The sequence below is a fragment of the Podarcis filfolensis genome, assembly GCF_964270895.1.
Source record: "Podarcis filfolensis genome assembly, chromosome: 16".
Classification (NCBI taxonomy): domain Eukaryota; kingdom Metazoa; phylum Chordata; class Lepidosauria; order Squamata; family Lacertidae; genus Podarcis; species Podarcis filfolensis.
In genome coordinates this window covers 39663070-39805499 of record NC_139620.1, presented here as the reverse complement: position 1 = coordinate 39805499, position 142430 = coordinate 39663070, and the positions used below count along the sequence as shown (strand labels likewise).

At 45.6% G+C, this 142430-nt stretch overlaps 4 protein-coding genes and 1 long non-coding RNA gene across 6 annotated transcripts in view; 4 read left to right on the top strand and 1 right to left on the bottom strand.

The window, feature by feature from the left end:
- The window catches only part of AACS (acetoacetyl-CoA synthetase), a 56453-nt gene extending 1566 nt beyond the window's left edge, over positions 1–54887 (bottom strand). The window contains exons 1-18 of the mRNA XM_083590136.1: positions 54612–54887; positions 49719–49822; positions 45074–45194; positions 40391–40504; positions 33924–34021; positions 29747–29861; positions 28269–28350; positions 25693–25840; positions 23502–23582; positions 21733–21857; positions 18815–18879; positions 17854–17976; positions 17005–17118; positions 15245–15370; positions 9972–10041; positions 8918–8976; positions 3796–3998; positions 1–1063 (exon numbers count right to left, since the gene is read on the bottom strand). The exon at positions 1–1063 is cut by the window's left edge and continues 1566 nt beyond it. Of these exons, the coding sequence (XP_083446262.1) occupies positions 926–1063; positions 3796–3998; positions 8918–8976; positions 9972–10041; positions 15245–15370; positions 17005–17118; positions 17854–17976; positions 18815–18879; positions 21733–21857; positions 23502–23582; positions 25693–25840; positions 28269–28350; positions 29747–29861; positions 33924–34021; positions 40391–40504; positions 45074–45194; positions 49719–49822; positions 54612–54729 (2004 nt within the window). The 5' untranslated portion in view covers positions 54730–54887 and the 3' untranslated portion in view covers positions 1–925. The remainder of the gene's footprint in view (positions 1064–3795; positions 3999–8917; positions 8977–9971; positions 10042–15244; positions 15371–17004; positions 17119–17853; positions 17977–18814; positions 18880–21732; positions 21858–23501; positions 23583–25692; positions 25841–28268; positions 28351–29746; positions 29862–33923; positions 34022–40390; positions 40505–45073; positions 45195–49718; positions 49823–54611) is intronic.
- LOC310751449 lies at positions 1070–8911 on the top strand. Its single transcript, XR_014542509.1, has 3 exons — positions 1070–2081; positions 4750–6292; positions 8383–8911. It is a non-coding gene; the product is annotated as an uncharacterized lncRNA (long non-coding RNA).
- An 8274-nt stretch (positions 54888–63161) lies between the features above and the next one.
- Positions 63162–80728, top strand: BRI3BP (BRI3 binding protein). Its single transcript, XM_083590629.1, has 3 exons — positions 63162–63489; positions 70663–70765; positions 75309–80728. Exons 1-3 carry the CDS (start codon positions 63289–63291, stop codon positions 75725–75727), a joined length of 723 nt encoding a protein of 240 aa, XP_083446755.1. The 5' UTR covers positions 63162–63288; the 3' UTR covers positions 75728–80728.
- Positions 80729–85655: 4927 nt separating this feature from the next.
- On the top strand, positions 85656–119834 carry DHX37 (DEAH-box helicase 37). Of its 2 annotated transcripts, none has more exons than XM_083589827.1 (27): positions 85656–85817; positions 88230–88399; positions 89205–89317; positions 89969–90290; positions 91642–91790; positions 93275–93367; positions 95624–95720; positions 96289–96402; positions 97134–97235; positions 98223–98337; positions 99016–99111; positions 100497–100570; positions 101581–101725; positions 102606–102682; positions 103070–103302; positions 104825–104936; positions 106321–106427; positions 106791–106979; positions 109079–109203; positions 109299–109415; positions 111888–112060; positions 113044–113158; positions 114244–114381; positions 115668–115762; positions 116474–116547; positions 117753–117850; positions 118823–119834. In XM_083589827.1, exons 1-27 carry the CDS (start codon positions 85721–85723, stop codon positions 118903–118905), a joined length of 3423 nt encoding a protein of 1140 aa, XP_083445953.1. In that variant the 5' UTR covers positions 85656–85720; the 3' UTR covers positions 118906–119834. The 2 variants fall into 2 exon arrangements, with proteins under 2 accessions (XP_083445953.1, XP_083445954.1); XM_083589828.1 differs by having other exon boundaries at positions 85687–85817; positions 88236–88399.
- A 14710-nt stretch (positions 119835–134544) lies between these two features.
- UBB (ubiquitin B) lies at positions 134545–137330 on the top strand. Its single transcript, XM_083590558.1, has 2 exons — positions 134545–135693; positions 136338–137330. Exon 2 carries the CDS (start codon positions 136343–136345, stop codon positions 137258–137260), a length of 918 nt encoding a protein of 305 aa, XP_083446684.1. The 5' UTR covers positions 134545–135693; positions 136338–136342; the 3' UTR covers positions 137261–137330.
- Positions 137331–142430: the final 5100 nt, after the last annotated feature.

Here is a 142430-nt window from a genome sequence, read left to right as displayed (position 1 = left end):
AAGAGGTATTTCTAAAAAATAAAAAAAGTTTTAAACACAGACCCAGAAGTCAATCTCTTTATTTAAAAAAGAATAAGTAAAAATAAAGTGAATCCGGCTGTTGTGAGCACTTCCTTGCATCTGGGAATCCTTCCCACATGCAATTGTCAGTGACAGATCAATCCCCTGACTCCTGTTGAGGATTGGGGGATGTGGTCTAAGGAAAACACCCCCAGTTCTTCAGAATGCTGCTCTCTAAGCCTACTGGGCACTATCACCACTGAGAATGCACTCTTTCTATCACACTCAACATCCCCATTGCCCAAAAAACCTCAAGTGAAGAACAGCGGCAAGCATGAGAAACATGCCCACTGAAAAGCCACCAGTAGTTTCCTAGAATCTTGGGCAGTTTTAAACCAGGAATGAGAACATGCAGCCCTCCAGATGCTGCTGAACTACAATTCCTATATTCCTATAATCCCTGACAATTAGCCATGCTGGTTGAGGCTGATGGGAGTTGGAGTCCAACAGCATCTCGGGGGAAACAGGTGCCCCACCTCCAACCATAATCAAATGGTATATATGCCTACCACCCTATTGCCTCGATTTTAAAAGATAAAATTCAAACCAGAAGACACATTTTTTTAGTGTGGATCATTTAAAAAGTCTCTGTACCCAGCTGCATCTAAAAAGAGGCAAGCTAGATCTTCTAGGCTGGAAGGAAAGCAACGCCGATACACCAAAATTTGCAGGGCTGCCCTTCCAGAAGCCTTTTCACGAAGCACTTGGCAAATCAAAACAGTGTTTCTCCTTTTTCAGAAGAAACACCATTGCTTAAATAGTTTCTTTTGCATACAGCGTCCATATACATATTATATACACAGTACAAAACCATACACGCACACACGCGCACACAAACACAGAGATGGGGGAAAGGCAGGTTCCTTCAGAAGTTCTGGAGCTCAGGAATGTCTCGGTAAAGGTCCAGGGTCTCTGGATTGGAGAAGATGCCCCGCTGAGCCACTTCCTTCCCGGCGATAACGTGTTTGACAGCAACTTCAACTTTCTTCCCATTTATTGTGTACTGTGAAATTAAGCAGATAAGAACATAAGAATTGCCTGCTGCCTTAGGCCAATGGCCCTCCTTGTCCAGCGGCCAACCAGATGCCTGGGGGAAACCCGAACATGACCACAAGAGCCCTCCTTCCTACTGCAGTTTCCAGAAACATCTGAAGCATCGCTGCCTCCAGCTGCGGAGGGAGAATTTGGCCATCATGCCTAGCAGACACTGCTAGGCAAACGGTGATGCTGTGCTCATGCCTCCAAGACACCAAATCACAAGTTAATATATGTAACTGAGTTACTGCAATGGTATCATTTTAATTATACTGTATTATGGTTCCAAGTGTTTCGTAATACCTATCGCATTGCCTGTGTATGCAAAAGGCCTGACTGGCTAACCAGCAATAAATGTTCTTGTTTGGGATGCAGATTGTTAAAAGTTCTGCATCCCACATCCAGTTCTCTCCCAGTCACCATCCAGATGCCTCTGGAAAGTCCACACTCTTCCTACACACTGGCTCACAAAGAAACAGTAAGCTCTCTGCTCCCAAAAAGGAGGTCAGTGGCAGGTAAATACTTTTTTGCAGTTCCAGGAGTTATATTTGACAAAAAAAGCGTAGGTCCAAGGAGAGAGGCAGGAAACAAAACAAACAAACAAAAAGAATGGGAGGAAAGCAAGAATGCAGCTCTGAGCGCTTTCCATTTTACCTCAAAATGTGATTAGAATTCAGTTATACATACCTTCAGAGTGTTGGCTACTTAATGATCTAAACTAGGACTCCTAGGTAACCAGCTGTCATATAAACACCCCAAAGCCTCCTTTTACTTTTTCCTTTCAGTTTATGGAGCCATTTGAAGCTGATCTTCCATAGCTTTTTTTGCAGAGGGATGGGAGCATACAACCAGAGATGAGGACCAGACCCACCCCACACACTGGGCCTTTGCTGCTGCTTTTCAGGGAGGCCGGCTGGGGCAAAGTGTGGCTTAAAGAAAAACATGCTGGTACCAAAAAGCTGAAGACAATGGCTTCTATAATGTGGGTGAGCGATTCTGCCACACTCATCAGCTCGCCCCAGGCTGGCAAGACACTATAACAACCCCATTAAAGTACCTACTGGCTAGACCAACGTGGTGCCCTGCAGAAGTTGCTGGATCACCAAGATCATCTTGAGGAGTGCTGTTAGTTGCCCTCCATGTTAAAGAGGCCCGACTGGCCTCAACTGGAAGTGGGGCATTTGGTGCTGCTGGCCTCATGCTATGGAACGCGGTTCATGCAGAGATGTGGCAGGAGGCATCCTTGCTTCCTTGACTTCCAGGCCTCTATTGGAGACTTTTTCATACTGATTAATTAGCCAGCCACTTTAATTATTATTTATATTGCTTTTAAATGGTGTTTCGCTTATTGTACACCAAGATCTTTAATATGGCGGCAGTATAATAAATGCTTCTATAAACGAACAAACTTACTCCATGGGCCAGGGGGAAGGCAGGATGCAAGTTGCAGTCCAGCAACTTCCCAAATGCAACAGGTTGGGATTCAGCCACGTGTGAAATCTCTGCCTCTCTTACACACTTACACACTTACACACACACACACATATATATGAGAAGCCATGAGTGATTAACTCAACATCATTTTTAAAGTCTGTCCAATACTGCTCTTCTCCCTCAGTCATTACCCTAGGGCTCCATACACACTATACCATTAAAACACCATCAAAGAATTCTGGACCCCATAATTAGTTAAGGATCAGTGAGAATTTTACCTCTCTGCCGAGAATTCTTTGAGGGGGGAAAAGTGCTTTGAATCTGGTTTAAAAGGTGTCGTGTGTACACAGCTTGAAATTTGGGGCCATCCAATGAAGCTGAATGTTGGGAGATTTAGGACAGGCAACAGTAGTACTTCGTCATACAGTGCATAATTGAAACAATGGAATTTGCTTCCACGGGAGGCAGTGATAGCTTGGACAAAGTCACGGAGAACAAGGCTATCACTGGAAGGGGCGTAGCTCAGGGGCACGGCATCCACCTTGCATGCAGACGGTCCCAGGTTCAATTCTCGGCATCTCCAGGTAGAGCTGGGAGAGACTTCTTGCCTGAAACCCTGGAGACTCTATGCGGAGAATACTGAGCTTGATGGACTAGTGATCTGACAGTTTCCTACGTTCCTGCTCATGAAAGTCAGAAGAACTTCCTTCACAGGCCTTACCTGTCTCTGCGAGCCTTGTGAAAAAATTAGGTCACAAGCTTTGCAAGATATTTTGAGGTGGTTGGTTTTTTTTAAGCGAGACTTATTGCAAAACAAATCAAAAACCTATCATTTTAGAGAACAGAACTATCCAAAATGCTTTTTGTGGGGAGCAGCTTTTTGGCACACCAGAAAGGCAATCATGTCATTTTATACTTATCAACAACACCCAAGAGTTCTCAGTATATCAACAGGACGCATGTATATTTATAAACCAAACAGAGGTGTTTATTAGGGGATTCTTTTTTTGCTGTTTAAAAAAAGGAGGAAAAAGAGGAAAAGGCTTATTCAGGAAGAAAAGCACACACAAGTTGCTAAGCAACACAGAAAAACTATAAAACTCCACTCCACTTTTTAAATTAAAAAATAAGAGACTAAAATTTCCAGGCATGTGGGGGCTTTGAAGAGAGATGACAAGTGCTCCCTAATGACTATTCCAATGTAACAATAAAATATATATATATAGCAGCAGCAAGTAGTAAGAAAAAAGGATTGTGCTGACATACCGGAATGCCTTCAGTTTCCAGAATGAGGCTGGGAACATGCCGGGCAGAGAGTGCGACGCGGATCGCCTCCCTGATGCGTTTCACCAAATCTGGGCTGAACTCCTGGTTGGTGGCCATCTTTAGGAAAAGGATCACCCTTTCTTCGCCATCTTTGTTGTACTGAGGGACGCAGAGGCTGTCCGAAACCTCCTCAAAAGCTTCCACTGAAGAGACAAAGGAAATGTTGGCTTAGACTTATTTGCGCCCCTGCGGCAGGGAATAGTAAATATGTGCCCATTATAAAGCCAGGCCATGGTGGCTTGCAGGGGCAGCTGACACTTTAACCAGGTAGATGGCACCAGAGCCAATGGCAGGCACAGCCAACTTGGTCTAGTTTTGTCCCCATTTTCCTTCGTACAGAGGGAACGGATGGTCTCAGCACTCTTAACTAACTGCAGTTCCCAGGATTCTTGGGGGAAGCCCTGACTGTTCAAAGCAGGATAGTGCCTCTTTAAATGTATAGGGCAGATGAGGCTTTTAGATTCTTAATTGGTATGGAGTAGTAGTTAGAGAGTCTGGTTAGGCCTGAAGAGATCCCACTCAGCAAGAATGGCCACTCACTCTCTCTCAGCCTAAGTTACCTCACAAGTTTGTTAAGAGGAGAAAATATTAGTGGGGCAAGGGGAGAAAGGAAATCATGTATGAGCTCCTTGGGAGGAAAAAGTTGATTATTTTATGAAACAAGACTAAAATAAGATGTATTCACAGTAAGAAGTAATTCTGGTCACTTAAGCTGCGGTTCCCAGCTTAGACCCCAACTACTTATGTAAACCACACAATGAACTTGACTGGCTGGGCGGAATACAAATATGATTAATTTGCTGGTCACAGGTGCAGTATGAAATCCAGTGGTAGAATGCTTCACTCAACTGCTGATTTTTCTGCCCTCCCCCTTTCCTGCCCTCGTTCCTGCAGACCCTCCACTGACTTCACGGACCAGGCTGGCAACCTCTTTTGTGATCACGCAAGAGTTATGACGGTGAAGCACCCTCAGAGGAATCCATTGACAGGGCATCACCAGAGACAACCAGGCCCCTGTGGGCACTGGGGACTCTTGCAAAGAGCAAACTGCCTCGGGACCGGGCACACCTTTGAGGCAACCCTCAAAATGAGGATTTGCTACACACATTTGCTGATAAAGACATCAACCACAACGTGTCTCTGTGTTTTCATTCCATGTGGCTTAAAAGAAAAAAAAATGTGGTTGAAAAAAGGACTCAGTGTTGCTGAATGGTGGCTGCTACCCATTGAGACTGGTAGGGCAGAAGCAGGGAGACTAACAGCAGGTGGCGCCAGAGGCAACAGCAGGCAGAGACAACCAGTTCTAGATTTGTCCCCACCTTCCTTCTCCTCCCTGCTGAGTTCTCCAAGGGCAGCACTGAGCCCAAGGAGGAGGCAGCTGTCAGGCAGTGCCAGCCCTCTGAACCGAATGTAGCTAAGAAAGCAGGCAGGTGGGGGCGCTGAAAGCAGACTAGCCTAGTGGGGCAGGGCCCCATTCACTGTAATGGAGCAAGCCTCCTTTGATGTTGTTAAGAGCCTCCTTTAGGAGTGCCAAGTAAAGGAACAACATAAGGCTATTTAATTCTGGACCTTAAAACCATGAGCATTTGGCTGTGCCCTGCCCTGGGATCATTTTATAAAGAAGGGCAGGGTGTAAACTTCACAATAAATCATGAAGCCTCTCTCATTTACCCAGAACAAGAGTTTTCCTCAAGCAATTTTGCAAATTATCCTGTGCAGCCCAGTGGCTTTCAAACCCAAGTTCCAGGAGACCTTGGAAATGTATCTCAGGTGTTCCTTCATGAGATAATCTACAATGGCATCTCCAGGTAAAAGGCTTAAGTAGCAAATGATGAGAAAGAATGTCTGTCTGAGATATTAAAGAGCCTTCCCCAACCTGATGCTCTCTAGATGTTTTGGACTGCAACCCCTCATCACCCCTGATCGTTGGGTCAAGCTGACTGGGGATGATGGAAGCCCAAAAATATTTGTAGGGCAGTATTTCCCAACCATTGCCTTCAATACTTGATGCCAGTCAGAGCAGACAATACAGAGATGGACAAATTCTGATGATGATTTATTATATTTGTTGGTTGCTTTTTTTTACAAAGCGACCCAAAGTATCTTACATTAAAACCAATTAAGGACATCCAATAGAAATCTACAAATGCAGCTATACAGGTAAAAGTCAGGACTTGCAGATCCCCCCCTGCTAAAAGAGGGCACAATGCCACCCTTCAAATCACGTCTTTGCCTGGCTCCTAAAAATAGATGCTGCCAGTTGTGCCTCCTATGGGTGGGCATTCCAAAAGCAAGCAGCCATCCCTGAAAATGCCACTATTTGTCTGAGCAGCTTCCTCTCAGGGAAGTCTCAATGGCTGCACTCACACATCATACTAAGCCATTGTTTGCACACTTTGACCATGGTTTGCGCAACCAAGCATGAGTGGTTTCTTAGGTGAGCAGACAGGACTTCCGGGGTGGCGCCATCGGCAATGGCGGACTCCCTCTGAACTGGAGGGACCAGCTCCGCGTGAAACGGGTCGTTTCCGCTACGGCGAAGCGGGGACCCTTTAAAAATCACAGGCGGATGAAGCCTGTGACCATGGGACTCGGCGGGCACCTTTAGCGCCCCCCCAACCCGCAAAGGAACCCATTAACGGGCTCCGAAGCGAAGAGGGGGAAGTGGTGCAGTGCTGTGAGTCTACTGCTTTTTCCGTGGAGCGAAGCCGCATAGCTGTTGCCAGAGAGCACTGCCTTTTTCCTGGGACAATTTGGCATCTAAAGAATCACCTGTGAGTACTTAAAATCACCTGTGAGTACTTAAAAATCGAACAATTGGATTTTAAATAAGGACTGGCCAGTAGAGAGGAATTGGACTCAAAATTTACCTCAATTTGGTACTGAAACTGGAAGGTCTAAACAGGAAGTCAGCCTTCCGTTTCTTTGTAGTCAGAATAAAGCAAAGACAACGTAAACTAGAGCTTAGAAAATTACTTTTAAAGGATTGGCTTTCAGCATTTAAAATCGTGGAACCCCCCTTCGGTAGCAGGAGAAGAAGGGGGATCTCTTTTTGGACTGTTTAAACCTGCAGAAGTGAGTTTAAAGTAAAGTAACTTTCCACCGTCCTGATCCTGGAGCGGAGTGTCAGGACTGACGTTTGAAGCTCATTGACCAGAGACAAATGTTTTTGACAGACAGCTTAAAGAAAAGTAACATAGTGACTCCATTGTTTCCTTTCGCATTTCAAAGGAACAAATATTGACTGAATATCTTAAAAAAGAAACTTTGTTGCTATTGTTCTTAAAAGAAAGAATAAACAGAAGTTTTCCCCCTAGAGGGAGACTGTGAAATTGTAACCAACTTCAGGAGCTTGCAGCTGTTACAGATTACAATCGTGGAAAAGGACTTGTGACCTTGCAGGACAATGTTTTCAGAAGCTCTGTTGGGTGCTTTCTGTAAAATAAATGCCCTATTGGATCAGCTAAGCCAGAAGACGGATCTGATGACTAATGCGGCCAGAAATTTTGAACAGGCAGTAGGAAACTACATGGAGCCTACCCAGGAACTAAAACAGGAGTGTGCTATGACAGCACAGATGAGAGAAGAGGATACTGCTGAATCCTGGGTGCCAGAAATGGAGGGAGTTGCGGCCCTGCAGGATCATGAGCCTTTGGATTTGATAAATGAATTTGGAAAAAACCAGATTTGGAAAGATAAAGTCTGGTTTGGTTTGGAAATGGGGGGTTGGACTGACCCTCCCATGCAGGGATCTTTGGACTTTCTGAGTCTGGTAATGGGCCGTCAGATGTTTGGAGCTGTGGGGGCTCTTAATTTTGGAGGGAATCTGAAACAGGTGTTTAAATATCACATGGAGTTTAGTCTGGACTATGGAAATGGGGCTGATCTGCTGAAAAGGGTCAAAAACATTACTAAGCTGGAGTTCCCATGAGTGAAAGGAAAATATGAAGAAGAGTCGCGGAGGGGACATGGAAGAGACTTGAGGGCCTCGGACATAAGGATACCAGGTTAATGCGCTAGATTAATGGGACAAAAAGGACTGACAAAATCCGGGACCAGGAGGAAGGGACGCTGGATGAAGATTGGATTGTTTTACTTTTTTTTTCCTTTATCATTAGGACTGTTTTAAAATAATTGATGAATGCTAGAAAAATGTTGAAATGGAACTACTTGGTTCTAGTAAAAATGTTTAAAGAATTAGGTTAATGATATGGTTATGAGAAGTTGGTAAAAATAAGATTTAAGTTTTAAGTTTTAAGTTTTGCTATAAGACAAGATGAAAATAGATTAAGATAATGTAAGGACAAAATATTATGAACTATGGAAAGGATTTGCTGTGATAATTATTAACCAGGATACAAGAAAGGGGAGGAGGAGGAGGTCAAAGAAAGAAGGTAATGAAAGTTAAAGATTTGAGAATGATGGATGTATTTTTTCTTTCTATTTTTCTGTTTTGTCTTTTTTCTGTTTTTTCTTTTTTATAGTTTTAAAAAATATTTAATAAATATTATTTTTTTTTTTAAAAAGGTGAGCAGACAGGCCAAGCTTGTTTCTCCAAAGCTTGGTTTGATTTCTAGCTGCTATTACTTTGTGCCTGGCGTGGGGTGCCCAAAAAAACCATTATTAGGCAAAACTGTTGAGTTTGGCCATAAAGTCAAACCATAGTTCAAACCAACAAGAAACCTTGGCTTCACATTGTGATTTGTTGGCAAAATACAAGCCATAGTTAGTCTGCTGGGCTGGGTTTGGAAATTCCAAATGAACAACAACATAGCATTGTGTGTGAACCAAGCCACAGTGCAGGGCATGTGAAGAAATGGCAACTCTTAGAGACTAAGAGACTTATAGAGTGCATGCAGGGTCCAGTACTCTACGCCTTACAGATGAGGCCAATCGTGACTTGGCTTGCTTGAGCCTCTTCAAATCCTACAGCACCCACACACTGCTCTCTACCTCACAGGGTTGTTGCTGAATGAAGTCAAGATAGAAAAATGAGAAATCAAGTTAGCCAATACTGTAATTAATGGGAGGAAGAAGAGTGGATAAATGTTAAATTGCATACCTATGTTATAGATCTCAGAACTCCCAAACCTCACACCACTTGGATTCAGTGTGCCATCACTGGGGGGGAGGAAACAAGGACAAACCACAGAGGAAAAGCATAATCATTATTAAAGCATCATTAAAGCATAATCACAGTCTGACGAAGAGAGACAAAACATAGGGAATTTATCATCGTTCTCAATAAAACAACTGTGTCAAATAGGCAACAAAAAATGATCCTTAGGCTGGGATTCCAAGAGGCCGCTGTTTGTTAGAGATTCATACCCATTAGAACGTTTTATACAGACATAAACAACAAACAGGCCCACAAGAACTGTGAAGATCTAATAGGTTTAATGACTGTGCGTCCTACCCAAGGAATTATGGGGACTGTAGCACAGCAGGAGCAAGAGATGCCGCTCCCTGGCACAGCATCTGCCCTGTACTCAGAAGATCCCAGGGTCCATCCCAGGCATCTTCAAGAGGGTGAAGAAGCACTCTTCCCCAAACCATGGGAAGCCACTGCCAGACACAATACTGAGTGTGATGGACCAGCAGCCTGATTCACTAAGGCAGCTTCCTACATTCCTACACCCAAGGGCCTTTTATAGACAGGATGAGGAACCTGCGGCCCTCCCAGATGCCGTTGCACTGGGAGAGCCACAGCAGACTATCGGCTACCCTGGCTGGGGCTGATGAGAGTTGGGAGCCTGCCTTAGATGCCAAAGCAACTTGCTAGGCATTAAAATGGGTATCATGCAACTTGACATGGGGGAGAAGGAGGCATTTGCTGTTTTGCCTCGGGCAGCAGTATGCCATGGGCCAGCCCTGCATCAAAGGAAAGGTTGTGCCACCTGACGAAGACCACAGGATGCTGAAACAGAGGAGAGGGGGAGGAAAGAGTGGAGGGAGTCTCTGAAATTTCCTGGCCCAGCCTCAGAAACGCCAGCCAGTCAGCAGAGCCAGACTGACAATGTGTCCCTATATTCCCAGCCAACAAGTGCGCAGCAGCCCCTCTGCTCACTGCCACGAAGCATCCCTCACATATGGTCACGCCAAAGTGATGGGCCTACCTGCGGCCAAGCATGACGATGCCTCCTGTCTTGGGGTTGATCTTGCAATAGTCGCCGTGAGCCCAGACACCTGTCCAGAAAAACCCACATGGAGGGCAACCAGGTCAATTATCAACAATCCAGGCCTGGATGGCACACAAATCTGTTTTCACATTCACAAGAACAGTGGAAATTGACGGAACAGATTAAAAAACTAAACAATACAATGTTTTAGGTATAGGGTATAGGGCGGTGTATAAATTCAATTAATTTTTTTTTTACAAGAACACAGAAAACTAGAAGGGTTGTAGGGGGATACAAGCGACCCACCTTTTAACTTATTTTGTTTACTGAATAACCCAGTGATTCTCAAACCTTTTCCTCTGGACTACACTTTCAGAATAAATATTTGCTTGTGCCACACTGAATTTTTTATTGATAAGAAATACATTGGAACACAAAAAGAAGCAAATCCTAGCAGTGCTTGTTTTATAACATAGAACACAACTACTTTATAATATGATCATGAGACATCCAGAAAGTAAAAACCAATGCAACTGCATAAGAACACAAGTCATTCCCAAAATATACCGTATTTTTCTAGGTATAAGATGAGGTTTTTTGCTTTAAAAAATTAGTAAGAAATTGGGGGTTGTCTTGTACACAGAACATCGGCACCTGGGGGAATTTTTAAAATATTTAAGCATATGTCCGGGATTTTGGCTTGGGGGGGCTGAGGCGGTCCCTCCTGCTGCCGCCCCCCCTCTCCGTCCCCCCCCCCCGGGCTGCATGCTGGCGACTGGCTTGCCTCCTGAAGCCCCTGCGGGCTCAACCACCGGGTCAAGAGCAGCTGCCACCACTGAGAGCTGCCTCAGATGCCTCTCCTTGCCCTTCTTTCCTTTTCCCCTTCTTCCCCTCTCAGACTCCCACCCTGCCCCCACCAGCTGAGTTTGCTGGGCGGCATGGCCCCATGCAGAGCGGTCGCTGCCTTCGCCCGGCTCTTCCTTGGCATCCTGCTTGGGAGCCTGCTTCCCTGCAGCAGCAGCAGCTGCCACCGAGGGGGAGCGTGAGGTGCCCCCCCCCCCCAGCCGCTGCCTTTGCTTCTGCACCACGGTGCACTGCATGCTTCTCATGCTGGAAACTTTGAGGGCAATCGCCCCCAATAAGATCAACAACTGGCTGCCGCCAACCAAGATTTTCACTTCTATTTTAGGGTTTCATTTTCTTAATTTTGGGTTCAAAAAAATAGGAGTCGTCTTATACATGGAAAAATACGGTAATTATAAGCGAGCCTCTTACATATGAACCTTAAGTCTGTATGAGAGGTGAGAGCCTGCTTTAGCTGGGTAATCTCCTTAATTTTAGGTCTAATTTAAGACAGACAAACTTATCTCCTCATCAACACAAATAAGCCTTTGTCATTTCTGATCTTTTGCATCTGTCAGAGTTCCTGCCACACCCTTTGAGAACCATTGGAATAACCTTTCAGGCCAGTGGTCAGGAACCGTTGGCCCTCCATATGTTCATGAAATCAGAGCTGGAGAAGATGGCAGACTTGGGGGAGCAATCTCAAGTGCTCTTCCAGGCCACCCACTGATGAACAGGACCCAGGGACATGGCATCGCACCAGGAGCCCCCAAACTGAACGGCTGAAAGGCTAGAAAGTCCACCCCAACTCCTGGAACAAACAAGGGGACAGACAAAGGGGTAGGAGAACCGCTGAGCCCAGGGCAGAGCGCTACATGCCAGCTTCCAAGTGGGGCCTAGGGAAAGTAGGGTGGGAGCCAAGAAGGGGCAGAGGGGCCCCCACCTCCCTTATCCCACTCTGATCCCAGGCCACCCCCCCACCAAGGATCCAAAGTCACCAGCTCCAAATATTCTACAGAATTGTATTTTTTCTTTTTGAATTTTTAACCTCATCTTCCATTTTTCACTTGACTATTTACCTTGATTCTTGACTTTTGTCTAAATTCCTATGCTTACCCTTGTATACTTTCTTCTCTCTTAATCTTTTATATTTTTACACACACACACTTTTTTCTTTTAATTCTAAACTACTTCTTCTTCTTCTTCTTCTTCTTCTTCTTCTTCTTCTTCTTAATGTCATCCTACCCCTAACCTCCCCTTTTCTTCTTTCCCTTCCTTTTTTAATGGACAAATAATAATTTTTAGCATTATTATTATTTAACTCCTGAAAATCATAGAGTTGGAAGGGACCCGAGGGCCTTCTAGTCCACCCCCCCCCCGCAAAGCAGGAATCACAGCTAAAAATGGCCATCCAGAGTGTTGGTACCTTTGGCTTTCCTGCCGTAGCTGGACTACAACTCCCATCAGCCCCTGCGAGCATGGCCTACATCCAGGGGTGATGGGAGTTGTGGTTCAGCAATAGCAAGTGGTCCCGACACACATATTCAAAGCAACAATGCCTCACAGAGCGGTTCACCAACTATATATCCATAAAACCCAGTACTGCCCCCAGTGGCGGAGGAAGCTGCTGGAGCACCTGGAGCGGCCAATATGACATGCACCTGGGGGACGACGACGTGTCAATCCTCCTGGGGGTGCCAGCGCCGCCCGCCAATCGCACAAATACACCCAGCTTGTGGCTCTGGCTGCCGGGGATGTGAGCAATAGCCCTCTGGGGGGCCGCCCACGGGGGGGGGGCGCATCCCCAGCTGGCACCCCTGGGAGGATTGGCCCACCGGGGGTGCGAGTGCCACCACGTCACCCCCCCAGGCATGGCAGCCGGGGCGCCCCCCCCCCTTGTCCACCAGTGACTGCCCCCCCTCCAGCCCCGGGAGCCTTTCCCAGACCTTGACTTTGAGAACAGCAGAAACAGCTGGGAAGAGAGGAGTTCAGGGATAGTTTTTAAAAATAAAATTTTGAGTTGTGTATCCTTGTTTCTCAAGTTGACCATTTGTGGAATTTTATGCATTGTAATTAAATGTAATTTTATTGATTATAGATTAGTAATTCTTTATGGTAATTGATAAGTGTAAACTGTTAAATTACTGTTTGCTGATGTACTATTGGATTCTAATGGATTACTGAATATTACTTTATTTGATATAAGTTGTTTACTTTAAAGTTTTTGTGACTTTTTATATAGGATCTGATTCTTACTATTAATGTTTTATGTTTTATTATTATTATTGTGTGCGCTGGAGGATGCCTGGAGTGGTGAGGGTAACCCAGCTAGATGGGTGGGGTATAAATAAAAAAATGTTATTATTCCTCTTATTAAAAACCATTTAGAAAATCCGACTTCAATATAAATTCAAGCCAGTGTTAAAAGCCAGGATAAAAATGCAGCAACCCCTGCTCAAAAACAGGTGAGATACTGCAGCAGGAAAACTAAGGACCTCAATAATAAGCTAGAAGATGAGTTCTGGAACTTCTGACGAATGATGGCAACTATACACAGGATGCGTACAGCTAGGATTGGAAAGGGAAAAAGGTTTGGGTCACTGGAATGTAGGCAGTTTCAAAATTGGGAAAGGACTACAGTAAGGCTGTATATTGTCTCCCTGCTTATTTAACTTATATGCAGAATTCATCATGCGAAAGGCTGGGCTGGATGAATCCCTAGCCGGAATTAAGATTGCCGGAAGAAATATCAACAATCTCAGATATGCAGATAACACAACCTTGATGGCAGAAAGTGAGGAGGAATTAAAGAACCTTCTAATGAGGATGAAAGAGGAGAGCGCAAAATATGGTCTGAAGCTCAACATCAAAAAAACGAAGATCATGGGCCCATCACCTCCTGGCAAATAGAAGGGGAAGAAATGGAGGCAGTGAGAGATTTTACTTTCTTGGGCTTCATGATCACTGCAGATGGTGACAGCAGTCACGAAATTAAAAGACGCCTGCTTCTTGGGAGAAAGGCGATGGCAAACCTAGACAGCATCTTAAAAAGCAGAGACATCACCTTGCCAACAAAGGTCCGTATAGTAAAAGCTATGGTTTTCCCAGTAGTGATGTATGGAAGTGAGAGCTGGACCATAAAGAAGGCTGTTCGCCGAAGAATGGATGCTTTTGAATTCTGGTGCTGGAGGAGACTCTTGAGAGTCCCATGGACTGCAAGAAGATCCAACCTCTCCATTCTGAAGGAAATCAGCCCTGAGTGCTCACTGGAAGGAAAGATTCTGAAGCTGAGGCTCAAATACTTTGGCCACCTCATGAGAAGAGAAGACTCTCTGGAAAGAAAACCTCTGATGTTGGGTAAGATTGAGGGCACAAGGAGAAGGGAATGACAGAGGACAAGATGGTGGGACAGTGTTCTCGAAGCTACCAGCATGAGTTTGACCAAACTGCGGGAGGCAGTGGACGACAAGAGTGCCTGGCGTGCTCTGGTCCAGGGGGTCACGAAGAGTCGGACACGACTAAACGACTAAACAACAACAATGTAGGCAGTGAAGGAGACTGAAGAATTTTTGCAGTGAAGGAGCAGAGAAAAGGGGAAAGCAAAGGAAAGCCATTTTAAAATGGTGCTTTCTGCCACTTCCTTTTTGAGGAGCCCTAGGAGCTGCTGGCAAGAACGTCCTGCAGTGGAAGGGGTTGTCCAGCCCACTTGGCTGACACTTTCAAAGAGTCTGACTTCCTGCCAGCGGAGAGGTGGGCAGTGACACCCCATGCAGGATCTCCTTCCTCCCTATAGGAGAACCTGCAGATATTTAAATACGTGTGTGTTTTTAAAAAAAACCCTAAGAGTCTTGCACATTTGCTTAACAGACTAACACAGACAAGCCTCTAAAACAGGGGAGGGGACTTGTCACCCTCCAGATGTTGCTTGACTTCTGCTCTCATCATCCCTGACCATCGTCCTTTCTGCCTGAGACCAGTGGGAGGTGCAATCCATCAGGATATTCTAGAACGCAGCAACAACAGAACCCCAGAAGACCATTTTTGTAGCACTCTGCTGTTTGTGGGTTGTGGGCACAGGACTGCAGCCTCAGTTATCAAATCAACAATGAAGACCCATTTTAAAAAAGAAATCAAACCTGTTTGTGATCCCTGATGGTTTCTGAAGTTGTGAGAAAGGAGCACCCCAGAAAGATGAAGAGGTCTGCCCCTGCACTTGCAGAGAGCAAAGTGAGGGGGTGGGATGGTGGGCAAACAAGCAGGAACCCCGCAACACTCACACTTTTGGGCTTACAATTTCACAAGCAAATATTGGTACCCACAGCAGTTCTCAAATGCCATGCTCAAATATTAGTTCTGCAGGCTTTGTAAGTGCAGGACCACCAATGTGCCCCCACAACACACACAAAAAGCACCACCTCAATACATACCTGGAAATCTTGAGAAATAAGCCTTTCTGTACTTGTTTCCATTCTCGTCGTTCCAAAAGTGCGTTGGCTGGCAGGGCATGGGCTTGGTGCAGACCAGCTCTCCACTTTCCCCCAAAACGGGCTTGCCTGTTTTAAGGATCAAGAACAAAGGCGGCTCGTTTCCCTCTCTCCAGCCCTTGGAATGCACAGCTCAAGTATTTTATCAGGCAATTGATCAGTTCTTCCCTGTTGCAGCTTCTTTGGAGGTGGGATAAGACCTGGTCTGTCATCACTTAGCCCAGCCCTCCCCAACCTGGCACCCTATGGATGTTGCCAGACTAACCTTCAACCTCCCTGAGACCACAGGCCACACTGCTGTAGCTCAACAACGTCTGGACATCAGAAGGTTGAAGAAGACTTAGCCTAGCCACTGTGGCTCCATCTGCACTATACTTAGAAAGCAGGGTCATACAACTTTAAAACAGTCACGGCATCCCCCAAAGAATCCTGGGAAGTGTCTTTTTTTAAGGGTGCAGGAGTTCTTAGACCCCTCTTCCCTCACAGAGCTACGACTCCCAAGGTTTCCTGGGAAGGAGGCTTGTTAAGCCACCTTGGGAACTGTAGCTCTGGGAGAGGGATAGAAGTCTTCTAACACTGTTCAGGAGCGCCCTTAACAAACTAGTTTCCAGGAGCCTTTGGGGGGAAACCACAACTGATTAAAGTGGAATCATACTGCTCCAAACATGTAGCGCAGACGGGGCCTTGGATCCAGCAAAGGCGAAATGGGAGAACTCCTTTCTCTCTACGTTTCCCACAATGAACCCCAAGCTTATTTTGCTGTACATTATTTAAGCTATTTATTGGGTGCTGCTCAGTCAAAATCCTTGGAGAAATTTGCAATGAGAAAAAGCAGTAAAATGAAGTAAACAAGCAGTGGGTGGATTTTTTTTTCTCCCACCCTCACCCCCTCCTTAGTTTAAATGTACCTATGTGGGGGGTTTTATTTGGTTGGTTGTAAGCTGCTTTTGGTTACTTTGGGCAAGATAAAGTGGCTAACAAATTAAATAAATTAAATAAAAACGACACTTTCCCTTGTACACTAGGATTCACTCCAACCAGAGGGTGAAATGCACCCCCCCCCCATGCAGCCAAGCAAGAGGCATTACAGGTGCACCTTGGCTCCCAAACGCCTTGGGAGTCAAATGTTCCGGCTCCCGAACAATCAAAAACTGGAAGTGCATGTTCCAGTTTTCAAAGGTTCTTTCGGAAGCCGAACGTCCGACGGGGCTTCCACGGCTTCCAATAGGCTGCAGGGAGCTTCCTGGAGCCAATCAGAAGCCATGCTTTGGAAGCTGAACATTTTGGAAGTCGAACGGACTTCCGGAACAGATTCTGTTCGACTTCTGAGGTACGACTGTATCGTCACCCCAGGACACATTCCAGCCAGGCAAAAACACCCAGAAAGGGAAGAGAAGGACAAGTGAGGTGGGCAGCCTTGGGAGAGTCCCGAGGGCCAGAGAGGGCCACACACAGGCTCCATCCCTGCTATAAGGCTCTCCATAAATTCTGGTGATACCTTTTCTTTTTTAAGCCCACATTAAACTACGTGGAGGTCTGCAAAGAACCTTCCCCAGCCCAACCCCTTACAACCGACAGCGGGGATCAGAAAAGGGCCCCCATTTGCCCTGAGATCCTGAAGTTGTCTGTGCTGTCAGAAGCCCTTCTTCTCCAACCACAGTTCTGACTTGGAAAAAGTGATAGCTTTGGCTGGGGGGAAATACCTTCATCATTCCAGGCTTCCACTGCCATTCCCAGATTCCGTGCCTGGATCTCGCCTTTGTAAACCGGAATGGACACATTCTGACCCATAAAGCAGGATACTATATCTGTGCCTCCTGAAACGAGAGGGGGGCAGAACGGACTTCTATAAGCCCATCTCTCAAAAGAGTTGAAACCTCTTTAAATACATCCATTCCGATGTTGCTGAACTGCAACTCTCCCTCATGCTTAAAACACATTAGTGGTACAATTACTCTGAAATGATGGTTCAATTATTATCAATCTGCATACACTTGGAATTGACCCCACTCCCAGGTCATTGAGACTGTGAAAGTGTGCTAGGCCTGCAGCCCAGAGGTTGACGGATCACAACTGTCCTCTGCTGGGCTGGTAACTTTTGATGGACTAAAACACAGTGGCAGAGAACCTGGTTTCCAGAGTTTAAAAGCGGAGTATAAATAGTAAAACTTTAAAATAACCACCGGGGGGGGGGGGAGGAGTCAAATATACGTGTATTAGAAATGTATGTGATTTGTGTTTTTGTAATTCATTTGTCCGCAAATTTTTGAAAAACTGAATAAATGTAAATGCTCTTTACCCCTCAAATCTTCTTCCAAATGTTGCTGCTGCTATTGTTAAAACAACTAGGAATTGGGAATCCTTGTTGATCAACACACAGATCTACCAGTGGATCCCCATCTGCCTTCTGCCCACCTCTGGGCCACACAAGACAATGTAGGAGATGCAAAATAGTACCCAAAATGGTGACTGCTTAGCAACCACTGCATCCTCCTCCCTCTAACTTTCTAACCCACTAAACATTCAAGGGCTCAAGTTCAGAAAACCCCTACCTGATATGGATCCCAGCAGAACGCTGCTCTTTATGTGCTTGTAGACGTACTCGTAACTTTGAGGCTTGAGGGGTGAGCCAGTTGACAGGATGGTGTGGAGCGTTTGGAGGTTATGAGTTTCACCTTGGAACAACATCACCAGGCAAGTTACACTGTTATTTCCTGGCCAATTATCAACACCGCCCTGCCCCCCCCCCCCGAGTTTCCTGTTAACTTCTAGAACATGGGCCACCAACACAGGCAGCTGCACTACAACTCCCATCAAGCCTTACCATAAGCCACACTGGCTGGGGCTGCTGGGAGTTGGAGTCCAGTAACATCTGGGAGCGCTGCAGGTTCCCCACCCCTGATGCAACAGTACTGAGCTAAATGGACCTACTTCCTGCCTTGGTGTAAGGTTGCTTCCTGTGTTTCCACAATCCATGGGCAAAGTAACAACTCCCAGTACGTTTCCAAGTACAATTCAAAGTCTTGGTGCTGACCTTTAAAGCCCTAAACGGCCTCGGTCCAGTATACCTGAAGGAGCGTCTCCACCCCCATCGTTCATCCCGGACACTGGGGTCCAGCACCAAGGGCCTTCTGGAGGTTCCCTCATTGCGAGATGTGAGGTTACAGGGAATCAGACAGAGGGCCTTCTCGATAATGGCGCCTGCCCTGTGGAACACCCTCCCTTCAGATGTGAAGAAAATAAGCAGCTAACTTATCTTTAAAAGACAACTGAAGGCAGCCCTGTTTAGGGAAGTTTTCAATATTTAATGCTGTATTGTTTTAACACTTGATTGGAAGCCGCCCAGAGTGGCTGGGGAAACTCAGCCAGATGGGCGGGGTATAAATAATAAATTGTTATTGTTATTATATTGGGGAACAATATTGCCTTTGTGGAACTAATTAGAAATGGGAGGGAAGCAAAGTGGTTCAGTTCCAGAGGCAAACAGAATTCAAAGAGTATCTTGGTGCTTACATGGTTTAAGGTTCTTCTCTTCCAGCACTGCCAGCCATTTGGCACCTGTCCCAAGGATGGTGATACTGCAAGTAAAAAAGGAACAATTGTCACTCACTATGGTCATTTTGCTATTTCTTATTTTACAATAATGGAATCCCTTCTCTGGAGATGCACCTGGTGCCATCCCTATTAACCTTGAGGTGCCAGGCGAAGGTGTTCTTATTTACCCAAGCATTTTGCTCTAAACCCGAGTTCATCTTTTAGCTGGGTGGAGCAGGATGTGTCCTTTTTATGTTATTGCAATATAAGCACTATTAACTATTCTTTTGCAAGTATTTTGATGTATTTTAATTAGGGTTTTTTAATCATTGTAAGTCATTTTGTAGTAAGCAGCAAATAAGCATTTCCTAGGTCAATAAATAATAGTTCCTGTACGCCTGAACTGGCAAACTATGGTTACTGGAATCAGAACCACCTGGGTTTTAAAAGCTCTGGCGTTAAGCTCTTCATTCCAATCCTGGCATCCATAGTTTGCTAGTTCAGGACTTAAGAAGCTATGATTCAATAACTCAGAAAGCACTGAACTGTGGTGGGCCAAGAAACTATGCCAAAATTTGTACTTTGTCAAAGTATCCATAAAATAGATGAGACAAGAGTAAAATGCAACCTAAAAAGAGAGCGCTGAAGAGGGTCAAACTGCAGTAGTTTAAACTGCAAAGCTACCAGGTTTCACAATCTGAGAGTCTTATTTTGTTTTGCTTTTCAAATCCTTGCTTCTAGCCTTTATTTACTGTGTTTCGGACACAGTATTTTTAGCTATTTATAACAGTGAATAGATGTATCATTATCTTTCGGAAGTTCATATGAAGTTTTGCAAACACCATTCACCATAAGCAATCAATGTTTGACCTGACCTTGACCAGTAATTTTAATAACAGCAGCAGGTGAAATAAAAAACCACCATTGCAGTGAGGCTCTGCTGCCTCTACCATCTGCCTGAGGGAAGTCATTCTCTTCTTAGGAAGTGTGTTGGCTATGTCCCAGTCTCTCCTGGCCCCTACACTTCCCACATTAGAGCGCTCTGCCACCACCAGACAAAAGAATCATTACTCACCAAGCTGCCCCTCATCCAACAGTCTCAGAGAGTTCTCCGGGGTGTTAGGGGAGTGCAGTGCTAGAGCTCTAGGCATGGAAGCTCCACCAGTTCCAAGCTCAATCGGGAAATCACTTCTCAACGACTACTGTAAACCAGCACTACCCAAAAGCTACATTTTATTTACCTTTTGCTGAAGATGCACTCATACTGAAGAACACAGACATGTGTGGGTTTGCTTTTGTTTGCACACTGGAACCATTTACTAAACCAAAAAGTTATGTAAAGGAATGTGTGCAGAAGAAGCAGTGTGACTTTGAAGTAATGTCACAGCATTGTTTTTTCACAGGTTCTTATCAAGTGGAGCAAAAGCGGAACGAAGGCACGAGAATGTTCCCATGCAACCATTAAAAAGGCTTTGTCAAGTTCTCTTGGAGACAACTGGAGACCAAGGCTAACACTCCTGAAGTATCTCGCTTTCTGCATACTTCAGCAGCTTACAGCACTGTTTCCCAACCAGGGGCTCCAGGATATTCCAAGGGGGCCATAGGTGAAAATCACGTGGATAGCATGAGGCATGGGGGGCACAGAGGGAAGTGAGAAGAAAATCAATTTTTTAAATAAAGAAAATCCTGATTGGCTGGCTATCCTCTTAGCCAATTACAAAAGAGTAAGGGGGCAGCCCACCAGGGACTAGCACTCCTTTTCCCCATGTGCGTTTCCTTGGAGCAGTCCTGGTTTGTTTCTGGGGGAGAGGGCGATCGCTGAGACTCCCGTTTTGACTGACAGAGTCCATCATCCAGAAGCCCCAGGTCAGGTAAGTGGGGTGGTGGGGTGGCAATGGGTAGGGTTGGGTGAGGGAGAGCTGCTTGTTGTTGCTGCCAGTGCTGGGCCCAGTGGCAGCCTGGGCCTGACTCTGCAAGGTGCAGGATGCAAGCCACCCCAGCGCCTAGCCAAGTGGGGTCATCTGGTGCTGCTGACTTGCATCTAGTAAATAACTAAGTGTCTACTCAGTGGGCCTTACTCCCAAATAAGAGTGTGTGAGGCTATAATGTTTTATCTAGGCAGCCAGGGCTCCTCCGGGTGACAAGATCTTTTTGCACCAGGTCAGTGAGGACCGCTTGCTTTTTAAAATTCTCCCTATGCTCTATACAGAACTCCCTATGCTCCTTTGGACTGTATCTGTAGGTTTTCCCCTCTGTGTCAAATAACTGGGGTCAAATAAGTGTTGTTCTAAACTGCACACATCCATGTGCTGCCAGGTGAGATGCTCCCAGTCAGGCAGGCTAACCCCCCAAATCATTGCCAACAAAGGGGTAAAACAAGGTTACTTCTTAGTCCTGTATTTATTCAACCTTTTCTTAAACGACCTTGCACCCTGTTTACATGGGGTGGATGGCCATTGCCCAAAGCTCAGCTCCATCCACGTTCATCGTCTCTCGCACAAGGGCTGGCTTGAAGCGACTCCTGTGCCGCTGCCAGGAATATTGTATAGCCAACAGACGGGAACTGAACTTTGCAAAACCTAAAGTGCTTGTTTCTCATGATCTTGGAAGCCTCATAGGTGGGAGATCAGTGGAAACCCGTTGGAACAGGTTAAAAACTTTAAATACCTAGGCATCCACTTCCAATATAACCAGGTAATTCCTGGAATTACCATTGTAAGCTCTTATTATCTCTTCCCCATGTTTCTGCTGCATCAGACATTCTGATTGACCTCTGGAGCTTGTAAACAGCTTAGAAACCGAAGCATCTTTTTTAAACAAACAAACGAACACAAGTAGTTGTTTCAGGATAACTTACGGGTGTTTTTTTGTCTAAAGCAGAACCCATCTCTACCTACCCTAGTCGGTCAACCAAATCCCAGAGGACATTGGGGGATGGAACGAGCGGCGATCCGTCATACAGAACCACAGATGCACCAACAGCGAGAGCAGAAACCAGCCAGTTCCACATCATCCAACCAGTCTAGGGAGTGTGGGGAAATGCACGTTAGCTTTATCCTAGATAGTCACCTCCCTCACCTATTTCCAGACCTGTGAAGCTAATCTCGCACTTCTTCTCAAGGACGCAGGTATGTAAAATGTATGTGCCGTCATGAGACCCTGCCTACAGGTAATATTCCAAGTGCCAAGCACACCCCGGGTTTAAATGCAAAGCAGGGTGCACTCCAGACTGGCCGCATCACGCTCAATTAAGCCTTTCCCCCAATAACCCAGTCGGTGGGGAGGGCCGTGGTTCAGAGTGTCTGCTTTTCATGCAGAGGGTCCCCCAGTTCAATTCCAGGTTTCTCCAGGTAGGGCTGGGAATGTCCTTCCGGAAAAGCTTCATTAACTAGAAACTCCGAAATGTGGGATCCCCTCCAAAGCTGTGCCAAAGATTTGCAGTCATTTTGCAGCGAAAAACCCTGCATTTTGCAGCAGCACCCAAACTGAGTAACTGATACATCAAACTAGGGTTTATAGTTAACACCCAAAAATCCAACACTGTCAGTCTGGAGTGAATCAGACGATGTTGGGTTTGGGGGTGATACCTATGCCCCCTGGTTTGAGTATCAATTACTTGGGTTGGGGGGCACTGCAAAACGCAGGGGTTTCAGTGCAAAATGCAAGGTTTTTGCTGCAAAACAACTGCAAAACTTTGGCACTAGTTTAAAGTTATTTGGAAAATGTTGGAGTGTTAACAACAAACCCTGGTCTGATATACCAGATTTGGAGGGTGCTGCAAAACGTGCTGTTTTCACTGCAGAACGACTGCCAAACTTTGGTACAACTTTGGAGGGGATCCCAAATTTTGGGGTTCATGGGTAATGAAGCTCTCCTGAAACCCTGGAGAGCCGTTGCCAGTCAGTGTGGACAATCCTGAGCTAGATGGAATGGTCAGCTTTCTGGCAGCTTCCAATTTCGCACGGGATGTAGCTCAGGGGTAGAGCAACTGCTCTGCGTACAGAAGGCCCTGGGTTCAAACCCTGGCATCTCCAAGAAGGACTGGGAAAGATTCCTAGACTCTGAAGAGCTGCTGCTAGTCAGTGTGGGCTGCACTGAGCTTGGTGGGCCAATGTCTAACTCAGTATAAAGCAGCTTCCTCTGTAACCAAAAAGGTGCCTCCATTCATCGGGCAACAGCTCACATGCTGCAGGAGGCAAATACCATTTCTCACAAGAGGGAATGTCCCCCAAATGCCTGCCACAATCCACATGGGGGGCTCAGAAAACAAACGTGCTTTTTCGCTTGTCTGAGCTGCCCTTCGCTCATATGCAAAGGTAACTGTTAATGGATCAAATCGGTCAAAACTCAGAATCAGTCAACTTAGACAAAATAAGACTGTTGCTTGATTTTAAAAGTGAACTTTTGGGATTGAAAGGTTAGCCATGCCATGCAAAAGCAATTTTATCTGCAGCATGAAGGATCAAAAGGCCAGGTGAACGTTCCCCACATTTGCACTCTCCTGCCAAATAAATTACCTAAAATAAGCCAATTTATGCACACTTGCATCATTATTGCTCATCTGGGTCATAGAAGTCATGCTTTTCTTCAAGAAAAGAATAAACATGGCAAACCCCATGCAGGCTGTGTTGAAAGCCTTAGCAAAAATACAATTAACAGCACTTACTGTTGTGTAGTACATGATGTTGTCACTGCTGGACATGTTACCATGGAGGAGGTGCTCTTTCAAATGCTGAATTAACGTCCCCTGGTTTAAAAGAAAAAAGACGGACGTACAAAGCAAGGTGTAATGGTTAGACTGGGTGAACTATGAACCAGCCACCATCTCTCAGCCTAACCCCCACCTTGCAGGGCTGGCTTTATCCAAAGGATGCCTCAGGTGCAGCTACAGAGCTTGTGCAACTCAAACTCAAGCTGGAGACCTGTGAGTAGGATCCAGCCAAGCCATACTCAGAGTAAGTCCAGCAACTGCTATGGGTCTACTCTGGGTATGGCTTAGTTCAATATCGCCACTGAGCATGAGACTCTTAATCGAAGGGTTGTGGGTTTGAGCCCCACATTGGGCAAGAGACTCCTGCATTGGAGGGGGTTGGACCACTGGTGTAGGAGGGGGGGTGTGGTGGGTGCGGGCCGCCCTGGGTGTCAACACTGAGGAGGGTGACAAAATGGCAAAAATATGTGTTTTTAAAATAAATAAAAATTTGAAAAAATAACATTTAAAACTAGCTTAATAACTTCGTCTGACAATTAATAAACCTCAACAAGTCAACATAATACGTATTGAAACTTTTTAGTTCAGTCAACAAACGCCACGAAATGGGGCTGTGAGTGGGCCCCGTTGGCGGGTCAGGTGTGACCTGGTGGCAGAGAGCAGGAGGGTGGGCGGCCAGGCTGCTGCGTAGACGCCTTGGCGTTGGCGCTTCGTGCCCAGATGCAGTAGCTCCACCGCCAGGCATGCCTGACCCAGTAGTGGAGAGCAGGGGGCGAGTGAGCAGCAGCTTCCCCACCCGTCTCCTTCCCTGAACTGCATCTACTGCCCCCTCCCCCCTCGGGGGCGCGCCCCATGCACCCATCCCAGGCAGCGCGAGCATATGCTCCACCACTGGGCTGGACTAGATGACCCTCGTGGTCCCTTCCAACTCTACAATTCTATGACTCTATTATATCCAAGTTCTGCTTCCTGCCTATCCTCTTTACAACTTCGCCTTTGATGGAAGTATTGGGAGGAGATTTTAAGCAAATCCAAATATGCGCTGGTAAAAATAGGGTCTACAATGATTGCCGGGGGGGGGGGTTGAGGACTTTTTTCAAACAAAGAATGTAAATTGTGCAAACCACAGGGATGGGGAGAATGAAGTAGCAAACAAGGAATGTTCTGCAGTAGTTTTATGTTCAGCCAGTTTATTGCTAAAACCAGCTAACTCCTATTCTGTTTTTGAGTGTCACAGTGCTGACATCTGAACTTAAAAATGGAAAGCGTAATGCTGGTGATCAATAAAAGAGGTTTGAAGACCGTCTCAAGGCAAATCTAAAATAATGTAGTATAAATACTGACAACTGGGAAACACTGGCCTGCGAGAGCTCCAGTTGGAGAACAGCCTTTACCAAAGGTGTCATGGGCTTTGAAGACACTCAAACTCAAGATGAATTGCCCTGCACAGTCACTTACGGACTCATTGTTAAAACCCCCTAGGAGGTCTAAAACCATTTTGGGATTCAGGGAGGGTCACCTTGGATATTGTTAAGAGACGGTTTGCTAAGATCCCTACAAGAATTTTGCTGGCCACAGCTAATAAAGAAATGCCTCAATAGTTTCTACAATCCGTTCCGTCACCTTTTTTAGAGATTGATAATTCTGGCATCCCAAAAGTCTGCTGGGATCTCCTCTCTCTCCCAGATTTTTCTGATGAGCTTGTGAAGTTGCACAGACATCCTGGCTAGCAGCAACTGAGCCCTCTCCTCCATGAATCTGTCTATCCCTCCTTTTAAAACCCTCCCAATTGGTGGTCATCTTTGCCTCCAGGGGGAGCGAGTTCCAGAGCCTGACTATTGTTAGATTCCTTTGGGAAAAGAAATTCTATCCCAGCCTTTGCTGTGCAGATTTTCTCCTTGCAGGGAGTTTTTCAAAGTTGTGATTTCCCCCTGTCCAGAGTCTAAGGTGGTACAGCCCATACTGTCACCACAGGCATCTTACTCCTCAGTTCTCCCAGGTGCGTAGATGCAGCCCAAGTACCTTAGCAAAATCCACCAAGCAAATTCAGTCTGTTGGAAGGTGGGGGAAATGCCTCTCCTGTCGCTTGTTAACCGACACCCTACTGTGCAGAGCCTCCACAACCCCAAACAGCAACATGACCTACCCCTGCGGAGTGAACCATGCATTTTGGAGCTCCTGTTGTGCCAGATGAATACATGATAAAAAGAGGATGGCTGAAAGGAAGCTGTTCGAACTCTAGCTGCGGGGCTTGATCTCCCTTCCCCGCTGCAAGAAAGTCTTCTAGAAAGACGCTGAACAAAGAAGAAGACATGGAGGGGAGGGAGAGAGAATTAATATCACTATCAAACCTTTGTGACATTTATTGTGTATTTATTAATTTATTATTACTTTTCTCAAAGTGGCACCCGTGCTTCTCCTCCTTGCCCACTGTATCATCACAACCGCCCTGTGAGGGAGGCCAGGCAGAAAGACAGTGGCTTGCAAAAGTCACCCAGGGGCCTTCCATGGCCGAGAACAGATCCGAATGCTGGGCTCCCAGGACCTAAACTGACACTCTAGCCCAGGAGGGGGGAACCTGCCTCAACCTGAGGGCCTCATTACCTTCTGAGCAATTTTCTGGGGCCCATGGTGTATTTTTAATCATTCTGTATGTTAACAATACTGTGCAGCTGGTTTTCATGTTTTGTAAGCCACTCAGAAGTCATCGGCTCTCGATCCATTCCAGTCCGGCTTCCGCGCTGGTCATGGGACCGAGACGGCTCTGGTCGCCCTAACAGATGATCTCCGCAGGCAGCTGGATCCAGGCGGGTCGGGGCTGCTGATTCTTCTAGACCTGTCAGCAGCCTTCGACATGGTCGATCACGAACTCCTGGACCACCGCCTTGCCGACGTGGGGATCCAGGGCACAGTCCTTCAATGGCTGCGCTCGTTTCTCTCTGGTCGGGGACAGAGGGTGGCGCTTGGGGGGGAATTGTCATCGCGCCACTCCTTGGTGTGTGGAGTGCCTCAGGGTGCGATTCTCTCCCCGATGCTTTTTAACATCTTTATGCGCCCCCTCGCCCAGCTTGTCCAGAGTTTTGGGCTGGGTTGCCATCAGTATGCCGATGACACCCAACTCTGTCTGTTGATGAATGGCCATCCTGACTCGGCCCCAGACACACTGACCAGATGTCTGGAAGCTGTGGCTGGATGGTTACGTGGGAGCCGGTTGAAGTTAAATCCTTCGAAGACAGAGGTCCTCTGGCTGGGACGGAGCGATGTGGGATTGAGGGGGCAACTCCCATCTCTTGCAGGGGTGCAATTAGTGCCAGCATCGTCCGTTAAGAGTTTGGGTGTAATCTTCGATACCTCCCTCTCTATGGAGGCGCAGATTACAGCTATAACAAAGGCGGCATTTTTTCATCTCCGCCAAGCTAAGCAGTTGGCCCCTTATCTCTCTCGCCCTGACCTAGCCACTGTGATCCACGCGACGGTCACCTCCAGACTGGATTATTGTAACTCGCTCTACGTGGGGCTGCCCTTGAGACTGACCCAGAAACTCCAGCGGGTGCAGAATGCCGCGGCGAGACTCCTTATGGGGTCTTCGCTGCGAGATCATATTCATCCGGTACTATACCAGCTGCACTGGCTCCCGGTGGAGTACAGGATCAGGTTTAAGGTGCTGGTTTTAACCTTTAAAGCCCTATACGGCCTAGGACCCTCGTACCTACGGGACCGCCTCTCCTGGTATGCCCCACAGAAAAACTTACGGTCTGCAAATAAAAACATCCTGAAGGTCCTGGGCCACAGAGAGGTTAGGCTGTCCTCAACCAGAGCCAGGGCTTTTTCGGCTGTGGCTCCAATCTGGTGGAATGCTCTGTCACAAGAGACTAGGGCCCTGCGGGACTTGACATCTTTCCGCAGGGCCTGCAAGACAGAGCTGTTCCACCAGGCCTTTGGTCAGGGCGGCACAGCCTGACTCCCTCCTTTGGCAATCTGCACAGAATTTTGCTTAATGGTTGCCATCAATTTGATTTTAATTAATTTTATAATGAATGTTTTTAGAATGTTGGATTATTTTGATTGTTGTTAGCCGCCCTGAGCCCAGCTTCGGCTGGGGAGGGCGGGATATAAATAAAATTTATTATTATTATTATTATCTGGATCTGGGCATTAAGCTGTTAATAATAATAATAAGAAGAAGAAGAAGAAGAAGAAGAAGAAGAAGAAGAAGCCAACAGCTACTCTGGGTGGCTTCCAACACATTAAACATCAAACAGTAATAATAATAATAATAATAATAATAATAATAATAATAATAATAATAATAGCTTATTATTTATATAACTCACATTATATAACACACACACTCTTTCTCTCAATTTCTTGGCAAATTAAGTGCCACAACCCCGGTAACAAAACAAGCCAAACAAGCCTTTTGCTGCTCCAAAAAGCACTTCTAACAAATCCATTGTTTTCTACTCTCTCTCCAAAATTTGAGCAAACACTCAAGAGCCTGTCCCTTCCGCAACCCTTGCCAGTTGGCTTCTGAGTGGGCACACAAAATGACCCACCTTGCAAATATCTGAGAAGCCCACAAGTCAGATTCACAAACCAGAAGACTAAATTCCGCAGCCTCCAATTAAATATAAAGTAAAATATATTCTGGATTCAATGACACCAATTGCTTTTTAAAAAAGATAGATAAATAGATGTACATTTGTCCAGTCCACTTTATACCTGTGCGAAATTTTGGAAATGTCTATAGATTCTCTCGAGGAAACGTATGGGATCACCACAACTTTTTTTAGATCTGGGAGTCCTGAAAGAAAGCAAAAATTCAATGGTTAAATGGAGAGAAATGACAGCTGTTTCCACTTTTAAAGTGTCTTCCTATAACCATAGCTTACTTGACAGTGACCCAGACCACATGTTAAATATTACTGGAGTAGTAATGAATTTAGTTTCTCCTTTTCCACCTCTCATGTCCTCTTCAGTGGAGAGTCCCTTGTTTGTCGAACCACAGTTTTCCCTGGTTTCAGAACTGGGAAACCGATTTCCACACTCCCTACCAACCATGATTGCCAGCTTGACCTAGTTTGCTGTTTCTCGACTCTTGATGTCACAGGGAACTCAGGTTTAACAAACCAGAAAATGTCTGCTGAAGCCAGACATGCAAGAGGAGCAAGGGAAGAAAAGTGGGGAGCACCTGTGATCATTAAGAACATAATAAAAGCCCTGCTGGATCAGACCAAAGGCTGAACAAAATGCCTATGGGCAGCCAACATACAGGATGCAAGTGCAATAACTCTCCTCCACTGCTACCTTGCAGCAATTGAAGATAGTCATGCCTGATCCCTTTCTAAAGCAATTTAAGTTGGTGGCCATCACCACATCTTGTGGAAATGATTCCACAGTTTAGGATCGCTCCTTCCCAATAGAGCAAATGGTTAATGTTATTTAGATTCTACAGAAGGCTTGTTGCTGCCAAGGGCACAAGCAGGCACTGCTCTGCATCGCCAACTGTTTTTGTGGAGCCCACATCTACCCCCTTGTGCTCCCCATGGTGGCTGTGCATTTGGCCGCGCAGCTCTAGGTGGTGTAAACCATATAGGCTTCCCTTGTCACAGCCTGCCATGCACAGCTACCCATATGACCAGTCTCCCAAGCTCTGACCCACCAGTGGGCTAAAGGACAAACCTGTCTAAGGTCTGCAGTCCAGGTGCTGAAGTCCGACAACTCAAGCAAGGCATAAGAAACCAACCAGGAAGGGCCGGCTCAAGATGTTTTGCTGCCTGAGGCAAAGGACAAGATAGCACCCTCCCACAAGGCATATGCAGAAGCCAACTGGATTGGCAGTTGAACCTTACCCCAATACTGGTGGCAGAAAACTATATTTCCCTGTGCCTGAGGGCAGCCAGGTTGTGTAGGGAGCACAGGGCAGGCCCCATGGCACTCACAGCTCTGTCCCCTTCCTGTCCTTCAGCATCTGCTGCCTGAAGCAGCTGCCTCACTCTGCCTCATCATAGGGCCGGCCCTGCAACTAGGACTTTAGCGGTGGTGCATATGCAGCCACTTTCAGGCACCAGAGGGCTGGGCAGTGTTGTACACCTCAGGCGCAAAGCTATTAATCTCCTCCGTACATTAATGAAGGGATGGAAGAGAGAAGCAATGCCCCATATTCAACAATTCCCACAAGTGTGCAAGGCAGCCAGTACCCTTTACGACGTTCTGAAGCTTTTCCAAGTGATTGTGTTTTTTCCCGTTGTAAATGACAGCTTCAACAGAAAAGATCAACTTGGGCTGAATTTGGGAAAATCTGTCCAGCACACCCTGAAGGAGACAGACAGACATTAATACAGCCATTAACAGGAATAAGTGAGAACATTGGTTTCCCCCAGATTGCAAAACGCTGGGACTCTTTAAACATTATCCTTGTCACAAAAGAACTATTTTCTTAGCCCTTTCAAATATAACATTAAAGCAGGAATAACTAACATGGTGCCCTCCACTTGTGGACTATAGATCCCATTCTCCTTCCCTGGTTTACAATGATGTACATGAGCAACAGCTGATTTTCTCCCTCCTCTGCTGCCGTGCAGGGAGAAAATAAGAAGCCTTTGCTTCTGCTTTTAAAATAACAAGAGTTCCTTGCTACATCCAAATATGGAGAAACCCTGGCTTGTTCAAAAGGAGCAAACTGTGGTTTATGGCAGCTTGTTTGAGCAGGCTGTTTAACCCAAGAGTAGCAAACAGGATGCCCTCCAGAGGCTGCCGGACTCCCAACTCCCTTTAGCCTCCGCCAGCCTGGTCGGTGGTGAAGGGAGCTAGAGCCCTGTCTCCTCCCCCCTGATTAAAAAGATCCAGGGCTGCTTCTAGCCCAGGGGGGCACAACGTGCCGCCCTCCGGAAGTTTCCCATGAGCCCCAAGCAGCATAGCCATTGAACAGGATGAAGGGAGGTGTAGTCCAACAACACCTGGAGAGCTACAGGTTGTGCTCCCCTGTTCTGGCACCGAAAAAGTTCTATGGAGAAAGCTGAATTCACACCTACTGGAAATTAAACCCATCAGGCAGGGTGGGAAGAGGATGATTTTGTGCTTTGTTAAATACTGGTGCCGTGAAAAAGTGTGGCTCTTCTCGTTGAGCTAAAATAAAAATAAAATTGTGCAGCAGGAGGGGACAATAAAGCACTGCAGAATGGGGGGGGGGGGAGATGGGTTAAATTAGTTACCATAAATTCTCTCATTTAAGTTAGTTTCTTGAACTGCCTTCGGTTGATGAAAATGGGGTTATGCTGCCCCCCAGTGGCCAACTTCAAAAAGTAAAGAGTGTTTATATTATTTAATATAAATAATTTAGTTATACCTCTTCTTGCAAACGCTTCATGTTGCGTTTTTTCGGGTTAAGAATGCGGCAAAGCCGGAAGTGTTTACTTCCGGGTTTCACTGCACAGTTCACACATGCGCAGAAACAAAAGCGCTCTATCGCGCTTCGCACATGCGCAGAAGCGCTGCTCTTGTTGAGGACTTTTCGAGGTACAAATGGTACCCTGGAACGGATCATGTCCAAAACCAGAGGTACCACTGTAATACAAAAAATTCTGGCTGTAATTAACATTACATTTCCCACCCAAAGTGTTCAGCGCAGCACATGTTATCCCATTTCTATCTCTCAGGGCTTTTGTGTGGTAGATTAAGTACAAAGGAAATGAGAGATTCAGGACCTCCCACCTGGCAGTGATTGAAAGCCAGGCCTCCTCAAACCAAATTCATCACTTTTTTAAAAAAGTGCTTTTTATTGAATTGTGACAACACATAAACACTCAAAACAAACAAAAACAAAGGAAAAAGAAACTAAAAAGAGAACACACACACAAAAATAAGTTACAAACATATAACCATAAATCCTAAAGATCTTACAAACGGACTCATGTTATCTCCTTTTCTGTTCCCAATCCTTATTCTGTTCTTACAGACTTCCTTCCTCCTCAATGCCGTTCTGATTTTCCTTTTTTGGTAAACTGCTTCATTCTCACTTCATCATTACTATCTTTCTCCATAGAATATACTTGTAACCCTTATTTTATTTTGCAAAAATTACTCAAAGCAAGCCCAGGTTTTTATTTGAGGACACAGTTTTTAAAGATACTCTTTATACATTCCCCATTCTTTTTGGGATTTTAACTTGGACTGTCCCCTAATTGTGTCTGTCATTTTCACCAGCTCAAAATAATTGAATAATTTATCCTTTTTTAGTTGGTAATATATCACTTTTCCAATTTTGGGCAATTAATATTTTTGCTGCCATGGCTGTGTATAAGAATATTTTCTTATTTTCATTTAAGATATCTGATTCTAGTATGTTGAATACAAAGGCTTCTGGTCTCTCTATAAAAGTTTATTTAAATATTTTTTTCAATTCTTCATACACCTTATCCCAGAGGCTCTTAATTTTGTTGCAGGACCCCTCCGCCTGATTACAGCTCCAACACATTTTAGAGCTTGCTTTGTACATTTTGGATATCTTACTAGGTGTTATACAGCATCTGAAAAATATCTTTAAAAGATTTTCTTTTAAAGATTTTCTTTTAAAGCAGTGAATTTTCAATCTTTGTTCCATAACCTTTCCCATGCCAATAATTGAATAATTTTCCCAAAATCCATTGCCCACTTGATCATTACCTCTTTGTATTTGTTCATCTTTGACCTCCCATTCCAAGAGGAATCCATACATTTTAGAAATTACTTTCCTCTTGTTCTATATTAATTCTTTTATCTATCATTGACTCTTCTTTTGCAAAACCTCTTTTTTATCTAATTTGAATATTTCATTTAGTTGATGGTATTGAATCCATCCTGTCATAATCTTTCAGTTCTTCATAATCTTTCAGTTTCAATTTGTTACCTTTTTCTTCTAACAGGTCTTTATACATATCCCAGGTTGTTTCCATATTTTTCCTCTTGACTGCTAAGGCCTTCAAAGGCGATAGCCACCAAAGGGTTCTAGGTTTTACTAAATCTTTGTATCTTTCCCACACTTTAAAGGTTTCCTTTTATTTGGATAAGGAAGCCTCTATTGACTTTCACCTTTTGATAATCCAACTACGCATGCCACCCATAACAATTGTCAAAACCTTCTAAATCCAATAGGCCAGCATTTTCCAATGTTATCCATTCCTTTAACCAATTTAGACAGGCTGAATCATAATACGTGGTACCTCGGGTTAAGAACATAATTCGTTCTGGAGGTACATTATTAACCTGAAACTGTTCTTAACCTGAGGTACCACTTTAGCTAATGGGGCCTCCCCCTGCTGCTGGTCCCACCGTGCTGCTGCCGCCAGAGCACGATTTCGCTTCTCATCCTGAAGCAAAGTTCTTAACCCGAGGTACTATTTCTGGGTTAGCGGAGTCTGTAACCTGAAGCGTATGTAACCTGAGGTACCACTGCACAATTTCAAATCAGGTAATGCCATCCCCCTCTGTTTTTACTATCTATTAATAGTTTGTGTTTAATTCTCAGTTTTTTATATTGCCAAATAACTCTTGATAGGTCTTTTTGCCAGCTTTTAAAGCATCCCATTGCACCCATCACCAGTATCATTTTAAATAAGAACATCCTCTTGCGAAGCACATTCATCTTTACTGCTGAGATTCTACCGTGGAATGATAATTTCAACCTGTCCCAAATTTCCAACTATCGTACTTTTTAATTTATTTCCAAATTTTTGAATCATTGTCATTGGAAAACTTACTGTTTTTGTTTGTTAGCCAGATTCCCAGATGTTTAACCTTATTTACTATCGTTAATCCTGAATTTATTTGCAATTCTTTTTTTTCTTGTAAAGACATGCTCTTGGCTAACATATTGCTTTTATTTTTATTTATTTTAAATCCTGCCACTTTCCCAAATTCATTTATTTTTTTCTACTATTTTTTATACACTTTCTTCTGGATTTTCTGCAATTAATATCAAATCATCTGCAAAGGCCTTTATTTTAAAATAAAATAAAACAACAAATTCATCACTTTTGAACCAGTGTAGCAAAGTGCCGGTTGGGAACAGAAGATGACGATGATCACCCTCTGTTATTCACTGCATGTGCTGGTCGCTTTATGCAGAAATAAAAGTCTCAAAGTGACCTAACCTCAAGTTAAAATACAAGCAAGCAAAATTAACTAAGAGGCAAATTAAAAATAAAAGACCTGCCCTCAGCACTCTTATGGGTGAGCAGTACAGCAGAGGCTGATTTAACCACCAAAAGTTTGGCAAAATAAAAATGTCTGACTGGCACCTAAAAACTGGTCATGACAGCACCAGGTGCCTTTCCCCGGGAGCAGCATCCCGGAAGGGGCGACGGTTCCTCGGAACAAGAGCTTCAAGGAGTTACTTACGTTGATGCCAAAGTCCGGCGACGTTGCGCTCCAGATGGCGCCAATGCTCGCTGCGGCCAACATTGCTTCTACCGCATGGATGCCGTTGGGTAAGTAGCCTAGGACAGGTTTAGGAATTGCAGTGGTTACAACACTGGAGGAAGCCTGCGCCCAGGTGGCAAGACGGCAAGCAAGCCCCCATTCCAAGAAGCCCATCGTGCTAGAACACTTCTTGTCATTTCTCCACCTGGTGAATCAGATTCCCCCACGTGCAGCCGGTGGGCAGGAGGGAGCCAAGGTGGCGTGTGAAACCCAGAGCTCCAGAAAGGGATCTTGGCCAATGTTTGTCAAGCAAGAGGCAGGTTGGCCCAAGAGGCGCAGATCCCAAGCTTTTCCTCTCCTCCTCCCCTCCTTCCACAGCCTATCACTGCACCTCAAACAGCATAGCATGCAAAAAGGCCATAGATTACATGCAGAAGGTTCCAGGTTCAATCCCTGGCATCTCCAAGAAGGGCTGGGAATGTCCTTCCATCCAAAACCCTGGAGAGCGGCTGCCAGTAAGTGTGGACAATATTGAGGGAATTTAGCAAAGGATGCTTGCTTTCCAGTTATTCATTTCTGAGCTGCACCATTAAGTTTCATTTTATTGTTGTAATTTCAGTCGCTTTAATGTTGTGTGTATAAATAGCTGCAAAATGTGCTACCTGGTCAAGTTCAAGGTGTTGCTATGGATATATAAAGCCCTTAATGACTTAGGAGGGATGCGGGTGGCGCTGTGGGTTTAACCACAAAGCCTAGGACTTGCTGATCAGAAGGTCGGCGGTTCGAATCCCCACGACAGGGTGAGCTCCCGTTGCTCGGTCCCTGCTCCTGCCAACCTAGCAGTTTGAAAGCATGCCAAAGTGCAAGTAGATAAATAGGTACTGCTCCGGCGGGAAGGTAAACAGCATTTCCGTGCGCTGCTCTGGTTCGCCACAAGCAGCTTTGTCCTGCTGGCCACATGACCTGGAAGCTGTACGCCGGCTCCCTCGGCCAATAAAGCGAGATGAGTGCCGCAACCCCAGTGTCGGCCACAACTGGACCTAATGGTCAGGGGTCCCTTTAGCTTTACCTAATAACTTAGGGCCAGTTTACTCCCAGGATCACCTCTTATGTGCCTGTTCTACCACCTCTATCTGAGGAACTTTCACTTTTGCCAGGGCGACAGGTTGCTCATCTCGCTTTTTGCAAGGAGTCATTTCTTTAATGCGGCAGACCCTGTGCTCTGGAACTCCCTGCCTACTGAAATTAGGCAGGCATCGTCCCTGTACTGTTTTAGATGCCTGCTGAAAATTTCTGTTTCAGTGGGTCTATCCAGACCCATGACTTGGTTACATGTGGTTTTAAAGTTGTTATGGTTTACTCTGTTTAATTGTTCTTAAATGGTCTTGGGTACCTATAATTGTTTTAAATATGTTTATTTTACTTTATTTTTAATGGCACTGTATTGCTCACAGATGCATTTACCGCCACAGAGTCCTTTGGGAAGAGGGCAGGATACAAATTTAATAAATAAAATAGTATTTAGTGTACATGGTTCTCCTGCTCCCCACACAACAACCCTGTGAGGTAGGTTAGGCCGAGAGGCGGTGATAATAAACCAACAAATATATTGGTTTTAGAAGGAAGTGGGGGTTGTGGGCAAATTTGTGCAGTTTTGTAAGTCAGTTCATTATTCCATTTTTGGGGTAGTTGAATTAGGTGGAAAGTAGAAAGCTGTCTTACACCAAATAATTCAACACCCTGAGTGAGGACAAAATTTGGGGGGGGGGTGCGCCAATATTTCTTATTTTCACAGTAATTCCTTTTGGTACAGTTGCTTTTTAAGGGAACTTTCCAGTCGGTACCTTTATAAATGTTAATGTTGTTGTTATGCCCTGTGCAGGGGAACAGCCCACACTGCCTTAACCAAGTCAGACCAGGGCTCCATCCAGTTCCATATTCACTACACTAACTGGAAGCAGCCATCCAGGCAGGGGAGAGTCTTGCAGCCTTACCTGGAGACAGGCTTGGGGCCTTCTGCCTCTGACCTAGGGGCCCCACCCCACAGCAGGAGACGAATTAAGTCACACCCCTATCGACATCCTAGATGTGTTGACATCACACCTATGCCTAAATTATACCTTTTCTTTCTCCCAGCTAATCCCCAGGGCAAATTGGGGGAATTACAGGGGCCAGATGAGGCTCCTGCACAGCCAACCCTCCTCAAAAAAGCGTCATCTGGAAGAGAAGCAGGCTAGCGGGGGAGAAAATGGGAAAGTACCGTTTCCTGCACTTCCAGTTTAAAGTTCAATCGCCAAACCAGTTGCACAGTGAATTCATTTGCAGGACTTCCTTTTGTGAGATTTCAGGCATTGGCAAAATTGCTGCCTAGAGCAGGAACAGGCTGCATTCAGTGAGGGTATGTGTTGTGCTTAAGGGGTAAATATGCAGCAAAACATGTTCTTTCAGGCCCCAAGGTACATTTAAACACCTCTGTAATCTGGGGAATTAGCCTCATTGGGGAGGAAGTGGAGCTAGCAGGCACGAGAATCCCCTTTCTAGCACCTGCTTTTTAGTGTGTCTTGTCAAGCCCACAACTGCACAGCTTCCGCAATACAGGTTGGAAGTGGCCTCAAGAGTTTGGAAAATTGTGCACACGGCTGAATGGGCGAGGTCTCTGAAACGGTGCTCCCTGAACGCTTGATGCAGATGTTGCAGAAGGGGTACGTTTGACACTACACAGCCACCAGCGTCCCATATACCATGTGGAGAGGATGCATACAAAGCAAATCCTGAATAATGATTGTCAACATCTGCGTAAGGTGTTAATAATAACTCATGCTCTTTTCATGCTCAAATGGTACTCTAAAAGGGTTTTGGGAGGGGCTTGGATCTTATTGGTGGGGTTGAGAAATGAAATATTGATAAAATAATATTTCCCGCCACAAAAAGCACCTGGGACTTCCTGCCTGCCAAGCTCCTGTGGGCCCCTCTCCTCCCACTCCCTGCCACCCCACCAACACGCAGGGCAGGGCAGTCTGATGTTACTTTGGCTCAGCCCCAGTCATTCCTGGTGCTCTCTCCCTCTGGGCCAGTAAGCAGCAGGGCAAGAGGCTCTGGGGGCCAGGAGGATGCCCCTTGCTGAAGGATCAGGCTCCACTCAGCGCCCAATGGTGCCAACCCCCGCTGCTGGCCCTAGAGCACACTGAGTACACTTCTGGACAACCTGTTTGTTGACTGTCCATCTTTACCAGGGAAATCAGATGCAAGATGTTGCTTTATATCAATTCAGAACAGAGGTCCCTGTAGCTTAGCAATGCCTACACAGACTGGCAGTGGCTGTCCAAGGTTTCAGGCTGGGCTCTCTCCCAGCCCTGCCTAGAGATGCTGCTGGGGAAAGCACTGGGGACATTCGGCAAAGCAGGTTCTCTGCCACTCAGCCGTGACCCTCTGGCTATTTAAGAAGCATCCACTCTTCTTAGTTTCCAGGAAGGTTAAACAATGTTGCATCAGAGCAAGTGTCACCCCACACTTCCAAATGGATTCCTCCATATTTGGGAGGGGGGGTTGCTGCTGAAGACCTCCCAGTCAACTATAATTGTGCAGCCTGAATTTGCCTGTATGTGACAGAATCCCACCCCAAAATAGCAATGGTCTGGAATCGCTTGCGGTTGACAGCATTTATAGGCAGCATTTGATGCAGTTTCCCATGCAAGAGAAAAGACCTCCTCTTCTCATAAAAGGTGTACTCATTAAAACCTGACCAAAGCTGCAATAAGATGGGTATCTTATGGATTCTGTGCCATCCCGTAAAAGAGGTTACACAATGATGTTGTCAAGATAACATCTCCAACTTACCATTTCCCTAAAAGCTACCGTATTCCCTAAAAGCTACTTATGCCTGCCAAGATACTTATACTTCAAGATTAGAGGGTAAAGACCCACCACCCATTTCTCAGTGGTGATTGGATATTTATTTGGACACATGGTCTCTGTATGATTTGATTCAATTCAGTTGGATTGGATCAGGGGTCAGCAAACTTTTTCAGCAGGGGACCTTGTGGGGGGCCAAACTATATTTTTTTTGGGGGGGGGAATGAAAAATAATGAACAAATTCCTATGCCCCACAAATAACCCAGAGATGCATTTTAAATAAAGGGACACATTCTACTCATGTAAAAACATGCTGATTCCCGGACCATCCGCAGGCCGGATTGAGAAGGCGATTGGGCCGCATCTGGCCCCCGGGCCTTAGTTTGCCTACCCATGGATTGGATTGACAGGTCATTGTTGATGTGACCCAAAACAGTTTATTTTTTCTTTCTGTAATATTTGGAATTTAAAATAATGTGTCTTAAGAAGGAGGAGGAGACAAGTTGCAAAACCTTTTCTGCGCAATCAGAGAGCACTGTGCAACTGCGCTCCTTTTCACCCACCTGCATTGCTCAAGAAGTGTTGCGAGGGAGGCAGGTAACAGCAGAAATGCTTGCAGCACTGGGGCATCGAAAGCCACGTTGCCTCACACGACACAGGACATTTAAGCTGGCTTTTGCAACAGGCATGCCAGCACCCCAGGTAGAACAAGGGACAAGATGGTGACGCAACCTTCGCCTTCCCTGGTGTTCATATGCTGCTTGGAGTCAGGTCCCAGGTTCTGGTATTAGTTTACAAAACCCTTTGTAACTTGGGTCCAGGATACCTTAGGGACCGCCTGATGCTATCTATCCCTACCTGATCACCTAGTCTTCCCGGGAGCCACTGTTAGTGGTCCCCCATGGCTCAGATGCAAGGCTCAAATCCACCAGGAGCCATGCATTCAATGCTGCGTGTCCAGTTTTAATGAGCTGTATTTTAATGAGCTGAACTGAGTGGGTCATTATGAGTCATGAGGGTGTGGAGAATGTGTGTATGAACTTAACAGCACTTAGTTTAATTTTTGGCTGCTATTTTGTTAATATTGTTTTATGGATTATAAACACTGCCTTGATTTGTTAATCAGATAATATGACTTGCTTTAATTGTGCTGTTTCACTTATTTTTTAGTCATTGCTTTGTTAACAGAGTAATTGTTTCATGGATGATTTGTTGATTATTCTATATGATTTATGCTGTATTTGTGATGATTATTACATGTTCTAGCTTGTTATTATTATTTATTGTTTGTAAGCCACTTTTGGATTCATTTGAATGAAAATAAATGTAATAAGTCAAAATCAAATCAAATCAATTTTTTGGAACTCTCTTCCAGTTGACCTCAGACAGCTTCCCCTCCCTGTTGAAATTCCAGCACCTACTTTTTAAAGAATCCAGCAGACATTCTAACTGAAATCTGATTTTACAGTTTTAACAGATTTTTGCCCTTTTCTGCATTGCATCTTCTGTATACTGCTTGGAGATGGTTGTAATTAAGAGGCATATTAATTTCTTAGATAACCCAAACAAACTTTTGGAGGACACCAGGTAGGCAGAGGCACATCTGTAAGAGGCTACTGTGATGCTTTGAGCTCTGCCAAAGGGCTATTTTGGGGTTTCTTCTGCAAACTTAGGTATTCATCCAACTTTGCTGATACCTCCCTGCTGCATGTGGATGGTGCTGCTTTGGCTACATAAGGTTTAGCACACAGAGGCTGAGGCTGTTATTCGTATATTATACAGCAAAGAAAGGGGATATGTGGTCCTCCACATGTTGCTGCACTGCAACTCCCATAATCCGCAATCCACTAGGCATGCTGACTGGGGCAAATGGGATTGGGGAGTCCAATTGCATCTAGTAGGCCACAGGTTCCTCATCCCTGCTGTGTAGGATAATAAACAAATGCAACTGTAATTGTTTTAGTTTCAACGCTTCAAAAAAGGAGGGAGTGGGGCAGGGGAGAAAGGGTGCCTATTCTGAGAATTGCATAAGATGCAAGTTAAGAGTCAGCAAGACTTTTAGTTGATCTTTGTAACCCAGTCAACAGTCCTGTTTCATGCTGACAAATTTTGGAAGTGCAGACAGATTTGTATGGTCCCTGGCCTTGTCAAGAGGGGTCAGGTTCTGATGCAAAGAACATGGCAGGCAGCAAAAGAGTGTGATTTGTCAAAGCATCACTATCTTCCTTGCAGGGATGGGGAACTGGTGGTCCTGCAGATATTGCTGGACCACAACTCCCATCAGCCCCCAAGCACTGCCCACACCGGCTGGGGCTGATGGGAGTTGAAGTTCGTTAAACATCTAGAGAGCTGCAGATGCTGCATCACTGCTCCATGCTGGTTTCACTCTTTTCCCCTCTGGAGCTGGAAGTCTGGGAACCCTCCAAGAGCCAGGGCTCCAAGATTTCACTTTATCCCAAGATAAACACAAGGCATAAACGGTTCCTTCATATGAATGTATGCACAAAATCAGGGGGGCCTGTGGCTTAGCATCCCAAGTACCCAGTCTCTGTTTACCTAGAGGATGGGCCTTTGAAAAGGGAGGCTGACTCACCGACAACTCTGTCTCCTGTTTGCACACCCATCTTCCTCATGGCTGCTGCGAAGAGAGCGACCTGCTGCCTCAGCTCTTCAAAAGTCACCTTCACGATCTCCTCCTTGCCTTCCTCTGTGGAAGGAGAAGGGGAAAGTTTGAAGGAGGCAAGCCCCATCATTAGCAAGTTTACATTAGGATGCAAAGACCACCAGACAGGCGGGCAGGCGGGCAGGAGGCCATTGCAAGGAAAGAGTTTTCTTTTGCAAGACTTGGGCAGTGTCCAATGGGCAGCTGCAAAAGACTGCCAGGGAGGTGCAGCGGTTAGAGCGCCGGTCTAGAAACAGAAGAGGGTAGTCACTGATTGTCTCACCACCCACGGATTTGTCTACTCCCCCTTTTAAAGAAGTCTAATTTAGTGGCCATGACATCACCTTGCGGAAATGATTTCCCTCGTTTGGGATTGCTCCTTCTCACTTGAACAAACTGAAAATATTATCTAAGAAACTGCCTTGTGCCCAGAAAGGCCATTGGTCTATCTAGCTCAGTATTGTCTACACCAACTGGCAGCAGCTCTCCTGGGCTTCAGTCCCTCCCAGCCCCACCTGGAGATGCCAGACCACACTGGTGGGGCAGGAGAGGATGACACGGGTGGCAGGAAGATTCAGGGACAATAAAAGAAACATTTAAGCATTTCAGTGTAGGGTAGTCAGGAATTTTTTTTCAGCTGGAGCTCACCGGAGCTGAACTCCAGAACCTCTCAGGTGGGCGCCATTGTCATTCTAAGAGAACAAGGGAGAAGTTCATGGTGAGCTCTGGCACCCCTTTTTCTAGAAAAATAGCACTGAGTGTAGAATAGCACAGTATCAAAATAACTATACAGTTTAGTACAGTATACTACAGTACAGCAGTGGCTTTCAGTCAGTGTGCTGTGACACCCTGGGGTGCCTTGAATGATGGTCAGGGGTGCTGTGGGCAATGCTGGCCTCTGTCCCTCTTTCCTTTCCTCCCTCCTCTCGCATCTCTGCCTCCCCAAGGCTTGCACAGCTGCTTGTTGCAGCAGCCCTGGCTACAGGCTCCCCAGGCGAATGGGCCTCTGGGGCTGGCCAGGGGGTGCTGATTGCCAGGAGCTGAGGCAGCCTTGGAGTAAGCAAGCCAGCGGACGAGGGAGCCCAGCCAGCCATTCCGCCAGCCCTTGCTGTTGGGAATGGACAGACTAGTGGGATGCCGGGCAGGCAGGCGCTGCACTGGTCTTTCTTGTGCTTTCTGTGTGCAAGGCCTGGGAGCCTTCCCACCTTGCAAGCCCGGCAGCGCCCGCTGCTGCCTCCCAAGGTAAGGTGCTGGCCTCGTGTTCACTTTTGGCCAGTCTCTGTTGGGCCACTACGGCTGGGGCATCCTCTTCCCAGGCCCCTGTGGGGCAGTGTGAGGAGGCCTCTCTTTGGGGGAGAGGGGGGCGGCTCAGAGACCAGGGGTGGCAGCAGCGGCTACCTGGAGGACTCCCAAGGAGAGGAGAGGAGGCTGAGGGAACCCTCCACAAGGGAGGGTGTTTGAAAAAGGGTAAGAGGCTGCCAGCTCTGCCGGCAAAGGGTGACCTAACTGGGCTCCTGGGCTTGAATGATGGTCAGGGGTGCTGATCCCACAGCGTGCTGCAGAAAGGATGTAGTTGGTCAAGGGAGCCATGGACTCAAGGTTGAAAACCTCTGCAGTACAGTATAGTATCAAAGTATTTTTTTTATTTGCAGAATAAAAAAGATACATTGGCCAGGTCTTCTCTGGTTTTGGCAGCCATTATGCCAGCCAGAGCCCAGTAAGGAAGGAGTTGGGAGAGCGGTGACCTTGCATGAGCCCTTGGACCCAGCTGCCTTCAGCTCAGAGGGCAGGAAGGGTGGGAGAGGCACCAGGCTGGGAAAGGCTGCGAGGGGCTGAGGTGAAAGCGCCTCAGCTCCCATGGTGAGGGCTGCAGCAGTTTCACCTGGCACCTCACCGGCTGGGGCCAATGCAGCTTTTTTCAACAGTGTGGTTTATTGCCATGATGTTGAAAACCCAACACTGCCCAGCCCTACTCTGGGCAGCTTCCAACACATATAAAAACATAATAAAACAGCAAACACTAAAACTTCCCTATACAAGGCTTCCTTCAGGTGTCTTCTAAAAGTTGCATAGTTATTTATCTCCTTGACATCTCCTCGACGATCTCCTTTATCTCCTGGACGATGTGGGTGGAGATGCTCCTTCTGCTACAAAGGGCCATGGCCATTTAGGGCTTTAAAGGTCAGCAGCAACACTTTGAATAGTGCTTGGAAACCTTCTGAGATAGCCCATTCCACTGCCAAACAGATGAAATATAGCTCCCACCCTCCCTGACCACTGGCCACGCTGACCAGGGCAGGCAGAAACCCCTGGAGGGTCAGAGCTTCCACACGCTCAGCCCCAAAGCCCAGCACAAGCTGCTGTTCTAACCACAAGGAGGGGAGCACCAGAAGCGCTACAAAAACCTTGCTTGTGCAGCATTTCAAAGGAAGTGGTGGAAGCTGCTGCAGAGGTCTCCAGCTTTCCCAAAAAAGGGTCTCAAAACACTTGGCAAGGACCGTCACTGGTCCTTCTGGGTGCCAGACTGCTTAAGCCCTGCTCTGACATTAAACCTGGAGCTATAAAAACCCCACGCCAGCTTAGCCCTTAAATCTCCTTAAGCAGAATAAAGAACCAGGAGGTGGAGGAGGAGGGGAACGATGCAGCCTCACGATACACCCCTGCATCTTGCACACTTCGAGGAGGGATGGTACATCTGGCATCAAAGAGAGCCTGTGGGGAAATCCTGTTACCTGCTCATGATGCAAATCTGTACACACCCAGCTCCTTTAGCAAAGCTCTCAGCTTCCCCTGCCTCTACACACCACACTTAAAGCACACGGCTACCTGTCACAACCCCACCCAGTAATCCTGGGAACTGTAGCTTGTTACAGGTGGTGTGAGGGGTCAGCCACAGTTCCCAGGATCCTTTGGGGGGAAGCTGCATCCTTTAAGTGTGTGATGCAGAGGTGACCCAAGTCCCACAAGGCTGTGTGACTCCACCTACCACCCCAGGATGCACAGTCTCCTGTTCCCACTGGGCTCCTGAGCCAGCAGGGAGACTTGCCAGCAGCAACACCAATAGGGTGGCAACCAAAGTAGCATCCAGGACCAGCCCAAGTTCAGAGTCCAAAACTAAAGGTCAGGCAAGAGGCAGAACAGTCCACAGTCAGGGTCCAAGCTAGCGACCAAAACGGACTGGGCATTTCCCCAGATGGGGCGGGTTTCCACCTTCCCTCTGGCTTGGGACCCATTTGGTCTTGATGTCAGAAGCCAAACCCATCCGGGATGGGGTGGTCCCTCCTGGGCCTCGTCAGAGGATCCCAGCTCCTCACCCCCAGGCGGCACCTGTCCTAGCCTGCTTGGTCTTTCTCTCAGGAGAACCCCCCTAGCTGAGACATGACATATGGCCTGACTGCCACCAATTGCCCCTGAGAAGTAGGATCGTTGAGTTGGAAGGCTCCTCAAAGGCCATCTAGACCAAGCCCCCATGCAGATAGGCCACCGTCCTGCAGCAACCTTGGTAAGTGGTCATCTGCTGGGCTGCAACCCTTAAAGATTCGGAACTGGCGTGCCTAGGCAGGTTTCATGGGATTATTTGCAAGTCTGCATTAAGATGAAGACTCATCCAGAAAACCTGTCGCCATCCGTGATGGGTTAATGGCAGCCTTCGCCAACCTGATGTGCCCTCCATTGGGCAGCTGGACCTGGTGGGAGCCAGAGTTCAGCAGCACCTGAAGGGCACCAGGCCGAGAAACACAGAGTTACAGGAAGGAAAAAGGAAGCAGTGCCCCCAAGAAACTGTGGGAACTAGGAGTTCTGCAAACAGGCTGGTTACTTAAGACAACCAGTCTCCAGCAGGTGGGAGAAAAAGCCCCGAGGGGAGAGCAGGTTAGGCAAAGGGCTGCCTGACAAACTAGTTTGGGACAATTGCAATCTCTCTACAAAGCCTGCAGGGCAGGAAAGAGTCTCTATGGCAGTAGGCAGAAGCGTTTGGCAACAAGGGGAAGCCCAGAGCAAGTCTGCCCAACAGACACACTGCCAGGCTAATCAATATACTCTGCCCCCCCCCCAAATTGGCCTGATTATTTTACCACTCCATGAAATGGGCTGCAAGTCAAGCAGATTCAACTAAGAAGAGTCTTCCAGAGGCAAAAATTACAGTGGTACCTCGGGTTAAGAACTTAATTCGTTCTGGAGGTCCATTCTTAACCTGAAACTGTTCTTAACCTGAAGCACCACTTTAGCTAATGGGGCCTCCTACTGCACTGCGCCACCACCGCACAATTTCTGTTCTCATCCTGAAGCAAAGTTCTTAACCCGAGGTACTATTTCTGGGTTAGCGGAGTCTGTAACCTGAAGCATCTGTAACCTGAAGTGCCTGTAACCCGAGGTACCACTGTATAGAAAGAAGTGTTTTGCAATGAAGAGAAATATTGGTAGAAGCACAAGGTTCACCACTGCAAGTGATACTTCTCTGGCTGACTGTTGCTAATGTTTAGTTTACTGTTCTTTAATTGTATGAATGTGCGTGTTATTATAAATAAAGCACAATAAAACGACAGGGGCAGAAAATAGAGAGAGAGAGAAGAATCACAGGTGTCACAAGAGCAAAGATTCACAATGACTACTTACGTGCAGCATAGAGCGCAATTTTATCGTTTTCTTTGTGCTTTAAGAGGTTTTCTGCATAGTTCAACCTGCTGCCTTTAAACCACTCTGGAACATCTGCAATGCCCTTGGAAGGGTCAATCACCTGGTGGAAAAAAGGCCGGACATCCTTAGGAAAGAAGAGCTTCATGGTCCTATCTGCTCCTGGGGCGGAGAAGAGTTCCCACACTCCAAAATCCAGGCTGGCTTGTTTCCCCATTACCAGAATCCCACGTGAGAGACCACCGTGCCTCAAGGCCCACACTGCTTCAGGCATCTTCACTGCTACACAGCCTCTCTCAGTCTGTGGCCTCCCTGACATTGGGGCTCCTGGCAGCCCCAGCCAGCAAAGCCAACAGGACAAAGCTTTAGTTGTCTAGTTAGCAAGTTTTCTTACCTGCCCTTCACACGAGGTCCCAGGCCAGCTTAAACAGAAACTACCATTTTAAGACAGATTATTAAAAGAATACTGCTTCTATTTTAAAACACACAAAGCCTTTCCAAAACTGAACAGAGCGATATAAATTCCGCAAGGGATGATAGGAGCTTCACTCTGACAGCATCTGGAGGTTGACAGGTTGGAAGAAGGCTGGTCTAGGGTTGCTTCATCCCCTTAAAAAGTCTCGTTCCAAAGTTGCCCCTTTTTTATCTTGCATTCAGTCATTTGGCCCCAACCATGGAAATGGTTGCTTGCCCTGCAGTGGGGGGATAGCAAGCAACCATTACAAAAGCCCCACTTTTGCCCTGATTCCGCCTTCAGGGCTGTGAACTGGACACTAACAGCCTGACCCATACTCACTATACAGTTAAAAGCAGTATCGTGCCGTGTTAAACTGTCATGGCTTCCCGCCACCGACCAGGCAAAAATCCTGCAGTTTGTTCAGGGTGCTGAGTGTCGTTAGAGGACCCCCACCCTATTCCCCTGACAGAGTTCCATGAGAAGAGGGCAAGGCTGTAGTTAAGGGGGGGGCTAGCCATGTTCTCAGCCCTGGGTGAAGCCTCTAGAGGGGCACCAGTGAGGCTCCCAGCTTGCGGGGGGGGGGTCCTCTGACCATGCCCCTCCTTGTGGCTGCTGAGCACCAGAGGGACGCTCATTTGCAAGGGGAAGCAGGAAAACCTTCCTCTTTCCCCCTGTCTGTTTCTGGAACTGTGTGTGAAAGAGAAATCCTAGAGGAGGTTGCTCTCCAAGCAAAGTTGAAAAGGGAAAGTTTTGTGGCTTTCTTTCTTCTTCTTTTGCTTCCCTCAACATCTCAGAGATCAATTAAAAGTGGTGAAGAGATCAGAACAACACCTCCTGCCCTTTTTGGGAACAGAAGCACTTTGGAGTATTGATTGCTTGTGTCTTCTCTCTCTCTCTCTCTCTCTCTCTCTCTCTCTCTCTCTCTGTGTGTGTGTGTGTGTGTGTGTTGGATCTAGAGGACAACATACATGTTTACACCATGTGAATACATAAAGAGGGCACTGCTGCATACAATCAGCTACAAAAACTGAGTCCTCTTTATACTGAAAATAAAATACCTGTAATGAAAGAAATATGATGCTGAAATATGAAGCACTTTGTATTTATCCCTTCTTGTAATTTGGAAGGAAAATGTAGCCAATCCACGTCAAATTCTTTAATTGCAATGGCTCAGCAGCCAGCATTTTTTAAAGAAAACTTGTTAAGTATTTATTCATTTTATTCCTTAGACACGCAGGCATGGCCAAACTTGGCCCTCCAGATGTTTTGGGACTACAATTCCCATCATCCCTGATCACTGGTCCTGTTAAGATAGGGATGATGGGAGCTGTACTCCGAAAACATCTGGAGGGCCAAGTTTGGCCATGCCTGCCTTAGAGTCTTAAACTGCATGCCTTTACTACTCAGAAGTAAGTCCCACTGAATTCAATGGAGTTTACTCCCAGGTAAGTGTGTAAAGATTCTGCAATCTTATACTGCAATCTTAAGCATTTTTACTTAGAAGTAAGTCCCACTGAATTCAATAGGACTCTCTAGCATGTGCCTGATAATTATCACAGTTTCTATTATTTATTATTATTTATTAATTATTATTAATTAATTATTATTATTATTATTATTACATACAGTCATAATGCTTCTTAGAATTCATCAAAAGATCTATTACTCTCTGAGAAGATCTACTTAAGGTTGAATGATATATACACAGACAATTTTACTATTTGGAGAGACTATCTCTTCTCCAGCCTATTTCAAACTACTTTGTATGCCCTTTATGAACAAACGTGTTGAGTGTGTGTGTGTGTGTGTGTGTGTGTGTGTGTGTGTACACACACAAACACACGTGGGGGTGTACGACAAACTCGGTCTTTGCCCCAGGTGACAGAAAGCCTAGTTTCAACCCTGGAAGAGGGGCTGACTATTAAACCATCACTCTGGGAACTGTAGCTCTGGGAAGGGAATAGGGGCCTCCTAACATCACTCAATACCCTTAAACTACAGCTCCCAGGATTCTCTGAGGTTATACATCTGTGCTTTAAATGTATAGTGCAGAGGGGGCCCCAGCCTCCAACTGAAAGGCCTTCACTTCAGTTTTCTTTCTCCTGCATAAGCCCAGAAAAGAGAAAAGGGTTCCCCATCTCTCCCCAATATTCTTGTGTTTCACTTTGACGTGGTGGACCGGATTGACAACTGGCATCTCTCCACATGCAATGCACCACCTAATCTTGCTGCCAGCGCAAGCCAGGATTGCGCAGGTGCTTGAGACTGAAGGATGAACTTGACTCCATTCTTAGTCAGGCAAAAATCTCTCACATCACTTGCTATAGGGCATCGTTTTAACTCAAATTGCTCACTGGCCCACCTGCAAAACCAGTTCCACAGACAGGACTTTCTCAACTACATGTCCTCCCTCATTTTGGGAACTCAAACCCTGTCCCCAAAAGAATAGAGGACTTGCCCCATATGTCCTGTTTCTTTCTTTTGTTAAACATTTTTATTGGTTTTTAAATACAAATACAATAACCGTTAAACACTTAACCAGCAGTACATCTAAGGGTGCTTGTTTTAACCATTGTCTTTACACATACACATTCAAACATATTACTTAATGTAACCTCTCCACTGAGAAAAATATCCCATTTATTAAATGTGGTTTGAAGATCCACTTGCATCAGATTGCTTGCAGCAGATCTGATGCTGTTTTAAAATTAAAGGTCACACTGATTTTTTAGTATGAGTGGTTACTTCACTGCTGCTTTTAAACTGTGTTCTTGAACTGTTTAATTAGATTCTATAGATAGTTTGGCTTGGCTCAAATATATTAAATTTTCAAAACTGTATCATGAACACAATATAAAATATGAAAAAAGAAAGAAAATTGTACAAAACAGAAAACCAAGGTTCACATCCATTACCTCATAAAACAAAGAACGTTATCAAGAGACTACACAATGAATTAGATGCTATAGCAAAAAACCAACCTGATACAGAGAGAATACCAAAAAAATTTATAAATACCAAATAAAGCCATATTTCATCAGTACTTGCCATCCCTGTGCTTGGCCTGTCATATAAGTAACATATGGTTGCCAAATGGAGACAAAATCCAGAAGTTTAGCTGTACCCAAGATACATGTAATTTATGAGTCAATCTCTCAGAAATGAGAATAAACTTTACATTATTGAACAAAATGTTTACAGAAAAGCCTGATTACTTCTTCTAGACCTGTGATATGGTCAAACAAGCTAATAGGGGAAAAAAGAGGTTTATATCTTAAATCCATATCTGATCCATCAAAAACTGATAAAAGACACAGTTTTTTAACTACTGTTTTTAAGCCTATGGTATATTATTGAAATGTGCATTTTGATGCAAAGCACCTGGAGGGTGGTTGCTTTGAAAGGCAGCCATGAAATGTTTTATATACGTAAAACACTGCATGAAAAACTTGTTCTCTGCCACTGATCCATGCATGCCCCACTGTCACTGCTGGTCTCTTTAACCTCAGGGGCAGGCGGGGAAAACCTTCGGCCCACAGGTGCTGCTGAACTACAACTCCCACCAGCAGTTTTCCCCTTGTGCTTTGCTTTGCAGGCACAGCTCCAAGCCTTTGCCCCACCTGGTCTTTAGCACTAAATCAGAACACTCCGTGGAAAAGCCTGTTGCCCTTTGCTCCAATTCAGCGCTAAACTGCAGGTTTCCCCAGTGGAAAGCGGTGGGGCAAATAGGGGTATGAAAGAATTCTTAGTCACTTAGCAAAATACTTGTTCCACTGGTGAAATGTTTTGCACTTGTGGAACACTGTTGTACAAGTAGGTTGTGGTTAACTTTGTCACACAATGTGTTTCTACTGTTGTGCAACTGTTGCACTGGATTTCTCTGTTGTGCAGCATTCAGACTCACACTTGCACTAGCAGAAAATGCTGGATGCAGTGCAAAATCTTTGAAATTAAAAACTGTGCTTTAATCATTGCTCGTGTGTGTGTGTGTGTGTGTGTGTGTGTGTGCGCGCGCGCGCACGAGTGTATATCTGTTTGGTGTATTTTAGCTGTGCTTTAGCTACAATTTTATTATGTGCACTGCTTCTAAGAACCTTTAGACTGAGCGGCTTGAAAATCCTTCCAAATAATAATAAATAAAGCAAGAGGGTCAGATCCCTAATGGCTTACCTCATCATAAAGGCGGGAGAAGACAATCCCACTAAACTTCCAAAATTCTGCCCAGAAATCTGCATAGTGATTCACCGACCAATGGTACAATTCATTGTAGTTGGCTGTAGGGTAAATATAGACATCTTTATTTCAATGATAATCTATAACACAATGTGCAAGTGATCTGCAGCCTAAGATTTGGCTGCCTAAGGTTAATTGTTTCAGATTTTGCCATTTTGTTGTTATTGGGCTGTTTCCAATTTTATTCTGTTTCATTTTGATAGGACACAAAAATATTGTATGTGTGTGCCCTATCTTCTTATAAACCGCTTTGGCTATCCTACAGAAAAGCGGGATATAAATATGAATCTTACTTCTTATTGGGACGTATGAGGAGTTAGGGGAGGAGTAGTACTATCTGGTGGGGGGCATGCCATGCTCCTTCTGGGGTAGTCTGTCCACCCTGGTTTAGTTCATTTAGTTCAGTATTGTCTCTACACTGAACAAACCTCTGGTCCCCACCCTGCACTCAGCTCTCACCTGTGGCTCCTAGAAGCTTGCAACAGTGGCCACACTCTGGGAAATGGCTTTGACTGGCCAGCTAATCCAGGTGTGAATAGCTGATGGGTCTCAAACCCTCAGTGACTTAGGGACTTCCCCTGCATAAGAAGACAGGCTCTGGAGGATTGAGTGGACAAGACCAAGAGTGGGTTGAATGGTCAAGAAGGCGGTTTCTGCACGTGCTGTAGAGGGAAATGCGGGGCAGATGGGGCTCATCAACCACCTAGGACAAAGAAAGCTCTGATCCCAAACCTCTGCTGCCTTGCGGGGTATCTTTGGGTGAAGAAAAGGCTCAGGAATAAACCCTACACAAATCCCAAGTGCTCATACTGCTTTAAATGTATGTGATTAGTGAGAAGGTCCTTTCCCTGCCCAACTCAGGGCCAATCGATATAGCGCATTATGATAGCCCCCAATAACTGGGCAATTAGTCAATGAGAGAACTCCTAGCCCAAGCCACAGACTGAGGTGCTAATTGTCTTTGGGCAAGGAGTCACATAGGAATTTACCTTATGCTACGTAAGAACACTGGTTCATCTAGGTCCATGGTGTCTCTACAGTAACTCTCCAGAGTTTCAGATAGGAGCTTTTAGCCAGCTCTAGCTGGAGACGCCAGGCCACCACAATACTTCACCACTTCACAATTCCAATCATGGCTGAACTGGGAAAGCCACCAGCTTCCTTCTCTCTTCTTCAATAAGTCATTAGCTCCCATATTTGCTTGCTGAGAAATGGTTAATATTGCCTTCTCCCATCAAGACACCTGAGGATCTTATGGAAATCAAGCAGGACCCTGTGTCCTTAGCCATTATAAAAGGTGGAGGTCAAACAAACAACCCTTTTGCTGTTTTCCTAGGGAGCAAGAAGCTAGAGAAGGTGGACTGCGGGCGGGTGGGGGCAGGACAATTAATCTTCGGCTCTGATGGTCCGGGAGATATACCCCAGGTCCGCCAAAGAGCCAACCTCCACATTTGTGGGCCTTCAACCTGCTAAATACGAAGCACAAACAGAAGATGCTAATTTACTCAGTGAAATGAAGAGGAAAGATGCTACAGAGATGAAAAAGCAAACAGGGCTTTGAGAAGTGGAGCTCAAAATGAGCTCATCACCCAGAGGCCACCAGGCTGTCCTCACACTGCCTGAAAATGACACGACAGTTTTAACATAGTTGTAAGGCCATGGTTCAATGAAGAAGCAGAGAGAAACAGCAGCCCTCCACTTCGGATGGCAGGTTTTGGGTGCCACGGACATTGCATTGGCTCTTGAAGACACACCACTTTAGACAAGCATTCTCCTGACCCAAACTTCCTGTTTTAATTGCTGTTTTTACCGTTGAACTGTTTTAATGGTAGTGTGCTATTGCACACTTTAATTGTGGGTGTTTATTTTAATGTTCTGGTGGAACTGCTTTATTGGGTATTCTAATTATGTGTGCTTATCTTTCTCATAATTGGTTTTAAAACCAGTAAACCTCTAAAAAACCACTTTGGTAAGTAAGCAGTATACGATATACAGTGGTACCTCGGGATGCGAACGGGATCCGTTCCGGAGCCCTGTTCACATCCAGAAGCAAATGTAACTAGCAAAAGCACGTCTGCGTGTGCGCGTGTCGCTTTTCGCAGCTTCTGCGCATGCGCGTGACATCATTTTGAGCGTCTGCGCATGCGTGAGCAGCGAAACCCAGAAGTAATGCGCTCTGTTACTTCCGGGTTGCCGCGGAGCGCAACTTGAATGCGCTCAACATGAAGCATATTCAACCCGAGGTGTGACTGTAATACAAATGCCATAATGTGGCATATGGACAGATCTGGACCAGGGCAGAATCCACTGCAAAGCCCATTGGAAGAAGAGCAAGTTCTTGTCCGATTCCGCTCACTTTAAAAGGGCTTGCACAGAAGAGCTTCCCACTAGATTGTGAAGGCTGTAGCCCAGGGAGAGAGCATCTGCTTTGCATGCAGAAGGCCTTAGATTCAATCCCCAGCATCTTGAGGTAGGGCTAGCAATATCCTCTGCTTGAAACCCTGGAAAGCCCTGCCAGTCAGTGTAGAGCCACTGTGAGTTGGCAGCCGTCCGTCTGGAGAGACAATGAAGTGCACCTCCAGGGATGAAGTCAAACTGCTGCAGTAGCAGCACCCAGGTGACCTATCCGGGGCACAAGCCTGGGCAGTGTGCATGGAGGTCCTGGGCTGCCTAGATGACAAGCCCCCCCCCCCGGCCTGGCTGATGTGGTCCAAAGGAAAGCAGAGCAATACATGTGACACCAGCTTGGCTGCAGGAGCTGCTGGAAGGAGGAACACAAGATGCCATCCAACCGCCTTAGGGACTCCACTCCAGATTTGTGTAGGGTTTACTCACTAGTCTATACTACTCCCGAAGATATCCTGCAAGACAGTAGAGGTCTGGGATCAGAGCTTTCCTTCTCCTAGGTGGGCTAAGCTTCCCAGGTTGACAAGCCCCATCTGCCCCGCATTTCCCTCTACAGCACATGCAGAAACCGCCTTCTTGACCATACAACCCACTCTTGATCTTGACCATACAACCCACTCTTGTTAAATATTTATTTTATGTATATCCCACCTTTCCTTCAAAGGTCTCAAGGTGGTGTACACACCTCTCCTCCTTTCCATTTTATCCTCACAACAACCCTGTGAGGTAGGTTAGGCCATGGAGCAGAACTGGCCCAAATCACCCAGTGAGTGGGGATTTGAATCCAAGTCTCCCAGATCCCAGCCCAACACTATGGGTGGGTGGGGGTGCTGCCCTGCCATGACAAGATCAGCCAACTTCCCCCACAAAAGTTAACGGAGCAAAGGTGCACCCACTGAAGCTTAAGAGACTTAGACCTTCCCTCCACCATGATGACAAAATCATTGTTGAATCTTTGGCAACTGTACTATGACCTTCAATACTGTGCCCCCCACTTTAATATCCCGTTTATATTTGTTGGTTGCTTTTCTCACAGAACGACCCAAAGCTGCAGCCAAGGCTGAGCAAGATGATAGTTTAGCCAGCAGCTCCCGTTAGGACAGCTAAACCACAGCTTAGGTCTCTATACGGGGGGTGTTGTTGGCTTGTTTTGTTATGGTTTTTATTATGTACTTTGTGGTCTTATTCTGTATTTTATATGCCATGAACAACCCTGAGATCTTCAGGTGAAATACAAATTTAATAAATAAAATTAAAATTAAATATCACTGTTATCAGATACTTAAAATATTGGCCCATGTATTATGAGTCCCTTCAGTACAGGCAAGGCCATTGGTGACTAGAGTTAAGTTGCCCATCACCAGAAAAACAGAACAGAACTGTTTGCCCAAGAAAACTCTCTTTTCAGTTACCTGGTAACACGGTTGTCACATCTACATTTATCAGTGTGAATCTTTTTTTTAAAAAAAATAAATAAACAAATCTCTGGGGGAAATTGTTCCAAAGAAAATTGGAGAGGGAGACTGAATACCTGAATAAATAAATATTTTCAGGTACCCAGCTTCCCTGTACTACACCCTTTATTGGAGCCAACAAATGCAGACAGGTACAGGGTTCACATTCGGGACTGAACAAGACAGAAGATCCGCTGCAAGTCAAGGGCCTGGGATGGCTTTTCAACAATGACTGGTTCTCAAAATCTGTTGCTGGGCCTCACTCAGGCCTACATGAGGCACTGAAGTGCAAGGGGGCGGTTGCTCAGCAGAAATGGGAAAATACTCTGCACATGCTCAGAGCATTATAAGCCCTATTTTTAGTACTTCAGGACGGTTTCTTTAAAAGGGGCATGGGTCTGAGCTAGGAACAGAGATGCTAAGTTAGCACATTAAAGTGAAATTGTCACGGCCAAATGCAGAAACGTCACTGAACGGAAGAGCACCCACAACCAAGTGGTCGCCCAGGCCAGCCTTGAGATGCGCCCCAGATGCTTTTGGGCTGCGCCTCTGCCTCAGCCAGCCTGATGGGAGTTCTAGTCCAAGACATCGGGCGGGCACCACGTTGGCGGGCACTGCTCTGCCCAGCAGCTCACGGAAACCCCTAAGAAGGCGTCGAGGCAGCAGTCCGCCCCCCCCCTCGAGCCCAGCCACCCAGAGATAGACTTCCCCTGAACGCGGAGGCTCCATTTCGCCCCAGTGGCCGGGGCGAGACCCGGCGCCCAACGAAGGGAAGATGCCCCGGCAACCCGCCCCGGGGCGACGCTTCCTTCTGTCCCTCCGGCGGCAGCCCCAGGAGCCAAGCCTCGCAGCCTCCCCGGCGGCTCTGCATCCCGCCTGATGCCCAAGCCCCGGGCAGGCGCCAAGAGGGCAGCTTGCGCCCAAGCGCAAAGGCACCATCCCTGCAGCCCCAGCAGCAGCAGAGACTCACCCAGGGGGATCCCGTAGGCAGCAGCTACCGCCGCCCGGAACTGGTCCATATTGGTGTTGCGCTTGGAGTCCGGCTCCCACATCACCTGCGATTCCATGATCTCCGGCGCCCCAGACATGGCGAGGTCGCGCTTCGCTCAGGCAAGGGCTGCTGCTGCTGCTGCTGCTGCTGCTGCTGCAACGCACCGGCTTGAAAGCCTGCTGCTTCCTCGCTGGGCGAGTGACTGGGGGGCTCCGCCTCCTGCAAGCAGCCTTTCAGGGACAGCTCACCTCCCGTTTCCCCGGTAAGCTTCCGCCAGGGCTGATGATGGAGGAGGAGAAGGAAAGAGTGCAGGCACGGAACTAGGTCTATTTTTCAATGCAAAAAAGGGCGGGGTATGGAAAGCGGTGCATTCGCAGCAGCTGTAGCTGCCAAAGGGATTAGCGTAAATCTATCTATATGTATGTACGTTTATAAAACCGGATCTATGACTGTAAGTATATAAATTGTGCAATGCAATGTGTATATACACGCATATGCCTGTGCGTCTCATGTACCTCTCTGTATGTGTGATGTATGCATATACACACACATCTACAGAAAAAGAGGTGCAAAAGATTTTAGCTTACACCTACCTCAACTTTTCTGTTGTTAATCAGAGACAGCTACAGCCAAAGTGACAGTAAATACAAGCAACACCCCCCCCCCCAGTTGGGGAAGTTGGAATTAAAGGCAAGGGAGTTTTATTTAGGGCAGGCATAGGCAAACTCGGCCCTCCAGATGTTTTGGGACCACAATTCCCATCATCCCTGACCACTGGTCCTGTTAGCTAGGGATCGTGGAGTTGTAGTCCCCAAAACATCTGGAGGGCTGAGTTTGCCTATGCCTGATTTAGGGCATTTCTTCTGCACTCCGTGCTTACATTGGCTTTGGACCAGTTTAACTGATCACGGCTCTGCCCTCAAAAGAATTATAGGGATTGTAGTTTTGAAGGGATGTTTAAAGGGCTCAGATGGAGGCAGCCACCTTGCTGAAGTGAAACGCCTGGATGGGAGACCACCCTTGAAAGATGGAGCAGAAACAGAATTTCTAAAAATCCTATGAAAATATGCTATGTGGGATCGGTGGCAGCCTGGGTGGTGAGGCAGAGCCAGACTCCGGACACCAGGGTCACTGCTGCTTACCTGGAGGGGTGTGGTGGGCCAGGCAGGAGGGTGTATTTAATGCTAGTTCTGCTCAAGGTAGACTAAGGTTACCTGATTTTTTTCAATGAATCCGGGGACACTTTAAATAAATACTACATGTTCAGGACGTTGATGCTGCAGCGATGGCACTTTTACCCCTCTGGAAATGACTCCTAAGTAAGTGCAGCTTTAGAGATCTCAGAGTGTCCCCTTTCCCTTGTAAATGCATCCCCCAGTTTCCTCCTCAGATGCAAGAGTGACTTCAGGAGTGACTCGGCTGTCCTGCAGGTGCGCCCTCAGGCTCCAGGCTGGGGTGCAGCCAGTGTAAAGGTGAAGCAATATTAAGAAATAGTGTGTCTCTGCAGCTGCCAAATCTCCTGAAACCCAAATCCTTGACCACAGGGAGGTGAGATTATGAGCACAAGGATGAGCGCACTGAGAGAGGCAGCAGAGCCTGGTGGCCCCAGTAATTTAATAGATATTGAGCCTCTTCCTTTTCCTGATCTATTGTACTTTCACTTGGCCCTACAGGACAAAGTGAAGTGTGCTGAGAAATGGGGCGATTCAAACTTGAAAATGGGGAGAGAATCATAGACTCATAGAATTGCGGAGTTGGAAGGGACCCCAATGGTCATCTAGTCCAACCCCCTGCAACGCAGGAATCTCTACTACAGTGGTACCTCAGGTTAAGTACTTAATACATTCCGGAGGTCCGTAAACCTGAAACTGTTCTTAACCTGAAGCACCACTTTAGCCTATGGGGCCTCCTGCTGCCACCGCGCCGCCGGAGCACGATTTCTCATTCTGAAGCAAAGTTCTTAACCTGAAGCACTATTTCTGGGTTAGCGGAGTCTGTAACCTGAAGTGTATGTAACCTGAAGCATATGTAACCCGAGGTAGCACTGTAAAGCATTCACGACAGATGGCCATCAGCCATGGATGCAAAACTCATGAATGGGGTCTGTGACAAAATAGCTTACGCCAACTTTTGGCTCCTTTCTATAAGATTTAACTCCTTCCCCTGAAGAACCTGAGGAAGATGCTAAAGCCCTGAGATTTTATGTTAAAACCAAGACCTGGAGACCCAGCCTCTGAGCATTCACAGAGTATCATTCCTACACCACAAATATGTACCTTTTCATACACATCTAAGTGGTTTGAGTGGGGAGGGCAATGAATGTAAAGGCAGGGAATGAGGTTTCCAGGATGATTTGACAACTCTCTCCCATGCTCCTCCTATTTGCTGTAGAATACCGGTAATAGTCAGACTGCTCTTCCTCTCTAGGCAGCAATGCTCTATGGTAGTGGCACCTAGACTATAGATGAAATTTTAGTCAATAATTACAAAGGATATGGAGTGAAACTGCAGCTAAGAACTCTGGAAGCTTTTCATGTGACCTAGCTGGATTTTAATGTGTAGTTTCTCCTACCATGGTTGGCAGCCATCCTTCATGTCACCCCCCACATGTGATGCCTTAGTACACAGATGTGCAGCATGGCAGAAAACACACACATAAGAGCAAAGCGGTTGTCTCAAATACCCCCCTTGCTCCAATTCTGACATTTGGCCAAGAGGATATATTTCTGGTTGGCCCAATAAAGTTCTGACTAGGTAACAACCTCATCTAAGAATGTGGCCAATATATTTACCTGCTGTTTGACAGATCAGGCTTTTTCTTGCACATGTCATGATCAAAGTGATCATCTGGTTAATTTTGTTATTAAATTTGCTTTATCTTGTTATTTTATGGCTTGTGTGTTTGAATCACTGCTGACTGTGATCCTTTTAGCACAGTTCTCTTAACAAACAGCTCAGTCATTTGGTGGGAGGGCAGATTAATCCCCTGTTTCAGCACACCACAGTCAGATTAAGCAGCCATTGGCTGACGCTTGACTGGTTCCACATCAGCCCAGCGCCAGGAGCATGCAACATCTAGGGAGCAAGGCAGAAGCTGACACAAGACCTGGCCAATTGCCTGAGATGTTGAAGAAACTCACCCCGGGAAGACCAATGAGCTGGAAAGCTGAAAGGAGGTGTGACCAATCAGAGAGGCAAGCTTGATGGTCGGGCAGAGGATGGTAAGCGCATGTATTTTGGTTCCCACATAGGCGGATGTGAAAAGGCAAGGCTGAGCATTCAGGGAGGTGTTTGCAATCACTTTGGCAGCAGTCACTGATTGCTGCAAAACACACACAACCCACTGAAGACAGAGGGAAGCAATAGACTTTTATTTCAACACAAGTCACACAGGTGGATGGATGTGAAAGGAGTACAGTGGTACCTCGGGTTAAGAACTTATTTCATTCTGGAGATCCGTTCTAAACCTGAAATGGTTCTTAACCTGAGGTACCACTTTAGCTAATGGGGCCTCCCGCTGCCACTGCGCCTCTGCCACATGATTTCTGTTCTCATCCTGAAGCAAAGTTCTTAACCCAAGGTACTGTTTCTGGGTTAGCGGAGTCTGTAACCTGAAGCGTCTGTAACCTGAAGTGTCCGTAACCCGAGGTACCACTGTATTTGGGGCCAACAGGGTATTAGCAAACACTGTTCAGTGGCTACTGATTGCAAGTACAGCCAGCTGAAGTCAAATAAAGAGAAACTTTATCATAAAGCAGGATGACCAAGGTTGTGCCTGGCAAAGGAACAGAGACAGTATGACATAATGGTTGAAGCTTTAGACTAAGGTCAGAGAAACACAAGTTCTAATCCTCATTCTGCCACAAGCAAATATTGTATGGTGGCCTTGGAACTGTCAGTATATTTCATTCTAGCCTAACTCACGGGGGCAGGGCGGTTGGTTGGTGAGAATAAGATGGGAGGTCAGGGTAGAGAACCATGCACACTGCCCTCAGTTTCTTGGGGGAAAAGTCCTAAATAATAAGAACCTTGGTAGTTTACTGCCCAAGCCTATACATGTCTACTCAGAACTAAGTTCCATTAAATGTGGCTTACTCTCAGGGCAGTGTATATACGATTGCAGTCTTAGGCTTTATTCATTCCATTCATTAGTGCCTTCAGGTTCAAGCTCTCACATCACAACTTACAGAGAGAAATAAAAACACTAGAATATCAGACAGAAAATGATATGTTGAATGGATACAGGCAAATAGAAAAAACGGAATGATATCACCTAGGCTCCCTTAAGGTAAAGCAATAGCCAAACATTTTTAAGGTTCTTTTAGAATCCCGATCCAAAGCGAGCGGACTTCTACAGGCAATTATTTTATTAAATATGAAACGGAACAGAATTTTGTTTTGTTTTTAGATCCTATCTTTCCTCCAGTGAACTCAATACAGTACACATGGTTCACCCCCAGCCTCATCTGGTGACTGGATCAGGGTCACCCAATGAGCTTCATATGGGATTTGAACCTGCGTCTCTTTGGCACTAATCAAAACATGTTAAGCCTTCCAAGGAACCCTTTCCACATATGTTTGACTGCTGAGGAACAACTCTGCATCTGTCTGTTTAATTCTTTTTACAAATTGCTGCCCATAAAATATATTGAAGCCATTACTTTCTGTACACCCAAGCAGGGTTTTACTACATATAGCCTGGTGAAGACTTTGTAGAATTGCAGAAAGGTTGGCTGCAGCACATCTCAAAGTGGACATCTGAATGGTAAAAACATAGCTACTACTACTGTTGACAATTTCCTACCTTTCAATTGCTGGAGTACTATTAAAATGCAGGAAATTGTCAGTAATCTAGTTTATATTTTTTATCATCATGAGAGGGCATATTTTGATATATAATATTTTAGTATATAATATTTTAAAATATACAATGCCACCTGCATCTGCTTTGGAATAGTTTTAAAGATGCTTTTATTATTTTATTGCTTGTTGTGGCTACCTTGGACTCCTTTGGAAGGCCAGGATATAAATTGAATAAATAATAAATCTGTCTCTCACATGTATCTGTTGCACTTGAAGTGCGAAGTATAAAATCCTTCCCTGACCAAAGCAGCAGGACATTAACAGATGATCAAGCTTCACTTTGCCTGATTTGAGGGGGTGTTTGAAATATTCCACTGTTTGAAAATATCAATACTGTAGCAGAAAACCTGCTCCTGCACATCTACTTCTGAGCAGAGGTGCATAGTATTATACTTTTAAATTCCAATCCTATACTCACCTAGGAATAAATAGCACTGAAGCCTTTTCACTTACCTACCATCAGCTATTTTGGTAATTTTATTGATATCTTATATTCTGTTATGTTCCACACACTTATTGCTTTCTTTGTGGACTTGTTTTGTTTGATATGATCAATGTTATTACATGAAAACTCAATAAAACATTTAAATTAATTTTTTTTAAAAAAAAGCTATAACTGAAGTAGTTAGAATCATAGAATCATAGAATCATAGAGTTGGAAGAGACCACAAGGGCCATCGAGTCAAACCCCCTGCCAAGCAGGAAACACCATCAGAGCACTCCTGACATATGGTTGTCAAGCCTCTGCTTAAAGACCTCCAAAGAAGGAGACTCCACCACACTCCTTGGCAGCAAATTCCACTGTCGAACAGCTCTTACTGTCAGGAAGTTCTTCCTAATGTTTAGGTGGAATCTTCTTTCTTGTAGTTTGGAACCATTGCTCCGTGTCCGCTTCTCTGGAGCAGCAGAAAACAACCTTTCTCCCTCCTCTATGTGACATCCTTTTATATATTTGAACATGGCTATCATATCACCCCTTAACCTCCTCTTCTCCAGGCTAAACATGCCCAGCTCCCTTAGCCGTTCCTCATAAGGCATCGTTTCCAGGCCTTTGACCATTTTGGTTGCCCTCCTCTGGACACGTTCGAGTTTGTCAGTGTCCTTCTTGAACTGTGGTGCCCAGAACTGGACACAGTACTCCAGGTGAGGTCTGACCAGAGCAGAATACAGTGGCACTATTACTTCCCTTGATCTAGATGCTATACTCCTATTGATGCAGCCCAGAATTGCATTGGCTTTTTTAGCTGCCGCGTCACACTGTTGGCTCATGTCAAGCTTGTGGTCCACCAAGACTCCTAGATCCTTTTCACATGTACTGCTCTCAAGCCAGGTGTCACCCATCTTGTATTTGTGCCTCTCATTTTTTTTTGCCCAAGTGCAATACTTTACATTTCTCCCTGTTAAAATTCATCTTGTTTGTTTTGGCCCAGTTCTCTAATCTGTCAAGGTCGTTTTGAAGTGTGATCCTGTCCTCTGGGGTGTTAGCCACCCCTCCCAGTTTGGTGTCATCTGCAAATTTGATCAGGATGCCCTTGAGTCCATCATCCAAGTCGTTGATAAAGATGTTGAATAAGACCGGGCCCAAGACAGAACCCTGTGGCACCCCACTAGTCACTCTCCTCCAGGATGAAGAGGAACCATTGATGGGTTCCCTTTGGGTTCGGTCAGTCAGCCAGTTACAAATCCACTGAGTGGTAGCATAGTCAAGACCGCATTTTACCAGCTTCTTTACAAGAATATCATGGGGCACCTTGTCAAATGCCTTGCTGAAATCAAGGTAGGCTACATCCACTGCGTTCCCTTCATCTACCAGGGTTGTAATTCTGTCAGGGTAGTTAATTCTGACCTTTGAGTAGATATGTTTAGAATTGCACTGTTAAGATGAAACCTGCATGTACTTACCTAAGAGTTAAACCTGATTAAATCAGTGAGGCTGACTTCTGAGCCATGTAAGATTGCATGGATTGGCTGCAGTCCTATACTCTTTTATCTGGGAATGCGTGTCAATTAAGACAGTGGGGCTTACTTTTGAGTAGACATGCAAAGAATTGCACTGAAATCCTGTACCCACTTGCTTGGGAATAAACCCTGAATCAGCACGGTTTATTTCTGATAACATCTACTGTATCCACTTATCTGAAAATAAGTGCCATTATTCTGAGATAGGTATAAGTATAGGTTTTGTATTTAGGAAGGGCTGGAACAGGCATCCAACCTTTGGCCCTCCAGATGTTTTGGACTACAGTTCCCATCATCCCTGACCACTGGTCCTGTTAGCTAGGGATCATGGGATTTGTAGGCCAAAACATCTGGAAGGCCGAAGGCTGGAGATGCCTGGGCTGGAAGCTCAGTGATGGAGTATCTGCTTTGCCTGCAGAAGGTCCCAGGTTCTGTCTTCCTGGCATCTCCAGGTAGGACTGGGAATGTCCCCTGAGGTTGGGTGGCCACCTGTCATTGGGAGGGAGTTGGGCTAGATGATCCTGAGGGTCCCTTCCAACTCTACAACTCTATGAACCTAAAGACTGGAGAGCTTCTGCCTTTCAGTGTTGACAATACTCAGCTATGTGGACCAAGGATCAGACTCTGTATGAGGCAGCTTCCTATGTTCCCAGGACTGCAGCATATCAGTAAGATCCTGTGCTCATTTACCTGAGAATATTTGGGTTACTTCTGAATAGGCGTGCACAGGACTGCATGTTAGGCTGAAATTCGAAGGCCCACTGAAGTCAATATGCAGGGCCAGTGCTATCACTAGGCCTGCTAGGCAGCAGCTTACAGCTCAAGACCTCAGAGGGACGCAGTACTGATCTTTGAGGGACACAGCTTTATACAGAATAGTTTATACTGTGTCTTATAAATAACTTGCAGATTTCGGCACTTGACCTGAAGGAATTAGTAACAAAATTAGTAAAGGAAAAGGGACGCACAGTGAGATTTCCATGAACCTGAAATCGAAACTTTTAAAAGACTTAAATTTTAACATCACAATTCACAACATTATTCAAAATGACTTGTGCGCCAAAAACATTTTATTTTGTATTTGAAGATAATCAAAGGTTGTTGTGTTACATATTATTGAAATTTAAAATAAACTTAGCAGTTTTAACCTTTGCACTTTTCATTTTTTTCCCTACAAGTCATCCGTTTTTGAAAACTGGAGTTTTTTTATTTTTTTATTATTATTATTATTATTATTATTATTATTATTATTATTTTGGTGGGGTGCAAGTAGGTAGCCTTGCCAAGGTGCAAAATAGCCTGGCACCACCAACACTGCCCACAATTCCCTTTTTAGTAGTTAGGTTGAATGTCTATACACTTCCCAGGGAGTAAGCCCCACAGAAGAGAGACTCCTAGAATGGTAGAGTTGGAAGCGCCCCCAAAGGGCATCTAGTCCAGCCCCCTGCAATGTCAGCTGGGGAAACCCTGGCTGGTGGCCCCCCACACTTCGGCCGGTTATAAAGGACACATTCAAACAACAGCAACCAGGGGTTTGGGTGTGAAATGAACCGTAAAAAAAGCGAGTTGTGAAGTAATACCAGGCCGGTCGGGGTCTCAAGGGCAAGGCCGGCTGGACTCCGGGTCCGCTCCTCTCTGAGGAAGGAAGCCGAGGCGACGAGAAGGCGGCCGCCATGAGGGGGCGCTGCCCCGCCGGGAAGGAAGGCGGCCGGGCCGCGAGGCGGGGCGAGCGCGGCTCTGAAGGGCCTCGGCCGCCCTCACGCTCGCCTCGCCGGCGCTCGCCGCTACGAGTAGGCCGCGGCTGGTGGCCGGCGGCGGCGGCGCGCGCGAGAAGATGGCGGCGCGAGGCGGGCGGCGGGCGCGGCTGCTGCTGCTCCTTTTCTGGCTCTGGCTCCTCTTGCTGGCGGCGCCCGGGGCCTGGTCGGCGCGGGGCCGCGGGGCGGACAAGCAGAACAGCCTCCGGAGGGCCGCCAGCGGCGTCTACCAGGGCGTGAGCGGCCTCTTCGGCGAGGAGAACGTGCGCGCCCTGCAGAAGGTGAGGCGCCGGGGAGGCCTGGCGAGGGGCAGCCCCGTCGCTCCCGGGCGCGGGGACGCGGATTCCGGTTGAATTTCAGTGGATAAAAAGGGGCAGGTGCCTTGCGATGGCGGGCGCGGGGAGCGAGAGGGGCAGGCAGTGACCCGGAGAGGCAACATCCGTGTCCTCTGGGTTTCTGTCAGGAAGGATAGTGGCTTGTCTCATGGCAAGATAATAATACTGTAACGGGAAACCCCCAACTTTACAGCGGCTGCAAAGATTACACTTGCCGAAGAATGAGGTGGAGGGAATGTCTGAATGGGTTGGGGAAATTTGGTCCATAGCAAGCACAATTAAGCGGACTCCTTTGCAAAAGAATACATAGGAAAACAGCCTGACGAACAGGATAGAAAGAATACGTGTAAACCAGGCGGGGGGGAGAAAGCAGGTGTCGTGTGTGTTCGCGCGCGCGAGGAATTCAGTGGCGAACGCTGCTTTCAGCCTTTCTGTCACAGTATTTGTTTATGATCTTCGCATTTGGTTCGTTTTTGTAGGCTAATAAAATGCAGTTTTTTTAAAAAATGGTAGCAGCAGTGATGGGTAGGGGTGAGCGGTAGGGGTGATTATTGGAGTTGGCGCTTGTCCTTGGCAGAATATAGTAAAAATAGGATTGAGGAATAGGAGTAAGGAATAAGAATGCCTTTATGATACCATCACTGATAAAATAATTGACTAATAGCAATGGGAATAAGGAATAATGAAAGAGGAAAGGACCAGGAATGTTTTTCGACCTTGTTTTCACAAAATAATAATTGGAGTAGGCAATAGGAATGGAGTTATGGCCCTGTGGTTTTGACAAATGAATTGAACTGAAATAGTAACGGCGAGACTTAAATATTCATAAGAATAGGGCTTGGGGGGGTCCTGAAGGGGTGTAAGGTGGATTAACAGCCCTATCTCCTATACCTGTATACCTAGAAGAAAGCCCTGTTGAGTTCAATGGGACTTGCTCCCAGGTGAAGGGGGGACAGCACTGCAGCCTATGTATGTAAATAAGTAGCAAAAATCATATTTTCTGTTGGACTTTGACACGGCAGCACAAATATTTGAAATTAATAATGAATGTCTTTATTATATGATTTATTAACTGCTTAACCCATTTTTAGTTGTGTGTCCGTAAGGGGAATTTTAAGTATTTTTATAAGTTTTGTTGCTGTCCAAAACATGTTTTGTGGGCAGCTTAGAAGAATATAAGACATAATCCTATTTTTTAATGAGACCTCTGGCTTTGACAAACACTCAGAACTGAAATAAATAGCAGTAGTAATAATTTTATGACCTTGTGGTTTTGACAAATAAGTTAACCTGAACCAATTATGATAATGATTTTAGTAAGTGCATTTATAACAACAGTAGGGGGAAGGGGGCAAAAGATAAAAGAGGAATTGATACTGCAATCCTATACAGAGGTACCTTGGTTTTTGAATGTTTCGGAAGTCGAATGTTTCGGTTTTTGAACATTGAAAACCTAGAAGTAAATTATTCAGTTTTCGATCAAGCCTTGGAAGTCAAACATGCTACAAGGGTGAGTGCAAGATCTGGAGACCTAGCTGTTGCCTATTGAGTCTTGGTTTTCAAACGTTTTGGAACTCAAACGGCATTCCGGAACAGATTACGTTTGAAAACCGAGGTACCAGTGCAATCCTCAGAAGTAAGCCCTAAATAGCTGTCCTAAATAGCTGTGCATAGGATTGCAGCCTGATAAATGATAAATATTTTCTTAGTGACCTCTAGCTTTTTACATAAACGGATCTGAAATGATTTCAGCATGGTGCCTTCAATAGATTAATTGAGCTGAAATATTTGTTGTGAAGTTCATAAGACAACTAGATGTTCTACACAATTTACTGTACTAAATAAATAAAATCCAATGATTTTATCTGAATGACTGCAGTCCAGTCTAATAAACAAATCAATATACTGTAATGATCTCTTATAAAAGGTGGGGAGGAGATGCTATGTGTTTCTACACTGAAAGTGGTCAGGACTCAAGAGCTGGTAAATAGTGGACCTTACAAGCCAACTTCTGCTGGGTCACCAGCTGGTTGCAGGTTTGTTTGTTTTTTTGCAGAAGATTGTAAATTAGGCAAATTTCAATCTGATTGAGCAGAATATATTTAAAAATCCATTCAATTGGTGCAACTTTTCTTCACCTCTTTATATAAAGCTACACCTGTCAAAAATTCCCTCTTGCACACAAATAATCTTCCACTGGTTTGACCCGCGTATTGTTTGGCTGTCAAAATTCCTTTTCCTATCCAGCTCTTATGGTGCAGGGGCACTGTCCTTCCTTGCAATTCATGGGAGCGTGTTAGTGGGACATCTCTCTGGGCTGCAGAGACCAAAGAACACATTGCTCACATATTCATATTGCAGGAGCCCAGTGTTCTTTTTTCCCCTCTGCTGGAAGAGCTCCTTGGGTTTGAGTAGTGGAAAGCAGATAAATAACGGTGCAGAAGTGGCCATTCCCACTGGCTTTGAAACCTGGGGAGGAGGATTCAAAATGGGAAAACTGAGGAAGATTTTGGTATCCTCCCCTGCCTCATCCATTTGCCTCCTCCTCCCAGCAGCTTCTCTAGGAGAAAATATATCCCTTAGACTACGGTTATGGGTGGTTGCATGGCCGTCTTTAGCATATGTGCCGCCGGGGTGCAGAGATCCGCCCAGCGCCCCCAAATTTAATTTAGCCCCCAAATTAACTTTTGTTATGCTTATGTCAGACACCACACTTATGCCTTATGTCTTGTTTACAAAAGAAGGGAGGAAAAAGAAACAAACTTTTTTATTTGCTCACTTATTTGCAATACACTTATACTCAAGTATACAATACCACCACACTTAGATTTATAAGTATTGTTTTGGCATCTACTTAGGAGAAACATCAGTCGTGTCAAAGGTGCTGCTGACCCCACTGCCGCATAGTAGCACAGCTGTGGCAGCTCAATACAATACGTAACACAATATTTTGATGTAAGAGTTAATTTCGTGTGCACGGTGCCATTGAGAATGACAAGCGCCATCGTTGAGTCTGAAGCGCTGCCATTGTGAATGACAAGCGCCACTGCTGGCGTAGCGCGTCTTTGGTAAATGAGCGCACAAAGTCGAAAGTCCTTTAGTGAAGCAGTAGGTATACATTTTGGTAATATCTAGGTATATATGTATTTTGTTTTTCTAGCTTGATCAAAATTATTTACTATTTTGTAACAGGTAGATAGTTAAGCGCTTAGGCGGCTTCAGTGGCGGGTGCCTGCTAGAATTCAGCGCCTGGGTGCCCCACACCCCTTGCACCCTGGGTAAAGACGGCCCTGGGTGGTTGCATCCATGACTTAGTCTTAGAGATTGAATTGTGAAAGGCAGACAGTAAAGCTTTGTATCATTTCTCTGTAAGAATGGAGAAGGTAGATGCAGCTTTTCTCAGCAATGATTGCTGAAATTCCTTCCTGGGCTGCTACTTTAAGGAACCAATGGAAATCTCTTTAACTGGAATGTGCTTTTTTTAAGTCAAATTGCACATAAAGGTTTCTCCTCCTTCAATTCCTTTTCCATTTTTGTCATGCCTTTTAGGTTGTAAGCCTAAAAGGGGGGACTTTATTATCACTGACAATTTTTGTAAATCATTCTGGGGGACCCCCCCCCTTTTATGTGCTGAAGGGCAGGATATACTAAGTCGCTTAAATAAATACATAGGTGGAGGCATTGAACATCCAAGCCTGCTGCACCTATAAGAAATGGAAGGATTCCTTTGAGCTTGAACCTGGAGGACAGGAATTGAAGTGTTTCGGACACTATGGAAAAAGGGAACCCCAACTAATGACCGTGCCTCAATCTAGAAGACTTGTTTCTGTCTTTGACATATACCCACACTATTTGTATTTTTGCTCCTTGGCAGTACTTGCCTGACATCCTGCCAAAGCAGCACAGAAATTGATGCTTTTCCTTTCGTGACCTCCCTTTCTGCGTGATAGTGCTGTTTGACTGCAAAGCTTAGCATTGAAGCCGAGATGCTGTCACCATCTCTTTCTCTTGTCCACGGAAACCACAGCGGAAAGGTCATGTTTCCAAAAATGATACCTCTTTATGGGGAAGGGAAATTAGATAGGCGAAGGGTAGTGTGTATAGGAAATATTATGAAATAAGGGGTACTTTTTATCCTTTAAATGAAATTGTGCTTATTGTTACGTGAGGGAACACACTGGTTCATTTTCCTTCAGTGCCTTTAGAAAAATGGAAAATGTGCCGCCTCCCCTTCCTATTCATCATAAGCTGATACCTGAGAGTCTCTTCAAAGTGCGGGTCTTGAAAACCAACTCACAGAATCATAGTTACAGGAAGGTAGCCGTGTTGGTCTGCCGTAGTCGAAACAAAACAAAAAAATTCCTTCCAGTAGCACCTTAGAGACCAACTAAGTTTGTTATTGGTATGAGCTTTCGTGTGCATGCACACTTCTTCAGATACCTGATATCTGATGCTTGAAAATTAAACCCAGAAAGCAAGATTTTGTTGGAGTTGTCCTACTTCTTGCTGCTTCTGAAGAATTGCTTATCAGACCCACATTGATTTATTTCTCTGCCAAGGAATTCCTGTGTATTAATCCCACGTAAGGCATTCTGCCAGTTCTTGTGGGGTACTATCCAGGCATCTCTTCTTGGGCAACTGAGTGTATACACAGAATGTTCTAACACTTCCCTGTGATTGTGCATTGCAGGGGAACATCAGAAATTGTTGGGCAGGGGGAGCTTGTTAGCCATAGCTGATAATTTCACCAAGGAGCCCCAGGATTTAAAAAGCACTGCTCTGTAGCTTGCAATTTCTGGCATGTTCTATCTGAAGTCATGTACTTTTACTGTATTATTGAGTAGTTATTGTGCAACATAGTTATATTCTGCCAGTGGCATGGTGGATAGATGTAGGGATTATGCAGCCCCTATCCACAGGACTTTGCAGTCTTCATAGACAGCAAATTGAGGTGTAATATGGAGAGCTCAGAGATTTAAAAAATGGGTTGTGTGGTAAGGATGGAGAAAGCTGAAAATGAAGAAGGCAGTAAGAGAGAGACATCGTTGGAGGAGGAGGAGATGCTGCAATCCTGGGAACATAGGAAGCTGCCTCATAGCGAGTCAGATTCTTTGTCCATCTGGTGGAGCAGAACAGACTTGGGATACATACAGTTTATAAAATGAACATTAAAGGGTGGGATCTGTGATAGAGCACATACTTTGCATGTGGAAAGTCTGAGATTTGGTCTCTGGGTAGGGCTGGAAACGGCCTATGTCTGAAGGCCGCTGCTGATCTGTACACAATTCTCAGCTGCATGGAGATGCACAAGTGGAAAGGAGGAGCAAACAGTAGTGGAAATTACAGTTCGTTGGTTGCCATCCGTCTGTCGTTGGAGACGATGGAGGAGTGCGCTTTTAAGGGTGAGGTCAAACTGCTAGAAGGTTGCAGCACCTGCTGTGGCTTTAGAGACATGTTTTGTTGCAGTTGGGGCAGATGGAGGCATCCGGTTGTGCTGCTGCAGATGCACGACTTGACTATCTCCAAGCACTGTGGTCTGCAAGGGATTCCCACATGGTGGGGTTGATGATGCCAGCCTTCATGTCATGTTTGCAGACATCTTTATATCACAGAGTAGAATACGGCAAATGAGCTAGGGCAGAAGAGGGCAATGGAAATTGGGTTATGAGGGAGGAGCTAAAGGCCTCTCCTAGGTTAAAAAATGTTTTCCCAGATCTGGAAAAAAGCTAGTTTGGACACCTTTTCCTTGTTGCATAGTTGTTTGTTTTTACTTGGTGAGTGGGTTTTTTAAAAAAAGTAGCCTGAATTGGTACCAGCTCATCTTGCATATGTGGACCAGTCCATAATCCAGACATGGGAAGAATACTAAGCAATCTTCTGGTATAATTGGTTCATCTAACAGTAACATAGGAGCGATAGACATTGAATACTTGGTTAATTTTCACAAGGCTTTCTTCTAGCTCATTTACCAGGGTCATGTTTGAGCAGTAGCTAGTGTGCACAGAAGGTTTCTTTTTTTAAAAAACCACACACTCTAGGAGAGTGGTTTAAGTGAAGCATAGTGTAGCCCTTCCAAGAGAAATCTTGAAGAATTGTGATGGAAGAAGAAAAATCAGAGGCAAGTTTTTGTGGCATGCAGGAAGCTTACCAGCCATTGTTAGTTGTTCATTCATCTCCACCATAGGTCACAAGATACTGGAGACCTTGATGACACATATTTAATTCAGAAGAATGATGGGAGTCCATTGGGTTGGGTTGGTAATGAATAAAGCATGTTTATAATTTTATTTCACTTTCCCCCACTAATATACTTAACAGTTTTGTGCTGTTTGCCTGAAATTGCTGTCATTTGCAAAATAAAATAGTGACATGTGCATATCATTAACCTTCCTTAAAAATCTTGACAGTTGCACATTGGAATGTCAGGTATTTCTGTGAGTGTGAGAATCCCAAGAGTGCATATTTCTCAAATTACCTGTAATGAATTGGTTGAAAGTTGTTGTTTCTTTTGGAATTGTTTCAGTTGTAGACTAGAAAAAGCAAATATTTAAAGCCTAATCTTAGCTTTGCTTCAGTCCATTGTAAACTACAGATTTCAGCATGCCTAAGTCATGTATAGCATCAAGCTGTTAATGTGCAAAATATTGATCAGTTATTGTCTCCCAACCCTGTGAAGTATCTCACTTCTGGGTTCCTGTCTCAGTGGCACATGCTAGCTTGCATCAGGTCCTAGGTTCTGTCTAGAGCATCTCCATTTAAAAAAGATCTCAGGTAGCAGGACCAGCTAAGATTTACTTGCCCAAGATTTGGGAAAGCAGCTGCCAGTCAGGGAACACTACTTTTGGACTAGTTTGATCAACAGTTTGACTCTATGTAAAACAGCTTCTGGGTTCAGCCCCAGAACTTATTTTCAGAACTTGGGTCCAAACCTAGAATAAGTGTGGCTCTGATCAAGTGCAGAGAACACTTCTCCTACCACTTTCAAATACTATGCCTGCCTTTGCATCTGTACATTTGATTTAAGGTTAAGAACTGTATGTAAGAGCTGGGGTGATAAATTCTTCAATTATTGTAAGTGGAATAAAACTTCTAAGGTTTGTCTCTGCTCTGTTTTTCCAGTTTTTCTCCAAACTGACCGAGCGATTTGTATATGGTGTAGATGTTCTAGTAGATACATTTTGGAGAATATGGACTGATCTTCTGGATGTCCTTGGGATTGATGGTACGTTTGAAATGCAGAGTTGGTTTTTCCTTCATCAGTGCTACTGTTTAATAAACTCATAGGTTCTGGAACAACTTTAAGGTAGGTTTTCTAAATATGAAGTAGTTTTGAAGCAAAATGGTATGTACAGTTCCTTAATTCGATGGAAGAAACATAAATAGTTTGATTCTCAACAGTGGTAAGTATGGGCACCAACATGTTAAAGTTGACCTGCTGGGGTGGGGGAAGGTAGGGATCTGGTCTGTCAGGTGGAAAGGTTCCCTTCCCCTGCTGTAAGGCGATTGTTGTTCTCACTCAGGCATTAACCAGGATGGTTGAGGGTCAAAAGAGCTGAGGGTCAACCTTCACATCTCCTTAGATCCTGTCCACACCATCACGCTGTGCATGATGAAAAGCATCCATAAGATATCTTGTTTGTCACCTTGATCTTCTTTGGGGGGGGGGGGGAAGGCTGGGATAATAAATAAATAAAAGGGCAAGCAGAAACCAAGGTCATCTCTTAAGATATCTAATTTCATCCCCTGAAGGCATATGACAGATAAAAGTCATTGATGGTATGGGTGGAAAGTGGGCTTGTGGCTTAGGTTGCAATACTTAAATGGGCCCAATTGGATTCAAAGGGGGCTTGCTTCTAAGTAGAAATTTATAGGATTGCACTGTCAGTTATACTATGCCTAGAGATGGATTCTTGTCTAAGATGCAGGATTGAATACATTCTCTGAAAAGTTAGCATAACTCAATCGGACATTAGGCAACATCCTTTTTCCCTCTGAAAGGGCAAAGGAAAGAAAACTGCCTTGTGGTTTATTTGCTTCTTGTAATTGCTCAAGGGAAAAGAGGAAGAAGCCCTTTAAAAACCCTTTCCCCCTTACTTTATGAAGTAAATTGATGTAGTCCCTACAGAATAATTGTTGTGATAAAAGTCATTAAGATATATTTATGTTATATATAATCCCTTCTCCTAAGACAATGTGTTTTGTAGGTGCACTATGTCAAATTGCTTACTTGGAGCTATGGGGATTTTAATAATAATGCACTGGTGTTGGGGTGGGGAAAACTTATAGAAAGTTCATCCGCTTCTGTCTCGGTTATTATACATTCTTCTGGGTGGACCTTTCCCAGCAAACCTTTGCCCAGAATTCGAACTTCTATCTTCCCCTGTTTCCTGAACTTTCTCCTGGGTTGGGACATTTTGCATGCTTCAGTTAGCTGGGCAGCCAGTCTTTCTGTCTAGGTAGCTTTAGTCCTAGTTTATCTGCATTTGTTGGGAAGTAGAAAGTGAGCAAAGGCTTTTACTTGTGCAATAAAACCATCCTTTGAGGCTGCCTGAAGGGTTTTGTGTCATAATTTGAGCCCCAAGGTCCCCAGTTCTTTTATTGTAATGCCTGGATTATTCCAGTTATTGTCTAAATATAATTTTCTAACTATGTACACTTCTGATAATTCTTTCTCACTTTGCCGTACTGTACAAAAAGCCACCTTGTTCCCCTGTTAATTATTGCAAGATCCAGGCAGTCGTTACCTTCCCTGGCTTAGTGTATGGTCTTGCATTTTTGAGAGCCTGGTGCTCTAGCTATTAGCTTCCAGCTTCCAATCATCATAAGTTATTTCTGGATGCTGTAACATCGTTGTCACTCCTCACACATTAATTCATTTGAAGGGGGAAAGAGTGTTAAAAGGAGCCCTGTTCTCAGCATCAAGCATAGGCTGCTCCCATGGGCTCATGGTTTCAGCTGAAGTGGGCAGCCTCCACGTGTTGGGGAGGCTTTTCACTTCAGACCTTTCCCCAGTGCATGGACAGCATGGAGGCAAGGCTGGCAGGAACAAGGGAAAAGGGCGTGCAAATTTAGCTTTAAAGTTCCTTCACGCATGAAGAGAGAATGCCTGAACAGGGCTCACTGGAAACGCTCTTCTGGGTTTGTTGGCCTCTTCTCTGCTACATTCTTTATTTCCTATGCATTCATGCCCTTCATCCTGGTCTGCTGAGAGATCAGCTCCTGCAATATCCCTCTTAACTTTACTCTGTTCTTCTACACAGCTAACTTTCATTTACTACTTCTCATACTTGGGGTAGGAGGGGAAGGACTTCACCCTAGTCTTCCTCAGAGCATCTCCCTCCCTCAGTCAGCCAACTCTCTTCCAAGGATGGGACAGTTGGTTCTGCCAATATTTGAACAGGTAGAACCACTGAGACCCCATACCCAGCTCATCAACACTTCCCACACACTCCTCTCTGGTCAGTGCTGGGGCTGCTGGAATTGGGACGTTGCCTGGCCCAGATGCCATGCATTGATCAGCAGTACTGCTGCAGCTTGTGGAAGCAGCTGCCCCAAACCATAGCATGAACCTCTGTCATCCTGTACCTTGGACAGTTACAGTTGCTCCATTCAGTTGTAGCTACATTCATAGTTCACAGCTGAACCAGGGACCACACAGCATTCTCCAAGCTCTCTCAAGTTTTATGTGTGAAGTTTTAGTAGCAACAGTAGTAGTAATTTTCATCAGAAAAAATATAAAGTGGTTTGCAAAGAAAAATATATAAAATAATAAACATTAAATGGAAAACATCAAAATCTATAAATAGTGCAAACTATAAAATGTCAAATTCCATAACAGAATTTCCACTCACTTAATATACTTTTAAGAACTCAGCTAGATTGGTAAAGAAAAAGTGTTTTATATGTGTTTTATATGTGATATAACACTGTGACACCAGATGGCGCTGTGGAGTCCAGTCTTTCCCTACCAGATTTCCCTGTATGAGTTTACAACAAGTTTAACTGAACTGCTTCTTTGACGTGTCTAGATCTAGCCTAGCACTCACTATCCACTCCTTAACAGTTATAGATCCAATTATCCCCTGAATACATATACAAAGACTGCCTAACGCTAGAACTACACAACCTGTACATATCGGTACAAAATATAAATCACAGTCCTTATCTGGTATAGGTGTTAGAAACAAAATACAGATGTTGTGGGGTGGGGTGGGGATCACATAGTTAAAATATGTAGTTTGGATAGAAGCCTTAGCAGTTCAATCATGTGCCTATCCATTCAGAAGCAAGTCCCATTAAGTTCACTGGAGCTTTCTCTCAAGTAAATGTACACAGCAGCCTAAATAAGCTTTCTTATAAGAATGTTATTTTATCTGACTTCCTCCTTCAGGAACTATGGGCCAGTAGTTACAACTACCCATGTAACAACAACTCCCCGTCAATGATAGTGTACAAGTAAGCGACTTGAATAGGACTTTATGGGAGGGATTCAGTTGAGCTATGGCAGTCATTCCATCAGAACAAGCTGTTCAGCTTGCTGGGTGGAACAATTTCCCCTCCTCCCCACACACTGGGGGGGTTCCCCCGACCCCCACCTCAAGCTAAGTGCAGGCAGGGGGAAAGTCCATTTGTGCTGGCTTCCACTAGTGGGACCCATTACTTTAATCCCATCCTGTGTAAATGCAAATATTACACAAGAAATTCTCTTGGGGGGGGTGCAGAGTGCTGCTTGTAACTAACGCCAGCTGTAAATGCATCTCCTTAAGAGATTGATTATGCCATCCCATGACAGGGTTGGAGGAAGGGCATTTTATGTTTGTCCTGTCGAAAATTAGGAATTTTAGTTTCCTGGATTGCTTCAGTGGAAGGAGAGTACCACCAGGGAAGTGGGAATAGGTTGTACCTCAGTCGTAGAGAACATTCTTTGCATGCTGAAGGTCCCAGATTCAATCCCTGGTATCTCCAGGCAGAGATGGGAAATACTTCTCAGGCATTGTAGGCAGTAGTGATCTAGATCAGGCATCCCCAACCTGTGGCCCTCCAGATGTTTTGGCCTACAACTCCCATGATCCCTTACCACTGATCTTGTTAGCTAGGGATCATGGGAGTGGTAGTCCACAACATTTGGAGGGCTGAAGGTTGGGGATACCTGATCTAGATGAACCAATAGTCTGACTTGATGTAAGGTCCCTTAAGATCCATCTCTTCTCCCTCTTTGATCTCCATTCCAAGAGGTCTTGCCCAGAATACCTCTTTGCTCCCCTTCAAATCCTTCCTCAAACCTATTTTTCTTGTGAACTCTTTGGTTTTAATCCTATAGTCCTTTCCCTTCACTGCAAAAAACAAAACAAAAACCCAGCATTTTCTTATCTTTATCCTTGCTTTTCTCCCTCCTCCACTCACTCACTCTGTCTCCCTCAGTATCAAAAATTAGAGGGAAAGCTCCTTGCGGCAGAAATCTGTCTTTTTATTTTCCTCTTTTTTAAATTTGTTTCCTGCAAGGTTTTGGTGTATATAAATAATAATTTCTTTTGTATCGTTGGTAAGCATTACAGGAGGTGAGGCAGTGTATTATTCTCCTGCCGCCATCTTTAGAAACTACTATATATGTTCAACTCTTTCATTCTTCTGCTGAAATAGTTTCCTGCTTTTAAAGCATCATTTAGGAGTTTTCTCCTTATGCTTTTAATTATGGTATTATTCATAGCTGTATCTACAAAGGTAGTGATTATATCAAATAAAGCTTTCTCTGTTTGAATTTTCAGGTTCCAACTTGACCCATTATTTCAGCCCTGGGTCCCTCGCCAACAACCCCACCCGTGCTCTTTTGCTGATTGGCGCCATCTTGCTTGCTTATTGGTTTGTCTCTCTCCTCCTTGGGTTCTTCTTCTATCTCTTACATGTGCTGTGTGGCCGCTTCTTCTGGGTCGTGAGGGTCGCCCTCTTTGCACTTTCTTGTGTGTACATCCTTCAGAAATATGAAGGTGAGCCAGAACATGCTGTCCTTCCACTGTGCTTTGTAGTTGCTGTCTATTTCATGACCGGACCTGTTGGCTTCTATTGGAGGAGGAACAGCCACAGCACCCTTGAGGAGAAGATTGACCATCTTGACAGCCAGATCCGACTCCTGAACATACGTCTTTCTAGGGTGATCGAAAACATGGATCGAGGAGGTGACCAATGAAGCATGGTTTATCTCACTTTCAACACCAGCTCTCTAGGAAATCACCAAGCACTGTCTCTAGTTCATGAAAAGTTAGCGAAGCAACAAGCCAACATGGATAAAACAATGTGCAACATTAAGCCGTTAAATGTTAACATTAGTTTATCTAGACAATATACTGAAAGAAAAAAATGCACTTGTAAGATAAGATTCTTTAGCTGTATATTCAGAGATTTTCCTCCATGAGTAGAATTTTATCCGCTTACTTTTTTCCAAGCATTTAGAACATATTTTGTAAAAGGTTTTTATAAAGGCATATTGAGTAGTCTATTTAAAATTAATTAAAAATTAAAATGAGGTTTATGCAGATTTGACATTTTGAAGAGAGAAAGCTTAAAGAATTCTATCAAATGCTTTCGTTATGAAAAATGTGGGGGTCAGCTTCTCATTTTTATAATTTAACCCCCCCCCCGCTCTCACCAATGACTTACTTTCATTACCTCAAGTTGCCTTTTTAGATGATTGCAGTGGAAGGAATTTCTTCTAATTAGAATAGAAGATCACACACCATGGGTCTTAGTGGCAAGGGAGGAGGGCATCTGTGGGACACAAAGTGCTCTTTAAAGAAGAACTTGTGGGTTTTTCTGTGTTTTTCCCTTAGCTGGCCAAATTGAAGCAGGGATTGGGAACCTGTGGTCTTCCAGATTTTGGTGGGCCATTGACCATGATAGTTGAGTCTGGTAGATATTAGAGTCCAGTAACATCAGCAGGACCACAGGTTCCCTATCCCTGCTGTAAGAGTTTCTCCCATGGACTTCAGCAGAGAGAGCAGTTCACGCAGAAGGCTGCATTCTTGCTCCTTTGTAGTGAATGCAGTGAATCCACTCATGCAGGATCTCCATTAGCAATGTGTAAAGGTGCACACCTCCAGAACCTCTTGCAAAAGCCCTCTTGCCACAAATACAATGGGAATTAAAAGCATTCCTAATACTCCTACCCAGTGGTTTTTTTGAGGTGGTATGTGCTGGTACAGCATACCACAATCTCTGTTTCCCAGCCACCATCTTGCCACTGCTGCCGCTAGCCCACCCCCACCCCCGCTTGTTTGCTCGCTCGTTCTCCGCACCTGCCTGGCTTTGGGAAGGAGGGAGCAGGACACCAGGATCCTGACAGAGCCTTGTGACTTGTGCCTCATTCCCAAGCTGGGCAAGCACTTCCTGGGCTTGGGGAATGAGACACGTGGTTCTGTCAGCATCCTGGTGCCCTACTATCTTCTTCCAAAAGCCAGACGGACGGGCTTTAAAAAGGAAACTGGAGGGCCTTTGGACCCTGTCAGAGCCTCCTGCCTCTGTCCCAAAGCCAGGCAAGTGCTTCCTGGGCTTGGGGGAATGAGGCACAAGGTTCTGCCAGGATCCTGGAGCCCTGCTGCTTCCTTCCCTTAGCCCACTTGACTTTCCTTCCTCCAGCTATTTCTAGGCAGTGAGTACCAGCACCTTATTTTCTAGGGGGGAAAGCACTGCTCCTACCTAATCCCCACCTATTTTAATGCCACTTAAGCTGGAAATAACTAACAACAAAAAACAGCTTTAGTTAAATAAAAGTGACTGGAAATGAAGGCATTGTGCACAGTGGTGGCAGTGCAGAGTTGGTCTTTGCGATAAAATATTTTCCAAGCAGAAGGAATGTTAAACAGAAATTATGCACCACTGTCTTTAAAAGGGGGGTGGGGTGGGGGATCCTGTCAGGACCCTCTACATCAGGCTTCCTCAAACTCGGCCCTCCAGATGTTACTGGCCTACAACTCCCATGATCCCTAGCTAGCAGGACCAGTAGTGGTCAAGGATGATGGGAATTGTAGTCTCAAAGCATCTGGAAGGCCGAGTTTGAGGAAGCCTGCTCTACATGGTTTCTTTATTTGTTGGGGGAGCAGTGTATAAAATGATATTGCAAAGACATTGGCTGCTGAAATCTTTCTCAGGACCATTAAGTGGCAATAAATTAAATTAAATAATAACACTTTCAGGAAGATCTGGTGCTTTTTTCACTTGAAATCTGCTTCTACACAGTGGGTCTCTGATGAGGATGCTTGCATTCAGACTGCTAAGATCATAACCAAGGGATCAGCAATAGTTTGTCCAAATAATGATATGGGGTTTGTGCTGTGAAACATGCCTATGAAATAGTGATGCGGCAGTCAAGTGCTCTACAAAAAAAGTGACCTGTTGCCTCAGAACCAAGTTCTATCTACTGACCCTTAGCATTTGTTTGTAAAAATAGTGTTTTTAAATAGCATGCTAGACAAAAAGCAGGAAAGCTTGGAAAGTGCTTTGCCAAACCCTGCCTACATGTGTCCATTCATAGAATGCATATAGAACTGAGTAGGATTTGGCTAAGCTACCCTATTGCTTTAGCTGGATAATACCAGAGTTGCTAAAAGTTTTGTATGTAAACAAACTATACATGATATATAAATATTTAAAAATCTTGCTGTTTATGTTGACACAATTATTGGCATTTCAGATTTTGAAAACCACAAAGAGCCACCAGATATAATTTTTTTAAAAAAAGATTTTGCAGCTTATGCCTGTAAGTCAACTATCAATATTTGTGTCTTCCCTTCCCATCCCTTGCTGATTATTTGCTCTGGAGTAACTGTCACAATGGAACTTGATTCTGAATAAGTATACAGAGGACTGCAGCCAGTCTCTGCAATCAAATGCTCATAACTACTGTTGGAAAAATATACCCTTGGTATAAAAACTGGATTTCTTTTTAGCTGAGAAAACCTCTATAAAACCCCTATTACCCCTATTGCTTAAAATTAGTTCACCATGGCTATAGTAAATGCAAGAAGAATGTATATATTTTTATACACAAAAACATTTCACTGTATAAGTTTATTGTTGAGAGAAATACTGATGTACATAGTTTGCACACTATGCTTGGACAGTATAAGTAAAACTGGGTGTGTGTTTTCCTAGCTTCCCCCCTTCTCCATTTATGTATGGTCTGTTTTTAAAATTAGAGAGGAGCACAAACTATTGTCCAGTGTACTTGAAAAATGTTCTGACCATTATTACAAAATGCAGCTATTACACTTTTGAAGGTAAATGTGATGTTATATTAACAGTTTTCTCAAGTTCCATAGGATACAAGCATTGTTCTTCCTGTAATTGGCTCCTTTGTTCTGTTTCTTCGTAATCGCATCCCATGGGATGAGTCAGACTTCTCTGCTTTGTGCTGCTGCTATATTTAGAGGCACTTAAGAGAAGAGAAAGCACCTATATCCTCATTTAACCAATGTATACACTGAGAGACAAGAATGTTCAAGGGGCAAGCAGCAGGGCAAGGCAGTCAGTCATTGGCAGGAATAAAATCATAGGCTTAAATACACATAATCACTTTTCAGTTATCACTAACACTCCTTTGGTATTGCTGCCTACTGTGATTCCTTCAGCATGGATTTGGGTTAGAATTGCTGGGCTGCCTTGCTTATTCCTCTACAAGCTGTCTTCTTGCATTCACATCAAGAAGTTCCTCACAAAGGAGCCTATTAGGGTCAAAATTAAAAATAGCCAAAACCATATAAAGTCATAATGAGTAAGTGTAGGGAGAACATTCCAGATGTCTTAACTAGGAGGCTTGCGTATGTCCTCTCTTTCCTCACCCTTGTTGCACTTCTCTGGTGTGTTAATATTCTTTTCCCTTCCATGGCTGTTAAACTACATCTGTGCTAACCATGTGGTTCTAAGGCATTCCTGGTTAGGGCCAAGAGAGACAAAGCACAGCGCCAGGGATGGGAACTTGTTGCTTGCCAGATGTTGCTGGAGCACAACTCCCATCATCTCTGTCCACTGGCCATTCTGGTTGAAGCTGATGAGAGCTGGAGAACAACGGAATCTAGAGGGCCACATGCGCTACATCATGGCTAAAGCAAACTGCAGAAGGGAGAGGGCAATTTACACCCTAGAGCAAATGATGAGTGAAGGCGACACTGTGGACTTCTTGCCTGTGGTTAGAAGTTTGGCCCAGTGAGACACAACACAATGAATGTGAACGTGTGTTGAGCTATTTGCACTCCCAGTGTGGAAGAAACTATTGTGCATGTGTCCACCTTTGATTTCGGCTTGATAAATGAACTAACTTAATTCCTTGGAAGCTACTCCATGCTTCACTCTCCCAGTGGTTCACAAATGTAGTGGAAACATCAATCTGTGTATCAGCTGTGGTGATAAATAGAACAGAATTGCTGTTTCCTGAATGTACTGCTTTTTAAGAAGTGATATTGGATGTTTAAGTACTGTGTACCGAAACTACTGTAGCTTAGTGGCACATTCTGCCCTCCCAAGATGTAATCTGCTTAATGTGGACAGTTCCTCTGCTTTTGCTGTAGCTTTGTTTTGATGAAGGTAAATATTTGTTTCCTTGTGACTCATGGACCATCCCAATAATCTGTATTTGGCAGCTAGTGATCTATCTTGACCTATCTATCTATTTCCCCCCCTTTTGGAGAACATGAAGTTATACTGTGTTCTGCATGTGAATTTAAACTTGGATGATTCCATTGAGCTATGATGACAATTGCCATGTTAGAAATATTTTTCTGTTGTAAAGCAAGGGAAAAAATGTTGATTGTGACACTGTTTATCAGCACTGAATATAGTGACCTTGTATCCTGTTTGGACTTCTGATCTTAAGTATTAGGTAGTTTTAAAAAGTCTATATACCAAAATTGTGTGTTCTGGTTTTTTGTTTGTTTTGTTTTTTAAAAAAAATGGTCTGAAGAAAATGTGTGTATTATTTTAATTATGATCTTTAGGGAAACACTAGGTTTTGCTCACAATAATGTTGAGTAGCCATAATGATCTCAAGTTTTTTTTTTTTAAGGAAACTGCTATTCATGTCCTTATTTATTAACTGACCACCAGCTCAGTGTACTACTATTTAGTGGACTATTTGTAGACTGATTTCACAACTGAATTATGGTGTTGTGACCAATTAAACTTTAAATGTTTACTGTAACTTTGCAATGCAGTGGTTGGTCTTGGAAGATTTTATTCCCATGATTTTGGGAATGCATTGAAGAGAACCCTGGGGCACTTTGGAAGCTTATCATGGATTCATCAGTAAAGGTGGGCATAATTATGTGACAGGTGACCAATTCCCATCATTGACCTTCCTTCACGGTGTCTAGTTGCAGGGGAGTCTGGTGCATTCTAGTGTGCTCTTTCTTGATGGCAAGGAAAGGAGTTGAGCACAACAGGTCTAGTGCCTGCTTTGCATTAATATGCAACATAGAACATGTTCCAGAATCCTTTGCCACACATGGGCTTTGTGGAGAAGGTCCCCTGAGGCTTTTAAGACACAACACAAGGGTTATTGTGTTTCTCCCATCCTTGGTATAAAAACAACAAGCCACACACTAGATTAGTAGCATCCTAGAACTTGAATTTTTGAGAGACAGATTCTGTTCCTTGTGGAGGTCAGATCATGTCTATCTGGCCCAGCCCTCATTGGCCATACAGTTTCCCTCAAAACTCACAAGCTAAATGGGATGGCAGTAGCTACCACCAATCTGTTTTTCCAGTGTTAGTCCTTCTCAGAATATGGGCATGACTGAGCTCCTGTTGCTCGGTCCCTGCTCCTGCCAACCTAGCAGTTCGAAAGCATGTCAAAGTGCAAGTAGATAAATAGATACCGCTCTGGCGGGAAGGTAAATGACGTTTCCGTGCGCTGCTCTGATTTGCCAGAGGCTTAGTCCTGCTGGCCACATGACCCGGAAGCTGTACGCTGGCTCCCTCGGCCAGTAAAGCCAGATGAGCGCCGCAACCCCAGAGTCGGCCACGACTGGACCTAACGGTCAGGGGTCCCTTTACCTTTAACTTAGATTCATTAATTTCAGTGGGTCTACTTAGCTGGATACTATATGTAATATACAGTTTCTGGTAATCCAAGATACAGAACCTTTGAACCTGGCCACTTCCTTTTAACCAATCTCTGCAATGACAACTTATCATTCTCTCTCTCCCCCCATTTATGAATTTCATAAATAAGGAACTATTTGAAAGAAATGCTTCCTTTGTGCAAGGAAAGTGGTTTGCTCTCCTGCACTACCTTATAACCACCTTATGCCATAATCACCCACTCAAATCTTTGTCTGTATTAGGTAACTATTCAACTCTCTTTTATAGGTTCTCCAAACCATAATTTTGGAGGCTGTAGGAATGGTTATGTCTGCATCCTTGTTAACACCAGATCACTCAGAAAGCTAAAGTTGCTTGGGGTGTCTGCACCTTGAGTTTTATGCTGCTTCCCCATCAAGGAGTAACCATTATTGCAGCAGAATAGGATTTGCCAGGTAATTACCTACCATCTAAACTTCCCCACTCCCAAAGCAACCTTTTGACAGATGGGTAGGGTGTAGGCAAAGCGCAAAGGCATTTGTTCCTCCTTAGGAACCAGGACCGTGGCATCAAAATGGCAACTAAAATTTAAACAAAAATAGAACTTGCCTCTTCACCCAGGACTTTTGGAGATGTAGACATCATAAAGGCAGTACCTTATCTATTAATTTTTGCAATATTGGCTGGTCGGGGAAAAATGGTTGATGTGTGTTAATTTATTAAATTTATATCCCGCCCTTCCTCACAAAGGAGCCCAGAGCGGGAAAAGGTGATAAAAACACTAAAAACATATTAAAAACCATTCCAACACAGGTGGAGACTAAGAAAGCTCTCCACTTAAAAGGCTTGCTGGAAGTGGAAGGTCTTTAGTAGGTGCCAAAAATACAAGAGACTTCACTTGTCTAAAATTCAAGGGGAGGGAATTCCAAAAATCAGGCGCCACAGCACTAAACACCTGACTCCTACATTGTGTGGAACAGACCTGATGAGACGGTATCTGCAGAGTGTGGTGATCAGTTGGATCTACAGTATAAGGGTAGAATGATACTTTACTGACCCACCCAGAAATTGCTTGATGATGAAGGGCAGCATATCGTATACAAATAAGTAAATAAAATAATAATCTTTAAATGAGTGCTTATTCCTAGTGTGCTCTGGATTGCAGCCGCGGCATTCCCACTAGAGATGCAAATCACAGTGGTTAACAGCTAACACTCTCTTTTTTTTTATAATAAATTTTTATTGGTTTTACAACATATATTAACACACAAAAACTAACAATTCACAACATAACACATTAACAAACAAACATGTAAACACGTATAATTTCATAACCTTTTTTTCTTAAACCTTATTTCAGCGACTTCCCCATACCTCCCTTTTCTGCATCCCTGTTTTAAACTTTTTCAGCGACCCCTAATTTCAATTACTTATGATTCAATTTCTTTGATCCTTTTTCTCTTACCCAATCATTTATCGCTGCAATTCTGTTTTACGTTACCCATGACATTTTAGCACTCATTAATTTTACAACAGTTCTTAAGATAAACTTTAAATTTCTTCCAATCTTCTTCCACCGTCTCTTTCCCTTGGTCACGGATTCTGCCAGTCATCTCGGCCAGTCAACAGCTAACTCTCAGTACAAAGCCCCTTCACCTCAGAAGGCCCTTTCAGACTCTTGTTATTTTCTAGTGGCTTTCAATCACATGCTGACACATTCAGGTTGCACAATTACAATTTTATTTAGAGTTCTTGCAGGACAAACCTGCATCTCCACAAGGTTGGGCTTTTTCCAGTAAGGAAAGTGACACAATAATAACTTGCTGGACACAACCTCACTGTCAAGCCTTCCTATAAACAAATCAGGGCAAATGCTCAAAATAAATAATAGGCATAGGTGTGCACAGCACATTTCATTAGTGGGGTGGGGATGACAAAACAAGCGGGGAGGTAAAAAAGGCAAAAAGCTAACACAACAACCACGAGAATTAATCAAGAAGCCAAAACGAGATTTTTTCCCTGCAGAAGAAAAGACTTGTGTCAAGCTAAGCAGAGGGCCAAGGGCAGAATGAGTCCTCCTTGCTTGTGAACTATAAAACACAGCCCCTAACCACCACATATCTCTTCACAAAAGATGGTGAGCAGAGTTTGGAGGGAGACAGAGCCATGAGACAGATGCAGGCAGCATAAAAAGGCTGGGGTGAATGTACAGTTTTGACCCCTTACGACCACCATTATCCATCCCCCCCCCAACCATGACTTCTAGAGACATACACGGGAAGAAGCAGATTTATTCCAGATCCATTCCAGCTTTTTTATTCTGCCCGTGTCTTTCTCTGGCTGTTTGCCTTGATCCCTGGTTTTTCTAAACATTAGGATGTGCCTGGGCACTCCTGCGCATGCCTGTGATAGCAGGTTGTCTGGAAGTACTCAGATTATCTTTTATAGTACTTTATTGATCATTGAGGCTCACAATCCTAAAAGTGTGTACAAGACAAACCAGTCACAATGATTATGAAGAGTCAAAAGTAAAGGGGAAAGATTGCTTGTCTACATGTATAGAAGAACTGAGTGTATACCTTTGCTAGTGCAATCCTACCATGTCTACTCAGAAGTAAATCCTATTGAATTAAATGAGGCTTCTTCCAAATTGAAGGGGGCTAGGATTGCAGTTATTGATTGAACACAGTGGGGCTTAGGCTGCAACCTTAACTTACCTGGGAGTCACTCTCATTGAATTCAACAGGGCATGCTTCTCAGCAGACAGGGTTTATAGGACTGCTCTGTTACTACTGAGCAAAGATATGAACTCATTGTCAAAATATATTTGCTGAATTCTGTCCTACATATACACAAGCCAAAAAAAAAAAAGTATTTACATTTGACTGTTCCTAATAATTGTGATATTTCTTGATGTTTGCTTGTTTAGAGATTTCCCTATTCTGCTACAGAAATACTGTATGGTTAAACTAAAGTAGTTCTCAAAGGGTGGGGCAAGAGGGGTTGGCAAATTTCAGAGTAGCATTTCAGAGTAGCATTGTGTATACCTATAGATATATACAGATATATGATTTGCAGGAAATGGTGGTGATGATTTATACCCTGCCCACCTGGCTGGGTTTCCCCAGCCTCTCTGGGCAGCTTCCAACATTTTGAAAAAACATAATCAAACATTAAACCTTAAAAAGCTTTCCTGTACAGGGCTGCTGTCTAAAGGTTATATAGCTGCTTATTTCTTTGACATCTGGTGGGAGGGCGTTCCACAGGGCAGGCACCACCACCGAGAAGGCCCTCTGCCTGGTTCCCTGTAGTTTTGCTTCTTGCAGTAAGGGAACCGCCAGAAGGCCCTCAGCGCTGGACCTCAGCATCCGGGCAGAACAATGGAAGTGGAGATGCTCCTTCAGGTCTACTGGGCTGAGGCCGTTTAGGGCATTAAAGGTCAGCACCAACACTCTGAATTGTGCTCGGAAATGTACTGGGAGCCAATGCAGATCTCTCAGGACCGGTGTTATATGGTCTCGGTGGCCGCTCCCAGTCACCAGTCTAGCTGCCACTTTCTGGATTAGTTGTAGTTTCCAGGTCCCCTTCAAAGGTAGCCCCACGTAGAGCGCATGGCAGTAGTCCAAGCGGGAGATAACCAGAGCATGCACCACTCTGGCGAGACAGTCCGCGGGCAGGGAGGGTATATAACATTTCAGAATGAAAGCAAGAGCATCAAGCGATACTGAGGACAATCCTAGTTGTGTCTTCCAACGTAGCTTCATCAATTGAAAATTCGGTGTGGCGCGAGCAAATTTTTATTCTGCGCGTGTGGCCCAGAAAAAGAGTTTGAGAAGGCCTCCTCAAGCAAGATCCCCGGCGAGCATTGGGCGGGGGAGCAAGAGGCGCCCTGAGGTTGGGGCTTGGTTTCTTCATGGCAGAAAACACCCGGCCACGCGGGACAGAATGCCCGCCCCCCATTGGCGCTCCATTGGCCACCCCAGGCCCCGCCCACGTGAGCTGGTGCCCGTTCTCGCGAGACTGGCGGCCCCGTGGCTCCCGGGAGGCGGAAGCGCGGCTCCCTCGTTGTTTGGCGGTGCGCGTGGCGAGCTGCGCGCCCCGAGTCGCCCCGATGGGCAGAGCGCGCCAGAGGCGCAACTGGAAGGCCCGCCGCCCGGAGAGCCGCGGCCCGCGGGGCCCCCCGGAGCCCGTGCAGCTGGAGCTGGGCGGTGAGTCGGCGCCCCGGCCCGCAGAGAGGGGCTCCCCGGGGTCTCCTTCCCGCACAGGCGGACCCCCCCCCCCGCCCCATCCCCCGGGAGGCTCGCCTGGCGCCTTCCTCACATAGGTTTAGTGCCAGGCAAAAGCGTCCCTCTTCTCCCAGGCCTTCGGCTGGCTAAAGAATTCTGGCCTTTTGAAGCAGCCTTTCCCCCCTCGGGTCCCCAACTCCCGTCATCCCAGACCACGAGTCCTGCCAGCTGGGGATGGTGCAGGGCTGCTGTTGTTTTGTACTGGTACTGAGGTGTATATGTTTGTGTTTTTGTATTGCAAACCACCCTGTGATCCTCGGGTGCTTAGAAATGTAATAAATTATTATTAATAACACAGTGGTACCTCTGGTTACATACTTAATTCGTTCCGGAGGTCCGTTCTTAACCTGAAACTGTTCTTAACCTAAAGCACCACTTTAGCCTATGGGGGCTGCTGCTGCTGCCGCGCCGCCAGAGCACGATTTCTGTTCTCATCCTGAAGCAAAGTTCTTAACCCGAGGTACTATTTCTGGGTTAGTGGAGTCTGTAACCTGAAGCATATGTAACCTGAGGCGTATGTAACCCGAGGTACCACTGTAATCACCCCTGACCACTGGCCCTGCAGGTTGGGGTGGCAGGAGCTGCGGCAGAGCAACAACTGGAGGGCCCCAGCTGACCGGACTAGGGTGTCATGAAATTTAAGGGGGCCTTTAAGAACTTGCCTCTAAGAGTCCACAAACACCATCTGGTATCCAAGGGTAGCTTACATTGTTTTTATTTTATCTAGTTGTCATAGCTAATCACTGCTGATAGCCTTTATCCCCCTCTGATGAATTTGTCTAAACTAGTGGCCCTCCTTGCTTCTTGCAGCAATGAGTTCTATAAGTAGAATACACATTTCTTATGGGCTGCTGAGAGAGCAGCTCAGTTTGACTGAATAACTTGAATTTGCTTCTTTCCCCCCACCTCTTAACTCCCTCTCCGTCTATTTCCCTCCCTCTTTTGTCATGGCATTTATTCTGTAAGCTTGCAGGAGAGAGTGCTGTTTTACCCAGGTCTCTTCTTTTGGGCTTGGAGAAAATGATGCTGGACTAGGCGGGCTGTGGACATGACCCAGCAGGGCTCTAATTATGTTCTCATGAGAGTCCATAGTTGGGGTAGGCTCATAGCTCACTGCTATGCAGAAGGTCCCAGGTCTAGTCCCTTGCATCTCCAGGTAGGTTTGGGAAAGATCCCTGTCTGAAATGTTGAAGAGTCGCTGCCAGTCAGTTCAGACAATACTGAGCTGGATCATAGACACAGCATCCTGTTAGGGTTCCTGTTGGTTGGTGTCATTCACTCTGGGAGTCCTTTTGGCTGAAGAGTGGTGTAAAAAGGCTTTGGGGTGGTGCGGAAAGGGTAGGTTATAAATATGATGAATAAAAATTATGCTTTGCTCCCTTGGATGCTCTGATCATGTTCTGTGCATATGTCCACTTTCCCATGACACTTATACGCTGCCCTACTGTGCCCTTGTGAATGGTACATGGATCAGTTGCAAGTTTCCATGAAGAGGTCAGAAGTAAGTGGTGTGATGCTGCTTGTCAGCCTGGGAAGGTAGCCCATCTAGGAGAAGGAAAACTCTGATCCTAAACCTCCACTGCCTTGAGGGATTTCTTCAGGAGAAGGAAAGGCTAAGGAGCAAACCCTACACAAATCCAGAGTGGAGTCCCTAAGACAGTTGGATGGTGCCTTGTACGCTTCCTTCCGGCAACTCCTGCAGCCAAGCTGGTGTCAAACACCTTGCTCTGCTTTTCTTTGGACCACATCAGTGAGGCTGAGAGGGGGGTCCTGTTGTCTGGGCAGCCGAGGACCACCGTACACACTGCCAAGGCTTGTGTCCCAGAGAGGTCACTTGGGGTGACCTCTAATACAACAGTTTGACTTCACCCCCAGAGGCGCACCCCATTGTTTCTCGAGACAGACAGATGCCAACAACGGATGCTGCCTTTAAACACTGCAGTCTTACACACAGTTATATCAGAGTATCAGAGGCATTACGCTTCTGTGTACCAGTTGCTGAAAACTACAAGAGGGGAGAGTGGTGTTGTGCTCATGTCCTGCTTGCGTGCTTCCTGCAGTAATCTGGCTGGTCACTGTGAGAAAATACTGGACTAGATGGACCACTGACCTGATCCAGGAGGCTGTCCTGGTGTTCTTACGTCACTAAGCTGAACAGGGCTCACACTGGAGCAAACGTGCACAAGATTGTGCTGAAAATACTTCAAGCTGGGATGGGGAACATGTGTCCCACCAGATGCTGCAGTCCCAGCAACGTCTGAAAGGCCACAGGTCCCCCACTCCCCGTTTGAATATTGTGGTGACCAAAACAAGCCCTTCTTTCTGTTGTTCCAGATGCAGCCATTTCAAAAGGAGTGGATGAGTGTAACGCCCTGGTCCTCCCATCACAGAAAACCAAGGATAAAAAAGTAACTTCTGAAAAGGCCCCAGAAAAGAAGCCGCTGACCAAGAAGCAGAAGAAAATCCTGCAGAAGGTTTTGGAACAGAAAGCAAAGAAGGAAAAGGTATGTTTTGGAGTGTGGAGGCCAAGAGAACACCAAGGAGACATGTGGCCCGCGGCATCCTTTGGGAGGGCTGGGAGTATCCGCTGTCTGAAACCCAGGAGAGCGCCTGCCCGTCAGTGTAAACAATATTGAGATAGATGGACCAGCGGTTTTAGGATCACACAACATAAAAGAAAAATAAGATAAGGCAGGAAAAGGAAATCAAGCAAACACTGGTATTGGTTCTTAAAGATGCAATTTTTAAAATAATGCCCTGCTAGAATGTAAGCAGTTCTGGGAGAGGAGGAACCCAGTGGAGCTGGCATCTCAATCGAGCCCCTCTGCCGGTCTCTCCCTCTGCTCCGCTTTTTGCAGGGTGAGGGAAGTTCTGTGGCATCACAGCATATACAAGGCACTCTTCATTTTGCTTCCCACTGTATTTGAACTGTTAGGAAAATCTTACACACCACCCAGTATTAGTGAGGCCTGTAGTCACACCATACATTTGAAGCATATGATACCGCTTGGCTTTCCACAAAGAATCTGGGGAGCTGTAGTTTTTTAAGAGTGCCGAGAGTTGTTAGAAGACCTTCTTCCCATCTCAGAGCTACAATTCCTGGAGTGCCCTGGGAAGAGGAGTTAATTCTCCTCTTCCATTTTTGAGAACTATAGCTCTATGCAGAGGGGTCTCCTAGCAACTCTCAGCGCCCTTAACAAACTACAGCTCCCACAATTCTCTGGGGGAAGCCATCACTGTTTAAAGTGCTATCCTAGTGTGAACGCCTCCTAGGTCAGACTTGCTTCATACAACTCTTTCTAATCCTAGCGAGCGGAGTTGCTGAGAAAGCTGAGTGAAGTCCAGGCTTCCGAGGCCGAGATGAAGATGTTTTATACCACATCCAAAATAGGGACAGGGGACCGGATGTACCAGCCTAAACGGTAAGTTCTGGGTACGTCCAGCTTGTTGCTCTTGTTGCAGTGTGGACATACTCTTCCCTTCTTTGGCCTTTTTGTGATTCGCAGCAGGTGTGGGGTGTTCTCCCCATGTAGCTTCCCTTGAGATCTCCAGCTTTCAGAGTGCATCTTCTTAGCTGGTGTCTCTGGTTCTATAAAGCAGGATGGGCAGCCTGTAGCCCAGGGGCTGAATGCAGTCCCTGCCTCGTTCCATATGGCCCTCCAAATGCTGCAGAGAGCTGGAGGGGTGGGGAACAGAGAGAGAAAGTGAGGGATGGGTAAGGTGGAGAGAGATGGGGACACACACAGAGAGAGACGGGTGACGTGAGAAAGAGTATGTGTATGAGAGAGAGATGGCACAGAGGGTGTGAATAAGAGAGGGGGGACTAGAGAAAGAGTGAGAGAAACAGACAGGGTGGCAAAGAAAGCGAGTGATGGAGTGGCAGAGAGAGAGAGAGCACTCTGCAATGCTACAGACTCCACCCCCTTCTTGCTCCAATTTCATCCACATTTGGCTTTGGCTTGTGGCCCCTGACAGAAAAATAGTTCCTTATCCCTGCTGTGTTGCATCTGAGGATCTTAGATGTGCTTTGGGGTGGACTTGTCTCGTGTGTCAATGTGACATGGGTGTTTCAGGGCAATCCAAGAAGTGAGTGCCATTCATCCAGAAATAATTAAAAGCGTTGGTGGTGCAAACAGAAAAAGATGCAGACCTGAACTGGAGGCAGAGTCTGAAGAGGAGTCTGAGATTTCCTCGGAGGAAGAGGAGGAGGAAAAGGAGCCAGAAGAGCAGGCAGAAAAGGCAGCCCCAGAGGTTCCTAGCACTCTCCTGCTGCCTGAGGAGCCAAAGAAAGCCATTGCATCTCCACCCAGCACACCAAAGCAACATTTTCATGCTCCCAAGCCATCATTGGGGCCTACTGTGTTCATCCCAGTGGACAGATCTCCCGAGATTCAGGTCAGTTTTGAATGCGAACAAGCCAAAAATGCACCCTGTTGCATCACAAGCAGCAGCAGCAGCAGCAGCAACAACAGTGGGTCACCCATGTGAGATTCATGACACTTTTCTCTGCAGAAGTTGCATGCAGATTCCACGCACAAAATGCCTTTTAGTATTTCTGTTAACAATAAATTGGGGGTGTTTTGAGACGTGGAATCTTTTGATTTAATTGTTCTTGGGCACATGATATTTGTGACCTTGGAGCTGAACAGAGGAGGTCAAAATTTGGACCTAAAGAGCTCATTTTTATTTATTTAGTGCAGGTGCCCTCCAAAGTGTAGTTGGACTCCGGCTCCCGTCAGCCCCAGTCAGCATGGATAGTTAGCTGGAAAGATGGGAAATTGTAGTCAACACGATCTGGAAGGCACCTAAGTGGCTACTGCCTGTATTGGTGCATATATATCCTGTCATTGATCCATCATGAAGCTCAGGGTTGTGGGCACTGGGTTGCCAAACTGTCTCCCATCCAGGCACTAACCAGACTAGGCCCTGCTTAGCTTTATCAAGGTGTCTACATCACGTGCCCTCAGACCTGCCCGTCTCAACATTCAGTATGGTGAGGGAAATTTTTCAACTTCTGCATACGGATGTGAGGTGAAATTCTCCTCATTACATGGTCAGACAATGCTGAAGACCAGCTTGCCAAGTGGTTATGCCCACCCTCTCAGAATAACATGCCCATCTTTGGCCTCTTAAATTTCTTGTCACAGAGAGGAGAATTTCCCCCTTCACACTTGAACCCCTGGCAGAGATATAGAGAAACAGGAAAGCAGTTTTTTGTTTTTGTTTTTTTTAAAAAGCCTCTTTGAAGGATGGGACAGGCAACAGTTTCACCAAGTGGTTATGCTTATTGTTTATTTCATTTAATATATGTCTCCCACTTTTCACCACGGAAGCTTACCACTTGTGTATCCTTTGGTAACACTCTGCCAAGTAATGAGGTGAATTTTACCTCAGATTTATGCACTTGCCTAATGTCAGAAATCTGACATTACCCATGGTAGTGTTTAAAATTCTTGGGCATGACAAAGAAACTAGATTACTGGTTTCCTTAGAGGATTAAATTCCCATTGCAGCAAGATACTGCTTGTATGTTGATTCGTAGGGCTGCAACCCTAAACACACTAACTGATTATTAAGCTCCACAGAACACAGTGGGACATACATCTGTGTAAACATGCAGAAGACTGCACCCTAAGTTTACACCACTGGAAGTTACTTTAAATTAATTGTTTGATGCCATTTTAATTCATTTTAGATCAGTAATTTGACCCTTTGCCTATGTAAAGATGTAACTTTGCTTTGAAAGGAAGCCAGGCTGAAGCTCCCAATCCTTGCCGAAGAACAAGTCATAATGGAAGCCATCAATGAGAACTCTATTGTTATCATATGTGGAGAAACTGGCAGTGGGAAGACCACGCAAGTCCCTCAATTTCTCTACGAAGCAGGATATGCCAGGTATTACACCTTTTAAAAAAACACCACTTATTTTATGCCAAGAGGAAAAAATATCATTGTTCCTAGATTTTGGTGCTTTGACAAGTTGCCTTCTCCTTTGCCATGGAGTTCCCTCCAAAAACAATAATTGTACTCTGACAGTGATTGGCTGAGCTGGTGTGATGGCACAGAATCTTCAGGTGTTCAGGGGGAGCTAGTAAACCCGTTTGTAGCCCAGCTTCTGTGCTGGAAAAGAAAGTTGTCTGTTAGGTTGGGATTATAATCTTACACACAGGAAGATTGCAAATAGAAGGAGGTCCCAGGATGCAGGACCAGTGTAGACATCACTGAATTCAGAGGACCTTTTTTAAACATAAGGCCGCTTCTTATGTTTTCTTTGCTCAGGAAGCAGTTGCCCTGGGACTGCAGGGATTAAGGGAGGCACACTCTGGCCTCAGCTCCCAGGAACAGCATCATGGCAAGGGCGAGTGGCACAGCCAGTGAAGGAGCAGATGCCCACAACACTTGCTCTTGTCTTCTCTTTTTTCTATTGTGCCTCTTGGATGTTGAGTCTGGACAGGGACTGTCTTACCTTTAAATATATGTGTCACTATGAAGATTTCAGTTGCTTTTATAAATGACCTGAGGCAAAATAAGCCTGGAAAGCAGGGAGCAGAGGAAATAATATCTGGTGGGGTCATGCAGTTAGAAAGAAGCGGAAAAGCCAAAGATAAAAGAAGACTGGGGCTGTGCACTGGAAGCAGAAAGGAACTGCGCAGGCAAAGGGTGGCAGAGGGGCATGGTCCAGGGCAAGAAAGCAGAGCATCGCTGTGCCTAGACCAGCCTGGCCCAACCAAGTGCCGACCAGATGATGGTGGATGACAACACCCATCATCCCTGACCGTCAGCCGCACTGGCTAGAGCTGATGGGGGTTGTAGTCCAGCAGCATCAGGCTTGGCAAAGGCCGGTATTGGAGAGTGGAACTCATCAGTAGTGGCTTCTACTTTTGGCATTGTGACCTACCAACATTTTTGTGCGTTAGTGAGAGTCAGTGTGTGACAGTCGTGAGGGTAAATCTCAAACATTAATTTGCACTAGTCAGCCAGCAGTTGTTGCTGTTTTATTTCTATCCCAGCCTTCCTCCAAGAATCTCAAAGTGGCAATTACATGCCTCTCCCCCCTCACTGTTTTGTCCTTGCAACAACATTGTGAGGTAGGTTAGGCTAAGAGACATTGATGGCTGAAGGTCACCCTGTGAACTTCATGGCCAAGTGGGGATTTGAACCCTGGTCTCCCAGGTCCTAACCTGACACTAACCACTGCACCATGCTTTGGGTTCAGGCTGTTAGTAAGATAAAATGTAGTTCTTCCCTTGGGTTCTTCTCAGTTCTGTGTAGAACTGAAGGAACAGGGGCTGTGTTGCAACATGATCTTCTCCCCCCCCCCCAATTCCTTTTTTCTTTCCTTGCTGACAGTAATAATCTTTTGTTCACTGCTCTTGTAGGCCTGGCGGCATCATCGGAATCACAGAACCACGGCGTGTGGCTGCAATTTCTATGTCCCAGCGTGTTGCAAAGGAGATGAACTTATCACATAGGTAAGCGTACTTGCACAGACTCCAGAAAGTGTTCTTTAGATCAGCCTTCTCTCCAAGTGTTTTGGCCTACCAACTCCCCTTGGCCTTGCCAAGGTCTGTGCCTTCAGCCAAGTGATGGTTGGGGGAAGCCTCTGCTTCAGATGACATCAGAAAAGGTTTTGAGAAGCCAGGAACAAATGTTGGCCAGCCCACTGTTGGGACGTGTTCAGAACTCAGGAAAGTGAGCTGTCACAAGGTGGAGCTGCTCATTCACTGCATTCCACTTCTGATTATTCCCCTGCTCTTTGACCAAGTAATGAAGTCACCCCATATCCTGACATCAGTCACTCTGCATGTTCCCCCTTCTCCACTGCATGTCATTGGCTGGTAGAGTTGGGACATTGTGAACAACATGGGGCAAGTCTCAGTATGCCTACCAGAGTACAGAGATGATGTCCTGTGTGAGATGTGTTGCCACCAGCGGGTGTTTTTACTGGGATAGTTTTTCTCAGGGCAGACCCCAGCCATTTAGGAGTCGGGGTCTGAGCATGCATAATAGGTGCTTTCCTTCCTGGCTGGAGTTCATACTCTGGCTCAGTGATCATCACCTGACCCACCTCTAACTCCTCTCCTGCCACATGGGACCCATGCTCACATACAGTACTTGCTTTGATTTATACATAATAGCGCTGATAGGGCACATTATTAGCTGTAAAATGGCAATCCACAGAAAAGTATACCGTATTTTTCTGTGTATAATGCTAGGTTTTTTTCCTAAAAAATAATGTCAAAAATTTGGGGACATCTTATACACGGATACATCTCCCCCCATTTTCTTAAATCAGAGTCCCCCAGAATAGGGGGTGTCTTATACATGAGGGCGTCTTATAGACGGAAAAATACGGTATATAGTGTTTTCTTAGCATAGCTAGTAAATGAAAACTGGTGATTTGTATACTTGTTCTTAACCAAAAGGCCGAGGAGCTATTGAAACCCAGGGAGTTTTTAAAAACAGACTCATAATGGCAACCGCTGTGCAGTTGAGCTTCCCACCTCAGTAGACACTTGTGTATTCTAGTGCCCAGCATACTTCCATTCTAGAAGTCTAGAAAGCCTTAGAAAGTGAAGGGCTGTCCCTGCTTCATAGAGGACTCCCATGAAGGTGGGACACACAACAGGCCAGAAATACATTTCATACTGGAAAACGCTCCTGCCTTTCTCCTACCACTTTGCAGCGCCCAGGGAGACTGATAAAACAAATGTCTCTCCAGAAGAATTGAGTTCCAGCCCAGGCAGTGCTCCTTTGGTTTGGTCAGCCTTAGTTGGGGTCTGATGAAGCAGCAACAGCCTTGCTGCAACCCACCTGGGATGGCCTTGTGCCCCATCTGTGGGCCCCAACCCACTGGCTGAAGGCCTGTGGTCCAACTCAAAATGCTTGGCTACACAGTGGGATGTGTTGTGGGGCGGGATGTTGTGTCCATGGGGCAGGCAGCTGTAGCTATAAGGAGAAGTGAGTAAGAAGGGGGTTGTAGCCAGGTCCCAGCGATGTTGAAAATGCAAATGCCATGGGTCTAAAATATTTTAGTGGGTCATACTTCCAAACACTGGAAAAGAGGACAGAGAGGAGTTATGATAGCCACCTTCAAATATCTTAAGGGCTGCCACATGGAAGAGGCAGCAAGCTTGTTTTCTGCTGCTCTGGAGGGTAGGACCCAATTCAATGGACTCAAGTTGCAAGAAAGAATCTGACTAAACATTGGGAAGAACTTTCTGACAGTAGCAGCTGTTCAGTGGACCAGACTCCATCAGAAGGAAGTGGAGTCTACGTACTTCACTGGAGGTTTTTAAGCAGAGGTTGGATGGTCATCTATCATCATGCTTTTGCTCAGATTCCTGCATTGCAGGGGGTTGGACTAGAGGACCCTTGGGGTCCCTGCCAACTCTACAATTCTATGACTGTGTGTGGTTCTAGAGCAGGGGGTCAGCCACCTTTTTCAGCCGTGGGCTGGTCCACCATCCCTCAGACCTTGTGGGGGACAACTATATTTTGAAAAAAAATATGAACGAATTCCTATGCCCCACAATGACCAAGAGATGCATTTTAAATAAAAGGACACATTCTACTCATGTAAAAACACGCTGATTCCGTGGGCCGGATTGAGAATGCGATTGGGCCGCATCTGGCCCACGGGCCTTAGGTTGCCTACCCCTGTTCTAGAGTGCTGGTTTGTTTGATGTTGGGTTGATCCCAGAGTTCCTTTCATCCTCTGTCCTCAGGGTGATTTCATACCAAATCCGTTACGAAGGAAACGTGACAGATGACACCAAAATCAAATTCATGACAGATGGTGTGTTGTTGAAGGAAATCCAGAAGGTATGGTGGTTCTTCTTCCTTTCAGAAACGAAATGCAGCTGTGCCTATGTAATGCTACTTCTTAACATGTTGACATACTTTAGACGCAGCCAGTTCCCAACCTGCTGCCCTCCAGACTTTCATTACTCTGGCCATCTGCCATGCTTACCGAGGCTGATGGGAGTTGGAGTCCAAAAGATGTGGAAGGCACTAGGCTGGGTTTAGGGTGACTAAGAGACAGCTAAGGATGGAGCTGAACTGGATGGGTGGTCATTGACTGAGTCACTAGGCAACAGGCCCCCCCCCCCACGCGCGCAAAAAAACCAACCAGAATTCAGATTCAGGAATGAGAGAAGGGTTTTGCACTTCCTTGTGAGGTCCTCAGAACCATGTTCAGTTTGAAGAAGTGGCTTAGGGGCATAGATGTTTTTGATTTCCACTCCCATCAGCCCAGCCTGCTTAGACCCACATGCAGGTTTTGGGCCACAAATTCCCCCTTAAAGATCAAATCAGTTGATAAGTCTGGTTGAATTTTGATGTGTGGTTGTGGTATTCCTCATACACCCACCCACCCTTTTGGTCTTCCCAGGATTTCTTGTTGTCCAAGTACCGGGTCATTATTCTCGATGAAGCTCATGAAAGGAGCATCTATACGGATATCCTGATTGGTCTTTTATCACGCATTGTGCCACTCAGAGCCAAGGTAAGGAGGGAAAGGGGGGTTACGTATCAATAGCATTCTAACATTTGATTATTTTGGTTTTTACAAATATAGTCATATCTTGGGTTACAGACGCTTCATGTTGCGTGTTTTCAGGTTGCGCACTGTGCCAAACCCAGAAGTACCGGAATGGGTTACTTCTGGGTTTCGGCGCTTGCACATGCGCTGAAGAGCCGAATTGTGACCCACACGTGCGCAGATGCGGCGCTGCGGGTTGCAAATGTGCCTCCCGCACGGATCACATTCACAACCCAAGGGTCCACTGTAATCATATGTGCTTGATCTTACATTCACGCATTGAAAATACTAGGACTCCAGTGCTCCTTAAACTGATGTTTCACAGCTGATGTTTCACAGTTTCCATTTGATTCTTACTATTTTAATACTTCTGTGCAAACTTTGCATGAAGGCACATTGATGCTGAAAGTAAGAGAATGAATAAATAGCAACACTTTAAATTTGGTCCAGGAACAGATAAGGTAGGGTTGCCAAAGTTGTTGAGCTTTTTTGGGGGAAATCTCAAAAATAGGTTTTGAGCATAATATGCTCATAGGCCTAGTTAATTTGTCATTCAGCTGCTAGAATACTGCTGGCAGTTTCTGAACAGTCTTCAAAGATCTTACATCAAGTTCCTCCAGATTTGGCTACATCTTATCTCCACCAAGCAAAACTCCTGCCTTCTTGCCTGTGTTTTTGTTCTTACACATTGACAGAAAGGACATCCGCTGAAGCTGATCATCATGTCTGCCACACTGCGTGTGGAAGATTTCACCACCAACAAGAAACTGTTTGCCAGTCCTCCTCCTGTTATACAGGTAACAGTGTGACATTCAACTGGTGATAGGGGTTTTGTTCCAACACCAGAGGCCCCAGGGAAAGTGGCAAGCCTGGAGAGGGGAGCAGGGCTGGTCAAAGGATTCTGGACTGCATCCACCAGACTGCATCTGCCTTTGATGCCTCCTGTCTCTGGACTGCATCCACCAGACTCCATCCCCTTGAGAGAGCTGCTGAGCCCTAAAAGGCCTGAGCACGGGCACTCCTCCTTCTCCTCCTCCCATAGCCTCCCTCCTGGCATGTATCAGGGCTGGTGAGGGGTGAGGGGAGGGACCTGGTTCTTCAAGGAAGTGTCCGTGTCTGGCCTGTGGGCCCTGGCAGTCTGGGAGGTTCCTGTCTATACTTGTGGGTATTGTTGTTGTTGTCGTTTAGTCGTGTCCGACTCTTCGTGACCCCACGGACCAGAGCACGCCAGGCACTCCTGTCTTCCACTGCCTCCCGCAGTTTGGTCAGACTCATGTTTGTGGGTATAGGGCAGTATAATTTTTTTAGCAATAATTCCCTCAGGCACGGCGGTCTCCAGCTCAGGAGTGGAGATTGCAGCTTTCTCAGAAGCGCAGCTCCTGCTCTTCTCCTGAGAGTGGGCAAGCAGCAGGGTGGGATGCACAAGCTTAAAGAAAAACACTTTTGAGAACCATTTTAAAAGAGCTCCCATCATATTCCTGTTTCGAGAAGGCTTAAATCTCTGCTCATTTAAGAGCAGAGATTAAATCCTGCTGCCTTGGCTTCATGATCCTGTTCCCTGCTGGAGGCATAGAGCCAATGCAGGATTAAACCACATCTTCTTGCCCGTTAGCTGGCATCACAGGTGGGTGGGTGTGGTTTGGATGAAATGGCCTCACAGGCCAAATTGAAGCCCCTGGCAGGCCAAAAGGGACCTGTGAGCCAGAGGTTCCCCAGGTCTAAATAGACATGCTTTGTCATTCTGGGCACCTGCTCTTTCTTTACCTGTATTGTTTTCTCTGTAGGTGGATGCGAGGCAATTTCCTGTGGCAGTTCATTTTAACAAAAGGACCCCACTGGATGATTATAATGGAGAATGTTTCCGGAAAGTCTGTAAAATTCACCGAATGTTGCCATCAGGTAAGCTGACTGGCACAGACTTTTGTCTGTAATAAAAACCATAAAATTAGCTTTCAAATAAGGAACTGGAGTGATTCTCTTTTATGTCCTGGAGCAGGTTCAGAAAAGGGCAGAATGATCAGGGGGCTGAAGACAACACTCCCGGGAGGGAACTTGGCCACATTTGGAGCTTTTTAATTTAGATAAATAGTGAGCCGGAGGCGTATGATTACATACTTAAAGGTTAAGAGGTGGGTGCAGGAAAGAACACTTTATGGTTTCAGTACGCTGAAATTCTTTCTGAATTGCAAGAATATTTTAGTTGTCTCAACCAAATTAGAGACTTGCCTGAACTGGAGAAAATCCCCTGAGGAGAGGGATTGGCAATTCAACCACTCTGTGAAGGGCATAGAGGGCCTCCTAACAACCCACAGCACCCATAAGAAACTATAGTTCCCAGAATGCTATGGGGAAAGCCCTGACTGTTTAAAGTGGGATGACACTACTTTAAATGTATAGTACAGATGTTGCCTTGATGTGACAAAAATCTGTGACTTAAAAAAATAAATTGTGACAGTTTTTATGAAGAAGACATTGAATAATGTTTTATTTCAAAGCATAGACACTGGTGCTTCTTGCCACATTTCCCGCTTCCACAATGCCTGTGGCCTAATTTTAAGATATTTTATCTTCTTGCAGGGGGCATCCTGGTGTTCCTCACTGGCCAGGCTGAAGTACATTCACTGTGTAGGAGGCTGAGGAAATCGTTCCCTTTCCGCAAAAATGCACCCCAAGGTAACTGATGCCCTCAGAGAAACGCATTGGTATTTCTGTATTAAAATCCCAAATAATTGGCATGGTACCAACTCAATAAATGCAGTCTTGCAACTCTTCCAAAAAGCATATTTGTTAAAAGCATTCTTCAAGCCTTTGCACGTGGCCTGCCTCAAGTCCTTGAGGGACAGAATTTGCGTGAGAAGTTACTTCTCTGACAGCCACTGCTTTTCCTTGTCCAGTGGCAGGGAAAACAGCAATCCCAGAGTTGAATGATTTTGTGCCCTGGTTGTGAAGCATGCATTTGAGCAAGAGTCAAGTATAGCACCCTGGCAGGCCAGACCAAGACTGGCTGTTAACGTGGCAGTGCCAAAACCTGGCCTGGAAGCTTGCATATCCTCCAGGTCAGGGAGAACCAATGGGTTGCGGAGGTGGGTGAAGCCACCCTGAAAGTCTGGGAGGACACCTTCGGCCAGGGAACTTTTCGCGCTGCAATTCTCCATGGCTCACCACCAAGGGCAGCAAAGCACAGATCTAGACATTTATGCCAGTTTCACACAGCAAACTTGTTTGGAACTGGCTGCACTTCCCCTTTACATTGCTCTATTAAAAATAAAACTGCCAATATCAAAATGCTGGTGACCACAGTTTGAGCCTCTGTACTGTTCTGGCCGGCTCAACTCAAAGAGGGTATTCTAGAGCTGGAAAAGGTTCAGAAAAAGGCATCCTGAATGATCAAGGGGTTGGAGCGACTCCCCCATGAAGGAAAGCTGCAGGGTTTTTAGCTTAGAGGAAAAATGAGTGAGAGGCGACTTGTTAAAAGTTCATAAAATTCAGCATGACATGGAAAAGTGGATAAAGAATATGTTTTTCTCTTAACTCTAGAACTTGCAAACATCCAATGAATTTTCTTGAAAATTCCGAATATATATAATTTTTAAGTACTTCAGAAATTACTGTGATGGAAGGCAGCCTAGCTTGACTCCTCACAATATCACTGGGGAGAGATGTAATTTTGTATTTGGTCTGTGACTTGGTTTTTTTGCTTGTGTTATTGAGGGACCTCCTCCTTTGGGCTATTGCTGTTACACTTGCCACATAACCCTCATCCCACAGTTGTGAGCAATGGATCTTTCAGTTTGGCAGAACCTATACTTGGAGAGGTTCTGTCACTGTACTGTTTTCAGCACCAGCTTGAAACATATTTGTTTAGGCAAACCTAAAGGTGTTTTAATCATTTTTACTGTCAATTTTAGTTATCATTAAATGTTTTTAATTATTTAAACTCTTTTCACTGATAATAAATATAGTAAACTGCTTAGAGGTTTTACTACAATCCAAAAGGTGTGAGCCTTTTTCTTAAGTAAAAATATTGATGTAGATGCTGCTTCCTTTCTTCTTCCCAGGCAGTGGTGAAGACAAGGAGGATTCGGTTGAAGAAATACGAAGATTTAAGAAATCCAAACGGAAAAAGAATGTGGTATGCTTTGATTGAGGGCTCCCAAGAGGAACCCTTGCATTTGGCACCAGATTTAAAAGGCAATGAGAAGCAGTTCAAGGCTCCTTTGCAGCCATCGCTTTCGCTGCCCCACACCTGGTGTGTGTGTGTGTGCGTGCGCATGTGTGTGCGCATGTGCACACACACACTGGGAAAACTGTATTGCAAGCCAAAATAGGGACAGATTCCTCACCACTTCCCTGCATCACAATAGGGTCCCCCAGATTAACAGCCTTTTGATCCAGACGCATGAAAATGCTCCTTATTTCCAATACATTTGCCTCCTCCCCAGTCCCAGACACTTATTGGGGTCCCAAGTTCTCAGGGCTGGGTCAGATGCAGGTCAGCACTCAAGAAGAAGGCGCAAGCAGAAAAGTTAGCTCTTCATTGAAGAAAGCAACATACAAGGCAACAATGCCAACACACAGCACTGGCCCCTGTGAAACAGATGCCAGGACTGAAGCTCTTCACCCTCTACTTACCTCTAAGTCTTCCCCCCAGCTCCTGGGATGCCGGTGCAGCACCTGTCCCTCCTCTGCTTCATCAGCAGAGTCTTCACTGCTTTCTACACCTCTTGCTGTTGCCTTTTCAGCATCCAACCATTCCTCCCCTCCTTCCCCCTCTGATCTGTCCTCAGTGTCCCACCACAACTCGGGCTCTGAACCTTCCTCCTCAGGCTTCCCTTGGGTTCCCCAGCTGCTGCCTCCCACCCCTCCTCTTCATCCAGGCAGTCCCTGACACAAATCTCCCTCCCATCCCACTTGGACCCTCCAAGGGTCTTCCAGCTCTAACTCTCCAAGCTCCTCACATTTCTCCTCAGGATCCAACCATCCCCTCCATGACACCTCCATGGGCCTCATGTCAACCACAGGGGATCATGGCTGTTTTGCAATAGTGTTTCAGAAACCACTGCCTCTCTGTGCCTGTATGTGCTCTGAATTTCAACCTTCGACAGCCATGATCCCGTTGTGCATTTCTGCTGATCCTTTCAGGTGCTGCCCAAAATAGATCTGGATAACTATTCTGTTATGCCAGTAGATGAAGGAGATGAAGACAGAGATGCAGGAGCTGAAGAAGATGCTGACGCTGCTTGCTCAGATCTCGACCTGGAATATGGAGATGATGGGCTGGAAGAAGGTTTGCCTCTTGGAAAATATGCTAAGGCAGTGTTGGTTCAGTTTCTGCAGGGCCCGTGGGCAAGACTTCCTCAGTGAGCCTTCCTCACTCCTGTCATCATCTGCTGCTGTCCCACTCCTCCTCATGCATTTCCCCACCCTGCCACTAGCTTGCCAGGCAGAAAGTCGGTGAGCAAGCGGGCACTGGCATTTTCTGCTCCTCCTCCTCCCCGACGCAGTTGCTCAGGCCAGAGGAAGAGGCTGGTGAGGAAGCGAGTGGGTTGCAGTGATGAAGAACAGGTGCAGGCTTAGGGGGGTCCCTTGCCAGAGACGTCCCTCGCTGGCAAGATGCCCAAATATTCCAACCCCTGAGGCTGGCTTGTGTTTATACATGTTGGGACCAGACTTTATCATTGAGCTGTCATGGCGCATAGAATCATAGAATGAGAGTTGGAAGGGACTGGGAGGGTCATCTAGTTCCAACCACCTGCAGTGCAGGAATCTTTCGCCCAACATGGGGCTCGGTTAAGAGTCTCATGCTCTGCCGATGTGCCCTAATTTATCCTGCTCTGTTCTGTTTGTTGCATTTTCTCTCTCACTCCAAATAAATCACACCATTTTTGCAAAGTTTCCCCAGGGTTCCCTGTGAAGAGGAACTGACAGTTAATCCACTCTGGGAATTGTAGTTCTGTGAAAGGAATAGGGGCCTCCTAACAGCTCTCAACACTTTGCAAACTACAGTTCCCAGGATTCTTTGAGGAAGCAAGGACTGTTCCAAGTGTTATGATACTGCTTTAAATGTAGAGTGCTGGTGGGGCTGTTGATTCAGATGGTGAAGTCAGTTGGACAGCCAGCAGACTTGCTTATTGCTATTGTGTGTGTTTTTTTAATTTTGTGTACAGGTGAGAACCCAGATTCCTCCCTCCCACTTTATGTTCTTCCACTTTACTCCTTGCTGGCACCAGAAAAGCAAGCCAAGGTAATGATTCATTTCCCTGGCTCCTCAGAAAATGTAACCCCAGTATGGATCCTTTATAAAACACCCGTAAACCTATACACAAGAGAATGGTTTGGGCAGGTTTGCAGAAGCCCAAAAAACACCTGAGAACCAGCCCAGTGAGGATCAAGCATGCTCAGTGGGCACAGAATGCTGAGTAGTAGGAATTGGCAGAAAGCTGGCAGAGAGGGGAATAAAATAGAATATCCTGGAAGGAGGGCTTGGCTGGGTAGAGCCCTGAACACTGGATGCTGCATCACTTTGTTGTATGCCTCACTTGCAGAATTTATAGGTTGTGGGCATCAGTTTCCATATTCCTGGGTGATTTTTCTAGGATCTCCCCCCCCCCCTTTTATTTCTGTACTCCAGGTTTTTAGGCCCCATCCTCCTGGGACCAGGCTCTGTGTTGTAGCAACCAACGTGGCTGAAACATCCCTGACCATCCCGGGCATCAAGTACGTGGTCGACTGTGGGAAGGTCAAGAAACGCTTCTATGACAAAGTCACTGGAGTCTCATCTTTCAGAGTCACCTGGACGTCTCAGGCATCTGCCAACCAGCGGGCCGGCCGAGCTGGGCGCACAGAGCCTGGCCACTGTTACAGGTCAGCTGACTTCCCTTCTCTGTAGGAACACAAGAAGCTGCCTTCTGCTGAGTCAAACCGCTGGGCCCTCAAGATCAATATTGTCTGCACTGACTGGCAGTGGCAACGCTGATCATTGACTGTAATGACAAATATTTGATTTGACTGGCAGTGGCTTTCCAAGGTTTCAGCCAGGAGCTGTTTTGCTAAATGCAAGTTCTTTTGGATTCAGTGGCAGTAGCACAAGTGGAGAGAAGTTCCTCACTTTTATTAAGTAGCAGGCTTGGATGCAGAATAAAAAGCAGCGAAACAGTCTTTAAGCAGAATAATATAGCATATGCAAGTTAAAATACTTCCCCATTCAGCTATCAGGGAATGATAAGGGGGAGACTCCAGCAGCACAGTACACAGCACCCAACAAGATCAAAGCTTGAAGATCAGACCCCACCAGGGAGATTTATACCCCTTAGATCAGGCATAGGCAAACTCGGCCCTCCAGTTGTTTTGGGACTACAACTCCCATCATCCCTGACCACTGGTTCTGTTAGCTAGGGATGATGGGAGTTGTAGTCCCAAAACAACTGGAGGGCCGAGTTTGCCTGTGTGCCTGCCTTAGATCCAGAGTGGCCAAGTGCTGGCTGGCCTAATATCTAAATTCCTTCCAAATATACAGGGCCAGGGTTGTTAGTTGATCCTGCAGCTGCACCGTTGCTGACAGGCACTCAAGCTTCAGCTACAAGTGGATCTTTCCACATCCCAGAAGCACAAGCAGCAAATCAAGAGCATAAAGCAAGCCAAAAACCCTTGACAATAAGCATGGGGGAATAATTGTACAAACCAATTAACCTGTCTCCTCAGAATACAACATTCTTCAGCATTAGGTTTCCTCTACAAGAGCCCTTCTCAGCCCTGTCTAGAGATCCCAAGGATCGAACCTGGGACCTTCTGCCCTCAAAGCAGATGCTCTGCCACTGGGCTATGGCCCTTTCCCAAAGTAAAAGGGCTGCAATTTCAGTGGGTAATGCAGAAGATCCCAGGTCCAGTCCCCGGTGGCATTTCCAGGTAGGGCTGCAAATGACTCCTTACCAGAAACCCCAGAGAGCCTCTGCCAGTCCGTGTGGACAGTCGTGAGCTAGGGGGACCCATTGGTCTGCCTCAGTAGAAGGTCGTTTTCTATCTCCCTGTGTAAAAGAGCCCCCAACTGTTTACATTCTAGCAGGACATTATTTTTAAAAATTGCATCTTTAAGAACCAATACCAGTGTTTGCTTGATTTCCTTTTCCTGCCTTATCCTATTTTTCTTTTATGTTGTGTGATCCTAAAACCGCTGGTCCATCTATCTCAATATTGTTTACACTGACTGGCAGGAGCTCTCCTGGGTTTCAGACAGCTAGAATGCAGCACCCCTGCAGAATCCAGGAGGCTCACATCTCTAGCTGGTCTCAACAGTTGGGAGCAAAAGCTGTGTAGAAGTATATTTCTGAAGCCTTCTAGGCAGCTGCTAATCCCCCTGCCCCCGGCTTCCTCTCTTGTTTTGTTCTAGGCTTTACTCTTCGGCTGTCTTCAGTGACTTTGAGAAGTTCACTTCTCCTGAGATTACTAGGCGACCTGTTGAAGATTTAATCCTGCAAATGAAAGCGCTAAACATTGACAAGGTGGGAGTCAATTTAGGGCAGCCTTCCTTCTGCAACATGGATTATGTCATTCCCGTCTAAGTTGGCCATGCTGCCTGGGTTTGATGGGAGCTGTAGTTCAAAACCGGAGGGCGCCGCATGGTGGGGAAGGGCTTCGAACTAGATGGGACACCAACATAGGAAGCTGCCTTATACTGAATCAGGCCATTGATTGCTCCATCTATCCCAGGGTTGTCAACACTGACTAGCAGCTTTTCTCTTGGGTTTCAGGCATGGTTCTCTCCCAGCCCTGCCTGGAGATGCCATTGGGGGCTGAACTTGGGATCTCCTGCATGCAAGGCAGATGCTCTGCCTCGGAGCTACAGCCCTTCCCCACCAATCACCCGGCTCCTTTTTGAAAAATAGATTGCAGGTGTGGGGAGCGTTAACCCTTTGGTCCCACTATGGGAGCTTTCCCACCATGCAAATTGCAGGTGCAAGGATCAAGTCAAAGGGTTAAATTAGCCTATCGTCACCAGTGGTCAGGGAGGAAGTAGACCCCCACAGATTTATGTTCGATTGTGACTCTATGTGGGCCATCATTCTGAAACCTAGAAACTGCCTCGGAGACAAAGCCTATTTAATGATTTTGTGTGTATATAATATTTAATTTTCTTTTTGTTAGAAAAAAAGAAAGCTAACTTTCGAAAGATTGCTATTCTAATTAGCACAAGAAAAAGGTTTAAATCTGGACTCCCTCGGGAGGTGGTGGACTCTCCTTCCTTGGAGGTTTTTAAGCAGAGGCTGGATGGCCGTCTGTCATGGATGCTTGAGCTGAGATTCCTGCATTTCAGGGGGTTGGCCTAGTTAACCCTGGGGGTTCCTTCCAACTCTATGATTCTGTAATTCCACAATTCTGTTGAAACCCCCAGGTAATATTGGCCCACCCTCTAAAATAAGTTGGTCAGCAGCCTGCCCCCCCCCCCACTATTTGGTGAATTCCAGCACTGCTGAAGTTGGAAGGTGGCTTGCAGACAGATGGGGATGGGCAATTGTTTATTAATAGCAGCAAATCCCCCCTCCCCTTTTGAATTATGCTGCTGGGAAGAAGAAATCTGTAGTGAGGTTAAGGTAGGAGTTTGTTGGGGTGGGGGAGGAACCAGGAGTGGATTTTTGTGTCGCAGGAGCTTATGCTACGTTCTGGTACTAAAACCAAATTTCTGCACTGGGCATGCATGCGCACTGAGGCACCCCATTTCTTAACCAGTGTTCTGCACCTGGGTCTGGTCAGTGGATCTCTTGGTTCTAGTGGTGGTGGTGATGTGAGTAGACCCCACAAGCCTGAAGTTATTCCATGCCCATCTTACTCAGTTCTTGGGCATCTCACCTGTTCATGCCGGGTGTGTCGTCATCTTTGTGTTTGCAGGTGGTCAATTTTCCCTTTCCTACACCCCCGCCGCTGGAAGCGCTAGTTGCTGCTGAGGAGCTGTTGATAGCCCTTGGAGCCTTGCAGGAACCCCCCAAATCTGGAAGGTAGACTTTTTACTGATTGCTGCTGTCTTTGTTGCTTTTTTGAAAAACCAAGTTGAACTATGCCGGTTGGTGGATTGTGCTTTCTCTCTTTTCTCCCACTGTGCAGAGCCATCCCTCCCATTGGATAGAGTGGGGTGGCCATCTTGCACAGTTCTTTTGAGCTGCCATGAAAGAGCAGAAAAATTATGTTTTTGTTTTACAACTGCATAAATCATACCATTGCCTGAGGCCATCAAAGCAGTGAACAACATGATAAACAAAATAAATAGCACACCAAAAATACAAATTCTAAAAGCAACATTTGGAGGGCACTAAGTCAAGAGAGGCCTGGTCTAGGAATTGACTCCTGTTCCCTTCTTCCAGGCTGAAAAAGTTGCAAGAAGCAAAGCTGACCTGCCCCATCAGCCCCCTGGGGGCCACAATGGCAGCCTTTCCTGTGGCTCCCCGTTACGCAAAGATGCTTGCCTTGAGCAAACAGCAGGACTGCCTCCCATATGTCATCACCTTAGTGTCAGCCCTGACGGTTCGGGAGCTCTTTGAAGAGTTTAACAGGTGAGCGTTCCCCCAACAGAAGTGCTGGGCGTTGGCTCCATGTCTGTGTCTGCTGTTTGCTGCCCTGGACTCCTTTGGGAAGAATGGTGGGGTGGAAGGAAACAAACAAGCAAACAAACTTGCCGCTCTCTGAACTGGTGGCCCAAAGGAATGATCCCCTTTGGTGTGGTCCCGTTGGTGGTAGTTCATTGGCAGTAAAGAATTGCACCTCTGAAAGTTGCTGCAGTTCCTCTCACTGTGCTGCTGAGGACACACAGCCCATGGTCACCCTGTGATGAATAATGGTAGCCTCCAGCTGAGCACATAAGTTGTACATAGGTTGCTTCTGTTTTTTTAGTACAAGTCACAAATTTAATAAAACAAGTATATGTGGTAGAGATTCAGCAGTGTCCTGCACTGCAATCCTATGCATGTCTACTCATAAATTTGGAAAGATGTATCAATCTATTTCTGTTCAGTGTCAGTTCTGCATGCACCCAAGCATAGTTCTGTCCTTTTTTTGCAGCTTTTAAAAAGCATGCAGGAAAAACTTGCATTTAAATTGTACACAGGTTCCTTAAAGTGCACACTTTGTATGCATTCTTTCCATTTTGTGGGCTTTGTCATTGCACTTCCCCCTAAAATATGTATTTCCGATAAAATACTGATTTTCGGATGCATTTTTTTGAACCCTAAACTAATTTTTTTGCATCGCATAATTTGGAGAAATACTGATCTGATTGATAGCTGTGCTCCAATCCACTTATAAGTCTGGGGCAATTGAACTGGTGAGTTTGTGTCTACCAGATTTGCCCTCCATCCTTATTTGAAACCAGGCGCTTATTCCCAGGAAAGAATTGCAACCTTAGAAAGTATGTGCACAGCCAGCACTCATGTAAGTTCATATACACCCTGCCCAGAGGCTTGGGATCTTCTGCTTGAGTTATGCCACGCTCTTGTTATGGATGTGTGTTAACCCTTGACCTTATGCCCACAAGAAGCTCTCTCACAAAGAAATGAAGAAAGCTTGGTTTATTATATAAAACAGGAGTAGCAGAAAATATATAAAAATGCTGCTTTAGGCAGCAGAGTTACAGCCTAAACAGGTAGCAAAAGACATACATACCTTAAAGAGTAAAAGATTGCTATTATAGCAAGATGAAAACACAAGCAGGATTTGAAATATGAGCATCAGCATTAATTATTAAGATAAATACAGTAGATTAAAATGGATGCATTGAATAGTATATGTGAAACATGCAGCATCTAAGGGTAAATATTGCAACCATGGAAGGGAGGGTGGGAAGTTCACAGATAAAGTAATATATGGTCCTTTTTGTTTCTTTTGGGTTTTTTTGTGTGAAAAATCAATAAATAAGATTTACCAAAAATAAGAATAATAAAGAGTAAAAGATTCCCAAACTATTCTAAGAAGCCTACACATGCACGGGCAGGACAGTTTTGTCATAAACCCACACTAGAAGGGGGGGGGGGTTACCTGTCCTTAAGGCGAAGCAGACAGGTGCTGAGTCCTGGGAGCGCTGGGCAAGTTCTGTCCTCTTGGAGGCATGAGAGCTAACTAACTTTGCATCGTTTTGCCAGGCATGCCAGTGGAAAGGGCCGGGGGCTGTGGACTGAGGGATTCCTACAATGTCCATAATGCCTTTCAGACGACGTAGTGAGAAAAGGCTAAAACTGGCCATTGTGTTTGTTTAACCCAAGGCTGAAAGACAGAGGGCCATTTTCTGAACCTGGGCATCCCTGCTTCCTGCCCTCCAATCACACAACCATTGAAGACCATTGAGGAGTATCCTGTACTTGACAATAAATTTGTATGTGTTCACCTTTAAGTCAGATGTGTGAACTCAGGATATTCCTGAATGCTTTTCAGCAAGTGGCTGGAATCAGGCTTGATTCACGGTTACTGGAGTTCATCAGAGAGTGTCTCATGTCATATGAGAGTCCTGTCAATCTTATATTTATGCCACGATCTACTGAGATAAACCATATCATAAGTTCAGGTTCACACACACCTCCTCGCAATGGGAAGTGAGTTTTCTGAAATTGCCTTTGCTGAGGGATCCTGGTGCATGCTGGGTTGTGCCTTACATTTGCTGCAGGCCTGCCACTAGCGAGGAAGAGCAGGAGACGCTCAGGGGGAAAAGGGCGCGTGTGGTGCAGATGCAGCGGATCTGGGCTGGACAAGGGCCCTCTCAGAAACTGGGAGACCTCATGGTAATGCTAGGTACGCTCTTCTGCTCTCCCTTTATCTTTCCGTATTTTTTAATTGTGTGTTGGTTTGGGCTGAATTCCTCACACGATGCTGCCCTTCTGTTCCAGGAGCTGTGGGCGCCTGTGAGTATGCTGGGTGCACGCCTAAGTTCTGTGAGGCAAACGGCCTGCGCTACAAAGCCATGGTGGAAATCAGGCGCTTGCGTGGGCAGCTGACAACTGCAGGTAAATACCCCGGGAGCCAGTTGTTGTTTTCTGCCTCTGCGGAATAAGCCACATTTGTCCTTTTTCGGGGGGACGCCAAAGAATCAGCTCTGTTCTTCCTTTCTTCCTTTTTCCTTTTCTTAACATTTAATAATTTTTATTATGCTGTTTTACAATAAAAAACATGCATGAAAACACAGGATTTTGGGATGTCCCGTTCTTGAAAGGCCTTCCACTTATGCAGTGGAACTTCCCTTCTCCATGTCTCCTTCCTGTTTCTCCGTGTCTGCTATGGAGGGTTGGGGAAAAGCCCAGAAGAGATTCCGTGGGCACTCTGGTGTAACAGAGGCAGGGAAGGTCCATTGTGCAAATAGGAAGAGTTTGTGGGGTAGAACCTTTTTTTTCTTTCTCCCTAATATAACACTGTATATATCTTAAGCATGATAAGTACAGTCGTACCTTGGATCCCGTACGCCTTGTGACTCAAACGTTTTGGCTCCCGAACGCCGCAAACACGGAAGTGAGTGTTCCGGTTTGCAAACATTTTTTGGAAGTCAAACGTCTTCTGCGGCTTCAGGGGGGGGCCACTAGGTGGCGCATCGGAAGATGGCTGACAATAACATCTCTCCGACCCACACGAGGTAATTTGGAGGCTATGATGGGGGTAATTAGCCTCCTTAACCCCCCCAGGATGGTGGGGGGGACGGCCCTTGCCTGCTGTGCCCTATACCACCCCCGAATTTGTGGGGGTGGGGGCACTAGGCACAAAGCCCTCCTGTGGGATTTCGGCACTCCTGAACGCCGTCCCTGATTCGCGCCACTGGCTGCAAGAACTTCAAAAGAAACAATTTGGACGAGATAAATTGCACATGCTTCAAGGAAAAAGGGGAGTAAAGACTGCTGACAGAAGAGATCTCTGATAACAAGACAAGAATAAAATATGAGAAGATACGTCAAGATACGGTATGACTTGAGGGGGGAGGGGGGGGAAAAACCTGCCTTTCATTATGTGATTTAACAAGAATCCCCTCCCCAAATGAGTCAGGAACTAAGGACTTAAGCTGTGGATTTAAGGCTGTGTGGAGATAAACTTTCGAACCAAAGCAATGTTTCAAGACGAAGCTGGAAAGCTAAGAGTTTTGGAATGACGCAGTTAAAAATGCCGTCGCCATTTTCGGAGGCATTGTTGGAGCTCTTGGGTCTGGGAGGAGAAAGAGAGAAATAGAGTTGTTTACATACGTCTCGGTGGGACTCAAGAGCGAAAAATGCCAAATTTATGATGGAAAGAGCGATGTTATCTACGAAGGAGATATATGGAAACCATCTGGACTTAGTGGAGGAACGGGAAATCCACACAGGATTATTATTTTGCTTATCAGCTTAAGGAGACTAACAGAAGAGATCGTAAAGGAAAAATAGAAATTATATGAACATGATATGATGTGGAAACACCAAGATAAGACTGAATAGAATTATGAATTTTGTTTGGACTGATTGGGACTGATTTGGACATTAACGCAGTAATAAGAAGATGATCTGAATCCCCCTTTGGATCTTGAAGTATGGGTTCCCCCAACAAAATTTAAAAATTTGGCTTTGTAATTTGGAATCTATGTGATGTGATTTAATTTGATGTGATTGGCCAGTTAATAAAAATTATTAAAAAAAAAAAGTCTTCCGCAGCTTCCAGTTGAGTGCAGAAAGCTGTTTGGGCCTGATGTCCAGAAAAATACTTCTTGAAATGTTGCTTTCCTTTCACTCATTTCCCTTGCATTCCTTGTTTGCAATGTTCAAACTGAGCCAAAGTGTTTTGTGACACCTTAAAAAGACTCACTAATTGATTGTGACACTTATTTACTCCACATGTGCCCATCCAATTGGCAGAATAGTCACTACCGCAGGTGCCACGTAATAACTTTCCCGCATTTGTAATAATTTGATCATGTGGCAGCCCCTTCACTTTGCAACTCCCTGCCTATTGAGACCAGGCAGGTGCCTTCATTGTATTATTTTCAGCACCTGCTTAAAACATTTTTGTTTAGACAAGCCTTCCCAGATGCTTAGAAAGTTGAGGTAATTTTAATCTGTTTTAGTATTTATACTTTAGGATGTTTTAAAGTATGGTTGTGTTTTTTTATTTTTCTTTTACTGTTTTATCTCTTGTAAATCTCTTTGAGTGTTTTTTAAATAATCAAGCGGTGTATACATTTTATGAAGTAAATATATTTTCCCCATGGGATATCTCCTCCCCTGAGAGCCTCCCCCAAATTTGAAAACAGGTCTTGCTTCAGTGCTGGGTTGCTGCATAAGCTGTTGTGAACTAATGTTGCTTTTCCTTCAGTTGTCTTTTGCTTTTGCCCATTTGTTATTTTTCTGAGTTTTGTGCAGAGGCTGCTCCTCAGTCACAACCTAGGCCATGTTAACTCAGCCTGGCCTCCTTCGGTTTTCCAAGATTCTCCTGATTTTTGACCTGTTTCTTCCCTTTGCTGCAAGTGAATTCAGTCTGCTCGGACACCGGCTTCTTTGTCGATCCCAAAATGAAGCCCCCATCAGAAGCGCAGGTGACTTTCCTGAGGCAGATAGTCTTGGCTGGCCTGGGAGACCACGTTGCCCGGAAGATCCAAGCTGAGGAGCTCCTAGATGAGAAGTGGAAAAATGGTTACAAAGTACGTGCAGCTCAGTTTATTCCCTTTGGATCATTTATGGCAAGAATTGGGAACCCTTTTTGGTCTGAGGGCCACAGGCCAGTGGTGGTCAGTGGTCAGTTCTTCTCCTGACCAAGCACCTCAGACTGTGTCTCTGTCTTGGTGGCTTTCCTCTGATGTGAAGTTCTTTTTATTATTGGTCTGCTTTTACTATTGTCTTCAACCATATCTTAGTAATTTTTAGTGGACTGCCTTTTTCATTAATCACTGGTCTCCTGGTAATTTATTTGCGAGGAGTGTTTTGTAACTGTATTTCTTTTAAAATGACTTGAAAGAGTTTAATCTCAAAGCTGCCCTGTAGGTATTTTACATATGTTACTTATGTAATTTAAGGATTTCAGTGTGCTGCCGGGGGGGGGGGGTTGATGTGGCAGGTGATAGCAAAAGTTATCCCCCCTGCTGTTCTGTTGGGTTGGACTAGATGACCCCTGGGTTCCTCCCAGCTGTACAGTTCTGCGATTGCTGAACTCCACACTTGTCCCTGTCAGAGGGTAGAGCACTTTGTGCCCCTTAAGGTGCCCCATAACTGTTGGTGGAGTAAGAGTCAACAGCTAATCCAGTCAGCTTTGCATGTTGAATTAGCAAGGGATTGTGTGCGTGCTCTGCCTGACCAGATCTACTTTTGTGGCTTATTTGCTAAAGCCCAAAGGTCTGCCCTTTTAGAACCAAGTACAAAATGGTGCTTGATTTGACAAGAGGCGAGGGCCAAACAGCGACTCGTGCAAAGATGCAACCAGAGAAGCTGTGCTGTTGCATTGGCCACAGGCGCTTGATCTGCCAGTGTCCGGGCAGAAGAACAAAACGTCTTTTGTTCCATTAATGGACCTTGTGCCTTCCTGCTTTTGGAACCTTTCTGGTCTCTAAAGTATTGAGTTTGTTTTTATTTGTTTTGCTTTCTTCCTTCTCCGCACACTGCCGTCTCTTGCTGCACCTCGCCAACCCAGACTCCTCTTCTGGACGATCCAGTCTTCATCCACCCCAATTCCGTCCTCTTCAAGCAGCTCCCTGAGTTTGTGGTGTATCAGGAGATTGTCGAAACCACCAAAATGTACATGAAAGGTGAAATCAGCTCCTTTCCCCTTGCTCTCCTCTTGAGAGTAATCCTAAAGAATCAACCCAAAAGCTCCTTTATCCCAGCACCCTGTTTGCCTCAGTGTCCAGCCAGATGCCTCTGCCAGAAAGCTCCCTGCTGTTAACTGCCTGGCAACTTGTTTTGGAGATAGACTTACCTCTGAAACGGAGATTTTATTTACCTATCATGGCTCAGTAGTCATTGATAGGTTCCTCCTCCTCCTCCTGGAGTTGCTCTAATGCAGCTGTGGGAAGCCTCTGGCCCTCCAGATGTCACTAAACTACAGTTCCCATCATCCCTGGCCATTGGCCATGCTTCCTGGTGCCTATGGGAGCAACATCTGGAGGGCCAAAGGATTCCCATCACCTTACTTGTGTGTCACATAGCATGCCTGCAGAAATGAGCAGTTTAGGGTGGGCTGTGAGAGCTTTGCAGTGGCTTAAATGCACTGACGATTATTTTTCCTTTTAAAGTTGAGATTGTATGAAGTACAACTTAGTGGCTTTTATGCAGTGTCCCTACAGACTCTTAGAGGAGCCTTAGAAGTTTTATCATAGGCTCTTCAATAAGAGAGATCAGTGGGAGCAGACAAGTGGCACACAAGAATGGACACTTGCACTTGCCAGTAGTCCCAGCACATAGCTGTGAGAGAGTGCTCACAGGCCTGGACTCAGCACCTTACAGCTTTAGGCAACAGCCAGGGACCTTAATGGGGCCTACTGCATTTTATTATTGTGTTTCTCTAACAGCAAGGTTTTAAACTGTATTTTAAATTGTGGTAACCTGCCCTGGGACCTTAGGATATTACCTTAGGGCAGGTAATAAATGGGATAGGGGCTAAGCAATAATAATGTGGGGAGCCCTACACCAGATACTGCCATTTTAAATTTCCCACAATGCCCTGGGGTGTTTGGCGTTTCTCCAGGGAATTGTGGGAAATGTTAACAGCAGCTTCCTGGACCACCTACCATTGTTGCCAGGTAAACCTGCAGCACTTAAAAAGGCAGTTCAGTAAAAGCCACTCACGGCTCCCCAGAACCGTCTTTAACTGGTCACTTTTGCTCTCCTCAAGGTGTCTCAGCCATTGAACCAGAATGGATCCCGCTCCTTTTGCCTCCATACTGCCACTTCGAAAAACCTCTGGAAAGCCCTCCTCCTTTTTACTGCCCTGAAACGGGAAGGGTTCGATGCCACAGACCAAGTGTCTTCTGTAAGTTTCTCAAGAACAGCTTGGCTTTTACGGGAAGCGGATTTGTTACTAAATCCACATTAGGAGAATACTGTCATCATGGCAGCCGCAATATCACAAGCTTTTGCATTCTCCAGGAGTCTTTGGGGTTGCAGCCAGTGTTAATCCTCCTCAGAGGAAACCTACTGAAAATAATGGACATGGCATAACTTAGGTTCGGTATTTCAAACAATCCTTTCTCAGGGTAGGTCAGGGATAGCCCATGTGCTGCTCCAGCTCCCATCGGCCGCATCCAGCATTGACAGGGGCTAGGGGTGATGGGGGTTGGAGTCCAACAGCATCTGGAGGGCGCCAGGTCAAAAAAGGCAGGTCTAGGAAATGGCTCACATTCCCATCAGGGTTTCTTAATATGAAAGCCCCAGAGTCTACATCATGTCACAGTCTTCAGGCATAAGGGAGTGGGGAGCAGGGATAGGATAGCAGACATTCAGGGGGGACTTGTGTAAGGATCGGGTTGGGAGCAAGAAGCAAAATAATACCTGAGCCCCCATCTGTGAAAACACAGAACTGGCTGGCACTCACCAGGTTTATTGCTGTTGCACAAAAAGCACCTGTGCTACAAAGGTTTTGCTAACAATATACACTTGAAATAGAAGTTCTGCTATGAGGATTCCCACTTAGGTATTTCTAGCTGCCATTCATGTCCTTCAAACCTCACCCAGTGTAGGAGGGGATGAGTGCCAGGGCTGGCCCACCCAGGAGGCAGCAGCCTCAAACAGCAAGCTCCACAGGGGCAGCAGGTCCAGCCTCCAAGGAAGGCATCTCCCGCTGCAGCCGCCACAGGGGCAGCAAGAGCTGCAGTGTGCTGCTTGGAGGCCGGAGCTGCCTCTGCCTCAGCAGCCCCACCCCCTGCTTCCTCTAGAACAGCCTCTCAGCAAATAGTAGGCGCTGCTGGTCTCCCCCCTTTCTCCTCACCTGCCTAGCATGATTCAAAGCAGGGTCCTTCCCTGCAGTGCTCTTTGATTCCCACTTCAGCCATCAGGTAGGGTTGGTTTGATTGCTCCCCTTGTAAATCTTCACTCTGCCCTTGTTTCCTGGCAGTGGTGCAAGGGGGGCATTTTGTGGTTTTCCTTAGGTGCCAAATGTCTTAGGCTGGCCCTGCACACAAACAAGAGCCAGCTTGCAATCTGGAGACTTCGCCGCCCTTCTCCTTCCCTCCTGCCTACTCAGCCTTCTGCCGAGAGAAGCAAAATGAAGAGGATGAGTGTGGATTAGCGCCTTAACAAAGTCTTGTAACCTCTCTGCAGATCGGGTAGGCTGGCAGCTTCCTGCTGTAGAAGTGGATTACCCAGAAGGCCTTGAGTGCTACAAATATTTCACCAAGTTCTTATTGGAAGGGAAAGTAAGAACATTTTTCTCCACCTAATTCCTTGTGTTTATATATCTATGTATATTACAGTATTTTCATTGCTGTGGTTAGGATTCTTAATGTATAGATTTTGTTAGTTAAACAACTCCTTGCTTGGAGTACACCTTTAGCTGAAATGTATTCAGACTGAGACTTGGCATAAAATAAGAAAACTTATGTTTATTAAAGGAAGTGCATTACTGATAGGAAGCAATTATATAGTCCTAGCTAGGTTTCTCCAACTAGGTTGGAGGCCATGCTTGCCTCTTTGCTCTCAGAAGACAGATCCAAGATGACCTCCCACCTCCCAGAGTGAGAGGAAGAGCAAGTGCAGGAACTTGTAAACAGGATGCAACCTAAGACTATCAGTATAAACATCAAAGAGATAATGAGAAGTCAGCATTGTGATGAAGGTATAGGGGTAGTTTGGGGAGCTGGAGATCCCTGCCTCTGTCTGCCTTAACCCACACAATCCCCTCTGGGTGCTGAGTTGCACCTAAATGTCCAACGAGGATTTTGCAAGACATCCTGCGAATTATATTGAAAGGTGGGCTGTGAGTACCTGAAATGAAACAATGAATTCTAATGCCCATTTTCAACAAGCAAATTAATCAGAGCCTCAGTGTTTTACAGCTCATTGCCTTAAGGTTCCTTGAAACGCATGGTGGCTCTAAAATTGAATATAAAGCTTGTTCCTTCTTTTAGGTTGTTAAAAAACTGGCTGCTTACAGCTGCTGCTTGTTGTCCAGTCCAGTGACAATGCTGAAAACGTGGTCCAAGTAAGTTGTTGTTTTCTGTACTGCTTTATATTTTTCAGGAAAAAACCACCTCATTAAAGCATTCAATAAAACAATCCAGAATAAAGCATTATTGAAGAAAGTCAAATAAAAAGTATACATTCAAAGCAACATAATTAACACAGGACTTGGTTTGCTGCAAGGGGAAAAGGAAGCCGGTGTTTCTACCACAGCGAACCAGCTGCTGTTTTTGGGTGTCAGAAAAGGTTATTTAACTGCAGCCCATGTTTTGTTAGCCCAAAAATCGAAAGTGAGCAAGGTCCCAGCTAAAGAGGATTGGCACCTTAGGTTGACAGAATATGCAGAACTTGCAGACTTAACACATAGAATAAGAGAGCAAGAAGAACACATATGTAAAGAAGAGTGGAAAACATTTATTGAACATATGGAAAATAGCTATACTATTGTTTGCTTTGCTGGGCCCGTTAGGCCACCCCCCACCCCCACCCCCCGTGCAGGAACACGCTGGCTTAGCAGCCCCCAGCAGGACTGATTGCTGCTCTTTGCAGTGCAACTGGGTGGAGAGAGCGAAGGCGACACAGCATCTCCTTCCCTGCCCCTTCCCAACCAGACAGGATTTTAAAAACCCTAGTTAAACATTTCCCACCCCAGTCGATTTGGGGCTGGATCTGCGTAAGGAATTCCTGAAGTCAGCTCAGATGGGGGGGGGGGGGGGAGTGAGGGGCATACACAGCCATAGAAACTAACAAATTGCATTACCTGTTTATAGAACTCAGTATTTTTTGGTTTCTTAGAATAACTGAACAATGCTGGGTACTTTCATATAGTCTTCAATGCATATCTTTGTCAGTTCACTATGCATTTGGACACCTCTTAAGATAATGCAATCTAATTTTGCATTATAGTTCCCAAGGTCAAGGTGCAGATTATCATCTGTTTGGCTACAGTTAGACATTATTTTGAATCAAGATAGCAGACTGGACCTTTCAGAACTGCACTGATTTAAACCGCACTGTTTTGGGGGGAAGGCAGGTTGCTCCTGGAGCAACACGGCACATGAGGCTGAAGGTAATAAATAAAAATCCAGATTTCTTCTGGGACCATATTTTATCTGAGCAGGGGGAGAGTTTTACTGAGAACTGAGCCATTTGAGTTCCTTCAGAATTTTGAGCGTACATTTAATCTATGTGCTGATTTTTGCCTGTCTGCTTTGGGAATCCCTGCAGGCTGCAACCAAGGACAGAGTCACTGCTGCAAGCTCTTGTCTCTGAAAATGTGGATAACAGGGATGCTTTACTTGCTGCCTGGAAGAAGAACCCAAAATGTAAGCTGTTCAGATGTACCAGGAGCACACTTCACCATTCTTGTGGATCTATTTTAACTTTATTTTTGAGCCACATCAACCTTCTACCCAAACTGTGTGTGAGTGTGTGAGTGAGAGTTCTCCCTTGGAAGTATGTTGCAACATCCTGGGCCTCTAGCCCCAGGAATGTCGACCTGTGGTCCTGCAGATGTGCTGGAACTACATCTGTCCTCATGCCTGACCATTGGCCCATGGCGGCTAGGGCTTCTGGAAGTTGTAGGCCAACAGCAACTGGTTCCCCCTTTGCTGCTTGCAAACAAACAATCCAAAACTATTTCCTCCCAAATATTTCTGTGTCCAGTGTTAGAATTTCTAAAGCAACTTTTAAGAATAGCTCATGGAGGTAGGTCACCCACTGCACTCTGCTATGGTGTTTGGAGTCCGGGTGACGTCGCAGTAGCAATCAGTTACTTGTGGTTTTGAAGATGAGCACAGGAATTTGTTACCTGTCTGCCTGGAGCAGGCCTTCATAGTTTATATGGGATAGTAGGGATCATTGCTAGATATGCCACCATACTAGACGATGGGGGCAGAGACTTGGTGTTTGGCCCTGGCATGACCTAACTGTGACTATCCAGCCAGCAGCATTGTTATGTCTGCCACACACCGTTTGGATTTTGCAGAGTACAGTACAATTTGCTCTGTGGCTTCAGGGTTTTTTTGATGGTTTATTTATAATATTTGTTAGCCCCCACTCCTTCCATCAGAACATTCCAAATTGGATTATAGAAGTGTGAAAAACAGAATAATCTGCACAACAACACTCGGACACCTATGAAGCATCATCTGTTAGTTGCTTCAGATGTCATGTGAAGACTTACCTCTTTTTGCCCAGACTTCCCTTGACCCATAAGATTGCACTCTGTTTCTGAAATTCTGTTTTTTAAGTGTTCACTCTTTGATGGTTGCCCCCCTGCCCTTCTCTTTTTAAAGATTTGTTGTCAGAATATTGCCAGTGGATCCCGGAAGTTACACACCAACAGGTATCTAAAATCTGGCCACCCTTGCCACCATGATCTTTCATGCAAGCTCCTACCATCCACCCTGTCCTGGAACCAGCGCCGGCTGCGAAAACACAAGGAAAACCGATGTCTGTATTTGAATGGAAAGAGAGAGTTCGTGCTCAAGGAGCAGGAAGCAGGATCAGTTTCCTCCTAAGGAGCACCCCACCCATGATCCATGCAGGCCCACTGCATTTTGGACTCCCACATGCAAAGGATTGGGGGTTGGATTGACTGTGAAGCTGTCATGGGTGGGTGTGTTTGTAACCGGAATCACCAACTTATGTTGGCTCATGGGCACATTTTGGAGGCAGTGCTACTCCCTCCAGTCACTTCTCTCCACACCACCTGCTTCGCTCTTGTCAAGTTGCCTTTCCCAGTCTTTCCCTGTCCCTTCAGGAAGCTAGTGGTCGGGGATGGTGGGAATCAAATATCCAGATGTTTCTGGACTTGTAACTTCCACCATCTTTGGCTGCTGGTCATCCTGGCTGGGGTGGATGGGAGTTTAGCATCCAGCAGCTTTATACCATAAACCACCCTGTGATCTTTGGATGAAGGATGGTATAGAAATTTAATATATAGCAACAACCACCACCATCCTGGGTAGCTCATTTGGTTAGAGGGTTGGTGGTGCTGATAATGCCAAGGTTTCAGGTTTGCTCCCCATATGGGACAGAGGCATATTCCTTCATTGCAGGGGGTTGGACTAGATGATCCTTAGGGTCCCTTCCAACTCCACAATTCTATGATTCCATGACTCATTTCTGGAAAACTGCTGAGCCACCATTACTGTGCCTTATTTCTGTTGAACCCACCGTCATGGGATGTGTGTGTGTGTGTATATATATATATATATATATATATATATATATATATATATCCCTGTGTTTGTAAAAAATAACAATTGTGTAATAGTGATATCAATGAATTTTTCTGGAGAGAAAGTCTGGCCTCATTATTGGTTTTTCTACTCCATTGTGTTTTGCCATCTCTGGACTCTGTCTCCTCTCTCTGTTTCCTGATGCTCAGGGCATCTTCCTTCTCCAACCTGGTGCCCTCCAGGTGTGGATACAGCTCCCATCAGCCCCTGCCAGCACAGCCAATGGGTAGGGGTTAGAGGAGTAATAATCCAAAACATAGGGAGGGCGCCAGGTTGGAGGGCAAGGCTAGTTCAGGCTGTGAGTGCTCATATAGCCAAAACGGCACCACCCCATCCAAGAAAACAAGTTATGGGTAAGTGTGGGCAGGAGAGAACCCCGTGTGGAGGGTTGAGGGACAGTCCTCAGACCATCCCAGTGAGGATTAAGCGTTCTTCGCTACAGAAGGCTAAGTGACTGAAGGACTGGAACGGAAAAGCAGGTGGGGGGGGTGGTGGAATGAAATGTCTGAAACACTGAGCAGGGCTTCAGCTCCATGTTTCAACATTTTCTTGTAGGTTTCCCTATTTGCTCCTCCTGTTTCTGATTCTCAAGGCTGCAAGTGCTGTTCCTTACGTAGGCCAGAACAGCACGCAAGAGGTAGCTGGAGCAGCCTGGAGAAGAGGAGGCGGTTCCCCTTCCCCAAAAAACAATGAAAGTGGGGAAAATAGAGAAACAGCTGAGAGAGAGACGGGGGTGTTGTGGAGGAGGCTGTGGCTGGCTGGGACACTGAACAGCAGCTGTTCACACAGTTAAACAAAAATGCAGGAGTACAAGTCCTATCTCACTAAGAGGCAGTTCCTTTCAAATTAAAGGTGCAAAGTTGGGGCAGCAGCGAGGGGGGAGAAGTACTTACCTGGCTTTTATACATGCAGGTCCTGCTATCTTAACTCAATGCATTCTCGGGAAATTGTTTGTTAGGCAAATATTCATGAAATGAGTCAATGATTTCCATCAGTTCCTATGGGGAAATTTCTAATGTGTTCCTGACACTGGATTTTGACCCCCCAAATGATGAAACTTAGGGGAACCCTCTGAAACTTTTCAGAAGGCAAACAAGAAAGTAAAAAATGCTCTTATTTGTCTAATCTCCCACCATAACTTCTAGTGAAAGGACTGCCATGGACCAGCAAAACACAGGAAAGTAAGGCTTATTTAAGGCTGCTTCTTTCTTTACTATGCACAGGTCTGCCTGTTCAGCTGGTCTGGGCACTAGATCCTCGGCTTTGGATAAGTGAATTTTCATGTAACAAGCATTTGGCTGGCAGGACCAGCATGTAAAGATGATTCCATGCGTGCCTCCCTGGGGAGAGCATTCACAAAGGGGAGAGGGGAGGACGCTGAAAAGGCCTATTACGATGCCTTCCCCCAAAGCCTCCCCTGGACACAAGGAGGACTTGAGTCCAGGGGCCTTCTGCATGAAAAGCAGATCCTCTGCTTCTGAAGTACAACCTCTAGCAGGATGTCTCATGGTGCTTCTGCTGTTACACTTGTTTTATACATGCTGAGAGCCACTGGAACCACATTGTGGTGAAAACTATTTTATAAATAAAACACCAGAGTCAGGAGAAAAAGAAGCTGGCAAATATGTGGAAACGGGCTTTCCAGATGCTGCAGGAGTACAGATCCCACCATCCCTGACTGTATGCCATCCTGGCTGGGGCATCTCCTGAGTTAAAAAAAAACCCAATCCCTGGATTCAGGGAGTGCTCACAGCAAAGACAAGTCTCTTACTCATGCTTGGGGTTTTGTGAACTTTTATGGTGCAACTGTTTGAAACCATTATTTCCTGTCTCCTCTTAAGTTTTCTGCTAAATATTATGGGCAACCCCAGCAAGAGAAACTAGGTAGTTACGGTATAGGTAAAGGACCCCTAGACAGTTAATTCCAGTCAAAGGCAACTATGGAGTATGGCGTTCATCTTGCTTTCAGGCCAAGGGAGCCGGCGTTTGTCTGCAGACAGCTTTCCAGGTCATGTGACCAGCAGGACTAAACCACTTCAGGAAACCGTGGTGGAAACCAGAGCGCACGGAAACACCACTTACCTTCCCGTCACAGCAGTAACTATCTACTTGTGCTGGTGTGCTTTCAAACTCCTAGGTTGGCAGGAGCTGGGACAGAGCAATGGGCACTCGCCCTGTTGAGCTGATTCAAACCACCAACCTTGTGGTTGACAAGCTGTGGTCTAAACCGCTGAGCCACCCATGTGTCCTCTCTGTGCACCATACCTTTAAAGCACTGTAGTTTCTTATGGGTGATAATAGCTCTATGAGGTACAGTTCCCATGATTCTTCTTGTTCTTAATTAATCAATTAATTGACCTGCACTTCACTCTGAGGTTCTAGGGCAGGTTAGAACATGAAAACATTTACTTTAAATGTATGGTGTATGTACAGTGTATATTCCACTATGCAGGGGAAAGATGGTCTTGAAAGCATCGAACAAAATATATCAATACTTATATATTTTATTTATCAATTTATCAATTGATATATCAATATATCAATTTATCAATTGATATATCAATATATCAATACTTTTTTAAAAAAATAAGATTGAGACCAATAGTGTGGAGTTGTATCTGCCCAAGTAGACCTTTGTGATTTGGGTAGAAGAATTTGACCACTTTTCTGCAGCATACAAACAATGAAGCAATACTATGCAAAGGTTCATTTTTCTTTTACTGTGCTCTTTAATAGTTGAGTATGCTAATGTTTAATTTCTCTGACAGCCCCCCATCCCTGAATCCTTTGGCACACCATCAACCTGGAAATGAAAATGTATGGTTCTCTGCAGGGTTGGGCAATCTCCAACTGGGCTCCTGCTCCCAATAATTAAGAAATGATTACATCAAATGGAACTCGGGTTAGCTTTGCTCTTTAGTGGGTGCCACAAGGTTCTGCCTTGTTAGGCTCTGGTGAACCACCTCATTGTGGCAGCACACTGGGGAAAGATGCAGGTGGCATGCTGTCAGGAGCTGGGCAGATGAGGAGGAGTGGAGACCACCTCCCCAGCCTGACCCTTCGATGGAGGAGGAAGAGGAAGATAGTATAGATTTACAACAGGGGTTTGCGGGAGGTCACAGCTCAGAGGCAGATGAGGGGAAATTTGGGAAATGATGGGAGAGGCGGAGCAGGCAGCCGGAGCAGCAGTTGGCTGACACATTGTCACTAGAAAGCCTTCCAGACCCTTCATCTCCCAGAACCCGGCGAGCCTTAAAAGTAGGAGAGCAAAGAGCTCAAAGGCAGAGGGCACAGAGGAGACGATGACCAATGAGGAAGTGGGAGAGAAGGGGGGTGGAGAGTCACTCGGGACAGCGCCATTATCCAAGAGGCTCTCTCTGTAAGGTCTGAAATAAAAAAGAACTGTAAGAAACTTTTCCTTGTCTTTATACTTTTCCGGCAACCAGCCAGGAGCCGCTGAAAGCACCTTGACACATGCTAGGATGTGCTCTGTGGCTTCCATGGATAAAACGTACACAAGCTGTAGAGAAATGTGTGGCAAAGCTAATAAAAATAAAAATGCTTTTGATGCTGATTGGTTTATGCTTCTTTTTTTTATGACTTGTCACCCAGAGCCCTTGCAAGTCGTGCATCTTGGCTTCATTATTTAAGTCTGCTGTTACTTCCTGCCTTAACACACTGTGGCTGTATTTTGTGCTACCTAGTGACCAACACCCATTATTTGCCAATAATAAGAAAAGAATAAGAAAAGATTTAAATCTTTATAATGATGTGGGTGTTCTTAAGACCCTTTTGGGTTGCCTCAGACTGCATTTTAATTTCCCTGGTTTAGGGGATGGCATATTTGCAGCATTGCCAAAAGAAAAAACAAAATAACATGAGATAGAAATTGAATCGACCGCGTGCAAAGAAAGGCAAAAGACCTATTCTATTTCATAAATTAAATGTAACAAATGGAAGGGAAAGAAAAGTGGAGATGCCGGGGATTGAACCCGGGGCCTCATACATGCAAAGCATGCGCTCTACCACTGAGCTACATCCCCGCGACTGGCGAAGGGGCCTCAGGAAGCTTTTACAATGTAAATTGGACTATTCCGCCGGTCTGTTTCCCCTTTCCAAAAGGTTCCTCTTTATCTTTACTTTTTTCGTTTCCTTTTTTCATTTCTGGCATTTCAATCTGAATTCATGCTACGTCCTTCTCTAACCTCGAAGGAGCAAGATGGAATCTAAAGCTGCAGAAGTCATGCACAGAAGCTCCAGTGCAGACGCAGCAACGGTTCCCTCCTCCTCCTCCTTTTAATGCAATCGATGCCAATGCTTTTCGAACGGCTTCCTGTCTTTGCAGGGTTTGTTGTTTCATATTACTTACAACCAACCAACCAACTGCATATGGACCGTATGCAGCTATATGCCACGTCGGGCTGCACTTCGGGGTAACTTGCTTTACTTTGCAAAGCTGCCAAAAGAAAGAAAAAGACTTGGAAATATTCTTGCTTGTTTTATCAGCGATTTGTGAAAGCCTTGGTTTCCGTAGTTCCTCGTTAGTATAGTGGTAAGTATCCCCGCCTGTCACGCGGGAGACCGGGGTTCGATTCCCCGACGGGGAGGCTGCAGATCATTTTCCTCCTCGGCAACATGTTAAGGATTATGGTGTTTCTCATCTTTCTCCTCCTCTCTAACCAAAAGGGCAGGCTGGGCATAAGTACCGGTAATATTACAGTATTATTATTATTGAGTCGTGCTTTTCTTCTAATTTTCCGTAGGAAGCATTGGCTTGCAAAATAGATTATAAATGCAGAAAAATTGAAAAAAAGGATTGCTTAATTTGCAAAAAAGATAAAAGTAGTAGATTATGGGGGGCATGAAATCATAGTGTGTTGGGTTTGTTTTATTTTGTGTGTGCATTTTGTACTTAATCCTGGGGAATTTATCTGCAATTTCTTTCCAGAGTTATCGTTACTTATTTGCCCCTGGCAAGACACTTCTGGTAATTTTAAATAATCTATAATTATTTGAGCTCATGCATCAGAAATTTTTCCTCTTGTACTGCAGCTCTGGATCTTGGTGCCAGCCCTCAGCCCTCAAATATATACTAACTGGAGCTATAAGGAAGATAATTGCTGCTAATTAACAGCTTTTAATTATTGTGCAAGTAATAAAAAATGTTTCCTGCCCTGTGTGTTAATTTGCTTAGCATAACATCACTCATTTCCTCCTATTGCGAAAGTTCTGTGCTGCTTCTGGGATGAATATGATGGTGGTTAATTAAACTTATTATTTCCCATCCGAGAAGCTCAAGGTGGTGTACATGAAACAATCCTGTGATGTGAGGGAGAGTGACAGCTCCAGTGTCACACGGTGAGCTTCATGGCCGAGTGCGGAAGATTCCCACCTGGCTCTGAGCCCAAGACCCAGGGGCGCCTCCTCACCTGGCATGGGGGGGGCATCAGACTGAGAATCGTCTGAGGTTGAATTCTTCGACACTTTGGACAAAGTGGAAATTGTAGCACTGTGGACCCTCTTTTGCCTTGAGACCCTGGCAAATGCCCAGCATTACCATCCTCTGGTGCCAGGCCTGTGAACAGTCACTGTCATAGAGTCATAGAATTGTAGAGGTGGAAGGGACCCCAAGGGTCATCTAGTCCAACCTTCTGCAATGCAGGAATCTCAGCTAAGAATCCAGGACAGCTGGTCATCCAACCTCTGCTTCAAAACCTCCAAGGAAGGAAAGTCTACAACCTCTCAAGGGCGTCCGTTCTACTGTCAAACAGCTCTTTCCTGAGGTTTAGTTGGAATCTCCTTTCCTGTAATTTGAAGCCATTGGTTCAAGTCCTGCCCCCCAGAGCAGGAGGAAACAAGCTTGTTCCTTCCTCCATGTGACAACCCTTAAGATATATGAATATTTTCCAGGCTAAACATACCCAGCTCCTTCAACCGTTCCTCAGTAAGGCTTGGTTTCTAGACCCTTGATCATCTTGGTTGCCCTCCTCTGCACATGTTCCAGCTTGTCCACATCCTTCTTAAATTGTGGTGCCCACAATTGGACACAGGATTCCAGGTATACTTCTGTTGAATCAGCCTAGAATAGCATTCACTTTTTTCCCTGCTGTCTCACACTGTTGACTCGTGTTAAGCTTGTGGTCCACCAAGACCCCAAGATCCTTTTCTGCATCTTATATTTGTGAATCTGGTTCTTCCTGCCTAAGTGCAGAACTTTATATTTGTCCCTATTAAGATTCGTTTTGTTAGTTCAGGCCCAGGTCTCCAACCTGCTAAGGTCATTTTGAATCCTGATTCTGTCTTCTGTGGCATTAGCTGCCCCTCCCAGGTGGTGTCATCTGCAAATTTAATGAGTATCCCCTTTATTCCTTCATCCAAGTAATTGATAAAGACATTGAACAACAATGGGTTCAGGACAAAACCGTACAGCACCCCACGGATCACTTTTTCCTAGGATGATTATGATTATTTATTGAAATGATATGTCACCCAATACCCAGCAGTCTCAGGGCAGTTCACAGAATAAAATCACAATGTAAAGCCACAAGATACGCAATCAAAACAACAACAACCCAATAAACCCCCCACAACCCAATAACCCTCCCATTAATTAGTACTCTTTGGATTCTGTCTGTTAACCAGCTACAAATCCACCTAATAGTTATCTCGTTCAATCCACATTTTTACCAGCTTCTTCACAAGAATATGATGGGGGCCACTGTCAAAAGCCATAATGAAATCGAGATACACTACGCCCCCAGCATTCCCTTGTTCTTCTTTTGCATGCATTTAACCTTTAATTTGTCACAGACTCAGATTTCATTTTCATTTGACCCCAGTATTTACATTTTTTCTCCCTCTACACACATGCCCATCTATCTATCTATCTCTCTTGTTGGTGTCCGTCTGGGAGACAATGGAGGAGTGCGCCTTTGGGGGTGAAGTCAAACTGTTGGGAGGTTACAGTGCCTGCTGTGACTGTGGGACAGAGGTGTTCATCCTTTCGGAGTCCGCAGCTCCCTTGACCAACTCCATCCTTTCTGCGGCTCCCCTGTGGCGCTCAGGAGCCCAGTTAGGTCCCCCCTTGCCTGCAGAGCTGGCAGCCTCTCACCCTTTTTCTAACACCCTCCCTTGTGGAGGGTTCCCTCAGCCTCCTCTCTCCCCTCTCTTTGGGAGTCCTCTGGTCAGCTGCAGCTGCCTCAGCTGCCCCCAAGAGAGGAGCATCCTCACCCTGCCCCACAGGGGCCTGGGAAGCACCCCCTGGCCAGCCCCAGAGGCCCATTCGCCTGCGGAGCCTGTAGCCAGGGCTGCTGCAACAAGAAGCTGTGCAAGCCTTGGGGAGGCAGAGATGCGAGGGAGGAAAGGAAAGAGGGACAGAGGCCAGCGCTGCCCACAGCACCCCTGGCCATCATTCAAGGCACCCCAGGGTGTCACAGCACACTGACTGAAAGCCACTGCTGTAGGGACTGGTGCGGGAGAGACGAGTTTTGTTGCAACTGGGGCAGATGAAGGCATCCAGTTGTGCTGCTGCAGGCGTATCATGGCGTTTCTTCTGCACTGCAGAGAGTTGGACTAGATGACCCTTGTGGTCCCTTCCAATTCTACAGTTCTGTGATTCTGTGATTCCATTATTCTCCCTGCGCTCCTCCCAGCGATCATTCCTCCTACGGTTACTGCTGTGAGCTGTCTCTCTCCAGGCACTGCACTCATCTGAAAAGGATTCCCACACAGCAGGGTTGATGTTGCCGGACTTCATGTCACATTTGCAGACATTTTTGTGTCCTTCTACGAGAACATGTGCAACCTGGTGCAGTATGATGGCTCATGCTTGAATTCCTTCCCTATAAAAGAGCAGTGTGTCTAGACCTCTATCTATACGCATATCTGCCAGCTGAAAATAATATTTTTTTGCATCTGATCAAGCGGACTCTAGTCCAGTTGACAAAAGCTTAAGATCCATGATAAATTTGTTAGTCTAGGTTGTGCAGTAAGCCTCTTAGAGACATATCCAGCTAGCAGTTTTGGCACAATCCTCTGCCAGAGTTAAGTCTCGCTGAGCTCAAAGGGACTTACTCCTGTGTAAGGCTGCAGTCTGATACTCACCTGGGATTATGTGCCATTGAATTCAATGAGACCAGACCCTCCAAGTGTCCCTATTTTCCAGGGACGTCCCTGTTTCTGATTTGATCCCAGAATGTCCCACTTTCCCTTGGATGTCCCTGTTCTCATTGGAGAAATGTTGGAGGGGAGGGGAGACTTTACTCTGAGTAAACACGCACGGAGCAGTGTGTTATTAAGGGAATCCACACCCCCCTTTTGCTGCCCAGGGCAAGGGAAGGGCGACTCCTCCTGCTATTCAGGTACAAAAAGCGGACCCAACTGGCAGCTGAACCTTACTTTCCTACCCGCCCCTGCAGCTGAGCTGAGACTTGCTTAGCTGGTGCGGCATATGCTGCACAGAGATGTGAGCAATAGGCTTAGACTTTCATTTTACAGCAAAATATATACAAAGTTATACCCCTTAAGAAGTGGGCCAATTAATACTAACAACAAAATAAACTTTAGGCAAACACATCACAGTGAAGTAGTACCAGCCGGGTAAAAGCACCGTTTATCTGCCGAAATAGCTCAGTTGGGAGAGCGTTAGACTGAAGATCTAAAGGTCCCTGGTTCGATCCCGGGTTTCGGCAGACCTTGCTTTTTTAAAAAGACCTCCTTGCCTCCCCAGCTGGCATTTTCCTGCGGTCAGAAATGTCTTGTGCAGCGCAGTGCCTGCCCTTGCAAAAAAAGAAAGGAGGAGCTGGATGTTACAACTGCATGTTTTTCACATTGCATCTCATTGCATTTCAGGTTGGCCGGAGCGGGAGCATTAAATGCCCCCTCTCGCCGCCTTGCAATGCTTCAATTAACTAAGGACGTTTTCCTGGGACGGCGGGGTGAGCAGCCTTAACAAAGAAACTGGTGAGATTTAGATTTTGCAGAGGCTTCGTGAACCCAGCAACTGACTGTTTATCCTTTCGTCTGCTAGGAACTAACTGTACCTTTTGTTTGCGTGAATGAATGAATGAATGAATGCAACTAAAACGCAGGTTTTGCATTCGCGGCTCCGAAGTCGCTCCTCGTGTTTGCAACCCCCTCTGCTTGCCCTCTCTGCCAGGCGGCGGCGCGCAGATCCACCCGACTGTCGCCTCAAGTGACGTTTTTCTGATCCCTGCGCCAGGCTCTTCCTCGTTAGTATAGTGGTGAGTATCCCCGCCTGTCACGCGGGAGACCGGGGTTCAATTCCCCGACGGGGAGGTTCTACTTTTCCCTCTTCCCAACACTCTTCGTCACATTTTAAAAATTAAATGGGGGGGAGGGGTGTTCAGTATTCGGTGAAATGCAGCCTTTCGCCCTTTTTACAGTTAAAATATGCTGTTTGCTGGAGTGCGTGCTTTCTTCCTTTGCCTCCATTGCTCAGTCATGAAATGCTACCATTCGCACGCGCGGACACGAAGAAGTGACACGCGCCAGGTGCAAAGGTGTGCGAGCACATCTCTAGCTTTCTTGCATTGTTTCGTGGCCCTTCTTGAAAAGGGCTTTGTGCAGCTAAGGTGCTGCAGGTTCTGCGCTGCGCGGCAGGTGCGCTGCAATGCGTTGCTTCTCTTTAGCGTTGCACAGCATGGGCGCACACAGTGAGCGCTTAAACTTTTAATTCGGTTATGTACATTTTATTTCCTCCGCCGCTTTCACCCCCGCCCCTTCATTTTTCGACATAATCTTCTTCACCACTACCAAATCCTAGGCGCTTTTGCGATTATGTCATAAATTACAGCTCCTGGTATTAAATTATTCTGCTATCCCATTTCGTAGGAAGTGACTTTGCCGCCCAGGGGATGTAGCTCAGTGGTAGAGCGCATGCTTTGCATGTATGAGGCCCCGGGTTCAATCCCCGGCATCTCCACTTTTTCTTCTCCTTTAAACTTTCCAGAAAATGCTGCTGATTTCCTGCATTCGCAAATTTATCTAGAGGAAACAAGTTTGGCAACATTTGTTTTGATAACTGGACACTACTGAAGCATATTTACAGTGCTGGATTTGTGAGGCTTCTTGCTCTTCCATAAATGTTTTGTGTTGATTTTTTTAAAATGTCAGGTTCAGGCACAATACAGAACAAATTGCACTAGCAGACTGCAAACTTCTGAAATGCAAACAAGATGTATTTCTTGCACGCACACCCACCCACCATATATTTAAAGCATGCCTGCCCTTTCTGATCTTCTTGTCAGTAACCCCTTAGGAACTTCAAACAAACAAACAAACAAACCACACCTCCTTGGCTGGCGGTTTAAGAAAAGCCAGGAGGTTGGGAGATGATCACTTACAATCTGGGGTGCAAATCTAACTTGATAAGAAGGTTGGCATTTGGGACAATCACAGAAGGCTCCCAATGCCTGTTTAAGTGCTTAAGAAAAGCATGCAATTTTGCAAACTGGATATTATCAGCTTTATTGCCAGCGTATGGTAGAGCATTTGATTTACACCTGAATAAACAAGCCTTTGGGGCAGAAAAAGAAAGGAAGTTGGCATCCATCTGCCTTCAGAAACAATGATCTCCAGGGGTGAAGTCAAACCACTGGGCAGGCCCCACCAATTACATGACCAAAGCAACCCATTATGTAAAGCTGTGACTCCTCTCTCAGTGCCATAATTCAGCACTATGCGCGCAGGCCAAACATGAAATGACAAGCAAGTCATTCTGAAGCTTCTATAGTCTATTTCGGGGGGGGGGGAGGGGACTTCTGTCCTTGCAGATGTTGCTGGACTCCAACTCTCATCTGCCCCAGTCAGCGTGGACAGTTGAATAGTGTGTTTCTAGAGATATGTAAAATGCTTTAATTAAAAGCTATGTTCCAAAAGTTAAATTTATAAGTATTTATATGATTTTCTATTAAACTAACACACGTAACAGGTTAGAATGCTGAGACTCAAAGATAATAACAACTAGGTAGCCTGGGTAAATAAATAGGTAGGCCAAGACCCCTCCTGACCCTCCTTAAAATGAGTTCTGTTGGTTTTGATGGCTGGTGGCTGCTATATTCTGGACGCATAGCATCTGCTTTGTGGAGGACCCAGAGATAAATAGTTTGGGCACTGGGACAGTCACCCACATCATAAATTTAAAGAACATTTATATACAAAAGAGAGCAACCAAGATGATAAAGCATCTGAAAACCAAGCCTTATGACGAATGGTTATGAACTTAGCCTGTGGAAGAGAAGCCCAAGAGGTGATATGATAGCCATCAGAAGGACTGTCCCGTGGAAGAAGGAGCAAGTTTGCATGGATTGTGAACCAATGGATTCAAATAACAAGAAAGGAGATTCTGACTAAACATGAGGAAGAACTTCCTGACATAAGAGCCATTCAACGGTGGAGTGGAGTACCTGGGAAGGTAGTGGACTCTCCTTCTTTAGACGTTTTTGGACAGAGGTTGGATGGCCATCTGTCAGGGATTCTTGAGCTGGGATTCCTGCATTGTGGGGGGTTGGACAAGGAGTTTCTATGATTTATCCCAAACAGTCATGGCTTCCCCCAAAGAATCTTGGGATACTGTAGTTTACCCCTCACAGAGCTATAATTTCTAGCATCATTTAAACTACAGTTTGTTGTAAATAAAAATATGCCCTTTTTCCCTTATGGGGTATCCAAGAGGCCAACCAGAGAATATTGAGAAGCAAAGCAGCTAGTAAGCTTGATCTTTATTGATCTGTTGCAACAGGGTGCTCCCCTCGCTCGCAGGAAAGGAGGAGGACCCAGAAAAATGGTGTGCAAGGCCTTATAAAGACTTTTGAAATTGCCCTCCTGTAGATCAAGACCACCCCCAGAAACATCATACATACATCACAGAAGGGTGTAACCTAAGACCACCCCTCAGATACATCCCACCTACATCACAGAAATTTTAATATTGTTTTTCTCCTGTTGTTGTTTATCTCCTGTCTAGCAGGTTACTTGATTGGATTGCCTGAGGAGCCTGGCCAGTCTTTTGTAATGATAAATACTTAGTTCCTGGCCAGGTCACAGGCTCACACCCTATTCAAACACAGACAGGATTTGTGAAGGAAAATACAATGGGGAGCCTTTTCCATTTTGACCTTGCAGAGAAAAGATTTGGTCAGTTTAGGAATCAAAATGGTTCCAGGTTGGCCTTCCTGTGCTGATCTATGTATGTGCTTGGTTGGTACACTTATGAACATTACCATATATCTAAGACCATAAAATTCCTATTACAAGTTCTCCTCATTATTTGGCAAAATGTGCTTTAAATGTATGGTGTGGATATGACTGTAGCTAGTGAAGGAGACAAAAGTTTTGAGTTTTCACAGGTGGGACATAGTGTTAGCATTTGGGGAAACTGGTGCTGCATGCTCAGACCTAGACCCAAACCTGTATTTGTAAATGAGCAAATGTCAAAAACATGGTGAGAGTCTTATGCCACCTTAAAGACTAAACTGTTTGTATGTTTACTATAACAAGCCAACATGGCTAGAATTTGTCAACAGGAAAACAGTTTCAAAACCAGACGTGTCTGAAGCTCAGTTAGTCTCAGAAGTATTTTGGTTTTTTTGTTGCAACTTTGGAAGGTTGCATCTGCTTTTGTTAATACAGCCCTGGCCTCCAATTCACAGAGGCTCCAAAGGGAACCCCCATGAGCTACAAAGAGAACAATACAACCAGCCATGTGAACTTTTCTTTGGCCAGCCCTCAATCCAATCAAACAGCTGTTGCTGGGGCTGCTGCTGATCCTGTTTTTCAGCTTATTGGTGGCTTAGTCAGCTGTTCAGGCAGCTACTTCCGGCAGCTACTTCCTTTCGGGCATAAACAAAAAGGAGGCAAGAGGAAATGGCTTCTGCATGAATAAGAGGGGGAGTAGATTCTGGATCCTGTTGTAAATAAAAATATGCCCTTTTCCCTTATGGGATATCCAAGAGCCCATATAGAGTCCTTACATAGGTTCCCTATTGGTAGGAGAAAATAACAGAGGCCAACCAGAGACTATTGAGAAGCAAAGCAGCTAGTAAGCTTGATCTTTATTGATCTGTTGCAACAGGGTGCTCCCCTCACACGCAGGAAAGGAGGAGGACCCACAAAAATGCTGTGCAAGGGCTTATAAAGACTTTTGAAATTGCCATCCTGTAGATCAAGACCACCCCCCAGAAACATCATACATACATCACGTGAGGGGTGTAACCTAAGACCACCCCTCGGATACATCACAGAAAAGGTGGCCTTAAAACAGAAATTTCAATATTGTTTTTACTTGATTGGTTTGCCTGAGGAGCCTGGCCAGTCTTTTGTAATGATAAGGCTCACACCCTTATTCAAACACAGACATACCCTTAAGACAGGATTTGTGAAGGAAGAGACAATGGGGAGACTTTTCCATTTTGACCTTGCAGAGAAAACATTTTGTCAGTTTAGGAATCAAAATGGTTCCAGGTTGGTCTTCCTGTGCTGATCTATGTATGTGTGGTTATGAACATTACCATATATCTAAGACCATAGAATTCCTATCAGAATCCAGACTCCGTTCTTCATGTCTGAGTCTTACACGTGTGCAGCAACATGAAATGGTTTAAATCGGAGCCCCACATTTTCAGGAGATAGAAGATCCTTCAAGGATCAGAACAGAGGCCCATCTAGTCCAGAATCCTGTTTTCATAGCAGCCAACGCCAACCTAGGCACAGAAACAGGGGATGAACACAACAGCGTTCCCTGTTTGTGACTTGCAACAAATTATATTGAAAGGCGCACTGCCTCCAATAGCGGAAGCAGTCCATAGGTGTTGTGGCTGGAAGCTTTCAATAGCCTTACAGGTAAAGGTAAAGGGACCCCTGACCATTAGGTCCAGTCGTGGCCGACTCTGGGGTTGCGGCACTCATCTCGCTTTATTGGCCGAGGAAGCCGGCGTACAGCTTCCGGGTCGTGTGGCCAGCATGACTAAGCCGCTTCTGGCAAACCAGAGCAGCGCACGGAAATGCTGTTTACCTTCCTTCCAGAAGGTATTTATCTACTTGCACTTTGACATGCTTTCGAACTGCTAGCTTGGCAGGAGCTAGGACAGAGCAACGGGAGCTCACGCCGTCATGGGGATTCAAACCGCTGACCTTCTGATTGGCAAGTCCAAGGCTCTGTGGTTTAGACCACAGTGCCACCCGCGTCAATAGCCTTATCCTCCATTAATACGTCTAATCCTCTGACAAAGTCATCCAAGTTGGTGGCAATCGCTGCATCTTATGGAGTCAAATTCTGTAGTTTGAACTGTGCACTGCGTTTCTGTCCTCAATCTTCCTCCAACATTCAGCTTCCATCGGCTGGCCCTGAGAGTGGGAGAGAAACTTATCTCTGTCACTCAAATTACAAACAGGAAAATTAGCTTTTGAATGCCTGTTCCCGCAACTAGAAATGTAGGGTGCCAGGGACATAAAAACATAAGGAAGAACCCTGCGGCTTAAACCAAATGCCAATCTAGTTTAGCACACTTTCCACAGTGGTCCAAGTCACCTATGGGAAGCCCACAATCAGGAGAAGAGCATAATGATATTTTGCTGTTTGTCATCCCGAGGGAGAAAGAGTACTGGACTCAGCACAACTCAGTAGACAGTTGTGCTGGTTTTTTGTTGGCATGGAGTTTTTACAGAAGGGAAGAATTCAAAAACATGATCTCAACCCACATGATCTCTGAAAAAAGGATCAGCAGTAGTCCCAGCAACAGCTGTTTGATTGGATTGAGGGCTGGCCAAAGAAAAGTTCACATGGCTGGTTGTATTGTTCTCTTTGTAGCCTAACACTCATTGCATGAAAGCAAAAAGGAACTGGGAAGGAGGCGGAAAAGCAAAGCACTGGAGCAAGTGACAGATGGATGAGGGCCTTCACTTGGCTTATGGTGGAGGCCAGATTTGTCTCAACCCTTGCTATGGTTTTCCTGGGGGGGAGAGGAGGTGCAGCAGAATACGATATTCGTGTGAACCTATATTCACAACTGTGACTGGAGAAGAATGAATTTTGAACTTTGCGTTGGAAGGGGGGGGGGAGAGAGAGAGATGTCCCCTCAACTACTCCCTCCTTCCTCTCTCGCTTTTCCTTGAGGGACGGTGGAGATGGTGGAGAGGCCGTCTTTTTCCTGTGTCTTTTTTTCCTCCACAAACCTCCAAGGAAGGTTAGGCTGAGGCCATGGGCCTAGTGGGGGGGCATGGCTGAGGGATGAATTATTTGGCCCAACCTTGCCCCTCCAAAAGTGATCAGACTCTTGTGCTACTGACATTCAGGCATAAGTTTATGTATATAGTTTTAATTTTATCAGTGTTTAATTGTGAAATTTTTTAAATGAACTGATTTTTCTGTTTTTGGCAGTTTTTTTTAAATCTGTAAATTGCCTTGAGTCCCGTCAGGGGAAAAGGCAGGGTATAAATAAATATGTAATAACAAGAACAATATTATTATATACAGTATTTATTGCAAACCATTCCAGGCTTGCGAAAAATAACCCACTCCGGGCTTTTGCCTCAGCTCCTTCCTCACACATTGTTTGCTTTGCCCCTCCCCCAACCGCCAATTACAACTTAGCGCAGCTGAGGCGGTTTTATCCTTCCGCGTTGCCAGTTAAAAAAACCCCCGACAAAGGCGGGGTCAAAGCTCCTGACGTCACCTCTGTTGCTTTTCCCCTTCAGCATACGGTTTGACAGAGCGCACGCGCGGGGCGGAAAAATAGTCCTTCTTACGTCAGCTGGCTGGTGGGGTTTTTTTCTTTTGGCGGAGTGATCTTATTGTTCAGCGAAAAACCTATATAAAAGGAGGTCGCGGGCAGCTGCGCAGCTAGAACAAATCGCCTCTCCTCGCCTGAAATTTGCTGTCTGCTTGGACCGGCTCGAGCTCTGCGGTGAGATATTTTTCGTTGGGAAATAGGGCTCATTTCTCTCCTTTTTCCTCTGCCGCTTGGCTTCTTCGTTAAAGCTGCCTTCAGGCTAGGAGGAAGGGCTGTTTTCTGAAGGGTGTTTGGGCTCGTGAGGGATACTTTGGAAGCGGCTGAGGGGCGAAAGCGGAGCGAGGAGGGCGTGGTTTGGCGGGGCGAGAAGGGAATCCGGTTGGTACTTGAGGGGTCATCAGCCTTTAAGCGAGGGGGCACAATATGGTCCTCAAGAGTTGCTGTCATTTCGACGTGTACGCGTGCCAGTTCGGGTACGAATTGGCCAAAAAAGCCTAAAGGCGCCGCGGTCCAAAATGGCCGCCTCGAGGAAGAGACGAAAAACAACACGGCGAAGGCCGTTAACGCGCCTGCGCTTGTGACGCAGCCAGGCACTGTGACGTCACGTAGCCAGGCGTCGGCTAGGGGTGCGCGCGCATCCTTGCTCTCTTTCTGCCTTGTTGGTCTGAAGGGGGCGGAGCTCGTTGCCATTGGCAAGCGGGGTTGGTATTGTTTGGTCAGTGGGTTGATTGCTGGCTTCTTGTTTTAAGTCGGGGCATCTTAAATAAAGTGAGACTTTTTCCAAATCTGAATTGTGCTGCTTCCCCCCCCCCTTGCAGAGAAAATGCAGATCTTTGTGAAGACCTTGACGGGCAAGACCATCACCTTGGAGGTGGAGCCAAGTGACACCATTGAGAACGTCAAGGCCAAGATTCAGGACAAAGAAGGCATTCCCCCTGACCAGCAGAGGCTGATCTTTGCTGGCAAGCAGCTGGAAGACGGCCGCACCCTGTCTGACTACAACATCCAGAAGGAGTCCACCCTCCACCTTGTGCTGCGCCTGAGGGGAGGCATGCAGATCTTTGTGAAGACCTTGACAGGCAAGACCATCACCTTGGAGGTGGAGCCAAGTGACACCATTGAGAACGTCAAGGCCAAGATTCAGGACAAAGAAGGCATTCCCCCTGACCAGCAGAGGCTGATCTTTGCTGGCAAGCAGCTGGAAGACGGCCGCACCCTGTCTGACTACAACATCCAGAAGGAGTCCACCCTCCACCTTGTGCTGCGCCTGAGGGGAGGCATGCAGATCTTTGTGAAGACCTTGACAGGCAAGACCATCACCTTGGAGGTGGAGCCAAGTGACACCATTGAGAACGTCAAGGCCAAGATTCAGGACAAAGAAGGCATTCCCCCTGACCAGCAGAGGCTGATCTTTGCTGGCAAGCAGCTGGAAGACGGCCGCACCCTGTCTGACTACAACATCCAGAAGGAGTCCACCCTCCACCTTGTGCTGCGCCTGAGGGGAGGCATGCAGATCTTTGTGAAGACCTTGACAGGCAAAACCATCACCTTGGAGGTGGAGCCAAGTGACACCATTGAGAACGTCAAGGCCAAGATTCAGGACAAAGAAGGCATTCCCCCTGACCAGCAGAGGCTGATCTTTGCTGGCAAGCAGCTGGAAGACGGCCGCACCCTGTCTGACTACAACATCCAGAAGGAGTCCACCTTGCACCTGGTTCTACGTTTAAGGGGTGGCATTTAAACTTGCTACTTACAACCACCCAAGTAAACCTCACTGCACTTTGTTTCATTAAAGCTGTTGCATTCCCAAATGTACTTGTTTCGTCATTTTAGGTGGTTGGTGATTTAGCATCAGTATGTTTCGGGGGGTGTTTGTGCTGAATATTCCATTGAACAATATCTGGCAAATACTTGGCAGGGGGCATAATTGTTTGAGTATCATGTCAACAAACTTTAACTTACATAATTGCCTTAAGCCAGAAGCTAAGGCAGCCTCAGCAAATGAGATTGCATTGCTGAAGTCATACATGCAAGCATTAAGAGTTCACTATTGACTGAAAGGCGAGAGGAGCACTGCTTATGTGGAGTGGTTTTATTTCAGCCAAACTGGAGAACTGTTGACCGGTAAATTGAATTTGAGATTCAGTGCTATTGAAGCAGGCAGTGGTTCTTGGCACTTAACAGCTATCGGCTCCTATGGTGGGATTGCAAATAGCTGGTGTAAACTGGGAAATGATTGGAGTCAATCTCTTGTTAAATTACAGTTGTGGTTAGTTCAACTCTAACCCTGCCTCAGTGGAAGTAAATTGGAAGCTGGCCTTTGGGGAAATGCCCCAAACTTGTATTTCAGTCTATTTATAAACAGCAGTGACACAATAGGTTTTTTCCTCCACTTAGCTGAACGGTTCAGCTCAAGTACCTTAAATTGCAATCTTGAGGCACTAGCTCAAAGTGGAGTATCTTTTATTCCAGTTGGTAGGTTCTCATGCCCTTGTTCGTCACCTGTGCACTACATATGTCTCTAATCCATTTAGCTAACTTCTATGAGCTTAATAGTGCAGTAAAGTAAGCTAATCCAGGAAAGCTGGTTCATATGCCTGTCTGGGAACTCTATAAAATGGCTCCAAGGAGGTACAGAAACTGAAAGCTGAATATGGTGCCTTATGATCCAAAGCAAGACAATTTGGGCTTGGAAATAATACCAGGTGAAATGTTAGAAGCTCTCAAGTTGACAAGTTTTTATTGGTTTGGAGTCTCTAAGCCACTTGGGTAGCAGGGGGGAAACTTTCCAAAGCAAGTTTGCTTACCACTTAAAGTTACACTATTTTCAAATACTTTTTCTTGGATACCTGGAAATACTTGTTATAACTGACACTCTGCAGCTTCCTGACTGAGCATATAGGAGTGTCAGGATGCAGTAGAGGTCTTGCTATCAGAACTCTGACAAATCGTAAGTTACCTATGGTCATTGTAGAGTTTTCCTGCAGTTGTCCCACCCAGGAGCTCTTGCTACAGTCAGAATTGTAGAGTTGGAAGGGATCCCAGGATCATTCTAGTCCAATGCAGGAATCTCAACTAACTAGATCATAAATGACAGATGGCCATCCAATCTAAGTTCTTACTGAAATTTGGTCAGAATCTCCTGCACCACAGACATCAACATTTGATACCTCATGGGCAGTCCAAATTTTGTTCCTGGCCTGAAATACTGAATACAGTTAGGTGCTAACATCTCACAGGCCAATTCTTTCCTGTGCTGGAAAATAGCTCTTTGGTAATGTGGGCTGTTGAGCTCTAATACGGTTTGACAGTAATCTGCAGGTAAAACCTTTTAACAAGTGGTGGTGTGTTAAGCATACATTCAATGGTGTAAAGGTAAAGGGACCCCTGACCATTAGGTCCAGTCGTGGCCGACTCTGGGGTTGCGGCGCTCATCTCGCTTTATTGGCCGAGGGAGCCAGCGTACAGCTTCCGGGTCATGTGGCCAGCATGACTAAGCCGCTTCTGGCAAACCAGAGCAGCACACAGAAACAGTTTACCTTCCCACTGGAGTGGTACCTATTTATCTACTTGCACTTTGACGTGCTTTCAAACTGCTAGGTTGGCAGGAGCAGGGACAGAGCAACGGGAGCTCACCCCGTTGTGGGGATTCGAACCACTGACCTGATCGGCAACCCCTAGGCTCTGTGGTTTAACCCACAGCGCCACCCGCGTCCCTCTATTCAATGGTGTACAGCTCCATTAAAACACTATACAAAGTGGCTTACAACAACAAAATCAGAAAAAAATACTTTAAAAGGGGATCCTTGTTGGTTCAATGTCTCCCAGGGAGCTTTATGTGGAGGGAGGAATTGAACCCTGGTATCCCTGGTCCTATTCCAAGCACAACACTAATCAGTGGAGGAGTTAATGCACCAATTGCACAACATTTGAGACTTGCTAAAGATGGCAGCAACAGCTTGCAGAAAGTGCCAAAAGAGTGAGGTAATGGGTATGTGAGGATCCTTGACTGTCTGGCCTTGATTCCTCTGGCTTGCAACACAAGGTCGCTTGTCAGGCTACCTAAAGTTTAGCAGCTTAAAGTTACTGCTAAGCCCTTTTTTACTGCAAATCTCCCATGAATCTACCAATTGATAATACGGCTGTGATAAGGCTCTTTCAAGCTTTATATGTCAATCCTAGTACTGTATCATGTGAGCTTGAAACCTTTAGACATTGTAGCCAGTCAAGTGAATGAAATCTTAACCAGTAATGGTGGTAGCTGAGTTAATTTGTACTATCAAAAGGACCAGTGAAATAATGTGTTGCTTAACAGGCTCAAGGGTAAACTGCACTTAAGAGATAAAAGTGATAATAGCCCCTGGAACATCATAAACGGTAACCAAGATGTTACAAGCTTTGCAAGCTACATTAAGATGACCCAGAAAGTTCAGCTGATGTAAAGGAAGCCAATTCCCTCTTGATTATATTTGGAGTTCTACAAACACTGTGTTACAATTGCTCAATTCAAGGTGCTGGTTTTAACATTAAAGCAGGCATAGGCAAACTCTGCTCCAAATGTTTTGGGGCTACAACTCCCATCACCTCTGACCACTGCCCTTGTTAGCTAGGGATGATGGGAATTGTAGTCCCAAAACATCTGGAGGGCCGAGTTTGCCTATGTCTGCTCTAAAGCCTTTTGTGGCCTGTGACTAGGATCGAGAGCTAAAGCCCTCCAAATTTAGAAAGACTTCATTTGATTCCATTTATAAATACCTTTAAAGTGATTTAAAATATACCGGTACTAAAAAAAAGTAATAACATTTTCAAATGTAATAAGGATAACATTTGGATAGCCAATTAAAAGGCTTGTTGAAATTTTATTAAATATGTATACTGCCCTTCATATATCACAACATAAAAATACAAAGTGAGAATACAAAATACATAATAAATAAAAACAAATCAATCCCCCTCCCACAAAGACATTTGAAAGGCCACAGAATTCTAAATCAGCCAAAGGCTTGGTTACAGATAAATGTTTTCACTTGATACTGAAGATATGTAACCAAGGTGCCAAGCAAGCCTTCCCAGGGAGTTCATTCCACAAACAGATCTACTGCAGGAAGGGCCTGTTCCTGCATTGCCACCTTCCAGACCTTTTGTGGAGGAGGCACACAAATGAGGGCCGCACAGCATGGTCTAGGTTGGCTTGTATGGGGATAGGTGGTCCTTGAGGTATTGTCCTGAGCTGTTAAGACTTTATAGTTCAAAATCCGCACTTTGGATTGGGCCTGGAAACTAATTGGCAGCTGGTGAAGTCAGGCCAGGATTGGCGTTATGTGCTCAAAACGTTTTGCCCCCGTGAGCAACTGTCCGCTGAATTCTGCACCAGCTGAAGTTTCTGAACTGTCTTCACAGGCAGCTCTGCTTAAAATGTGTTGCGGTAATCTAACCTAGAGGTTACCAGAGCATAGACAACAGAAGTTAGGCTATCCCTGATGGAAGGCACTCTGTGCCACTGAGGCTGCCTGAGCCTCAAGTGACAAAGGATCCAGAATAATTTGTAAGCAGCGTACCCACTCCTTCAGAGGGAGTGTAACCACATCAAGAACAGGCAACCTCCCATCCATGCAGTCTAGGGAACCACCCACTAGCGTGCCTCATTCTTATCTTGATTGAGCTTCAGTTTTTTGGGCCTCATCCAATCCAGGCAAGACAACAGTCCAGCATATTCACTGTGTGTCTTGCTGACGAGGTACTCTAAAACTCTGGATAACCCCACTCAGTGGTTTGGTGCTAAGGGACATACGGGATGAAATCCAATCCTGAGGAACCCCACATGGAAGGCTTCACAGGGCTGAAGAGCACTCACCAAGCATCACTCTCTGGAAATGACCAAGTAGGCCCACAATGCAGTGCCATCCATCTTTAACTTGGGCAGCTGCTTGATTAGGAGATCATGGTCAACAGTACTGAAAGCAGCTGAGAGGTTGAGGAGAATTAACGGGGGCCCATTTTCGCTGTCTTTCTCAACAGAGGTTATCATACAAGGTGATCAAAGCAGTTTCTGTGCCAAAACACCAATTGAAATGAATCTAGAAATTCAGTTTCCTCCAAGAGTGCTCCAGAACCTTACCCAAGAAGGGGAGACTGGCCATTAGCTACTTAGATTTTCTGAATCCAGGAAGGGTTTGGCACTAACAAGATAACAGAGGCAATACTTGCTAGATGTGTAATGGGACAGAGTTCCAAAGGGCAGGTTGCTTGCACCCTAGTGGCCCAGTATGGAAGATGGTGTTGACAGGAGGCCCTCTTCCGCAGAATGCAGCAATTGATGGAGTATGTCTGTTCCTGTGTATAGATGTAGGCACACTTAGCACAGATACTTCCTCTCTTGTCTATAGTAAACAGTTTTATGCATTCCATATACAGTCTTCCGATTTTTTCAGGGTGGGGGGAACCATAGCTCTCATACCCACTTTTTCCACACCTCTCTGTCTTAGCTTCTCAAGGTTCAGCTACTCTCCCCCTGCAATGGCAATGGGCAGTTTTTGGCTCTAAAAGCAAGCATTCAGGAAGTTGTAGTCCCCTGCCCAGTGAAGTCTGCTCTATTGCAGGGTTGAGGGCTGATCTCTAAACCAGGTGTGAGGAATCTTTGGCCTTTCAGATGGTCCTGAACTACAACTCCCATCATCCCTGGCCACTGGCCATGCTTTGCTGAGGCTGATGAGTTGTAGTTTAGTAACACCCCGAGGGCCAAAGGTTCCCCCACACCTGTGCTAAGGGCCTGCAGTCAGGAGCAGCTGTGTGCACTGTGCCTTGCCCTCAGAGTCCAAAGGAACATTGAAGGAACTTGCTCTGTTCTATATTAACATAATAATAATAATAATAATAATAATAATAATAATAATAATGGTAAGTTGTCTTGT

Bases quoted from the DNA above. Each gene is read 5' to 3' on its own strand.
- BRI3BP (XM_083590629.1), top strand. From the start codon at position 63,289: ATGGCGGCGCGAGGCGGGCGGCGGGCGCGGCTGCTGCTGCTCCTTTTC. The intron at 63,490-70,662 runs GTGAGGCGCCGG...CTGTTTTTCCAG, and splicing joins ACGTGCGCGCCCTGCAGAAG to TTTTTCTCCAAACTGACCGA. The intron at 70,766-75,308 runs GTACGTTTGAAA...TTGAATTTTCAG, and splicing joins GGATGTCCTTGGGATTGATG to GTTCCAACTTGACCCATTAT.
- DHX37 (XM_083589827.1), top strand. From the start codon at position 85,721: ATGGGCAGAGCGCGCCAGAGGCGCAACTGGAAGGCCCGCCGCCCGGAG. The intron at 93,368-95,623 runs GTAAGCGTACTT...CTCTGTCCTCAG, and splicing joins GAGATGAACTTATCACATAG to GGTGATTTCATACCAAATCC. The intron at 106,428-106,790 runs GTAGACTTTTTA...CCCTTCTTCCAG, and splicing joins GAACCCCCCAAATCTGGAAG to GCTGAAAAAGTTGCAAGAAG.
- UBB (XM_083590558.1), top strand. From the start codon at position 136,343: ATGCAGATCTTTGTGAAGACCTTGACGGGCAAGACCATCACCTTGGAG.